The sequence below is a fragment of the Helicoverpa armigera genome, chromosome 19, assembly GCF_030705265.1.
Source record: "Helicoverpa armigera isolate CAAS_96S chromosome 19, ASM3070526v1, whole genome shotgun sequence".
NCBI lineage: Eukaryota > Metazoa > Arthropoda > Insecta > Lepidoptera > Noctuidae > Helicoverpa > Helicoverpa armigera.
This window is the reverse complement of record NC_087138.1, coordinates 807,517-915,750: the sequence shown is the minus strand read 5'-3', so window position 1 is coordinate 915,750 and position 108,234 is coordinate 807,517. Positions and strand designations below refer to the sequence as shown.

The 108,234-nt window shown below is 39.3% G+C and overlaps 2 protein-coding genes and 2 long non-coding RNA genes across 5 annotated transcripts; 1 reads left to right on the top strand and 3 right to left on the bottom strand.

Annotated features, from left to right (window-relative positions):
- Positions 1-11,890: 11,890 nt before the first annotated feature.
- On the bottom strand, positions 11,891-97,655 carry LOC110373514 (dynein axonemal heavy chain 1). Its single transcript, XM_064039328.1, has 86 exons — positions 97,383-97,655; positions 94,293-94,403; positions 93,865-93,987; positions 92,138-92,283; positions 91,697-91,838; positions 90,737-90,822; positions 87,804-87,908; positions 86,428-86,572; positions 85,360-85,486; positions 84,577-84,698; positions 83,706-83,795; positions 83,071-83,150; positions 82,626-82,713; positions 81,994-82,212; positions 80,119-80,236; positions 79,335-79,476; positions 78,473-78,614; positions 74,395-74,622; positions 73,423-73,521; positions 72,591-72,734; positions 71,546-71,726; positions 70,348-70,508; positions 69,569-69,668; positions 68,680-68,871; positions 67,520-67,697; positions 66,961-67,093; positions 66,479-66,706; positions 64,878-65,016; positions 64,037-64,215; positions 63,307-63,470; positions 59,916-60,092; positions 59,171-59,294; positions 58,782-58,879; positions 56,457-56,529; positions 56,060-56,177; positions 55,503-55,681; positions 54,342-54,504; positions 53,721-53,831; positions 53,197-53,288; positions 52,490-52,644; positions 51,462-51,579; positions 50,719-50,922; positions 49,924-50,137; positions 49,150-49,312; positions 48,513-48,631; positions 47,977-48,182; positions 47,279-47,441; positions 46,555-46,715; positions 45,781-46,002; positions 45,153-45,247; positions 44,361-44,499; positions 43,731-43,893; positions 42,809-42,978; positions 42,197-42,418; positions 41,471-41,635; positions 40,798-40,975; positions 39,994-40,124; positions 34,926-35,031; positions 34,356-34,510; positions 33,116-33,304; positions 32,700-32,829; positions 30,375-30,522; positions 29,816-29,919; positions 29,270-29,346; positions 28,722-28,789; positions 27,787-27,916; positions 27,260-27,403; positions 26,623-26,789; positions 25,709-25,934; positions 24,767-24,962; positions 24,270-24,463; positions 22,630-22,784; positions 22,066-22,165; positions 21,432-21,564; positions 20,745-20,878; positions 20,083-20,224; positions 19,372-19,496; positions 18,683-18,847; positions 16,965-17,117; positions 16,431-16,566; positions 15,796-15,931; positions 15,370-15,465; positions 14,884-15,014; positions 13,715-13,896; positions 13,135-13,264; positions 11,891-12,760 (listed from the first exon to the last, which is right to left on the bottom strand). The coding sequence occupies exons 1-86, from the start codon at positions 97,548-97,550 to the stop codon at positions 12,546-12,548; spliced, it is 12,570 nt and encodes a 4,189-aa protein (XP_063895398.1). The 5' UTR covers positions 97,551-97,655; the 3' UTR covers positions 11,891-12,545.
- On the top strand, positions 93,450-94,491 carry LOC126054797 (uncharacterized). 2 transcript variants are annotated; one of them, XR_007511121.2, is made up of 3 exons: positions 93,450-93,556; positions 93,916-94,079; positions 94,315-94,491. It is a non-coding gene; the product is annotated as an uncharacterized LOC126054797 (long non-coding RNA). The 2 variants fall into 2 exon arrangements; XR_010277392.1 differs by lacking the exon at positions 93,450-93,556 and adding an exon at positions 93,574-93,777.
- Positions 97,656-100,337: 2,682 nt separating the features above from the next.
- Positions 100,338-101,045, bottom strand: LOC135118154 (uncharacterized). The gene is made up of 2 exons (XR_010277391.1): positions 100,752-101,045; positions 100,338-100,647 (listed from the first exon to the last, which is right to left on the bottom strand). It is a non-coding gene; the product is annotated as an uncharacterized LOC135118154 (long non-coding RNA).
- Positions 101,046-101,157: 112 nt separating this feature from the next.
- LOC110373535 (uncharacterized) lies at positions 101,158-106,327 on the bottom strand. Its single transcript, XM_064039553.1, has 6 exons — positions 106,232-106,327; positions 105,759-106,120; positions 105,268-105,376; positions 104,698-105,110; positions 104,473-104,591; positions 101,158-101,402 (listed from the first exon to the last, which is right to left on the bottom strand). The coding sequence occupies exons 1-6, from the start codon at positions 106,302-106,304 to the stop codon at positions 101,162-101,164; spliced, it is 1,317 nt and encodes a 438-aa protein (XP_063895623.1). The 5' UTR covers positions 106,305-106,327; the 3' UTR covers positions 101,158-101,161.
- Positions 106,328-108,234: the final 1,907 nt, after the last annotated feature.

Sequence of the window (108,234 nt, the reverse complement as noted above, 5' to 3'; positions counted from 1 at the left end):
GTACTTATTTGCTCATTCCAAAACGATTTTGCATTGCTTTGCGAAATAACGAGCTACAAACTCCATTCTTAACTATAAATAGACATTGATGTCCAAACTATTCTTTAAAAGCTGAAGAGTTTGTTTGTTTGAATGCGCTAATCTCAGGAATCAATAGATTGATTTGAGTTTGGAGGTCTTAATATGACAGTTTTTTTTTTCAAATCAAATAATTTATTTATTTCATTTAGGCCTTTTCAATAATATTTATTTCATTTAGATCTTATGCATAAAAGGGTGCATGAAATAGTTCTGGATCATAACGTCAATAAAACTCTATAAAGATTACACTTTAGGTTTGCACCGCGGTTTCACCCGCCACTGGAAGGAGCTTCTTTACCAACCCGGATAAAAAATACCGTAGGTAGGTAGGTACATATATGTCATTTTTCAGGTTCTAGACTTTCTCTGTATCAAACATTTAGATCTATTTAGCTGTTTTGGCATGAAATATAGACAGAGTTTCCTTCGCATTTAGAATATTATATTACTTAGTAAGGATAATATGCATTTATTTCTTACGCTTTCACTAAATGAGAAATGGTGGTACTGATTAAAATGAAATAAAACTATATAACCTAACCCTAGAGGAAGGACACAATGGTAATTTTAATGCATAAGTGTGTATCAAAGAGCAAATAAAAAGGATACCTAAAACCTCGGTGAACCGCGAATGTATATATAAAGATTGCACACTATTTCATAAAATTACCCCCAGTAAGTACACATACTAATTGTTTCAGTGCTTAGCTGTTAATCCTTTACATAATTAACTTGATATATTCCAAGGTTAAACTATATGTGAAGCAGTTATTTAACTGAGAGGTCTGTTCGCTACTGATAAAGAGTTATTGCCCATATAAAACGAATGGTCACTTTGTATTTAACTTTTCATTTGCGCATGTGTGGGTTTAAATTAATATTGTTGTTTTTATTTTATTTTTTATGAACAGTAAACAGTAACACATGGTTTATTTATCGACATTAACTGGCTTACAGTCAGACAAAAGTGATTTTCTCTGTTGGTCATGGTGGAAGTTCTCTCTATAGAAATCAGCCAGCTGGGCAGGACTTAGGTATTATAGTGGACTCTATTCCTTCACTCTCATAGCCCGATGAGACCGCAATCCGACACCACCGGAGAGAAGTCAGGCGCAGGACCGACATTTAGGTACGTGCTCTCCGATGCACGGGTATATCAATAACCAAATTCTAGACTGCGGCCAAGTTTCAGATCACAAAGCGATTTTGGTCAGACCCGGGATTCGAACCCGAGAACTACTAGGCAAAGGAGGCAGCTATGTGTAGACATATCATACATATCTACATATAGCTAGACCGCAAACGTTATTTTTTGGGCTATTTGGAAATAATTACTCTAAATAAGGTGAATATTAAGGTAGCTTAAAATAGAAAGGGTCAGCAAATAACTCGAAAGCTCGTTTTCAGGCAGATATTAAGATATTATGTAAAACAGTATATTACGGTAATTATTATTAATTGGGGACGTTTTATTTAAATGTGGAGTAATAGATATAATGGCTACGGTCCGTCATATTTATCCTTTTAATTACAAATGCAAAACTTACGCCATAGCAGGTGAGATGACGGTGGATTTCAGGTGAAACTTAATTACCTAACATAGTTTTATAAAGTTGCATAAATAACCTAAATATAGTACTGAAAATATTTTTCAAAAACTTCCTTGAGCATTTTTTATGTCAGCAAAAAAACTTACCTACACTCAATGTGTACGTAGATTATGTATGTAGGTACTTATATGGAACAATCTGTCACTAATAAAAGGGTATCATTTATCATTGTGAATGCAAAAACATTTCTTGTCCTTCCTGAAAGTACCATGCACTTTGTCGGGTTAAGTGCAAAGAGTAGCACTGTCTTCAAATATTACGATTTTTGCGGCATTACTGTAAAAGACTCACTGCAAACTTTTAGTCGGCCGATGGTTTGTTTGGGCTCATAAATCAGTATGCAGATGGATGTTATTATGCATATTACAATTATCAGGTAGGTATTTAACTGTATCGGAATATCGGTATTGGAATGAAGCTTTTGTTCAACTATCGCCCGGGTTCGTCCGGGTAACTGGGTTGAGGAGGTCAGATAGGGCAGTCGCTCCTTGTAAAACGCCGGTACTTAGCTGCGTCCGGTTAGACTGGAAGACGACCCCAACATAGTTGGGAAAAGGCTCGGAGGGTGATGATGGTTCAACTATCAGCCGACTGTTTAGTCTGCAGTTTGCCGTACACTAAGTGTAAAAAGTGGCACTTCCTTAAAATAACACATTTTTTGTGCCATATTGCCATAAACGAGGATTATTTGTTATACAAAGCATTTACCATAAAAAAAATAATTTATTATAGTTCCGACAGTTTTCCTTGAATGAAAAAGTGCGCTTTCCGCTGAAGCTGAATTGTATTTTTCTAGTTATTTTTTCACTACAGCCGTTACTGTACAAATCCAAGCTCTGAAGTACTTCTGAGGAATTCCACATAAAAGAAAAAATAAATAAATCGGTACTACTCTTTCAAACTTTACCTACTTACACAGTGGTGTAAAAAAAACCAACCAAGTGCGAGTCGGACCCGCGCACGCAGGGTTCCGTACTATTATTTATTAAATGAGCAAAATAATTACGTTTGTTGTATGGGGGCCTCCAAAATATTGATTTAATTCTAGTTTTCAGTATTTGTTGTTATAGCGGCAACAGAAATACATCATCTGTGAAAATTTCAACTTTCTAACTGTCACGGTTCATGAGATACAGCCTGGTGACAGACGGAAGGACAGAGGAGCGAAAACAAACGCAACCCTAAAAACACCTAAATTCCGATTTGTAATATCACAAATTAAGGCACAGAAATCTTACCAACTTAGAAGTCTTTCAAATATTTAATTATCACTCAGTAAAAGAGATTTTTACCTCACTTTTTAATACGAATACTACATAATCACGATTTCATTATATTTGAGAGCACATACAAAAATATGTGTGCTTTCATTTTTGACGTTTCCACCTAGTATGATTACTTAGCCGCCCCCTGTATAAGAAGTAATCCGGGATTATCACATTACGTTTTGAATAATATATTTCTTTTGCTGTACTACATTATAACACTAGATTTTCCTCGCGGTTTCACTTGCCTGTAGCTCCTATCCTGTTGTTACCTACGTCTCTGACTGAAGCACTTAAGCAGTCCGATTAAAGAGCTTTGACTGTTTTTTACCGACTTCCCAAAACAAGGTTCTCAATTCGGAAGTTTATATTTTAGGGTGCATCTACACAGTGCAAGTAGCTTGCGCATGTTGAGGCACACACGCAGGTTTCATGCATTTTAAAAACGTATGGGTTCAGCGACTCGCGCATGTACCAAAGCAAAATACCCACCCGCGTGCTCTTGTCACTTGCGCATGTTAACTTGCTCCAGCTACATGCACCGTGTAGACGCACCGTAATAAAAAAAATATTCAAGTTCTTTTTATTTAAAGATTCAACGAACAAACCAACTGTTGAGCTTTATAAATAGTACCTACGTATAGACACAGTGACAAGACTTGCCGCGTAACTAGAAAACACTATTTTTATGTTTGCTAGAACGGATGCTTTTAACGTTTAGCTCTGAGAAAATCTAGGCAATACAGCAGCGGTAAAATCTAGGTAAAATAAATGTATTTCACTATAGGTAGTTGTCTTTATGCGGAATTCTATAAACTATCGTTTTGCGAACTGAGATTGAAAGACATACTTAATGTGTATGGAGCTATGTTATTCAATCTTTAATCGCAATATAACAGATAATCCAGATTTATTACTTTGGCTGTAACATATACAATATATAACTATTATTTAATAGATATTACCGTACCGTCAGATTACAACATAGGAGCCAAAGAAATAGAAAAATTAAGCAAATACCATCTTCTGAAAACCGAAATCAGCCGGCTGTGGAATACACAAACGGCTGTCATTCCAATAGTAGTAGGCGTAACGGGCATCGTTGCAAAAAGCATAAAAAAATACATAGACCAATTAGACGCTTCAATTAACATTCACATACTCCAAAAACAAGCAGCCATACATTCATCTATCATACTCAGCAAAGTATTAGGAGACACAGTATTCTTACGAACAGTAGAAGAACAACACTCACACACTGACACACAAACGCCAGACACACAAAACACGCATCCATCACCAAGCACGCAAGCGGGAACAGCCATCCAGGAACAGAACACACAGCAATCATCTAACACCGAACATTCGTCATCATCACAACCTAGAAGAGGAAGAAGAAGGATAAGAACAACGCAAACAAACACATCAACTACATAATACATATACACCATATAATAAATAATACATACAATATACTTAATAACAGACTAGGGGGGACATAGATATCTTTTTTTCCGCGGGCTGCGGAACGGGATACCTATTAAACCGACATAAAGTCGAGAAGGTCAAACCTACCCAATGTATAACTATTATTGTAGTTATAAAGTCAATTATCTAGTTTGTTGAATAACTAGGATAAGGATGCATATCTGTAACTGTATACATTTTGCAATCTATACTAATATTATAAAGCTGAAGAGTTTGTTTGTTTGTTTGAACGCGCCAATCTCAAGAACTACTGGACCGATTTGAAAAATTCTTTCAGTGTTAGATAGCCCATTTATCGAGAAAGGCTATAGGCTACTTTTTATCCGGGCTCGTGCCGTGGTTCCTACGGGATGCGGGTGAAACCGCTGACAGAAGCTAGTAAATAAATAAATAGTTACGTTATAGAAATCTGAGGTATACGAGGTATATCGACTGATACGATTAAGGGACCACACAACTTCTATTGCCTGAAGCCAGTTTAGGCTTTATTCATTGTCAGTAAACCACAAACTATACAGATCAGTAGGTAACTACCATTCCTTTGGGTTTCGAAATTAATCCTTGATCGAAAAAACCCGGAATCCGTCCGGGATAGACCTTTCAATAAGTTTCCGGACTCTTCGGGTCGAAGGATTTTAGATACAATTCAAAGTTAAATGAACAATAAAATGAAAACGGTGTTCCGATTTGAATTGATAAAATATACTTACTTTTAATAATCTTTGTGTTCAGTTTTAATTGAGATAATTTTAGAAATATTCGCGTGGGAGTTATTGTTGACTTTATCTTACAAGTTAGAAATAATACCTTACTTATTGAGTTATAAGTTCTAACTGTTTTAAGATTTTGAAATCTACCCAAATGTTGATCTTGAAAACACTAAAATATTTTGATATTGTAGAGAAAGCTCAAAAAACTTAAATGTCAGGTAATCGCAAATTTCCTTTTTTACTAGTATACTTAGGTACTCTGAAAGTGAATGCGATCTACACAATGTTTTGTTTTTGCTGTAAATTATTTATTACGAGGTCTTAAAACTTAACTATTGGAATAATAATTAGCACAATAGAATATCTCTCATTGACCAACTTTCAAAACAATCAAATCATCTTAATTGTTATCTAGTTTCTAAACAAGACCAAAGTCAAAGTTGTTTAAAATTAAATTTCAAAATCAAAATGCCTTTGCAGTGTTTGGCCAAGTTTCTTGTAGTATTCATTAATTTCATAGTTAGTGTAGGCTCGAAGCATAATGTCTGACTCGGGAATCAAACAAAGGACCCCCGAATCAAACGACCATTGTTGCATAAATATGACGCGAATGTCAAACTGCAAGGATAGGTTTAATTATTAAGTAGTGTTCCGTACGTTTATTTATATTAAATTGTATATAATAATATGTGTAGGTATATTACTTACTTAAATATATAAAGTGACGGCCCTGATTGCGCAATGGTCACCATGCCGGACAGCCGAACTTAAGAACCAGGGTTCAATTCGGTCCCGGTTCGGTTGTGATAAGTGTGATGAGATTGTGGTCTGGGTGTTATAGTTAATATGTATTTATGAATACCTATGCATACTTATATGTAGCTATATGTAATTCATTAGTTGTGTTAGCATCCATGACACGAGTTAATTAATAGCTTAAGATAGAGCTAACCAGTGTGAAAAATTGTCACGATTGTAGGTATAAACAAAAATATTCGAAACATGTACCTCATCATCATCATCATCATCATCATCATCAGCCTATCGCAGTCCACTGCTGGACATAGGCCTCTCCAAGTGCACGCCACTGAGATCGATTTTCGGCTTCATGTACAAACATGTACCTACCTAACAAAAAAAATACTCAAAATACATAATCAAATATTTTTGCCACATTTTTAAATACCTAGTTAGTTCCTAAAAAGGGTATTCCTCATAAAATTCAATAAAATCGTGACCACCCACACATGGGTACATACAAAAATTGAATTAGACTTCTGTCAATTTGTGTAAGGTAAATTAAATGGCCAGCGTTTATTTGGACGGGTAAAAAAGTACTCTAATTTAATCGTGGCCACCTCCACTCTCGTTAACGAGACAAAATTGTGACGCATTTTTGCGTTATCATATTTACATAACACGCTATACATTTTATTTAAATATAGGTAGATACTGAATAACATTAACGTTGAGTAGTAAAAATAGCTGCATTAAAAAAAAAATTGATTGTAAATCTGGCACTTTCATCTGGCAAATAAAATCTGCCAGGTGAAAATAAAATATAAATAAGTATTAGGTACATGTTCTTTCTTGTGGAAGGACCAAGCTTACAACACAGAATATTGGCGCAAAGAAACTTAAATTGCGACTAGAGTTTCAGAAATGTTGAGTAACAAGATTTGCGTATGTTCAAATGTCACCGACAAGCTACGAACCTGCATTTGAATATATTTACACCTCGGCCGCCTACGGAACCCTAAGTTTTGACGCAATTGACATGCGTGGCGCGTTCTATTTTCAAATTGCGAGCCATAGAGCAGTGACAAACGGCCTTACCCTACATGGCAGATATATTTGGCACAGATTAAATAGACCAAACTCTGTTGAGGACATTGGAACACTAGATTTTTATGTCTTTTTTACGTTAAACCAATATTGCTAGGCTGTGAAAACCAATGGTTATGTTATGTATGTTAGCATAGTATGAGTTTTTCGAAGAAAGGCAAAGCTAATTAAAAAAAATGTCACTATTACCTAAAAGGACCTAACAATCAACCTATTAGTGAAAAATCTCATTAAAAGATATTAAAGAATAGTGGGTATTAATCTAATTAAAACTACAACATTCTAACAATAGAACTACAGAAAATAAACTATCTAAAAATAACTCAACAAAAGTAGTTGTTGTAAGAAAATCTATGTTAAAGTTAGCTGAGCTAAGTAACAGCGGATAACATGAGGACTACAAAGAAACTCTTGCACTCAGTTATTCTATGCAAGAATAACTTTCACAATGTTTGAACTCGTGCCGGAATATGCAGAATAAAAAGTTTATAGCTACGATTGTTGTAATAGAAATAAATATTGACCGATGTAAGTTTTGATTTCCTATCTAACAGTTTTAGCTTCAGTGGCTGGTTAGGCATAGAGAGGTTAAGATAACGCTTGGGCGTATTAACTTCATTGTTCCTAGAAATACTAATTAAGACGGTAATAGCACTAAATCGGTCTTCATTTTTATCTGTCGATGTGGGGTCTGCTATTTAAAGAAAATCTTGGTTTCAGAGTTCAGAGCACAACATCTTGACCTTACTGCAACCTTATTTCAAAATAATACCACGGTCCCGTTATGAGGCAAATATTTCCTTCTTTACTTTAATTAATTAGCATTTAATAATGAAAGTTGTGGCTGTAGAAGACGTACAGAACACCCAGCAATTAGACGGCGACTTCAAATCAAATGAAAATACAAAATAAAAGTCTGATTCAATTGAATTTCAGAGCAACTTGACTTTTAATTAGTTTTTTACTTGTTTTTTTATGTCTTTTGTTAGGCTTTGGCTGCGGAGGTGTTTTTATTTACGTGTTTATCGCCGCTTCTTAATTTTGATGCCAAAAACAGCATTATAGAAATTTAGGTAGAATATGCATTAGCCCTAAGTAACTAGTGGAATTAAGAATTCCCGAAAGTTTTCATCGCCTTCCCAAAAAGAAGGTTCTCAATTTAGATGTTTTTATTTTTCACGTTTATTTTATTTTTTTATTATTTTATTTTCGACACCGTTTGCTTTTGTATGCCTTCGTTTCTTTCATTTTGTTTTTGGGGGTGGCTTAAACCAATTTGACCGATTTTCAATTGACTGTCGAAAAACTTCGGGTTTGAAGCTTTAAATCAAACTATGGCTGAAATTCCCAATCATTGCAATAATGACTCAAAATACCACAAAAGACCACATCAAGAAAAAGTACCTCGTTAATCCTTTGATACAAAGGGGCGTTTCGTACCGCTGTCGGTCCGGTCCGGCTCCGGTCCGTACATCCGCCGTGTCAAAGGACTATGTACCTACTTGATTACATTATGGAGATCGGACGGCTCTTTAACGAACAAGATTTTAACGAACGGACATTTAAGAGATTGAAAAACATGATTTGGGAGGAGTTCGGTTTTATTGTTTCGTGTTAGTGTAGGTTTGGTGTTCAATTAAACTTTATTTTTGATTGGTTTAATAAAAGAACTGTTGAGATTTTTTTAAGTAAAATTTTACTTTAAGATTTCATTTGACTGTACTGAATAAACATTTTATCCATATTTCTATAGATCCCTCTCCGGTCGTGTCAGATTACCGTCTCGTCGAGTTATGAGAGCGAAGGAATAGTGAGTGCACCTGCGTCTGCTCAAAAGCTTGTGCACTATACTTAATATATCCCGCGCAGTTGGTTAATCTTCTTACATAAGCACAGCTGCCGTGGTCGATAATTAGCTAGGACATCATCAATTTCTATAGGCCGTGTTTTTTTTTCAGACACAGTCACTTTCGCAGTTACAATTAGAGTAAGAATTTTAAACCCTGTACCGAAATAAATCATATTTTTTCTCGTATATTTTCCTCATTGAAATGTTGAAACGTTGTGTACACTTGCAATGAACAAGGCCTCGGTCCTGCATACTAAGTAGAATTCATTATGTCTCAGCAAGATTTTATTGTGTAAGAACCAATTTTATATTCCGATAATATTAAAATACACTGATAAATTCGTATTGTAGGTATTCGATATTATACCGACGCCTACGTGTTTTCTTCATCATTTGCGTAGCCATTTTTGTACTGAAGAAAACTTCCAGGGCCTATTTGGGTGCAGTTGGGAATAGTATTACTATTCTTCCCTCAACTCAGGTATTTGAGTCATAGGTCTTTAATCGGTTACATAAATATGCTACTTATGAACATGCATATTAGTGCTTTTTTTCTAAGCGACGTTGAAAATCATCAAATGACCCCTCCCGCTGTGGGTTAGCAGCGGTGAGGGAGTGTCAGACCCTAAAACCGTCGTGTTCCGTCGTAGGCCTTTTATGTGCCAGGACCGCTGTAACTCTTTCGAACAATCCCGCAGCCCCGCGCTTACATAGAGCAACAATTTGTCTGAATTCACAATGAGATATTATATTAGACTATCTGGTTTCATCCTTACTAAGTAGGTATTTTACTTCCCAGCACTGCAATTTCATCTTAAATTACGTGTACTTAAGTATATGTATATTTGCGTCACTTGTTCCTAAGTACTTTTATCTTTCCTAAATCTCAAGATAGCTTGAATTAAAAACAGCCATTTTAATGAAGAAAACATGAATTTCGACTAGCTAAATAAGACTCTTTATGAAACAAGTGGTGCTATATTAAAGTGCAGTAAAACGACTTAGTTCAGGAGCCCGAGAGTAAATTGCATTAGCCTCGGACGCTGCAGGTAAGTGCATCTAATTGTTGCATCTGTGACACTATTTTATTGTGAACAGTTTTTAGTTTTAAAGTAGTTTTGTTTTAAAAGATTTTGTTGCAATTAGAGTGCGTTTTTTAAGAAAGTGTTAATAGGTGATTAATTAGTTTTCGGACATGCTTTGTTTTGAGAATGACCCTCTCAACCAAGTCACCCGGGTAACCCGACCCGGGTTGCTTAGACTGGTTGCCAGTCTTTCTGCCTTCTGACCACCCATAACGACTGCCAAAGTCGTTCAAATGACGGCCGGTCCGAATACTGAGTTACTCATCATGACAAGATCACTACAAGACTGTAATGGTCAGCTTCAGCGGTTACTGATAAGTCTCTGAACGTCTGAAGTCCTATCACGAACTTATCTGACAGATAAACTACAACTTGGTTTCACAGAACTCGTATAGGAACATCTGGCAGAAATTATAAGCAGACTTTATCTGACAGATAGCGTTAACTATCAGATAATTAACTGACACTTTATCGGTAACCAATAAAACCAGGCCATAGAAACGCTTTCACAGTGAAACACGTCATCTGAATAACGTTACGTTCACACTGGACATCTATATCTAAGCGGAATATTCAACCCAAACGCACGTGTGAACTCATACATATAGATTATAATTTATATTGTGAGTAAACCGTATGCTGCAGAAGTCAGGTCCGGCTTCGAAATTGACGTCCAGTGAACGTACAGTGTAGAATGACCTTTAGTATTGAGATAAATTGGCCGTAGCGTTGTTGTCCGGTGCGTATAGTAAAAAAAGTTGTTAGTTATAAAGGACCCATGGTAAAACCCTAGAGTTTTAAAAGTTGAAAGGTTGAGGTATTAGTTTAAAAACTTCGGATTTCGAACTATCCTGTTACGAAAACATAGCGCAATATGTTTTTTTTTTTGCGATTTATCTGAACAAAACCACATGCATACCAGTTCATCCGATTTTGAGTTACTGTGCCAAAGAGACACATAGCAATCAAACTTTACACCTCTTTTTGCGTTGGTGTTTAAAATACTGGTGAGGCGTAAGAACAGACTCACCGCGAAAAAATTTAATTGAGACAGCGGGAATTCAAAATTTGAAAATAGAATGCGGGATAATCAAAATGGCGGTAAACTCAAATCGTTTACTCATTAAATCCCTACCTATGCGAATCGCGGCGGGAAGAGTACTACCTACGGCCGTCCTTGGCAGTGGACGGGCGCCATCTGGTTACGCGGGAAACGCAATATGGTTCGTAAAGATGCGAAAAATTTGAAAAACTGGTGATTGCAAATGCGACGGGAAAATCGGCATACTGCGGGCGACACAAAACAAGAAAGTATGCCTAAAGGAAAGGAGCACAGTACCTGTTGTCTTCTACGGCGATTTCTTGTACGAGGAGCAGTGCCACAAATAAAGTTCAACACAAATCACACCAATTTTCCACTCAATATCGATTTTTGTATCGGAGAGAGACGTGAGCTCTCGCGCGCGTTGTCAGCCATTGATTTGTTTGTTATGTTGCACACACGACTCAAGGGCGCTAGTGTCGCCTCTCGCTCCAACGAATGCGTTGAGGTATGTGCGGGAAAAGGAAGGGAATAGGATTGCAAACACCAGTGAAATTACCAATATAACGAATTATGAGTATGAAAATGACCGCGCAACCACCATCTATTGGTCACTGCGAGCGTCTTCGGGAAGCACTCGATACGAACCAATGGGCGCTGCCAAAGACTACAATATAATATAGGGTATATATGCGGTAGTAGTTATAATGGCGTGTCGAATAAAAAATAGACAGTCAATTTTGATACTTTTTATATGAAAATAACCAACGTTTTTAAGGGAAAAATAAGTTATTAATTCTATTTATTATTTAAAAAATATATTTATTGAAAAAAGGCATTGCCGCTTCAAGAAATGCTTAATACAGAAAGGGCAGATGCAGAAATTTTATGTCGAGTACTAATAAAACAAGTAAATAACAATTAATCATTTATTTATTAAAACACTAACACAAATAACAATAGAACATCATAATATAAAAACATTTTACATAACAAAAACTACTGACAACAGTAAATTCTCGTTACAAAATTGTTTTAATTATAACATTAGCTTCAAACTTTAGCGTTGCTTCTAAAATGTATAAAGCATTTCAAAAACGCCATGAAAACAGATTATTACATATTTATCAAGTATATTGTAAGAACATATTTCCAATCATGCGTTGCGCAAAGTTGCGCAAAGTGATTATCATTATTTGTAGTGGGTATTTACTTATTTGACATTTTTATTTGTTAATATCATCCAGAAACAGTTATCAATGAAGTAGGCTAAATTAACATTCCTGCGCAACCTATTTATTGTATATTTATATATTAACAATATTGGGTTAGGTAAATAGCCTTCATACTAAAACTGACCTAACGTTTTGTATGTGAATTCCCTTCAACGAATTGCACAAAACTCATCATTCCCCACTATTACCCATGGGTAATAGTAACCATAAACAGTTATCATAGTAAAGTACTAAATCAACTTATTGCGCAAAATTGCGCAACTTATTTATTGTGTAATTCTACTATTAGCAAGCATATGAAGTTAGGAAAATTGCATTTAATACTGAAATATGGCCTAATAATCGAGTGCGCAAAACAGCGCAACGCCTCGTTTGATCCAATGCGACTGCGGTTTATGCGTGTTCAGCTCTATGGTCATCACGTAGTTGGTGGAGTGTCCCGTAGTGGACAGAGTACCAGCTCGCAGTAACGTCTTGTATGTGGGACACTCGTACAGATTCTGTTGTAGACGGTGGTTCTGTTCCGGTTTCATGTAGAGAATCGCCATTTCTAGGGGAGAATAAATATTTGGTATAATTTATGTCGTGGAGATTTTAATAAATGAGAATTAAACAATTTAGGAAATCACATGCTAAACACCTTTTTTAGTTTTAGCCGCATTATACGATTTTAAAATAAAGTGAAACACTGGGTGGCTACATACATATATACCTAGAATAAAACAAAGTCGCTTTTTCTGTCCCTATATCCCTATGTCACTTTGTACGATTAAATCACGAGGTTTTTTTTAAATAGATGTGATTAGAGAGGAAGTTTTATGTATAATATTATATAATTAAATAGTGGGGAAATTCTGTAGTCTGGGGTTCTGGGGCGAGTCGCTAGTTTGATTGGTAAATAAGCAGGTATGTAGTGGTACATACGCGTGTGCAGCTCCTTGGGCTTGCTCTCCTCGAGCGACATGTCTCCGGAGTTCCACCGCGCGCCCTCCAGGAACAGTCCGCGCACGCAGCACCCGTCTTCTGGCTTCTTCTGCGGCGCCTGCTGTAGTGCCTGACAAATATACAAATATATGCTGAAGGAATAAAAACTTCATAAAAGTACACAAACACTCATATGTACACTAAAACGTCGTTACGTATAATTATAATTCAGTAAAAGTTACTGTTTATAATGCTTTTTTTTGTCTTTAATGTTAGTTATCTATGTCTGTATTGTGTACCCACTTATTCTTTTATTTTATGGTCAATTTATGTGCGCCTGATCTCTCTCCGGTGGTGTCGGATTACCGTCCCATCGCGCTATGAGAGTGAAGGAATAGTGAGTGCACCTGTGTCCAAGCAAATGTGCGTGCACTATAATATGTCATGCGCAGCTGGTTGATCTCCTTATATGAGAACAGCAGCCGTAGCCGATAATCGGCTATTAGGATATCATCATCATCATCATTTGTGTCTGTTATTATTTCTGCTGAATAAATGTCTTATTTATCTAAATACATACCTCAAAAGCATAAGCAATAGTGTCGATAGCTATGACATGTTTTCTGGCGTAGTTCTGCAAGGCGCCGGTGAGGAACGCCTGAGGGAAGTAGAAGCCAGAGATCCAGAACACCTTGGGGATGCCGCTGGCTGCCCACTCCTGCATGAACTGCACTCGGAGACACAGGTCTTTCACCCATGCAGCTGGATGAAAGGTATTTATGGTTTGATAAGACCGTTGACGTCTCATAATTTGACGACCTCTATGGCGCAATGGTCACCAAGCCGGACTGCCGAATCTAAGGTCCCGGGTTCGATTCCCGGTTCGGTCGACATTTGTGTGATGAGCATGCTTGTTGGCCGTGGTCTGGGTGTTGCAATATGTATTTATAAGTATGTATATGTGTAGCTATATGTAGTTTATCAGTTGTGTTAGCGCCCATAACACAAGTTAATTAATAACTTACCATGGGGCTAACCAACCGTGTGTGAAAAAGGTGTCCCGACATTATTTATTTATTTATTTATAATCGGTGATCGATTTTTGGTAGGAGAAAAATAGAACACGTCCCACAAGAAGTCGGTCAGAATTTAGAATATATGATATATTTTACGGGACAAAATTATTAATAAGAAGTGGCGGCTTGCACCTATCGAGATTTCGTTGTTCATGGGATTATTTTAAAAACACAAGCTTGCATTCAATGACAAGTTACTTAAAACAAGAACAACTAATTATTATCAAAATTGGCATAAACAAGAAAACATCACAAGTAACAAAAAGCCATAGATTTTATTTTCGAATAGCAATTGAGTCATAATTTTATCTTTCATCATATCCCGAGCCTTTTCCCAACTATGTTGGGGTTTGCTTCCAGTCTAGCCGGATGCGGCTGAGTACCAGTGTTTTACAAGGAGCGACTGCATATCTGACCTAATCAACCCAATTACCCGGGCAACCCAATATCCCTTGTAAGACTCGTGTCAGACTCACCGGCTTCTGACTACCCGTAACGACTGACAAGGATGTTCAATGACACCCGGGTATAGTTTAACGTGCCATCCGAAACACAGTCTTTGGGGGTTACGAGAGTTTTCAACAAAAAATGATGGAATATTTCTTAATCGGATACACAAAAATTAAAAAAAATTAGAAAATATTTTTTTTGAAAATACCACGGGATAACTTACCGAGTGGCTTGAGAGAAGGATAAGCCATAGAACTCCACATGCCAGGGACTATGTTCTTAGACAGACTGTCCGCCATGTTTTCCAAAGCTTCAGACATCACCACCAGGCCTTTGAGGGCTTTCAATAAATCTCTGTAATCATTTAAAGGTACGAAAAAAAATACAATCATGATTTTGAAGACTGCTGAGTGTTGGTCAATTACTTATTATAAATACTACTAATTTATCAGTTTCTCTGCCTCCATACCCTTTTAGCGTTTTCAGTAGGTACATTTCGTATCTACTCTCTATATTCTCACTTATCTATACTTCTCACCAATTTTTTGTCGTCACTGAACATTGCGCGAGTAGACGTGTGGAAATCATTTTCACGAGCATACACTTGTGATGAATTTAGTCCAAAACCAATGTATCAATAGGTAGTTTTAATACATAAGTAATGCTATTTACTTTTCAGCATAACTGTAGCTGTTTAATATGAACTTACTTGAGCGATGTACTGATGATGCCCAGCAGTTTGTTGTACCGGTTGGCTTCCTGTATCAACACCGTATTCAGAGACTCCTTGTAGGACACCGGGTACCTGAACGTTAGGAATTATTTAATATTTCGATTTCATGGTATTTACAATAATAGGTTCCTTTATATTAATGTATATCAGGTAATTAATGAAGTTTCGATCGATTGATGATCCCGCTAATTTGTTTTTTTTTTAATGATTACTATAGTATCTTTTCATAAGAAGCTTTAAAGAGTGCTCGTTTTTAGGAGACGTGTTTTGTAAAATCGACCTTCAAAAAGTGCTGATTTTCAGCCTGGTTTAAATAAATTACTCTTTAGTTTTTATCTTGGACCTCTTTCCCTAGATAAGATTTATATAGATATTATTTTGAATAGGTAAGTATATACTTACGCGGTAGCAATATGTTCAGCGTCGAGTGGTTTGGGTAGGACGCGGATGATGTCGTTGGCAGCGTTCTCTATGATCTGCTCTATGGACGCGCCCTCACCCGCCGCTATCTCTTTGGGCTGCAGGTCGCGGAGTGTGACTATATAATAAAAATAATAATAAACAATATATTGTAACAATAAAATATTTTGCAAAAACTTAGTGAGAAATCAACATAATTTTCTTAATTAAACACCCAGTTTTATCCGATTGCAAGAGCTTAGTTTACGTATCTCTCTCTTTCCAGCTATTTATCCTACATGGTGGTGGAGTCAGCTTTCCTAATTTTTCTTCTCCACTTCGCTCTATCTAAGACATTAGCATTATCTAAGCTTAGTTTACGTACAATGCGATCTAATAGATTTAATGCGGTCTTTAAAGAATACGGTAACCGAACCATTTTAGCTGTCAAATCGCCCATTTGACCAATGTGGGCCGATTATACGTCTGGTTTATCGTTATAGTTAAATGGTGCAAATACCCGTATATGTATTTTTTTCCAATTGAACATTAATCTTCTACTATTGTGATAAGGTTGAAAACCTATTGAAGAAGTCAGATTGTGGTAGTGTCAGTGTGTACGTCACGTGGTCACTCACAGAGGTTGTAGTTGGTCTCGGTCATGGCGTAGCTGATGTTCGCGTTGGCGTGGAGGCCGAACAGCGAGGGGTCATCGTTCAGAGGTAAAGTTCGGATGTACTTCGTGTAGTCTTCTATGTTTGCAGCCGGGGGTTGCTGTAACAAGTAAAGATGGTTATAATTTTTTGGTATTTATTTATGTATTAGAGGTTTACCAACAGCTTCTGTGTTAAAAAAATGCAAACTGGTATCAAACTAAAAATAATCTGATCATGGTTTTATGTAGACCACGATTGTACCTGATAGAAAATTATCTGATAACTCGTCATATTGCGCCAAAAATGATTTATTCAAACTTGGCTGCAAAACAGCACTTTTTTAACATTTTAAATTTACAAAAGACAGACCCCAAAGCGCTCACCCTTCACCACTCCCTATATGTTTTTTGCTGGGAAGAAGAAGTGGCGCAACAAACTCCCCAGCAACACATGTCTGTCTGTAGGTTAGAAGAACCCTTCATTTAAAAACAATATATATTATAATAATGTAGTAACCTGTCGATAAGCGCCGCTCTCGTCGAAGGTATACCGGTCAGTGAGCACGGACAGCGTGTAGTAGTCCGCCAGCAGCGTGAGCAGGCAGCGCCGGTCCCAGTCGTCCGTCACGCGGCCGCCGTAGTTGATGTGGCCCGCCGTGTACGTTAGCATCTGGGAAATATACGAGTTAATGGCGTCCACGGCCGATTTCGGCCACAGCGGCTGTATTCATGTAAGGAGATCAGCCACCTGCGCAGGACATATTATAGTGCCCGAGCATTTGCGCAGATACAGGTGCAATCCCTATTCCTTCACTCTCATAACCCGATGGGACGGCAACCCGACACCACCGGAAAGAGATCAGGCGCAGGACCGACATTTACGTGCTCTCCGATGCACGAGTGAATCAATCACCAACTTCCAGGCTACGCTACGGGCTGCTTTGTGAAAGCTTAAGAAAACCCACAAAGCGATTTCGGCCCGACCTAGGAAAAATACAAGTATACTTATTGCATTCACATTAGAGGTATGTGTGGCGTTACGCGAATGAATAGAGTGAGGAATGAGTATATAAGGGGAAGTCTGAAAGTAGCGCCGGTATCAGAAAAACTGCGTGGAAACCGGCTGTCATGGTATGGGCATGTGATGCGGAGAAATGAGAATCAAGTTGTGAGGAAGATGATGAATATGAATGCGGACGGATATAGTGAATGAGGAAGACCAAAGAAACGATGTATGGATTGTGTGAAAGTAGATATGGTAATAAAGAATGTTACTTGTGAGATGACGGCAGATAGAAGGATAAAATTGGGATAAGGGCAGGAGGATGAGGATGATGAGTTATTTCATCATCTTCCGAGCCTTTTCCCAACTCGTAGGGGATGTTGAACAGTAAGTAGATGCACACTCACCCTGAGCGGCACCTCGGAGTACTCGTTGAGGAACATGTGCAGCTGCGAGATGCAGATGCGCAGGTCGCCGTCCGTGAACTCGTAGGGGATGTTGAACAGTAAGTAGATGCACACTCACCCTGAGCGGCACCTCGGAGTACTCGTTGAGGAACATGTGCAGCTGCGAGATGCAGATGCGCAGGTCGCCGTCCGTGAACTCGTAGGGGATGTTGAACAGTAAGTAGATGCACACTCACCCTGAGCGGCACCTCGGAGTACTCGTTGAGGAACATGTGCAGCTGCGAGATGCAGATGCGCAGGTCGCCGTCCGTGAACTCGTAGGGGATGTTGAACAGTAAGTAGATGCACACTCACCCTGAGCGGCACCTCGGGTACTCGTTGAGGAACATGTGCAGCTGCGAGATGCAGATGCGCAGGTCGCCGTCCGTGAACTCGTAGGGGATGTTGAACAGTAAGTAGATGCACACTCACCCTGAGCGGCACCTCGGAGTACTCGTTGAGGAACATGTGCAGCTGCGAGATGCAGATGCGCAGGTCGCCGTCCGTGAACTCGTAGGGGATGTTGAACAGTAAGTAGATGCACACTCACCCTGAGCGGCACCTCGGAGTACTCGTTGAGGAACATGTGCAGCTGCGAGATGCAGATGCGCAGGTCGCCGTCCGTGAACTCGTAGGGGATGTTGAACAGTAAGTAGATGCACACTCACCCTGAGCGGCACCTCGGAGTACTCGTTGAGGAACATGTGCAGCTGCGAGATGCAGATGCGCAGGTCGCCGTCCGTGAACTCGTAGGGGATGTTGAACAGTAAGTAGATGCACACTCACCCTGAGCGGCACCTCGGAGTACTCGTTGAGGAACATGTGCAGCTGCGAGATGCAGATGCGCAGGTCGCCGTCCGTGAACTCGTAGGGGATGTTGAACCCCAGCGGCCCGAACTTGCGCCGCTCCAGCACCACGCCGTGGAATAGACATAGGGAGAACAGCAACCACTGGGAAGTAAGATTTTATCACAGCTTGATATCTATACTTAATATCATAAAGCTGAAGAGTTTGTTTGTACCCGCTAATCTCAGGAACTACCGGTCCAATTTGAAAAATTCTTACAGTGTGAAATAGCTCATTTATCGAGGAAGGATATAGGCATCCGGGTTCGTGCAGAGTTTCCCACGGGGTGCGGGTGAATTATAGAAATATCAGAGACCCGCCCCGGCTTCGCACAATGGATTTTATTATACATCCAATCCTTCCTCTTCAATCACACTATCTATTAAAAAAAAACCGCAATCCGTTGCGAGTTTTAAATATTTAAGCATACACAGGGATATAGAAGCTACCTCCTAACGTTCCTCCTAACGTTCACAAAAATGTCACTCACACATGCAATAGTGAGTTTTTGTGTAATTTTTATTAATGACTTCCAGATCCAAAATAGGCAGCCCTTGTAAGCTACAAATTGTCCGTAAAATACGGAAGCTCTGTTACAATAGTAGAAAAAACAAAACGGCTAGCCTACCTTAAAATTAGGAACTTTCGGGTCCTGTGAGTGGAAGTACTCCATGAAGTCAGGAACTTGGTTCATGAACGCTTTTAGCAGATTCGCCTTTATACCTCTAGGTGGCTCCACTGTCATCTTATAACCTGGGAGAACATCAAAAAGTAGGTAATATTGTAAAAATACACGCAAATATCCGAATAAATAACCGCCTCCCTTTTGAGGAAGTCGGTTAAAAATATACCCTATGCTACACTACAAAAGGTCTTCAACTTTATAATTTGTAGAATGTAAAATTCAGAATCATAGGAAACCAAATTCGAAACTGGACTGTACCATGTTAATAACATTTCAGTCGCTCTCTCGTGGTTGTCTGTTTGATAATAGCGATAATAGCAGAATTACAAATATCATAGTTAGGTATGCCTGATTAATCTTAATTGTTTTATTTTTATCAAAAAATAGCATGCTTTCACATTTGACACTCCCGGATTTGGACACTCCCGTGACAAAAAACACCCTTATGGGACTAGAAATCAGTTTATTTGCTATATCGTGTATAGATTTAATTTGTTATATAGGCATGTATTTGAAATTTGTATATATCTTAATATTAGTTATTAATACATCCTTTTCACATCAATTAATGTCACATATTTTTCAGCTTTTTTAGTTTTTTTTATAAACTTTAATTATGATATTATAATAAAGAAATAAACTTGATTAGCAGACCATTTTGCAGCAGCGCGACGGGGAAGAACGGAGAAGGTGTGGAAGTGAGCCACAGCCGGAAATCCTTGTGCACCAGCTCCGGCTGAATGTGTTCCACGTTCAGCTCCAGCACCGGCATCCAGGATGGAGATAAGTGGCAGTTCTGGACAACAAAGGTACAATTACTACGTGGTCTTTTGGTCTTCTACAAGGGTGATATTTGCATAAAATAATGATTCAGCAAACAGTAAAATTATGAGATCATTACATTATTCCGATAAAACTAATAGATATTTAATTCGCAAAATCTGAAATATTTCTTCTTTCATGTAAATAAATAAGTAAATCATTTATATAAACAGGTCAGGAATATGTTTTGCGTAGGATGAATTTTAGACTATCAATTTTGCAAGCTGTTTTGTTCATAGAACCAAAAACAAACCTAATAAACGCCTCATGTTGCAGTAAAAATACAACTGTTTTCTTCATATTGTCTCTTATTTGGAAATCGTCGGAATTTAGAAAATAAAGAAAACTGCGAAATATTTTCACAATTACAATATTCACCACAACTGTAGCCTTTGTATCGTCCCACTGCTGGGCACAGGCCTCCTTTCACACGGAGAAGGATTGAGCCACCACAACTAAAGATAAATAATATAAATAGAGCCTTATCTCGTTACCTGGAAGAACACCCAGTTGCCGAAGTCACAGCCGACCCTCATCATGGCTTCAGCGTAAGGACCCTGACCCTGGCCTAGAGAGATGCTCTCAAACCGCTTGCCCATCTTCATTTTATCCGCAAACTTCAGCAGATCTGGGGGGTACACGATCGTTGCGTTTTTATTTAAAATTAGAACTTTTGATAATGTCATCGACCTACAAGTTTAGCAGGTTGAATTCTACTAATCTTCCTTTTTATATAAGGCAAGAAGTTACTGAGAAAAAGTTGTGAATTCAGGTTCTCCCTTTGTTATTTTTCACTCTTCAGGGACTTCGACTATTACACAGGCAACTGGTTATTCTATCACGCAAAAACAGCTGGACCGATTTGGTTGTGGTATGTGGATAGATGACACCCTGGAGTAGCACATACTACTTTTTAACACGCTTATATTAGTTTCACTTGTAACTATGTATGAAAATCTCGGAAACTTAATTTGACCCAATTCCCGGTCTTCGATTAGGATGAAATTTTTCACACGCTTTAATTTCTGATGACAATACATGACTAACTAAGAAACGTCATTACAATTCAAATTAATCCAAAAAAAATCATGCGTGCTAAAAGCGTGTTTTATTTTTAGTTTTTTAAACATCATTTTTTTTATCAACACACCACGCGGGCGAGAGCTAGTACAGTACATTACCGGCGGCCGGGTCAGTGCCAGTGGACAGCACGAAGATGATGGGCGCGAGGGGGTCGGACTCGGCGTACAGCGCTGCTAAGTCCGCCGGCTGCGGCTCCACGAACCGAGCGCCCAGACCCGTCACCACGTAGTCCTGGGACCACACATATCAGACTGTTTATCACCGCACCAACAATTTACTTTTAATCAGTCATGATGCCTTTAGGCAATTGTAAAATCACTTCTTGTAAAGCACCAGTGCTTTCTCACTCATCTGAATCCGGTTAGAATGGAAGCCGACCCCAACATGATTGGGAAAAGGCTCGGAGGATGATGATGCCTTTAGACAATTGACTGTGTTTTGGATGGCACGGTAAACTGTAGGTCCCGGCTGTCATTGAATGAACATCCTTGGCAGTCGTTACAGGTAGTCAGAAGTCAGTAAGCCTGACACCAGTCCAACCAAGGGGTTTCCCGGGTAACTGGGTTGAGAAGGTCAGATAGGCAGTTGCTCCTTGTAAAATTGGTACTCAGCTGGATCCGGTTAGACTGGAAGACGACCCCAAAATAGTTGGGTAAAGGCACGGAAGATGATGATGAGCCATGATACCTAATTACAGCACTTTTTAAAAGTATTTTTAAGTGTCTAGTTTACCTGTAATCCTGGGATCAGCTTATCAGGTCGGACACATTTCAGGACAAGAAGCTTCTGGAAGGTGTCATACTGGGTGTCCAACGGCTTCGGATATGGCAACCTGAATAACAGATTATTTTCTTTTATAATAGTTCTCCAATAGTTGATAACGTTGACACAACAAACGTGATTTTTTTTTCCGTTTTATAAATAAAGGTACGGAACCTTTCGTGCGCGATCCGACTCGCACTTGGCCGGTATACTTTATAAGATGCTTTTTGAAGGTATTGAATTTCCCTTCTTTCTTATTATGTTTGCAACACGGCTATAGCTTTTTTAGCTCAATTTACACATGAACTTTATGTTATTGGTATGCAGTACAAACTAAATACGAGCAATATGTAAATATGTGTGTCAGTACACCACTCTCTTTTTTTGTTGGATGTGGGTGCAGCTGAGGGAGTGTCGGACTCTTACTGACTAAAACCCATCATTTGCCTTCTTAAGCCCTTTAAGTACCGGGGACGTGGTAACTCTTGCATGCAGCATCGAGTAGCAATTTCTCTGCGATTCCGATAAACTTACTTATGTGGCGTATAGGAGTCGTAGTAAGTCTTGAAAAACTTGACGTTGTTGGTGAAGTCCCGCAGTATGGTGGCCATGGTGGGGAGGGTGGCCAGCTGCTGTATCTCTATCCACATGCGCGGAGAGATCCACTTGGGGTCCGGGTTCTCTACTTCCTATAAGGGAAAAAATATTATTTCAGCAGGCCAGTGCTGATCTAAGATTATTGTTTTTCAATAGGTCAGGTTGGTTGGTGGCGCCTTCCCACAACCTTTGTCAGATCGCCTGACCAAAAATTATATATTTACTGGGGATTACCCTAACCGATTCATCTATTGTTCTGCCATTGGAGATAAAATTTTGAGATTAGCTTCATATAAATTATATAATTCATCGTTTTTTTTTTTTGTTTGAACGTGCCCATTATCGAGGCTACTTATCCGGGTTCGTGCAGAGGTTCCCACGAGATGCAGATGACACAGCTGGCAGAAGCTAGTGAGTTAAGGTAACTAAATGAAGTTGTTTAAGCCTACAGTGTCAAGCTTGGCGCCACTGAGCAGGAAGTTGAACTCGGTGGCGCGGATGGCGCCGCGGTCGAGCAGGATCCTGGCGCACAGCAGGAACGCGAACAGCAGCTTGTGGCGCTACAGTGGGACCTAGTACAAGCCACTCACAGTGTCAAGCTTGGCGCCGCTGAGCAGGAAGTTGAACTCGGTGGCGCGGATGGCGCCGCGGTCGAGCAGGATCCTGGCGCACAGCAGGAACGCGAACAGCAGCTTGTGGCGCTACAGTGGGACCTAGTACAAGCCACTCACAGTGTCAAGCTTGGCGCCGCTGAGCAGGAAGTTGAACTCGGTGGCGCGGATGGCGCCGCGGTCGAGCAGGATCCTGGCGCACAGCAGGAACGCGAACAGCAGCTTGTGGCGCTACAGTGGGACCTAGTACAAGCCACTCACAGTGTCAAGCTTGGCGCCGCTGAGCAGGAAGTTGAACTCGGTGGCGCGGATGGCGCCGCGGTCGAGCAGGATCCTGGCGCACAGCAGGAACGCGAACAGCAGCTTGTGGCGCTACAGTGGGACCTAGTACAAGCCACTCACAGTGTCAAGCTTGGCGCCGCTGAGCAGGAAGTTGAACTCGGTGGCGCGGATGGCGCCGCGGTCGAGCAGGATCCTGGCGCACAGCAGGAACGCGAACAGCAGCTTGTGGCGCTACAGTGGGACCTAGTACAAGCCACTCACAGTGTCAAGCTTGGCGCCGCTGAGCAGGAAGTTGAACTCGGTGGCGCGGATGGCGCCGCGGTCGAGCAGGATCCTGGCGCACAGCAGGAACGCGAACAGCAGCTTGTGGCGCTACAGTGGGACCTAGTACAAGCCACTCACAGTGTCAAGCTTGGCGCCGCTGAGCAGGAAGTTGAACTCGGTGGCGCGGATGGCGCCGCGGTCGAGCAGGATCCTGGCGCACAGCAGGAACGCGAACAGCAGCTTGTGGCGCTACAGTGGGACCTAGTACAAGCCACTCACAGTGTCAAGCTTGGCGCCGCTGAGCAGGAAGTTGAACTCGGTGGCGCGGATGGCGCCGCGGTCGAGCAGGATCCTGGCGCACAGCAGGAACGCGAACAGCAGCTTGTGGCGCTACAGTGGGACCTAGTACAAGCCACTCACAGTGTCAAGCTTGGCGCCGCTGAGCAGGAAGTTGAACTCGGTGGCGCGGATGGCGCCGCGGTCGAGCAGGATCCTGGCGCACAGCAGGAACGCGAACAGCAGCTTGTGGCGCTCGAACAGGCTTCGGCACACGTTCTGGTACAGCAGGAACGTGAAGTGGACTATTATCGTGTCCACGCGCTCCACTATGTCCTCTGGAAACGAGAAAATAATCTATCTACATATGTTAAAATTAATCCCTTAGTCATGCCTGAACAGCTTGAGCGAACGTTAGAGTGGGAGGCAGCTTAGACCCGGGAGGATATAGGATAGTTTTTGTCACCATTCGTCTACGGGCAGCAGTGATCGCGGGACGCGAGTGAAACATGATTTCGTCGACAAACTGTAATTAAATAATTTGTAGAACCATCTTAAACAACAGAAAATTAAACAGAACACTACTGTAAAATTACGTCAAAAGATCTAGTTTTAACAAAACTCGTAATACAAAATCTTACCATTAGGCTCAGTCTCAGCCATGGCCCTCACGAAGAGCTTGACGAACCACTCGAGCGAGTACTGGTACATGGGGTCCACATTTGCCATGTCGGATAAGCAGAAGAACAGAATAGACCCCCGGTCGGCGACGGGTACATACCCGCTGCGGGCCTCGTCTATCTCTAGCGTTGTGCGTTCTATATCTTCTACTTTTATCTAGGAATATAACAAGGTATTTTGGGTTATTTGTAAGAGGATAGGTTGACCACATAATATATAAGAGAAGACGATAAAGTAGAAAAAGTATCTTAATTTAAATTTCATTGAAATCTAATTAGTGTTAAAACATAACTGTTGGGCAAAACAAAAATCTTCTGTCACTTTTTTTTGAAACATATTGACTCACCACAAAACAAATAATTAGAAATAAAATCTACAAAATAACAATAGATGGTTGTGCCAAATAGATCCAATTCCGCGTTGTTTTTTGGACCACAATGTGGACCATATTTGCCATGACGGATAAACAGAAGAACAGAATAGACCCTCTGTCGACGACGGGTACATACCCACTGCGAGCCTCGTTTATCTCCAGCGTTGTGCGTTCTATGTCTTCTACTTTTATCTAGGAAATTGTGTGGCAATTAGGGTATTTTGGGATAGAAAGCCTGGAAATCTATACTTCTGTTCTAAAGAGGATTCATACCCTAAACGTTCTGAAACCGATTTTGAAAATTATTTCACTGTTGGAGGCTACACTGACTCCGGCTGAAATAGGCTATATTTCATTTAGTACCCACGGGATATAAGAGGAAACTGCAGAAACTTCTACATTTACGGTTTATCGAACAGTGATTACAGTCTTGTTTACACCCATTTTTTTTACATACTCCATGATACTTTTTCCTTAACATCAACACACTATCGCTCTTACACCGAGTTACACCTTCACATATACTCACAATAATTTCCGCGCTCTTAATCTTGATCGCTTCGAGGGTAAGTATGAGAGGCAGGTCATCGACCGGCGAGCCCTGACTGTTGGACAGGCCATACAGGATGTCAGCTTGCATTTCTGCGAGCTGAGCTGCCATCTGAGCTCGGGAGACGATGAGCTGACCTCGTAGCTCTTCGAGGTCAGGTCGTTCTTGAGCTACTACGGTTGATAGAAGTTGCTCTGCTAGGCCGCTGGAAATTAAATATTTTTTAGTGTTCCGTACCCAAAGGGTAAAACGGGAACCTATTTTTTTCGCTCCTCTGTCCGTCCATCTGTCACCAGGCTGTATCTCATGAACCGCGATAGTTAGAGAGTTGAAATTTTCACAGATGATTCTGTTGCCGCTATAACAACAAATACTGAAAACTAGAATACAATAAATATTTTGGGGAGCTCCCATAGAACAAACGTAATTCTTTTGCTCATCTTCTAAATAATGGTACGGAACCCTTCGTGCGAGTCCGACTCGCACTTGGCCGGGTTTTGTTTGTTTTTGCACATCAAGTCACGCATTGTTACAGGTAAGTCTGGCGAGAACCGTATTAGATTTATGGAATTAGGTTTTAACCAACTTCCCAAAATGGTTTACAATCCGGATGTTTGCGTTTTTAAACCGTGTAAAGGATATACATACCTTAATCGAATTTTAACATAAATTCCAAAAAATTACATAAAACATTAATGTATTAATCATATTTTATTGAATTAAATAAACCGTTACACAACGAAATGTGCATAGCTCTGAAAAAACCCTAAACTTTATTTTTCCAAAGATTTGACAACAGAAATAGTTATTTCCATGTTGAAAAATAAAATAATAACTTGTTAGCAAATTCTATACTAAAATAACCAGGAAAAATAAAATTAAAATCTTCTTACCTAGGCACAAGAGCGAAGTTAACGACCATAACCTTGACAGAGGTCTCAGGCTTATACTTGGGATTAGGCAGCTTGGTGGTGATATACAGCTTGAAGCCAGCCATGTAGGGGATCAGGGAGTCACCCAGCTTTAGTACTAGCTGACCCGCTTGACGGAAGTATTGACGCTACGGGGATAAACATGGTTTGGGAAAAGGAGTTGTGAAAAGATAACTAGCGACCCGCTCCGGCTTCGCACGGGGTAACATTATTTACCCACTATTTGATGTATGTTATTATACATATAAACCTTACTCTTTAATCACTCTATCTATTGAACAAACCGCATCAAAATCCGTTGCGTAGTTTTGAAGATTTAAGCGTACAAAGGGACATAGGGGCAGAAAAAGCGACTTTGTTCTTTACTATGTAGTGATTGAAGTGCTGTGAAACTAATTTAGCACTAGTCTCAAAAGATCAAAAGGATTAAAACGTTAATGTATTTAGACCATGAGCAAGTAGACGCCAAGAGTACTGAACCGATATAATTATTTTTTTTACACAGTTTATGTTGATCCTGAGAAAGGACACAGGAAAGAAGTGCGCTTGGGACGCGGTTAGAACTACGGGGAACAGCTAAACTTTAACAACAAGTTACCTTTAAAACAGGATCTAAGGCCGGGTCCAGTTCTTGTCCGACGTTCTCCAATAGGATTGGCTTACCAAACCGCAAAGCCGATTCAAAGTTCCTCAACAGATCTCTGTCATTAGGCTTGCATACTACTAAGCCTTCTAGTTTCCCCTGCAAGATTAATGTAAGCATCAGTTCCCAAAAAGAAAGTGGATCTCAATTTGGATATTTGTATGCTTTTTTATATTAGTCAAATTAATTATCCCTGAAAACGCATTTTTATACGAGTTTTTTCAAAATAGGATAACTCTGACGGCACTTAATTCTGAAAACTGCTGACCCGATATTGGAAAAGCGTAACTCAGTTGTAAACCTATACAAAAAGTATGGTAGACTGCACGTCAGTGGTAACTGTCATGCACCGTAACTCAAAAGTAATAAGTACGATTTTCCTATAAAACTGTTACCACTGACCTGAAGTTGACTGTACATGGCTTTTTGTCCAAATTAATCCAAAAATTCGCCAAAAATCTAGAATGCACAAAAGACTGTACCATAGCTCTAATCCACTTGTTAGCCTGAGTCTGAGGGTCTATTATGAGTGGCCATCGTCGAGAGTTGGACATCAACACCGCAGACTCTACGGACATCGGGTCTCGAGGCAGGCCATACATCTGCCATGTTCTAGGGGGAAAATGGACTTTAAGGGTCAATTCACACTGAAAGAGCAGCGGCCGGCAGCGGCCGTAAGAGCACGGAAAATGTAAGAGCGCGGCGCGATGCGGCGCCGCGCGGCGCCGCGCGGCCCGCCGCGGTCGCGCTCAATCCCTTGCAATTACGGCCGCTGCCGGCCGCTGCCGGCCGCTGCTCTTTCAGTGTGAATTGACCCTAATGCTTATGTTTTAGAGTCGATTTTTGTTGGTTATGTTTATCTGCCTTGAAATGGGAGGAAAATGGACTTTAATGCTTATGTATTAAGGTCGATTTTTGTTGGTTATGTTTAGAATATTGTAAGGATACTAGCTGCCTTTACAAATATCTGTCTTATTAGGTAGCTTGTGTCTGAGGGAATATAATGAGCGGCTATCGGATCTCGCGGTAAGAGATGTTTTAGAAGGAAAATAGATTTTAGTGCCTGTGTTTAAGGTCGATTTTTGTAACGTGTATAAGGTTGTAAGAACTATTTTTATTGGGTGGCTTCTGAATGATGGCAATTGGACTAAGATTATTATTTCCAATATCTAAAGACTAAATCCAGATACTTACTAATATTATTAAGAGTTGGTTTATTCGTTTGAACAGTAAATACAGGACTATTTTGAAATAATACAGGACTATTTTGATAACTGAAAGCAGTCACCATAGCCGAAATCGGCAGGGAAGTATATATTTTGAAATTATTTCAGTGCTAGATAGCGTTATTTTTCGAGTTATTTGCTATTATCTGGGTGGGCAAAGTAGTGAAATCTATGTATGTAAAATACCTTACCTTATCTGCACAGCATCACCTAATGTTGATATCGGCGTAGCACCGGACGTGTGTGGCACTTCCACTTTCTAAGGTGAAAACAACAATAAATATTATTGAAGTGTTCGAAAAATTAGCTCACGAGTACAAATGTTATACATTTGTAATGCTAAGAATTTGCAGTAAACATAGATACTGGTTGTTTAATTACGTATTAACAACTAATAAATGATAATTATAGTACCTACATTGGCGCAGACAACTCTATACCAACTCTAGAAGATCTCAAAATAAATATGCACCAAATAGTCACTCATCTATTGACAGAACTCAACTATTTTTTATTTAACTAAAGTAATTACTTTTATCTAAAAGATACCAATTTAAAGACAGTGAATACTTACAACAAACAAATCCTAGTTTAATTTCATAAATGCACAAATCGTCGCGCTTTCGCACCAAAATTATTCAAATGAACGTAGATAGCCTAAGGAGGGACCTAGGCTACTTTACTTTGGATACGGTATTTACGACAATAATTATAAAGAAGAAACGAAACGCGTAACAACCTCCATATGTTCAATCCAATTCTTTAGTAGTTCTCTTCTGAACTCGTCTGTGAAAGGCGTTATGTAACCCACGGCGCCTAACAAACATTATTTATTTATTTACAAGATTCTCTGTCTTAGTTGGTACATCTTAATAAGAAAATTCTGCGTAAAATCTGCGACAAAGCTTAAAATCTGCGTAAAATTTTTCAAATATATTAGCTGTGTTTAACATACCCTGACTGTCCATTTGACCGCTTTATCATAAGTACCCAGACATAAAGCTTGTAATCATTTAGCTGGAGTTCGTTTGCTTGAAAATCAGATTTGAAAAAATATGATATATGGTTTAAATAGCTTTTTCTATACTACTGTTATGAAGAGAAAAAAAAATTGTTTGTAATGGATACACTCAAAAACGACTAGACCGATTTAAAAATTCTTTCACCATTGGCAAGGTACAGGTACAGGTATTTGCGAGTAACTTAGGCTATACTTACTTAATCCCAGTACAGGTAGTAGTTTAAGATTTGATCAAGTAAAGTGTTCGTTAAAAGCAATACTCACAAGCACTGATCAGGATATCTCCAATAAGGTTGACTATAGCGACGTCCAAGTCCGCTATGGTTTTGATCCATCTGACGCGCTCGCTTGACAGGCCGTTCAACAATCTGTCATACAAAAAGTCAGTACTTATTTAAAATTATTACGTGTGTTGAAAAATAAAGTTTTAAATTAAGCACGTGTATTATGGCTATAAAACAGGCCCATAGCGGAGAAGATATAAATCAATCTTATTTTTATCATACTATTGTTCTTTAAGAATTTATCTAATTTCTAAGTTGTGGAAGCTTGGACTATGAAGTCTGAAATCACCAACCCGCATTGAGTAAGCGCGGTGATTAATGCTCAATCCTTCTCTGTGTGAAAGGATGCCTGTGGCCCAAAATGGATTAACTATAAAGCAACAGTAGCAGCAATACGCCCTAAGTAAAGGATTCTAAAAGTTCAATTCTTTAGCAGTAAGTTTGTTACTTTTTGAAACTCAACTCCCTAATTTCGGTACGGGCCCCGCGCTTGCTTAATCCGGACCTGAGTGGGACGGTAGGCAGGCTGGTGATGGTACCTGTTGGCGCGGTCCATGCGCGCGAGGCACTGGTTGATGTCCTCCTCCATGCGCTTGCGCTCGTCTTCCTTCTCCACTAAGTACGCGTTCAGCTTCGCGATACCTTCCAGCAAGGCTATCATCTTCGCCTTAGCGGTGGCCAGCATGGCTGTCGGGATAGTTATAAAGGTGGTGAAGAAAAAACTTGTGTAATGTCGGTGAAATTGGATCCTTTATATCCGGGCTATGGTTTGGACAGCACTGGTCTATACTAATATTAAAGAGGTAAAAGGAGATCATTCAAGTCTCGAACAATTTGTACCCAAAATTGAAAGTGCCGGCCAAAAGAAAAAAATAGTAGATTCTTGTAGAGAATAATGCCCTGAAGATTTTTTACTATTACAAGAATCGTCTACAATTAACCCCCCGGCTGCTATTTGACTTTGAAAATACCAAAAAATCTCACAATGTTTGGAGCATTACATAACGGCCCCAAACTGGAGAAGGCAGCCGCTGCCTTCAAAGGACTCCTGCCCAACCTAGGAATCAAATGACTTGGGCTGTGGGGAAGTCAGACACTTACAGATTAAAACCCATCATGGAGAAACCAGGGTCGCGGTAATTCTTGCGAACAATCCCGCAGCCTCAATAGGCTTTGTCCCCGCTAAAAATATCGTACGATTCTTGTCGAGGATGTCCTGAAGATATTTTACTAATATAAGAAACATCTTCGGTTAACCCCCAGACTGCTATTTGAGTTTAAAGTCTGAAAACCGTGAATAAAAAATCTATACTTGAATGTTACGGAAAATAACGTCCACAGTATTTTTTTAACTAATCGAACGTCTACGATATACCCCCCCCCTCCTGCTACACCGAGTAGACTTACTGATTTAAACCCATTATTTTTCCTTCTGATAATGTACCAGGGCCGCGGTAACTCTTTCGAACAATCCCGCAGCCCCGGCAGGTTCTGACCCTGGTGGGCCCCACTGGGGTTTGCTGACTGTCTGAGGAGGGCTTGACTTGTCAACGCTCGCCGCTGAAACGGGCCTGTTGTCTCTAAGGAAACGAAGGGACGATAAGCCTCCCTAAACTCACCGCCCACAAACCGACGTCTACGGTGCCGGGAGTCTTCTCGACACCCAACGCGCGTGGTGACTTCCACGTCTACCTCAGCGGATGGGATGAGAGGTGCGAACTCTCAGTTATTGCACTGCCTCCTTCTCTGGCATGCTGCGCAGAAGGAGACGAAGGCATCCCATTCCTCCTCGCCCCTATAGATTTTCCTTTGGCTCATAGTGCCTCTGTCTCCTTGGAAACAGCAGGTGTCGGTGGCGTGCGTTGTTCACGCCCCTCTCAGAGAATCAGTAAGCCCCAGGCGACCCCCAAAACCTGGCGGGGCTTCGGGGTTCGAAAGAGTTACCGCGGCCCTGCAGCATGGCAGAAGGAACACAACAATCAGTAACAGGCTCCTCGGTGTAGCAGGAAGGAGGGGGGACTGGCTGGGGCTGCTTTGTGAAAGTTTAAGAAAACCCACAAAGCGATTTCGGCCCGACCCAGGAATCGAACCCGAGACCTCGAACACAGCAGCCGCGCTTGCAACTACTAGACCAACGAGGCAGTCTAAAGAATCGAATGAGTCGAAAGAATTACCGCGGCTCTGGCTACCCCATGATGGGTTTTAGTCAGTAGGGGTCTGACTTCCCCACAGCGAGAGGGGAGTCATTTGATGACTTCCCAGGTTAGGTAGGAGTCCTTTGAAGGCAGCGGCTGCCTTCTCCAGTTTGGGGCCGTAATGCAATGTTCCAAACATTGTGGAATTTTTTGGTATTTTCAAAGTCAAATAGCAGCCGGGGGGTTAATTGTAGACGATTCTTGTAATAGTAAAAAATGTTCAGGGCATTATTCTCTACAAGAATATATTATTTTTTTACTCTGGCCGGCACTTTCAGTTTTGGGTACGAAATGGATCATCTCCTTTGTAAGTTCTTTTGTAGGGGGTAATCTTTGGAACCGTTGGTCGGATTGCCAAAATGCTTTTACTTATAGACAGCCAGAATGTTTCTGATTGTAATAGGCTATATTTTATCCCGGTACAGGCAGTAGGAACCTTTTTGACGGGGGTGAAACCAAGGGAAAGGTTCTTCTAACCTATAGACAGACATGTGTTGCTGTGGAGTTTGTTGAGCCACTTCTTCCCAGCAAAAACACATAGGAAGTGATGAAGGGCGGGCGTTTTGTGGGGCTGTCTTTTGTGAATTCTTGACGTTCAAAAAGTGCTGTCTTGCAGCCAAGTTTGAATAAATGATTTTGGAAAACGGCTAGTAAAATATGTATGTTTACCTTCAACGATCTGCAGTTCCCTGGTGGCGCGGGCGAGGGCCTCCTTCTTGGGCGCCACGCCCTTGTTCACGTGGTAGAACTTGTACATCGCGTGCACCCACATGCACAGAGACTGACATGCTTTCGACACCTGCATACAATCAATATTATATCATTTCTATCATACTAATATTACAAAGCTGACCTCAGGAACTACTGCTCCGTTTAAAAATCATATCTCAGTATCACGTATTCGGTTAGACTGGAAGAGATCATCATCTTCCGCGCCTTTTCCCAACTATGTTGGGATTGGCTTCTATGGGCAATGGGCAACTAGAATCAAACTTATTTATATTTTTGACAACATAAGTGCTAGTAAAGGCCTAAATGACATAAATGATTTGACGTTGACTTTGAGTGTTAGAGCCAAGAATGACCTTCAAAATCTTAGCAGGATCATAATCCGGGTTAACGACGAATCTCTTAAGCTTCTTGATCATATCCTCAGTGATGGAGTCCTTGTCGAACTTGAGGAGTGAGTCGAGGAAGGCGGAGGGGTCCGACAGCATGAGGGAGCCTGGCTTCCAGTAGTTCAGCACCTTCTCGCCGAATGATGCTCCTGGTTCCTGAAGATGCAGTTACACTATTTATGTAGTCTATATATATAAAAATGAAACCCGCTTTCCGTTGTCACGACATAACATGAAAACGGCTTGACCGATTTGGCTGAAAATTAGAGGGGAAGTAGCTTAGACCCGGGAGATATAGGATAGTTTTTGTCACCATCCGGCTACGGGACGCGGGTGAAACCGCTACAAAAAGCTAGTGAACTTATATAAGTCAAGAACGGCTTAAACAATTGTGACATCTCTATGCCCATTAGGGTACGGGAAGTAGGTACTTTCCTTTTATTTTTTTTATGGTAGTAAAAAAAATATTTAGGATACGTACGAGAACGTAAGATACATAATCTTACGTTTACATTTTTTACAGAGGAAAGAGTTGATTAATGATATCCTACGTCCCCAACCCAGAAAATAAATTAGCTTCCTTCTTCACTACCAAGTGTCTTATCTTCTATTCACCACTTATATCCTCACTATGCCAAAGTTTCCTTTTACCTATCCAAGTATTTTTCATATACCTATTCTTGTCTATCACTTTTTTTGTTAACAACTTTACGCTTCTAGAGATAAAGTCCAAATTACCTTAACAGGTTTAACATCGATACCACTGTGATTTTATGACCATTGCAACTCCCGCAGGGGGTTTCTTCATTGCTTAGACTTTTACGACTTTATTCCTTTAAACATAAAGTATAAATTACCTTAATAGGTTTAATATCGAAGACAGAAGAAGGTTTCTTTACAGCCTAGACTCCCACCACTTATTTATTTATTAACAACTTTACACTTCTAGAGATAAAGTCCAAATTACCTTAATAGGTTTAATATCGAAGACGACACAGAGCGACTCTATGACGAGCATGACACCGGCAGGGGATTTCTCCATAGCCTTGACTTCTACTTTATTCCTCTAAATATAAAGTCCAAATTACCTTAACAGGCTTTATATCCATGACGACTGAGCTGTAAGACCAGTAGAAATCCTGCGAGGGGTTTCTTCATAGCCTAGACTTTTACGACTTTATTCCTTTAAACATAAAGTCCAATTTACCTTAATAGGTTTAATATCGAAGACGACACAGAGTGACTCTATAACCAGCACGACGCCGGCGGGGGGTTTCTTCATCGCCTTGACTTCCACCACGTCGTTGCGGTTCAGCTCCTGCAGCGCTTTCTCTGCTGCACGCAGCGCTGGCATCGCTTCCTCTGTACCAGACAATTGTGAACAATTACTTGATAATGTGAATGGAAAACTCACTACAGAACTTTTTAGCTCAGAAGTAAAGCTACTTTAAGTCGAAATGACGCGCCCCACTAAAGAATTGTTATTGCCCCATGTAGCCAAGGGGAGCGTCCTTTCGATTCAAACGAGCTATACCTCTGTATTGTATGTGCGTTAAAAAACATAATTAAAAAAAAAACTTTTAAAAAGTTGTTTGCAAGTGCAGGTTAGATAACCTATAGTTAATATCAACTGCTTATTTTCTACTGTTTGACTATGGCAGAAAGAAATATATAAGTAAAGAAACCTAAAGACTTTAATCTTACTTTTGCTTAATACTTCTTGCACGCAACAATCAAACCACTTGATGAATTAAGAACTATTAGGGAGATGACTAACCGAGATCCCTCTGTGCGTCTTCAGCCATGGCGGCGTTAATGGCGGCCAACTTCTCCGCCATCACAGTTTCTTTCTCCACCTTCTCACGAGCTTCCTCTGCTATCGCCTACCAATTGTACACGTAATATTCATTAAAATAAAAAATAATATATAAAACGGGTAAAAGGATTCCAAGAACCAGCAAAGGTCATCAATAAACCTAATCGAAAAAAAACACACTGATATTATTAGAAGCGAAGGCTTATGAGTGTGTTTAGAACCAACGACTGAACGAAGTTGATGAAAATTTAAATTACCGTAATATTACCTATATTAATGTTGTGTATAACAATAGGTTACTTTTATTCGGGGTACGGTAAGTAGTTCCCTCACGATGCGGGTGATACCTATGTAAAGGGTGATTTTTTTGCTGGTATCTTTTTGGCAACAATGTTTTTGGCAGATCACGCTTGAATCGTGTCTTGTATCATTGTCAAACTTGTTCAGTATGGTCTATAATTTAACCATGAATCGACTTACGAACGAACAACGCTTGCAAATTATTGAATTTTACTATCAAAGACGACAATGGCCGAAACGTTACTGTGAATGGCGAGCGCTACCGTGTGATGATTTGCGATTTTTTTTGCCCAAAATGGAATAATTGGACATGCCTGACATGTGGTATCAACAAGAACAACAAGAACAACACTACGCGCGGCAGTCGGATAAAGTCGAACGAGCCTGCTGTGATGCAGGAGAGCAGAATAATGGAGATGATGCGGGAATATCACGAGGAGTTGAAAATGCAGCTGGATGAACAAAGGAAGGAGTATGGATTGCTTCAAAGTAAATTTATTAATACGGAAACGGAATTACGAGAATTGAAAAATGCAGTGAAAGTACTTCAAGAAAAAGTAAACAAAGTAGATGATTTGGAGACTAAGATCAATATTTTGATACAAAAAAATGACTATCTTGAAACTTGTCTAAATAAGAAAAGTAGCTACCCAGAAAGTAATTTGACTCCAAAAGTGTCATTCGCAAACGTTATAAAACAAAATCAAAATAACGGAATTACCTACAGTACCGCGAATAAGGAATGTGTGGCCACGAAAACCGTGGAGCCAACTATTAGCGAGAATAAGATGCAAACTAAACAAACGAATAACAGCGAGACAATGATCTCGGATATGGAAAATGAGATTAAGGAATCACATGCCAAGGATAATTGGATAACCGTTAACAGAAAAAGAAATAAGTATTCTAACAGGGATGTAAAGAAAGGAGGAAATTCGGATATAGTGGAGATTCAAGGCAGCGAGAGGACAAAATATCTTCATGTCTGGCGTCTCCAGAAGGAAACTACAGAAGAAAATTTAGAGAAATATGTAAGGAATATATATAAGAAAGATATAGATATTAAAGTACAAAGGATAAAACATAAGACTGAGAGAGATTATGCTTCTTTTACTATAGGTGTGCCAGAAAGTAAATATGAAGAATTATGTAAACCAGAAAATTGGCCTATTAATATAGAATACTGCGAGTGGGTTTGGTTTCGTAGACCAACAAGCGAGCCAACAAAAACCTAACAATACTATTGAGATATACTATCAGAACGTAAGAGGACTTCGGACTAAACTGAATGACTTTTACGCAGGGATCGCATCATCAGATGCTGATCTATTTGCAATCACCGAAACAGGACTTAGCGAATCCGTTCATGACGCAGAAATTATTCCACCTGAGTACACTATCATACGTTGTGATCGAGCGGATGGACGTAAACAAGGAGGTGCGTGTCTCGTGGCCACACCGCGTTTCGAGCTGCGACGAGTCCCGACACCGAGCGACCTAAACATCGATGAACACGTGTTCGAACTAGTGTGCGTGTCTGTGTATTTGAGAAATAGGTTTCTGTTTGTTGTGTGCGTTGTTTATATTCCACCTAATAGTAGCGAAAACGAGTATTTGTTATTATTTAAAATCATAGAAGATTATTGTAATACTTATAGTGATATAGCGGTCGTAGGGGATTTTAATTTATATTCCTGCTCTTCATATGTAAGTAATTATTTTGAATACTTTTTGTCATACTGTGGTTTCACTCAGTTCAACAAAATAGGTAATTGTAATGGGCGATATCTAGACTTAGTGTTGAGCACACTCGGGGAGAGCGACAGTGTGGAGGTGCGCGCGGCGGGGGAGTCGCTCGTGCCGGTGGATGCGCAACACCCGCCGCTCGCGGTCTGCGCACGCCTGCCGCGCAGCGCGCGTGCGCGGTCACCGTCGGACGCAGGTGCGCCCGATACCAACGCATACTTACCTACTAGTTGGAACTTCAACAAGGCGGATTTATTTAAATTATATACTTCGCTAGGGAATGTAGACTGGACACCGATGTACGATTTAGATTTAGAAAATAGTTTAAGTTACTTTTATGAGACAATCAATTCAATAATAGATGACTGTGTTCCCAGAAAAAGGCGAAGGCATGTAAACTCGAGGTACATTTATCCCGAGTGGTACACTGCTGATATAATTCGCGACATTAAATTGAAAGCTAGTTTACACAAACAGTACAAATCGAGTAAGTTAAGGTGTGATTACGAAGCATTTTCTGTATGTAGAGCAAACGTGAAATCTATGATATTAACAGCACATAACAATTACCAACAGCGTATTCAGAATAAGTTTCAAAAAGATCCTAAATCCTTTTGGAACTATGCAAAATCTAGAAGAGGTAGTAGAAATAAACAAACTATTTTAAAAGACGGTATAGAGTTGTCCGATGATGAATGTGCTAGAGAATTCGCAGAGTATTTCTATTCAGTATATAGTACCAAGCGGGCGGATCTTAATGTGGAAGCAGCGATAAACGCGGCGGGAAGCGAAAACGGGGCGGCTCGGGTCCACTTAGAAAGGTTGAGCTTGGAAGATGTACGAAATGCTCTACGGCGACTAAAACCGAAAACATCAGCCGGTCCGGATGGCATTCCACCTTACATATTTAGGGACTGTCAAATGGTAATTTGTGGTCCGTTGCTACATATTTTTAACTTAAGTCTGAAGCAAGCGGTATTTCCTGAAATATGGAAATTAACTCGGGTTGTTCCGGTACCAAAAGGAAGTTTGAAGTCGCAGGTGGAGGGATACAGGCCGGTGGCTGTGCTATCAACTGTAGCCAAGATATTCGAGTCTGCCATACACAAAGCAATACACGAGCAGGTAAGTGCGCAACTGTCGGAAGCACAGCACGGGTTTCGACTTAAAAGGAGTACCACCAGCAATCTCCTTAGCCACATGGCTCATGTGGTACCGATAGTAGACAGTGGGGGGCAAGTCGATGCCGCTTACTTCGATTTTCAAAAAGCGTTTGATTTGGTGGACAACGACGTGCTTTTAACAAAGTTAGCGGCCGTTGGTTTTACACCACATTTACTAACTTTTTTTGCCAGCTACATGAGAGATAGGCAGCAATATGTTGATTATGCGGGGCGTACATAACAACCTTATTTTACAAGATCTGGAGTTAGTCAGGGCAGTAATCTTGGACCTTTAGCTTTTATACTAATGATTAATGACTTACCAAAGATAGTTATAAAGGCAAAATGTCTACTGTTTGCTGACGATCTCAAACTGTCCCTAGCTATTACCGACGAACAGGACTGTGAAGTGCTTCAGGAGGATATCGACAGAGTAGTGAACTGGAGTAAGCAGAACCTTTTAAAATTCAATGTGTCGAAGTGTCAGACTATTAGTTTCTCTCGGTCGCGCAAACCTGTCCTCTGTGATTATAAGGTGGACGGAACACCGATGCCTAGAGTCACAGAGGTCAGGGACTTAGGGGTTCGCCTTAACTCGGGGTTGGTGTTTCGTGATCACATAGTGAATTGTTGTAAAAAGGCATTTAGGAATTTAGGTTTTACTCTTAGGATGGTACATAATTTTACTAATATTAAGGTTATAATAGCATTATACAACGCTCTAGTCAGAAGTCACTTAGAATGTAACGCAGTCATCTGGTCTCCACATGAAACTAAATATAGTATTATGTTGGAGAGAGTGCAAAACAAGTTTATTAGGTATCTTTATATGAGGTATTACGGGGTATACCCGTTCTATCCCTTAATGTATCCCACTTTGTTTATACTGGGAATGGTAGGATATAACGAGCTGAGAGTCAGGAGGGAACTGGCACTCATATCGTATTTAGTCAAAGTGCTAAGAGGTGTAATACACAACCCCGATATTCTGGAGAAAATTGGCGTGTGCGTCCCGGACAGATACGTGTGGCGACGGCGCCGGCCGCCGCTGCTGGCCGTGCCGCGGGGGCGCACTAACTTGCTCGGAGAGGCACTCAGCACTCCGCACCATGAACCTCATAGCAAACGAAATTGACATATTTTGTTGCTCACTGAGCGAGTTTGAAAGAACCACAGTATTTATTATTAGTTATAAAACATAGAATAAGTTTACTAAGCGGAATTGTTTTCCAGTAGTTATATTATGTATATATAGAATTAAGTTACACTATCGAATTAGATTTAATCTGTAAGGATAGTTGTAAGAGAGGAAAATAAATAAATAAATAAGACGGTGCCACATGCCACACGGCACGCGAAACAATGGCCTAATTGAGTGATAATCGGTGAAAAGTTTATCTCACGTTTTGGGCCCGTCAATTGGCCGCCTAGATCATGGTGATCTAACGCCTTTGGACTATTTCTTGTGGAGCTATGTTAAGGCTCATGTCTACAGGGATAAACCAGCAACGATTGACGCATTTATTCGTAATATACCGGCTGATATGTTCGAGAGAGTGCCGAAATTGAGCCTTGCGAATGGGCCATCTAAACCGGAGCCGCGGCCAGCATTTCCATGAAATCATCTTCAAACATTAAATTATATTGATCGTTCTATCGATTCCAATAAAGATTTCATCAAATTTTTCAATTTTTTTGTGTTTTTTTTGAAAATCAAATCCTATACCACTTAAAAAATCACCCGTTATTAAGATATAAAAACTTCTTGTGTATATTTTTAATAAATATGTTTAGCGTTGTTATTAATATTAATATCTGACCGTGTCAGTCGCGATCTGCTCGATGACCTTCCTGGTCTCCTCGGCCGCCTTCTCCATGAGAGGCTTCAGCTCAGCTAGCTCGATCTGAAGCTCTTTCACTTCGATTTCTGTCTGGTTTAGCTTGTTCAAACCTGGATAAAGATAATGCTTCAGTGCATCTTTCACTAGATATTATTAGACAAAATAAAATATGATTATTTATTACAAATATTTATTACATTTTTAAACTCAAATATAATTAAATACAGGGCAACTAATGCGCAAACGTGGGGAGACAAATGCTAAGTTATTTGATTAACTACATCATATGTTCTGCTATTCCTGTGTCGCGTAGACCTCTCGCCCACGTCAGACTTTTTCTAGAATAAGTAGATAATCGGGCAACCTTTTTGTAGGACTACATCGACTAAAAAGTGGCCTGATTTATCTGACTAGATTTTCTGACGAACTTTTTGTAGGATGTGTGCGATGGACTATTGCTATCATTGTGTTCTATATTTTTCCTTCAATATATCGGTCACCGATTGGACATAGGCGGGAAGCTTTATCGTCAGTCTACGTGAACAATACTAACCAGTCTGCCTCGTTGGTCTACTGGTCGCAAGCGGATTCACATCGGGTTATGAGAGTGAAGGAATAGTGAGTGCAGCTGTGTCTGCGCAAATGCTCGTGCACTATAATATGTCCTGCGCAGTTGGTCCCTCTACGATGACAGCCTCTTTATATGATGACAGCTCAGGGTTGGATCTCCTTATATGATGACAGCCACCGTGGCCGAAATCAGCTTTGGACGAATGTACTAACCAGTCTTCAAAGCATTAGACTCGTTAAGTATAGCCTTCTGTTTCTTGCGGAACATCTCAGCGTAAGCACCGAGCATCTCCATGTAGGACATGGGCGTGACGTAGTTGATGCGGTTCAGCTGCTCCTTGAACCGCTCGCTTGCTTCCACTACCGACTGGTGGGCGAAGCAGCATACCGACTGCAGAAAGTGTACCAGTAACTTAAGATAAGCATATGCAGTTAAATATATGGGAGTATATGAGGACAGTACATAAGGGAGTATACGGGGTAAGTACATAAGAGAGTCTAGGGGGTAAGTACATAAGGAAGCATATGGGGAGAGTCATAAGGGAGTATATGCGAGGAGTACATAAGGGAGTATAATATGAGGGCAGTACATAAAGCCATGTATTCACTGGGAAACAATGTTTCAGATACACAGTTTCTGAAACATCACGTAGATGTTTACAGCAACAATGTTTCGGAACCTCTGCCGTCCACATCATCCACAGAAACAAAATTATATAAAACACGTAGATATTGTTTCTGAAACAGTGTTTATAAACAATTGTTTCTCAGTGAATACATGGCTTAAGGGAGTATATGCGAGGAGTACATAAGGGAGTATATGAGGACAGTACATAAGGGAGTATATGTGGTAATTATTTAAGAACGCAAATTCCACGATACATACCACCATAGCATTGAGCACATCATTGCTAGCCACGGAGAGTTCCCCCATGGTCTCGAAGAAGTGGAAGGCGACTGACTCCAGCGCTGACTTCGGCCACTCGCTGAACCAGTCGATAGTGCAGCAGTTCACGAGAGACGGGAACTGGCGTAAGCGGGAACGGAATATCTGGGGAAAGAAGAAATGTAATATTTATGTAACATAGTAGTTTTCCCGTGGTTTCACTCGCGTTCCGTGGGAACTACTAGAATACAGAGAAACAAAAATTTCCTCTTTATTATGTTAGCATGGATTAATAGATTATGTTTAAATATTTGATATTTCTCCAACAAAAAGTGCAAGACCTATCTAGGTTTTGTTCTCATTGAATACGTCTCAACTCGGAAATAATGAATAAGCTGTCGTCTTTTAATTATTATTTATAATTCTCTTTTTAATTTAATTGTCTTTTAATTTTAATTTATATTGATTATAGGATTTAGAAGGCTAGCAAAGAACGTTGATAATAAGTCGGATGGCATAGGGGAATTAATTGGGCTGGCTGACAAGTAAAAGATTCTTGCAATTGCTAATATCTTACCCAATTATTGTTAACATTTCAACAAGTTGTGGATGCATATTTGAAAAAAAAATGGAATATAATATTTTGAGATTAATACAATTATCAACTTAACATCAAATGGTCAACCTCATAGATCATTAAAATATTGATTTCCTAGACGTCCTCACCTCGCCAATAGGGCTCATAACAACCACAATATGCATGTTACTCCGCACTCGTCGCTGGTAACATGCGAACAAGTTAGTCTTAGTCGCCGTGAGGTTCATCTCCATGACCGCATGACGGACCGCTTGGTAGATCTTATCTAGGTCTTCCACCTCGTATATGTTCGGTACGTCTCCGGAGCTCAGGATGTTGTTTAAGTCTTCGAGGAATGATTCCATTTTTATCTGGTGGGAAAAGGGGGTTTGTGTGAAAAGTCAGAAACGGTTATAGTGCACATACTACCTGTTTCCCGCGGTTTTCCGATGACTTCCCGCAAACGAGTGAGAAGAAGGATATTTTCTTTTTCAGGCTCTAAACTTCATTTTAATTTCATATCAAAAGTCATCAAAGAAAAATTTGAGAAAATTGATATTGGGATTTTAATAACTAAAGCCCACTTTTAGCGACAGCCATTTCTATACTAATCGGTTAAACGACTTGAACTTTATATAAAGCGGAAATCTTCTAAAAATCTACTGTAAACTAAATGCAGATGTTTTCCTTAACTGGACGTTTTTCTTGTTGGCGAAAATGGGTCCTAAAGAGGAAGAAAAGGTTAACCTGCAACTCAGTACCTGTGCATCCGAGAAGAGGAAGACGATCCCGCGGTTCTCAGCGCCGGCCTTGAGCATGGTCTGCTTGAGGTCGTCGCGCCACTCCGACAGCCCGTACGCCTTCGTGATCTCGATCTGGATGCACGCCAGCTCCGTCATGTTCGCCGACAGCCGGGACAGGGACTGGCGACCTGCGGAATTAGGATTTGTGTATTAGCATGCTAGATAGCAGCCCGGAGCATGGAAGTTGGTGATTGGTACACTCGTGCATCGGAAAGAACGTAAATGTCGGTCCTGCTTGTGATCTCCCTCCGGTGGTGTCGGATTGCCGTCCCATCGCGCTATGAGAGTGAAGGAATAGTGAGTGCACTTGTGTCTGCGCAAATGCTCGAGTACTATAATATGTCCTGCGCAGTTGGCTAATCTCCTTACATGAAAACAGCCGCCGTGGCCGATAATCGGCTAGGAGGACATCAGATAGATAGATATACTTTGTTAGGTACACCGATTTTTAATGGGTGGTCTTATTGCTAAGAGAACGATCTCTTCCAGACAATCTTAGGATAGCTTGAGACGAGAACGAAAAGATTATACGTACGACGTAGGCAGTTAGGCAAGGTGTATACTTGCTCCTGCAATTCACATACCTATTAATAATATAAGACTTGTTAGGCCAAATTTATAATGTCATCACCCTATCTGACCTCCCCAACCCAGCTACCTGGGCATCAAAATACACCTTGGTTAGACTGGTGTCAGACTTACTGGCTTCTGACTACCCGTAACGACTGCCACGAATGTTCAATGACAGCTACTCTACTATGTACTCTAGGTAAATGGGAGGACATAGATATCCAATGATTACTTACCGGAGCCACCCATGCCGAGGTCGATATATTGTACTCCTGGTAAATGAGAGGAAATATGAAGGATGTTTACATACCAGAACCCCCCATGCCGAGTAACAAGGCATTGGCCATGGGCTGTCGCATGATGCGGGCGATGCGGCACAGATGCGCGACTGCATCGTCGAACAGCACCAAGTCTAGAGGCGCCGTCGTCGATATGTTGTACTCTTCTAAGTAGTGGCTTAGTACATCTGCTAACTGAAATGTACGGCAGGAAAATCTATACATATTAATCTGTAGAGGAGGCATTTTTGTACATTGAATAAATTGAAAAAAAAATGCCAGATTGTTAAGGATAACCAACCGAACCGACTTCTAGCATTTTTGGTAGTCTAGCTCTAGCAGTTTAATGGAGTTTCGTTTGTTACGCTTTCACACGAAAACGGCTATCCGATTGCGATGAAAATCAAAATAGGTGGCTGGGAAGAAAAGGTAAAGGCATAAAAGTAACGCATATCCATCTCCTGGTTATAAATTACCTCCCCAGCAATTTTCTGCCTAATCAGTTTAGACTTTCTTTCTTACCGAATTTATGTAATTATTTTATATTTATGAAGATATGGATGTAAATCATGTGCATACCTACGAAGCCATATGGACGCCAAGTTTATGTTTTTTCAGCCCAAAATAATATAGTAATTTATCAAAAAAAACACATATCTTACCTCATCTCTATCGACGATCTCAGCATATTTCTTCTCATCTGCGCCGAGGTCCATGAAATCCCCGAAAAGCATCAGTCGATCTTGTAACAATTCATGAGGATCCTTCTGGAACTCCGAACGAACCTTCTTGTTCATTAAACTGCAAGGAATATTAAATATTTAACATACACGGATATAAAGTTCATATGCATGAGGATACTAATTCTACGTCCTGCATACCCGACTACCCGTAACGACTGCCAAGGATGTTAAATGACAGCCGGGACCTACAGTTTATCGTGCCATCTGCAACACAGTCATTGGTGTCCAAGATATACTAGGACAGTACATACAAAGGTTCCCACGGGTGAAAAGCTGGCAGAAGTAAATAATAGGAATACTTATGTATGTATGTGGGAGTCGTGGTGGCCTAGTGGGAGTCGTGGTGGCCTAGTGGGAGTCGTGGTGGCCTAGTGGGAGTCGTGGTGGCCTAGTGGGAGTCGTGGTGGCCTAGTGGGTAAAGGACCAACCTTTCGAATATGAGGGTGTGGGTTCGATTCCAGGGTCAGGCAAGTACCAATGCAACTTTTCTAAGTTTGTATGTACTTTCTAAGTATACTTAGACACCAATGGCTGATAAAAAGGTGAAGGAAAACATCTTGAGGAAACCTGGACTATAAAGTCTGAAATCACCAACCCGCATTGAGCAAGTGTGGTGATTAATGCTCAAACCTTCTCCGCGTGAGAGGAGGCCTGTGCCCAGCAGTGGGACGATAACAGAGAGACACACCCGATATAGACAGACAAACTTACTTTGTAAACCACTTTCGGTCGGCGTCGTTGACAAGCCGGTCCTGATACACTCTCAAGTGTTCGTGGTACCAGAGCCTGATCACGTCGTCTTCGTGCTGGGGAAAAATGGCTCTTATTAGTGTTACAATAAGGTTGCATATTGTGTGTGTTGTGTTCTACTGAGCTTATAAACTACCCATGTTTACTACCTTATGTACTAGGCCTATTTACTTCTTTAGTATCTCCGCTACATACTACACTTTTATGTACCTAGGTATGTGTGTTCCCTTATCTACTAAACCCATGAACTCCCTTATGTACTCTCTTTTGTACTATCCCTAAGTACTCCGCAATGTACTACTCTGTGTAATCCCTTGTGTACTTCCTTATGAACTCTTTATATTTTTTTTTATTAGCCCATGTTGTCCCACTGCTGGGCAAAGGCTTCCCCCATAGCCATCCATCTTTTCCTATCGGTCGCTATTTGTGGCCAGTCCTTGTGGAAGCTGTCTAAATCTTCACCACCATTTTCTTGGTCTTCTTCTTGGTCGCTCTTTATATACTACCCCTATATAACTCAGCTAAGTAATCTCTATGTACCGACTCCCTTATACATAAACTACGCATACGTATTGAAAGTGAGTCTTACAGTGACAGTCTTAGCATCCATCATGAGTACTCCTTGGAAGACCTTGCTCAAGTCCCTCAAGTTGAAGGTGTAGTGAGACTTGGTGGGGGTTGGGAGCAGTTCCTCGACTAAAGCGCTGAAGATCTCTATGGAAGCCTTGAGGAAGGGAGCCTCACGGACTGGCGGGACCTTCGGGTCGATGTTACGGGTCCAGGAGCTCAGGATCGTCGAGAAGATGCCGTACTGAAATATAGGTAAGTTTAGTTTAGATACCACTAGCTATAAGTATAAAAACCATCAACTTTGCAACGTCGCCAATTTTTCCGAATGTTCAATGACTATTGTCAAATCAAATAGGTGCTGGAGTGTTTCAATCCATAAGCAGGTCAGTGGTTAATAACAAAGTTAATTGCATTTTGCCCTCAACAACAATATTAAAAAGGGTCTAACCAAGGGGTATTGGGTTGCCCGGATAATTGGGTTGAGGAGGTCAGGCAGGGCAGTCGCTTCGTGTAAAGCACTGGTACTCAGCTACACCCGGTTAGACTGGAAGCCGACCCCAACATAGTTGGGAAAAAGGCTCGGAGGAAGATGAACAGTATTAAAAAGGGTAGAGGAAGGAAACCTCGTAAAAATTCATAGTAACTAGACGTCTTAAAAAAATTACTTTTATGCTGTCGGTGATGTTGAGTCATAGGTGCTAGAAGAATATATCAGACTGTTACTCTAATTGTAATTCATCAATGTTCTTCCCCTTGCAGTTTCCCTGTCAGAAGGTAAGTTTCCTGAGCATACCTTGCTGGAGTACTCCATCTCAGTGAAAGACACGTAGTGGAAGTGTCTCATGAGGCGCATGGTGACAGGGTTGCGGCCGCCGCCCGGCGGGCCCATGGCGGCCACTATACCCACGTCCACTAGCATCTTGAACTCGCCGATGTTGGAGCGGTCGTACCAGCCTGCATATTATAACGCCACCAAAAATAAAAAATCGTTTAGTGAAACTTGGCTGCAAAAAAAAACACTTTTTGAACATCAGGAATTTACAAAAGACAGCTCCCAAAACATCCACCCTTCAACTTCTTTAGGGTCCCGTACAAGAGGGTAGAGCAGTAAGTACCCTATTATCAAGTCTTCGCTGTCAGTCTTGTCAGTTTGTCTATTATCATATTGTATTTCAAGAACCGTAATAGCTAGACGGTTGAAATTTTCACAGATGATGTATTTGTTGCCGCTGTTACATACATAAATACCAGAAACAAGAATAAAATTAACATTTTAGGGGGCAACCACAAAAGTATTTTTTCTATAGAGATGAAAGTTTTGAAGTATTGAATTGAATTGATACGGAACTCTTCGTGGGCGAATCCGATTCGCATTCGGTCGATTTTTTAATTCTAACAAAACGACAAAACTACAAACGAGCACATATCCTGATGGTCAATTATTACTTTTTAGCCATAACTTAACTAAATAAATAATACAATACTTTAGAAACCAGTGTCTATCGTGACAAGCCTACCTCCGAAATCCATGAACTGCCTGAGAAGCTCGATAGGTGGCTGAGCTCCGAAGACCTCAAGCGCGGGCATGTTGAGGTCGTCTATGAAGAACACCTGGCGCTTGGTGGGCGGCGGCCCGAACACGCCGCGACGACGACGCTCCAGCTTACTGTCTATTACGTCCTGAAATGTGATATTATATAATCACTATCACTAAATAATGTAAAACAAAGTCGCATTTTCTATCCCTATGTCCCTGTCCCTTTGTGTGCCGTCCCATCGCGCTATGAGAGTGAGGGAATAGTGAGTGCACCTGTGTCTGCACAAATGCTCGAGCACTATAATATGTCCTGCGCAGCTGGCTGAGCTCCTTACATGAGAACAGCCGCCATAGCCGAACCGGCCGTGGACACCATTTTTCATTTTGTACTCTTAAATATTCAAAACTACGCAACGGATTTTCATCATTTTCATTTTTGATAGTGATTAAAGAGAGAGGTTTATTATGTATAACATAATATAATATAACATTCATTAAATAGTGGAAAAATACTGTTAGGTGCGAAGCCGGTGCGGGTCGCTAGTGTCTAAAACTAAGCACGTTGACTGAGCAAAAACACATAGGAAGTGGTGAAAGGGCATTTAGAGGGCTGTCTTCTATTTTTGTTTTGACGTTCGAAAAGTGCTGATTTATCAGCCTAATTTGAGTTTGACTGACCTGGGTCTGGTTAGCCGAGGTCCTAGCAGAGAAGACGAGGAACTCGCAGATGAACTTCCTGTGCAGGCCGCGGGACAGCTTGGCGGTGATGGTGACCGTCTTGCCGGTGCCGGTGGGGCCCACGCAGATCACGTGGTTGTAGTTCACTATCTTGTAGCCCAGGATCGCGGCGCTGCGCACGTTGTCCATTGTGGGGACTTCGATGTCTGGGTAAGTTAATACGTGCAATTTTGTTATAGTAAAACTATAATACTAAAATGTAAAGATGGCAACACGAATATCCAATATAGGTACGATGATTCTTGACTACCCGCAAATTCGCATAAAATATAACCTTTCTCCCAGGGGTAATGTAGCTTCCCGATTCAAATTTCCCTCTTCATAATGTAAGTAAATATGATGATAGACTTCACCTAAGACTCCATATGTTATATGTTATGTTTTTTAATATTTATATTATTTTTTATAACCTACTTTGTTTTATGTTGACTTTTAAGGCGAGTAAATCAGACAAATAAATAAGTAAGTATACTGACCAGCATACTGCCAGTCGGGGTCGACGACGTACTTGCCGAGCTTGGCCATCCAGCTGTACCAGTACGGCGCCGCCGGCTCGCCGTCCTCCGTCGGGTCAGTGAACCCGCCGTCATGCAGTCTAACGTATACGAATAAATTATTAATATTTTTTTTTTGACGTGACAACGTCTAATAACTCGATATTAAGGGCTGCATGCACGAAAAAGTTGACGTCATTGTCTCGTTACGCTCGATGTCCCGTTCTGCAAGCGAGAGAAAGGCATGATTGGCTCGAGTGGTCGGCTCATATACTACTGTCATGTTTGAAGTTGCCACGTCACGTTTACCATACCGTAAAAATGACTTTACAGACCACCAATTTTTTTTCATACATATTAGCTTAATTTACACTGTATACATTCTAACGGAAAGATCGAAAACTATTGTAATTAATTTTATTTTTTTAAAAGTGTCCATGGAGTTTCTTGCTGGTTCTTCTCCACGAGACCAACTCTTTGGAACCCCGTGACATTGAAACAATGTTTCAAATCGTCCGATTATTTTCTGATACAGAAAAAATCTTCAGCTTTGTAATAATAATACAGACTTAAAGACACTACTTTAGTGATTATAAAAACATGAGGCTTCGTAACTCACGTGTAATCATACACCCTCCCCTCAGCAGGGAACAGCGGCTTGAGGCCGGCCTCCGTAGTCGCCTCGCGGATGAAGTCGGAGAATATAGCGCGACCGTTGTGGTCGCACGTCGCGCCCACTGACCAAATGACCGCCCAAACCACCCACAGAGGGGCTAGCCGAGCTGGGGAGGAAGGAAAAAAAACTTATTAAAACAACAATATTTTTATAAGATACTAACTTCTGCCAGCGGTTTCACCCGCATTCCGTGGGAACTACTTCCCGTACCGGGATAAAAAGTAGCATATAGCCTTCCTCGATAAATGGGCTATCTAACACTGAAAGAAATTTTCAAATCGGACCAGTAGTTCCTGAGATTAGCGAGTTCAAACATACAAACAAACTCTTCAGCTTTATAATATTAGTATAGATAACATTTTTTAGATGTTTGACAAGTTTAAGATTTTAACACATAACTCGTCTTGACTTTATACTCTCTCCGGAAGAAAGGCAGCTGATGGATTTAAAATTTCTTTCATCTGTCTGGCTTCTACCGGGGTCGGTTTCCCGTCTAACCGGATACAGCTGACTACCTGAGTAACTATACCTCAAGTTACCCGGGCAACCCGATACCTATCTTATCAGTGAAAAAAAATTTGGAGGTGCTGTCATTTTTGTACTTTCTTGCTAACTACGATTTGACTTTGACTAGAATTACTCGTCTCTGGTGACCCATTACGACTTCCAAACCTTAAAAAGCATACGCAATCGGATAAAATAACACTATATACTAACGCATCAAAGCCAAAAAGTTGGCCGCTGGGGGAGGCCTGTCATCCTTCCCCGTCAGAGGCCGGAGCCGGTAGTCCAGCAGCTCCAAGAACTTGATGACGAGGGAAGAGTCGATGGAGCCAACTATCTCCGTCAGCTTGGAGCGGAGGAGTTCCAGTGCAGGGTACAGGTATGTGGAGATCAGGGGTACGAGGGATTTGCGGATCGGGTCAGCTATCTAGAGATATGAATATGAAAAATAGGATTACAAGATTTTCTTACATACATAGTTAGTTACAAGTGAAGCTAATATAAGCGTGTTAAAAATCAAAAATGTTAATTTCTGTTGTCTCAAAACAGTCAGAATAGTTTTATAAATGAGATGACCCCATTAAGTAATTAATATGTAATCTTTGTGTTGGGAAAAATCACAGGGATAAAGGCGTTCAAACTGCTAAAAAATACACCTAAAAAGCTTGAAAAACTTTTTACCAGTGGTAAATTGCTGTTCATCGAAGCATTAAAGAGTGTTGGTAGCTCCTCCTACTTGGGGTTTAGAAACCTTTTTTTTTCATAGAAAATCATCTAATGACCCCGCTGTGGGTTAGCAGGGTGAAGGAGTGTCAGACTTTTACTGACTAAAAATCTGTCGTGTTTCTTCGTAGGCCTTTTATGTACCAGGGCCGCGGTAACTCTTTCGAACAATTTCGCAGCCCCGGCAACTCTTGGCATTGCTGGGCCCCAATACGGGGGTACCACGTCATAGCAAGAGACAGATTCTTCAACAACCGAATAAGCAAGAAATAAATAAAAACTTACTGCTGGCAAGTTGCTCTTGATCCAGGCATTAATAAGCGGCGGCAGGCCAACCACCTGGGCATCCAGGTACACCATCCCGCATCGTGACACGGTGGCTGGAGAGGCCACCGTCAGGTCTGCCACTTCGAAGATCATGCGCTGACGGTCTGTCAGCTTCATGATCTCGCCGCTGGATAGGCATAGCTTCTTGTTGTCATCTAACACCTAGGAGGTGTCATGGTGATATAGAGAAACAGCTAGGCAGATGATTATGTGGTGTAATCTTTAGTAATTTGTTTTTTGACGGCCATTAGAAGTTGTGAAAATTGTGCGTGTCTGCGTGACCAGTGATCGATTGTTGCAATACCCTTACTAATACTATAATGTGTTCTTTTTGTTTCTTTGTTACGCTTTTACAATAGAGAATTAATTTGGCATGGAAAACTTCAATAGATGGTCTCTGAAGTACGTTTATTTTCTATTTAGATGAAGTGTGGTCATTAGCTTGTCAGATATAAATAAATCGTGCTTTCATGGCAAATGTTTTACGCATACATTTACCACTTACATCTGAATTAAGGCAAATTAATTGAGACATATACGGTAATACTGGAACAGGTGGCGTGACGATCTGGACGCCAACGACCTTGACTGGTGGGAGCACTCTAAGGATCGAGAGGTGTGGAGACAAAATGGGGAGGCCTTTGCCCAGCAGTGGGACAATAAGGGCTGACAAAAAAAAATTAAGACATATAGTATCTTACAGTATTCATATTCTCGATCCACACAGCGTCTACTGGTCCGTCGAACACGTACCAGCGCCGGTCCATGTCTTCCACCGCGATGCCGGCGCGGACCAGGCTCGAGAGTATGCCGTCCGTCCTGGAAGGATTTGTATCTTATGGCCTTGGTCTTAGAGTACAATTTTAAATGCAGTTTAGTGTTAGTTTGAGTCTGTCTTCCACTGCGATTCCGGCGCGAACCAAGCTTGAGAGTATTCTATCCGTTCTCGAGGTGGAAATTGTACCTTATGGCTTTGGTATCAGAGTTTATTTTTAAATGCAGTTTAGGCATGGTATTGAATCTTTTAGAATTATTCGACGTAGAATAGAAGTAACCAAAAAAAATTGATATCGGTAAAAAAGTCGAGTGAAAGAAATGTGCGAGTGATAGGTATATTTGTTAATTTTTAAGGATTGAAAAACTTTAGGTTATCATAATTACCTCATTCTTCAAAAATGTCCTTTAGCTGGTTTTAGGTACCTATGAATATTTCGATATTCTTAGAAAGATTTAGTGGGACTCATAAACTTCATATACATAAGTCTTGTCCATGAAAATGGGCAAAAAAAATCAATGTATTCTCACCATTCATGTGTAAGCAGATCAAACTCCCCGTAAAGTTGTCCCATGGTGATAGACTTGGGGTTGACCACAAACGTATGTACCGGCGTGAATGGGAACCCGTCGGGGGCCAGCTTGCCTTTAATGGCGGTTCCTTCTATATAACCCCCATTTTATGGGGTCAGAAGTCCGTAAGTCTGACGCCAGTCTAACCACGGGGTATCGGGTTGCCCGGGTAACTGGATTGAGGAAGTCAGATAGGCAGTCGCTCCTTTCAAAAACACTGGTACTCAGCCGCATCCGGTTAGATTGGAAACCGACCCCTACATAGTTGCGAAATGGCTCGGAAGAAGATGACGATGATTTTATGAGGTCACCTTAAGGCTTACCTGCGACTATGGACATCTTCATGTCTTCAACCACATAAAAAAATAATGTAATTTCTCACCATTCATGTGTAAGCAGATCAAACTCCCCGTAAAGTTGTCCCATGGTGATAGACTTGGGGTTGACCACGAACGTATGGACAGGGGTGAATGGGAACCCGTCGGGAGCCAGCTTGCCTTTGATGGCGGTGAGAGCGTCGCGAAGGGTCTCGTAACACTGAAAAATATTTAATTATAGATAAAATAAAAACAAAAATCATTGAATCAAACTTGGCTGCTAAACAGCACTTTTTGAACGTGACAGGAATTCACAAAAGACAGCCAACAAAACGCCCGCCCTTCACCACTTCCAATGTGTTTTGCTGGGGAGAAGAAGTGGCGGAACAAACTCCCTAGCAACACATGTCTGTCTGTAGGTTAGGAGAACCTTTTAACAATGTGTGATATTGCTAAGAAATGTTATGAATGTGGTAATTAAGATTTGTTTGTTGTTGTGGTATCGGTTGGTTGGTTTTCGTTTGTTTGAAACTTATGAGACTTTTAGCAAAGTAATTTATGAGTTATGACATTTTTCGGCTAATAACTTAGATTTTTGTCAAAATACTGCCATGATGGATGCCAGGATGAAATTACTTTTACACAAATAGCAAACCAAATCCCATGTTCTGCAAAAATTTGCCAATGAAACCCTAGTCCAATCATAGCAAATCGAATGGAATTTGCTTAATAATGTGAAACTACAATAATATAAATAAATAGTTAAGATTACCTTAGTTTTCCCGGCGCCGGCCGGCCCCACCAACATGAGACCATGTCGCACCACCGTCGTCTCATACAGTTGTATCACTTTGAAGATAAACGCTGCCAACATAGAGAAATATTTTCCATTATTTAGATTGTTTTCATTAAAATTCGTTAAGAAATCCAAAGGATGAAACATCGCATTGGTATGACCCTAACTTAAATAATCAACAGAATAAAAAATCGTTTTTTTTACCTACAGCAATTTTGGTCGCGTCGCGGAAGACGTACTTTCAGCGACCAGGGATAAAAGTAGCCTACAGTCTACGGCTGTCAAACTGATTATAGTAAAATAATAAAGGGGAAACATTTTTTTGTTTGTTCCTTTCTTTACTTGTACCTAAGGTTCCAAAGGAAAAAAATATTTCACTGTTGGAAAACTACACTATACTTTATCTGGGTACGGGCAGTAATACCCAATATAATGCGATTAGCGGGTGAAAAAAAGCTCTCCAGCTTTATTTTTACGAATAAAAAATATGCGTAACTCACAGTAAAGATCATCGTATCCTTTCTTAGTGAGCATGTTGCGTATCGACTGCTCCATGATACCGTAGTCCACCACCGGCACCTCCACGCGCGGGAACAGGTCCGATATTATACCTGGAAACAATTATTGCCGCTTTACACACTCAGCATAAACAAATTTTCTGAAAAATATGTAAAAATTATAAATCGAATGGTACGGGTTCTTGTTAAATAACTTTGCCGCTAACACATGCGTGAAGTATTGGCTTACAATAATTATGCTACTATTAGAACCAATTTTTATTATTACCTACCTATCTTTTTTGAGAGAGCCCATTTTTGTCTATAGCGCTTTCACACCATAAATATCTAACCTAAACTACCATTTTTATTACCCAACCACCAATTAAATTTGGTGTACGATAGTTTAAGAGTCTAAAACCTTTTTATTGATGTGTTTTTAACCACGGGGGAACATCTAATAAGCTTATATGTCTGTGACAGAGTGCCCGAAAATTACGTATTTTTGCGCAAGTACCACCTTGCTTATGCAATAAGTGATTTTCCTTTCTTTCTTTCCTCTTTCTTTCTTTCTTTCCTCTTTCTTTCTTTCTTTCCTGTTTCTTTCTTTCTTATTTAACTTACCGTTAAACAGCACGAGATCGTTAGCCAGAAACTTGGGCACGTTGACGTCTTTGAGCGCCCGCAGCACGATCTGGCGCTCGTCGCCGTCGGGCATCTGTCGGATGAGGTTGCCGGCCACCGTGATCACCGTCTTCACGGCTCGCATGCCGAAGTCGTAGTGGTCCTGTAATATATACATTACTAGCTTCTGCCAACGGTTTCACCCGCATCCCGTGGGAACCTCTGCACGAACCCGGATAAAAAGTAGCCTATAGCCTTCCTCGATAAATGGGCTATCTAACACCGAAAGAATTGTTCAAATCGGACCAGTAGTTCCTGAGATTAGCGCGTTCAAACAAACAAACAAACACACAAACTCTTCAGCTTTATAATATTAGTATAGATTACTAGCAAACCCGGCGAACTCCGTTTCACCACCAGATGGTTCCGTTTTATGTAAAATTTTGTCTGTTGAAAATTTTCCTGATTTTTTTCTGAATTTTTGCTATAAACCTCACGGAGCCCGAGACCTTTCCAACGAATGCAAAACCGTGGAAATCGGTTCGTGCGTTCTGGAGTTATAGCGGCAAGAAGGAAAAGCCGACTTATTTTTAAATAGTCGATAAAAGCAAAAGTTTCTGATTGTATATGTTTGCAAATAGCTCTTAGTTAAGTCAAAGGGTACACGGTGCAAGTAGCTGCAGCAAATTAACATGCGCCGCGTGACAAGAGCGCGGGTGGGTATGTTGCTTTGGTACATGTGCGAGTTGCTGGACCCGCACGTTTTTAAAATACAGGTAACCTGCGCATGTGCCTCAACATGCGCGAGCTACTTACACCGTGTAGATGCACCCTAAGCAACGCTTGTCGTGGTCGGCCCGTGTATGGGTGACATCTTGTCATGACGAGTCTATCCGTGTTTGCACGAATGAACGATAAATTGGTGGCACAAGCTGACATTTGAACATCTATAGCAGTCGTTACGGGTAGTCATAAGGCAAAAAAGTCTGACAACAAGTCCTATCAAGGTACAACACTAGTACTCAGCTGCATATGGTTAATAGCTAGAAGCCGACCCCAACGTATTTGGGAAAATGCTCAGAAGATGATGAATTCGTTGCACAATCAAGTAAAAATCTATCCAAGAGAAAGAAAAAATCAGTTATTTACTAAGCTACAGACCTGAGTAGACAACTGTTCTGAACTAAGCCGGAAGGTGGTGGTGATCTTGCCGGCTAGGATCTTGGCCTCCGAGAAGCCGAACGAGAAGAGCGAGATCTCAGCGATGAGTGCGTAGTCCGGCACCATCATCGCGATAGGACGGAACAGTGCCTTCAAGTTATCTGGCAACTCGGTACGACCTGAGGAATAAAATATAAATACAGTGTAAATATAATATACAGTGATATTTCAAAGATGTTTTTTTTTTAACTTTTGGGAACCTACACAATCCCAGAGTGACACAGATATTTTCTCGGAGTACGGAAATAAGTCGGTTCGGAACCACACTTGTGAAATCGCGGGAACAGCTAATAACTTTTATCATACATTTTACATCCATACGCATAACTTTTCCATGTATTTAGTAAGTTAAACTGATTATACATCTAAAATATTAATTTATAAACGATAAATTATTCTTATTCTAAATTATTCTTATTCTTATCTATTTTATTTTGTTCCAAAAACGGCATAAATGATTGATCACATACATTTTTTAAAGCAGTAGGTATATGTACCTGCATATCCAGGGTTCATGGTGATGAACACTGAGCAAGAAGCCTTCAGCGGCAAGTCCACGCCTTCGAACATGAACCGGTCCAAGCGCGCTATCTGAGCCTTTTGTATCGTCACCACCTGTTCATTAGTTAATACATTTTAATACCTCATTACCAACCTTAGACCCCGCTTCACTATTACCGATAAAGTGTCAGCTATCTATTAGTTAATCCTATTTGCTCGATAAAGCCTGCTTATATGTAATTTCCGAAAGATATACACTCTAACGTAGAACACGATATGGCTAGATCGAATCACTTGTGAAATGATCCCAAATAAAATTTGGTTGAGGGCAGGAGTATGATTTATTTTAGACTTTATTATAAGGTCCATAAGAATCAAATTAGTATGTGTTACCTGTTGAGCGACGACGGACAGCACTTCTATATCGATGCGATTGAACTCGTCGAAACATGCCCACGCGCCCGATCTACAAACCAAAATGGACAATTATAGCACTGATTTTTGTCTCAGATTTTTTGTTTAAAAGTAATATAGGACTTTGTTTGTAGCGGTAGTGATTTATTTAATTTATTCAAATAGGCTAAAGTAAAGAAAACCCCAAAGTTATGCGGAGAAGTTTGTAAAAACCATTCGAATTTTGCCGCTAAGGAATACTAATTAAGGCTTAATATTGAATAACGAAATTCTGATGGATATATAATAGATAGATATATATGTACTTTATTAAGTACACCAATTTTAAATTTTTGATCTTAAATCTAGTTAAAGTAGGTGACATAATGGGTGCTCTAACGCCCAACATCATAGGACTTTTCTGTCTGCAGAGAAAGAAAAAAAATACTACGCCGCACAGTGTGAGAATCTCGCAATCTAGGGGGATTTAATTCCAGATCGAATTAATTAAAATATACAAGTTAAAAAATAATATTTCTTGGTTTACAAATAAATAAAAATACTTAAATAGTGAGAGAAAATAAAGTTTTGTTTGAAAAAATGCGATATGAATAAATTTTGTTATTTTAGTCACTATTTCCACTTTCGGCCTCATTTACGGTGGGTACAGAAAGCAATTTTAGGACATCAGGATCAGGTTTTCTCTTCATTATAAGTCTCAAGCTGGATATGAAGGGGTCTGATGATATGAGAAGTCTGTTAAGTAGGTCGGTATTGGTGTCTATTCGTGTCGTGTTTCTAGTGAAGAATTCCCTGTATCTTCGGGTATCTTTGTTTCTAGCCTCTTGTGCCTCCTCTGATAACTAGCCAATCGGCAAAATACACGAAGCTATGACATCCCGGACATTAAATAAGACTTTGTGCACACTAACTGGCATGTTATACCATGAGTGTTCCCTAAGATACAAGTTTCTGGTTTCTTCTGTGTAACTATTGAAGGAATCCAAATCGTCTGTAAAACCCGACCCGAGAGTATGATATGAAACCTAAAATGATATGAAACCTCGTTATTAATTCTAAATTTACCCCAGTAATATCAGCACTACCATCATGCTTAATGCTTCATCGGCCGACACAGTCACTTGAACGCTATCGCTAAGAATTTTTTTTGTACGCTTTTCATGATAGAACCTCTCTTAGGTGAACTCATAGAAAGTTCTTTTACGATAGCTGCAGAGTACCTTTTACCAGCTTTTCGAAGGTTAAATTCATGTGCAATCGCTATTTCTTCAGGGCTAGTAGACGATATTAGATTCTGAACTTTGCGTTTTTTGGTTTTATCGCAACATTCTACAAAAATTGTATGTGGTCTTCCTTGTGAGTGGCCAGATGTAGATGGTATTTCATTTAAAACATTATCTGGTAATTTAATGCATTCATTCAACCAAGTAACATTCTTGTTTAAAAAGCGTTCGCGATGTCTAACGCTTGCTGTCCATTTTTCGTTAAGTTTGTTACAGAACTTTCTTTAAAAAACTCTATTTCATTAACAGCACCTTCCGAAAACTGTACTTGAGGGTAATTACCTATTATAAATGCAAAAATAGCATTAATTCGGTCCTCTTTCGCATTTGAGGTCCAAATATCAAAAATTTGTTTTTTTGTAATTTCGGCGGTCATTCTGAAAACCGAAAAAAAATGTTTGACGGTCGCACAAAATCGCAAGTTTTGTAAATTGTTCTCAAAAGTTAAGATTCTAAGCTATAAACTGAAACAATAGAAACACCGGGATATTGAGAGCATTTTTTTCTATACGCCTTTTATTTTGCATATCATCTCAAAAAAATGCTTAATTTAACTGTGCTTTTAAATGATGTCATTAGATCAATGTTTAACTATTACTTAGATAAAATACACGATAACTTACCTTGAAAGATGTACAGAATACAATAATAAAAAAATAAATAAGACTATACGTTAATTTGATCAGTAATCTCAAGTGAAGATGACACCTTAATTTTGTTGTTCGTGTTGTAAAGTTGCAACGATTATTGTCTTACCACTTTAACATTTTTTTATAATTTTTTTAACCTACCTACAAGAATTTCTAGTATGTAGCTATGACAAATGGGGTCTTAGGTATAAATAGGATATAACTTTATTATATATTATTAGAATTTATATTTTGATTTAAATCCCCCTAGATTGCGAGATTCCTTCACTGTGCGCCGACCACAAATAAAAATGAGAATAAGGGCAGGAGGATGATGATAAGTATAAAAACTCATTTGCAAAGGTTTATTGGCGTCTTGGTTTTATACTCACGCAGCCAAGCCTTTGAAGAATTTGCCCATAGCCATGAAATCGAGTTGGTCGGAACAGTTGAACACGACGCACTGGACGGCCAAGGCTTTTGCTAAATCCTGGAAGAACATGGTAAAATTGACAATTCTGTTTATTTTTTTTAATTAATTGCTGTCACATTTTATTTAAGCGAAATTTACGTAGGTATACATATATTTTTTAAGTTTTATAGAATTTTACAGATAGGTTTCATTGCTTGGCCGTCAAAGTTCAGTGTATCTCAGCATTGATGCTGATTTCAGACTATATAGTCTGAAATCAGCGTCCAGGTTTCCTCGAGATGTTTTCCTCTATGTATAAAATAATAAGATAATAGTGAATATATAACTATATAGAGAATACAATTGTACCTTGGTGGTCTCAGTCTTGCCGGTGCCGGCGGGCCCGGCGGGGGCTCCGCCGAACTTGAGGTGCATGGCGCACATCAGCGTCAGGTAGCAGCGGTCCGTCAGCGGCGTGATCACCAGCCGCCCGCTGCGTACCAACACATACTCATTACAATAACAATAAGAATAAAAATATCATTTGTTTACATAAAACATGGTATACAAGATTGTAACTTAAAATATACTTGACGAACATACATGTTTTGCTTAATACATCATCATCATCATCATCATCTCAGCCATTGGACGTCCACTGCTGAACATAGGCCTCCCCCTTAGATATCCACAGATACCTGTTAATACGTAAGTGTGCAAATTTCCCATGCATAACAATACAAAAATAATTTATCTAAACTTATGCTCTCTCATTGACACTAGCCGTTGTAGGTTTCACCCGCGTCCCGTGGAAGCTACTGCCCGTACCGGGATAGAATATAGCCTATGGCACTCAGAAATGTTGTAGCTATCTATCAGTGAAAGAATTTTGGAAATCCGACGATCGGTACATACAAAGGTCAGTGACAATGAAAATGCCGGTGAACAAAAAAGTTCAATTTAATTTAAACCTAAATGTTGTCATCCACTTATGACAAAATTTAGGTTCAATTCATAAGTGGATGACAAAATTTAGGTTTAAATTATTAACTACGAAATTTCACGCCTATTTATACCTACAATAAAAATAATTACGTAACAAACACAGACATACCTATTACCCAGATACTCGTTCTGATAGGTAAAGATGGAGTTAAGCGCTCTCACATCACAGGTGTTCTGACTGAACTGCCGGTAGTACCGGCTGGTGTCTAGGTGTACTTCATCTTGGAAGATGTCCGGCGTCTCGTCAGCTTCTAGAGGCCACATCGGCTTCACGTTTTGATAGTATCTGTAATAAGAAAGGAAATATGAGCGAGGATGCCATGATGTAGGTGAGGGACCATATTCTAGCTCAAGTTAAGTAGGTTAGGCGTGACCAAAATAAAAGGGCAAATACGATGTAATGACAATTCTTAAAATGCTTAAACCTATACCAGGCCTCCGTCACTCCATGTACTTGCGCGCTATAAGTGCCTACCGCCCAGCCGAGCGGTCTCGGTCCGCCGGCGGATCAAGTTCAGTTGCGGTTTTCGCAAGCGAAGCGCGCGCACGCCGCCGTTCAATTTTTAACCGACTTCTAATAGTGCTGTTCGTTCGTACGCGTATTACGATGCCGTGTGGTGCCTTATGTGCTGTAGATAGGTGTAAATCGAGCAAAAGAAGGGATAAACACCTAACATTTTTCCATTTACCTGTCAACGAAGAGAGGTAAGTGATAAATTATTACTAGTTTTTGTCGTTTATTTTTTTTTCCATTCACATACCGTCATTAGAGACCTAATTAAAAGACAGTAGGTGTGCGGACACCGGTATCCACTTAGAATTTGACAGTTTAATAGGTATATACTAAGCGTTAGCTTGCCTTTCAGACACAGATTTACATAGAAACGTTATACCACAGAATAATTAATAGTACCTACAAGGTACAGAAGATGCACTCTTCGAAAGAAAACATTCGAATATAAGCTGCTAAACTAACAACTGCAATAATGTTCATAAAACACTGCAAAGCACGGACGTAACCTTCAAAAAATGTGCCTACAAGTCCTTGACGCGCTCGTAACGAATCAAAATGCGCTTTAAGTCAGTGTAGCGAGAGTTCTTTTTCTTACGCCTGATGAAACACAGTTCTCAATAACATAGATAAAAAGTTATGTTTATTTAATTTTACCGAAGAGGCAGCCCTGCGATTACTGTGGAATCGCGCGGTGCGAAGCAATCACTGCTATACGCTTGAGCATTTAGGCGCATTTTAGCATACAGTGGTTGTTGACGCGAAGGAGTAGGCAATTATCGTAATAGGTATTGGAAATTTTCTAGTGAGTGAAGTATCTGTAGTAATCTGTGCCTATACTATTTAGGTATACAAGGTGTTGATTTGCATCTGTTAATATGCACTGCTTTTGTTGTCATTGTAATGTCGTAGTATTTCAGAAGTAATCCAATTTTATGAATGAAAGGAGATTGGGCAAGAATGTATGAAGTTTGGTCCAAATGTCCACCACGAACGAGACCTATATAATTAAATAGTCCACTTAATTTAGAGTAACTTTTACTAAGTAAAAAAAAAAATGCCAAAAAAAGTTATAGCCAAAAATGTATTCTTAATTTTCGGTAGTTTTTGTATGTTATCATTATTATTTTTGGGTATGATTTAAGCTGTCGTTGTGGCGTTTGCCCTCAAAATAGTAGATTTGTCACCAAAATGTAGTCACCAAACAATATAAAATCAATTCCACAATAATTACCGAAAATCATGGAGATATGGGGTCAAGTACCAAATAAATGGTTTTGTATGTATTATAATAGGTTTGTCCTAACAGTATTTAAGCAAACTAATTTAAAGAGATCACCAATAAATCATATATTATATCACTAGAAAATTTCATAAAGGTCTAAAAATGTAGGGTGGTCGTCATCATCCTTTCAACCAAAAGAGTCTACTACTTAACTGGCCATGTGCCTCCCCCAAGGGTCTTAATTTCCACAGGTAGTATAAATATATTTAAATTAAATTTCTAACTGAATAGTAAATAAAAAACTTAATTAAAGTCAAAATAATCACAACAATGAACGTAATCGTCGCGAATGAAGTAAACTTGCATCTCGTTGCCCGCGCCGCGCATCGTATGATCGTACCTACAACCCATTCGTTGAGGCCCGAAAGCGCGCCAATTTGTCTCCCTTCCCTTCCTCTTCCCTTTGAACATATGTTCATTAAAATTATAAACTGATGTATTAAATTGGTATCGAATACATTATTTTACTAACTGAACGAAATAAAATGTAACTACTGTATTGGTGACAAAATAACAAATAAAAAGGAATCGCAGTCAGGGATCGATTAATCGATTTATTTGGTGACAGATCTACCATTTTGAGCACCAAGCTATTATTTAAGTAATAAAACTATTATTATGAGAACGAAGTTTATATTCATGTAATGCACTACAATTTTATTGGTAATCCATCTCATATTTTACACATTATATAACAATAATTTGGTAATTCATACCTGGGAACACTCTTTGTTTATCTGAGAACGAAAATATTTCGTGGCGATAGATCTATTTATTAGGTGATAAAACTTGATGACAAATATAAATTTTGGTGACAAAAAATATAGTTCCCATTATTTTTTATTTTATTCCACTTCCATTTCCGCACTTTATCTAAAACTAAGATGAGTAAGACACATTTGCATATAAACAGCCCATATTTTTTTGCCCGATGGATGTACGAATCACTAACCAACTGAGGCACCAGAAGTGCTTGAATATACTCAGCGGTGCCTGGATCTAAAAAAGTTCGATGTAACTGGTGGTGGCTTCTCTCTAATAATGAACAATTCTATTTTTTCAGAAGTTACAGAAAGTACGAAAATCGAACATAACGAAAAGTAATTAAAAAATGAAACTGAAAAAATCTATAAAATGTTTTATTTGATTTTGCTATAACTTTTTTCTGGCATTATATTTTTTTTTACTTTCATAACAAAAACTGTTCTATATTTAACGGGCTATCTAGCCATATAGGTCTCGTTCGTGGTGGACATTTGGACCGGAATCGCCCATTGTCCTTTATGAATAATCGTCGCGTATGCCTTGTGTTTGCGTTTGTGTGACGGCGCAGTATGGTTTTAAGGCCAGTAACATACACGCCAAGTTTAAATACGGCTAGATGACATTGACGGAATTCTGAAAAAAATTTAAAAAAATTACATATCAATTTTTTTGTTGATTTGGGTTGAGAATCATTAGCATAATTACGTCCTTGAATATGGCACGGATGCAAATCAACAGCTTGTATAGGTAAAGCTGAAGAGTATTTTTTTGTTTGCTGAATGCCTTAATTTTTATTTGTCACACACAGAATACAGACAAGAAGAAAAATATAACAAATAGGACAAAGGCACAGCTTATTTCCTGTTATATAGGCCTGTTATAGGAGAGTAAGAATAAAAAGAATTAATCTCAGTAAAAAAACTTGTAAAAGCAGTTGACCTGAGCTGACAGATCCACTGGAAGTCGGCGAGGTTGCGCACGTTCTCGTCGACGAGCGTGCGCGTGACGTCGCGCGCGTGCACCTCCACCACGATGAGCGCGCACAGCACCTCGCGCTGGAAGTACGTCAGCTCGCCCTTCACCAGCGCGCGCAGCGAGTCCAGCTACAGGGGGGAGGTAAATACTGTACATGTAATAGATGGTGACAAGCTGTTCACACGATTTTTTTGGTATAGAAACTGCTCGACTGACGATATCACATGCCACATCACGCGCATTATGTCAGCGTTGCTATTTGTACATCTATAGACCTGCATAGAGATAGCTACATCGAACGACGCTCGACTCGCCTCGACTCGATTTGACGTTAAATCGTTTACTGTTTTCAGCCTGAACTTTTATATGGGATCGTCGTAAACAACAGCCACCGTGTTCTACGGTCGCTAGCCTGTCTGCCCTAAATATAATTCAACACAAAATACCAAAAACGTTCTTCTTCTTAATTCCTTATTCCCAAGTTATTTAGGGTCAGCGCAATAAGTTATGTTTTCATCAAGTCAAGTAGTAAGTCATCTTTGCCTCGATCTACATTTGCCTCTCCATCCTTCCACATTCTTACGTCACGCAGTTTTTATAGAGGTATGCATTTCACACCTTTTTATGACACACCATACTATGACTAACAAAATACAGATTCTACAGGGTATCAAAATGCAGTGCGAACTCTCACCATCTTCAAGTTCTCGTCGAAGAAGAACTCCATGCGGTACTCGTCGATGGCGTTCTCGACGCCGGCGGTCCAGGCGGTCTGCGAGCCGGCGATGACGACCTGTCCCGGCCAGCGCAGCACCCACTGCGAGCGCGGCATCTCCCACAGCTCCGCCAGGCCCGCGATCAGCGTCAGACGAACTGAATACGAACATTGACATTTATTTACTAGCTTTCGCCCGCGGTTTCACCCGCGTCCCGTATAGCCGGATGGTGACAAAAACTAAAACCTTCTCCCAGGTCTAAATTTTCAGCGAAATCGGTCAAGCCATTTTCATGTTATGTCGTGACAACGGAAAGCGGGATTCATTTTTATAAATATAGATTCATGTAAATATACACACTATCGTTACAGTTTTACCATATACATGCACATACAACATGAATACATAAATTAAACTTACATCTAACACGAAAACAAAAGAAAAAAAAACTGAACTGCAATATTATAAATGTGAAAGTAACTCTGTCTGTCTGTCTGTTACGCTTTCGACTTGCGGTAGCGTCAGTTCGTTCTTCGAGTTGGAATCAAACTTAATGGCGGTCATAATAATATTTTTTGGTAAGCGAACACTTTTGCACATCGCACATCACAAGATAAAACAAAAGGATTTGGAGGAGGAAAAGCTGTTTTCCTAAGTAGGAACGACATGGTAATAAAACTGTCTCTTTCCGATAATAATTTATAACCAAGTTACCGCGCCTGACCGATCTTCCGTAGGATATCTCACCTCATCTTCCTCTGTAGACCTGTTAGATTGGAAACCGACCCTAGTTAGGAAAAGGCTAGGCAGATGACTCACTGGAGTGCCTCATGGTATCCTCAAGCAGCAGCAGCCACTGCTCCACGTTGGAGGAAGGCAGGAACTTGTACTTGAGCTCCACGATCTCGCCCTCGCTCGAGTGCATGTGTGTGATCAGCAGGTCTGATTGGAACGTCACCTGAAAACAATACATTTTATTACCATAATTATAGGCAATTTCACCTTATTGATAAAGTCTCTGATAGCCTATCAAGAACATATCTCACAGATAAACTATATATTTTGGTGTCACAGGTCTACACAGCAAATTAACTGTTAATTGTTTTTTATTATTTCGTTAAGTTATTGCGTTAATTACGCTTTGCAAATAGGGAGGAGGCACAGGCATTGTTTTGTCTAAAAGGGGATTCTGTACACACTAATGTAAACAAATAATTGCTGGGGAGTTTGTTGCGCCACTTCTTCTTCCCAGCAAAAACACATAGAAAGTGGTGAAGGGCGGGCGTTTTAGGGACTGTCTTTTGTAAATTTGACGTTCAAAAAGGGGAACAAATATAATGACCACCATAAAATGCTTTGATACCCTTAGTTTTGTAACCAGAAATATCTACTGAACTCCAGAAAAATAAAGTCTAAAAATGTAATAGTACCAGCTATTTAAGTCACGACTTCACTTTAAATTGTATTCGACCACCAAATTTAGTAAATGATCACCAAACTCTTGACGACCAAATTAATGTATTATTTTTGCCTAAATAAGTCACTGTGATTGCCATAAAATGTAGGCTTATTACCAAATAAAGTATTATAATGCCATATTAAGTTATGTGTCCGGCTTGCAATGCATGCGTGAGTGTCAGTATGACGAGTGACAGGGGAAAATGGAAGAAAATGACATATTGCGCCGACCCCAAGTAAAATTGGGAACAGGGCAGGAGAAAGAAGAAGAAGAATGTGTTTCTCAATACACTCCCTCGAAAACACACTCCTATCGCACGGTTTAGAGGCATGCAATAGACAATTTTCCACCCTAGTGCAGGAAAAGGGTCCCCATAATGTTATTACATTTATTGTATCAGGCCGAACTTCTTTTTTTGGAGTCAGTTTATTTACTTAAACAGGATAGCAAGATGTAAAAACTTTGATTATCATTTTATATTAAAACGCTGGTGTGATTTTGATGATCATTTACTACTATTGGTGATCATTTACTACTTTTGGGATAACAATGATTTATTTGGACTCATTTTGCTTAAATAGGATAGCAGAATTTAAAAACTTTGGTTATAATCCTACTTTAAAATGGTGGTTTAATTTTGGTGATCATTTACTATTTTTGGCTTACGCATGATTTATTTTGGAGTATTTCACTTAAATAGGACAGCAAAGTGTTAAAACTTTGGTTATAGTTTTACATTAAAATGAGTTTCATTTTCGTGATCATTTAGTATTTTTGTCTGCTATTTGTTACTATATCTGGTGATCAGTTAAACATAAGCCTTCAGAAAGTACTGATTTTCAGCCTACTTTTAATAAATGACTTGATTTTGACACAATAAATTATTCTCATTCTTATTATCTGTCATAATGAACATTTTAAATAAATACATACATATATTAGTCACCCTTTCCATACTAACCTTGGCAATATTTTCGAAGCACTTCCTGAGATGGGGCTGCACAGCCCTAGGGTTCCTACTCTGTGACAGGATCTCCAGTAGCTCATCGTCACTGAGGAAGAAGAACCTCGGGAACCGAAGCCGCTTCAGCTCCATGTACTCGTTCAGGCCTCGGGAGACCACGGCTAGGAGATGAATGGCTTCCGACAGACTGTCCAACAGTCTACTGTCTGGGCATATTATCATTATCTGCGGGAATTCAGAAATTGTTTAATAAAAGGAGCCTGGAAACAGAGCTTAAACAGTATAATTTTTATTGTAAGCCAAAAAACGGAAAGGAGATAACCGCGGGCAAAAATTGGGCACAATTAGTTTGAAAAATTATTTTTCTTTGTGCTAATCGACATATTATATTAACGTATTTAATTTAATGTGATTAGGTACGAAACACGTTGTATAAGATAAATAAATAAAATACAAATTCTGATGATGTAATCCGTTACCTTAGGACAGGCGGCTGCGGAAGACATGATACGTCGCCAGATACGCTCCATGGTGCCGTACTTCTTCGTCTCCATCGGCAGCTGCCGCGCTATGTCCTCCGACGTGAAGATCGGCTCCAGGTACATCCATTCTCTAATTTGGAGACAATATAAAATACTTTCATATTATAATGCCAAAAAATTAATCTAGGAAACTCTGTCATAAAAAGAAAATAAATTGCCAAGATGACAAACAAACTGGCCAAGTGCGAGTCGGACTCGCGTACGAAGGGTTCCGTACCGTTATTTATACAACGAACAAAAAAATCACGTTTGTTGTATGGGAGCCCCCCAAAATTTGTATTTAATTCTAGTTTTCAGTATTTGTTGTTATAGCGACAACAAAAATACATCATCTGTGAAGATTTCAACTCTCTAACTATCACGGTTCATGAGATACAGCCTGGTGACAGACGGACGGACGGATGGACAGAGGAGAGAAAACGATAGGGTCCCGTTTTACCTTTTGGGTACGGAGCCCTAAAAATAGTAGGTATAAACAAGAATACTTTATACATACTTCTGGCACTCTATCCATTCATCGACGACTTTCTGTGTGAGGCGCAGTTTATCGTCCCACTCCTGGATTCGAAGCTCGAACGCCGCCTTGAAGGGACTGAACCCTAACTGCTGAGTCGCGAGGAGATGTTCGTCTAACAACTGTAGCGTTTCATCAGCTATCTTCATTATAAACGTGCCTGATATGGAAATTTTCTTCTTATTAGTAAAAAAGTAACAATTTTGGTAATAATAATATTTATAGTCTTTAAGGTATCTATTCTTTAAGGTATATGTGATAATGTAGCCTGAAAACAAAAGTGCTTTGTTACATTTAAAAAATGCAGACCAATATTTTGTAGTTGAAAAATAGAACACACTAATAGCAATAGTCCAAATTAATCCTACGAAAAGTCGGTCAGATAATAATAGTCCTACAAAAGTCGGTACGATTATTTGTCCTACTAAAGTCCGATGTCGGCAGCGTTATCCTATTTTTTGTGGTTGGCGCAATATGTTTTCTTCTTCCATACTTTATACTAGAGTCGTTACGTGTCCTTGGCATTTGTTACGGGTAGTCAGAAGCCAGTAAGTCTGACACCAGTCTAACCAAGGGGTATTGAATTGCCCGGGTAACTGGGTTGAGGAGGTCAGATAGGGCAGTCGCTCCTTGTGGCACACTGGTACCCAGCTGCATCCGATTAGACTGGAAGCCGACCCCGACATAGTCGGTAAAAGGCTCGGGAGATGATGATGTGTTACGCATGTTACAAAGTGTGTGTTAAGTATGAATGTGGAAGGATGGAGAGGCAGAGGTAGACCGAGAAAAGATGGATTTCGATGAAGGAATGGAAGAAAAAGGTATGTTGCGCCAACCAGAAATGACTTGGGAACAGCAGTGTGATTCTATAAGCTTCACTCTAAACTTCGCATCTGAATCCGCCGTGAGTTACTACACTAGCGCTACTCTTGCGAGCGTGTTTGCGAGTTGAACTAAATTAAACTCGAGATTTTGACAGGTAAAGTATGAGATGACATTTAGAACGTTTTGAACCGAATGTGAAGTGAGAGTGAATAGCGAAGTGAAAAGTGAAGTGAGATGCGAGTTGTTGTTAGAATTTTATAGAATCGACGTACAGGGCAAGAAGAAGTAGAAGATTTTATACTGATATAGAGTCGTACCGGTGTTCTTATAAGCGTTCATTTCAAGAGCCTTATTAGCCCATTCGGCCTGCATCTTGTCGAGCGACTGCTCGATGACGTACTCCTTGCTGGCCAGCTCGCCGATGTCGGCGATGAGCTGGCCGTGAGCGGCTACACCTTGTTTCAGGCACATCTGGAACGTCTGCTTCTCGTTCATCGTTACTGTTATACCTGCATACATATACAAAGAAAGCATGAAAGATTGATATGGGTAAGTATTGGGTTGCCCAGTTAACTGAGTTGAGGGGGTCAGATGGGCAGTCGCTCCTTGTAAAGCACTGGTACTCACCTACATCCGGTTACACTGGAAGCCGACCCCAACATAGTTGGGAAAAAAGGCTCGGAGGATGATGAATATCTCATTTCTTTTTAAGACACTTATATTAGCTTCTCTTGTAAATAAGAAAATCTTTGTATCTTAATTTGATCCACTTCCCGGTCTTCGATTAGGATGACATTTTGCAAACGCTCTGAGTTCTGATGACAATACCTGACTAGCGAGCTTTTTTTAGTTTTTTTAAATGTTTTTTTATGTAATCTGTATCTAATAAAATAAAGTTGATAAAAAAAGATTTGTAATTTTAAAAATATGTGAATTTATGAATATTTCAAAAAACTGCCTAGTCTTTTCCTAGCTATGTTATTATCTACGTATATTTTATCCGCGTACGGCAGAAGTTCTCCCGGGACGCAGGTGAAACCGCAGAAAAGCAGCTAGTTAAAAATAAAATCGCCCATTGTGTGTATTTTTTTCTTTCCTCCTAACTTAAAAAGAATACCGCATCTTTCATCATCATGTTAAAGTGACTTCTCTAAAAAACACGAAAACCTACCTATTCTTAAGACTAAGTTTATACGGAAACATTACCTGCTTTCTCCATGAATTCGTTCCAATGTCGCTCCTTCATGCCCGGGTTCCTGACCGCTTGTATGATCGGTATCAATGGACGGAATTCGTCGATATTGTCCTAAAAAAATAGTTCTTTGTTATTATACGTAACATACAGGAGCCACGTTTTGAAAAGCAAAAAATATATAGCACATATTTTTGGTGACCGCAACAAAACAATTTAAATTGAAGCTACACTACACTAATATCATAAAGGTCTTCATTGTTATAAAGTTGTGAGAAAAAATATAAAATACTTTAAGATTGAACATTCTTATGTACATACTTTAATTTTATTACCATCCCTATTGCAGGAACATTATTAATGAATAAACATGCTACATCCCAGCAAAAACAAATAGGAAGTGGCGAAGGGCGGGCGTTATTAGGGGCTGTGTCTTACATGTTCGACGAATCAAATCAAATTTGTTAACATAGGTAAGTAAAGGTCTTATTTTTAAATTACATATCGCCATGTTATGCCCGAAGGCGTACAAATGTGCAATTATAGTATTGTTACACGTATATTTTTGTTTCCAATGACAACGTTCGGGAAGTGCTATTTTTGTTAGAAGTCGGTGGCGAAATAAACTTAGGTACATCCATTAGAAACCGATTTCTAGGCCGATGCACCTAAGGAATAGTATATATTTTTTTGTTTTTCAGTGTTTTTGGGTTTTGTAACAAGTTTTTTTTTTTTATAAATGCTTATTTCAGAAACACGCTTTATACATATAAAAGTACGTGAATGTATTTACCCGTATAGTGACAGCGACGGCCTGCACTTTGGGCATGTCCTGGAAGGTGCGGACGCACTTGATGATGGTCTTGTAGTACTCGTTGACGAGCGGCTCGATGGTGTCCGCGTCCACGTACATCAGGGGATTGTCCAGCCACACCTCGCGGGCTTTCAGGAAATCTGAACAACAAATATACTAACATTAGAACATGTTATTAGTTAAGGCTCGGAAATCATAGAAGTTAAAACACATAGGAAGTGGTGAAGGACCGGCGTTTTTAGGGGCTATATTTTGTTAAATTTACCTTCAAACAGCCAGGCTACTTTGGCTTTTGCTTGTCATTTGAAAAATTCTTTCACTATTGGAAAGCTAGATTATCCCTGAGTAACTGAGGTTATCCGTGTGAGAGGTGGCCTGTGCCCAGCAGTGGAACAATAAAGAAAAGACAAACGAACAAAAAAAACTGAGGTTGTATTTTGTCCAGGCGCGGAAAGTTGTTCCCAGGGACGCAAATGAAACTACGAGAATAAACTTGTCTGGAATATAGGCTGAACCAATTTTACTGAAAATTTGTAGAAAGGGTAATTAAGAAACAGGAGACGGATATATAACTTATTATCTAATATCCCGGTATTTCTTCAAGGTAAGTCTGAGGACTTGAAATAACTGAAAAAATCTAGTGTCTTATGAATACCCTTGCTGAGCTCCGATCAAGCGGACTCTCTTACTTTATTTTAACACTAGCAGTTTTCCCGCGGTTTCATCCGAATCCCGTGCGAACTACTACTGCCCATACCGGGTTAAAATATAGCCAATGTTACTCAGGAAAGGTGAAGCTTTCCAACAGTGAAAGAATTTTTAAAAGCGATCCAGTAGTTTTTGAGTTTATCTGTTACAAACAAAAATATATATTTTTATTATCTCTTTGTAATATTAGTATAGAAAGCCGGAAATATCCAATAATATTACTTAGAAATTTAGTTATACCTACTCATTTTTTTTTCTCTTTGTGTTTAAAATGCTATTGTGTAAAGCTTATATTATTATCTCTAAAAACGTTGCACTGATGTGTGATCACGTTATTTCTAGGCTGATATTATAAGCGAGGACTTTTAATTGGCTCTCTGTCGACTATGTCTCCTTCTATTGTTTAGTTTTTGTTTAGCTGTAAGTTCTCCAGAGTGTACTAAATAAATAAATAAACATTGTCACATACCTGAGGCAGTGACCCACAGATTCCTATAAGGTTCGAACTCCTTAACCAGCTTATTAAGATCCGCGAAGGCGACGACTGGCTGGCCGAACAACTTCTGTCTCTGGTTGAGGATGCGGCCCCAGTCCTGAGCGTCCTTCATCGCCTTCCAAGCTTTTTTGATGTCATTGGCAATTTCATGCACCTGGATAAAGGAAGGCAAGGAGTGATGAATAGTTTTTCAACGCCTTGGCATAATTATCGGCACGAATCTTGAGCTCTGACCTACATCTGCGCAGAAGTGATTTATTAGCAAAGAACCAATCCTGAGAGACGGCTATGACGCGATGCACTGAGGGCCAATCACCGCTTTAGCCCGCCCCGCGTCTCACTTCATACCACAAAAGGGACCAATAAATTACTTCTAGGCAGGTGAAGGTCAGAGCTCAAGATTCGTGCCGATAACTATAACTAACATTTAACACTTTCGTTGCCGCTGCGATTTTCACGATGTATACTGGGAGGCCGCGTACATTTTGCATTGGACTCGCGAGGCGAGTTGCCAGCGCTGTAACACTAATTGAAACGACTCGCCTCGCGAGTTCAGTGGCATTGCGTTAGGGTAAAAACTATGTTTAGGTCACACCAACTATGTTGGGGTCGGCTTCCAGTCTAAAGGGATTCAGCTGAGTACCAGTGCTTTACAAGAAGTGACTGCCTATCTGACCTCCTCAACCCAGTTACCTGGGCAACCCAATACCACTTGGTTAGACTGGTGTCAGACTTACTGGTTTCTGATTACCCGACGACTTCCAAGGATGTTCAATGACAGCCGGGACCTACAGTTTAACGTGCCATCCGAAACACAGTCCCATTGGTGTCTAAGGTATACTTAGTAGAAAGTACATACAAACTTAGAAAAGTTACATTGGTACTTGCCTGACCTGGGATCGAACCCGCGCCCTCATACTTGAGAGGTTGGTAAAGATACCCACTAGGCCACCGTGACGTGTTTAACGCAATTAAAAATTATTTAATTAGCGCGTTAATAGAAACAGGTTGCACATACCTTAGAGAAGTCATTCTGCAGAGTGAGTGTCATACACTGCGCGGTGAACATGTCGATCTTGTCGTATAACGTCTGTTCGTCTTGCATGTGCAGCTTCCAGAACTTCTCCTGCTCTTCCTCTAGGAACAGAACTGTGTCGTCCACCTGGAAACGTGTGTAAATACTAGGTACTAGTCGCTTATTGGGTTAATCTATAGGTACTTAATATTGAGTTTGTTTGTTTGAATGCGCTTATCTAATACTAGCTTCCGCCCGCGGCTTCACCCGCGTCATGTTCGGTTATATCGCGTTTCCAAGAGAACTCTTCAAAAGTCCGGGATGAAAACTATCATATGTTCTTTCTCAAGGTCAACTCTATCTCTATATCAAATTTTATTAAAATCAGTTCAGTGGTTTAGACGTGAAAGCGTAACAGACAGATAGACAGAAAGACAGAGTTACTTTCGCATTTATAATATAAGTTGGGAAAAAAATTCAGTGTTAGATAGCCTGTTTATCGAGGAAGGCTATAGACTACTTTTATCCGGGTTCGTGCAGAAGTTGATGCGGGATGCGGGTGATACCGCTAGCAGAAGCTAGTATTGTATAAATCGTTACTTTTATTCGGAATGTTAAAGTGTATTTCACATAATGTGCATTCACGGAAAAACTATATTTTTTTTGTTATATTTGCCAGCTCTAAAACTGTTTAAAAAAATATTTATCTTTTCTGTTGGTAACCTACCCAATGCCCAGGTGGAATAGGGAATATTTTATTTAAGTATTACAAGTAGTTTTCGGACACGGGAGAAACCACGGGAAATAGCTAGGAACGAAAAGAGTTTCTTTATACCTGCTTAGTTATTTGCAGAGGCCACCCGATAGCTTCCCACAGAGCTCTAAAGTCCTCATTCTCTAGAGGCATGAAGAAAGCTTCCAATACTTCGTAGTCCTGGAAAAGAAATTTTTTTGTAGGACAATCATCAAAAATCTGTATTTCAAGGACATATTTATGAACAGGACTTATACTCAGCTACATCCGGTCAGACTGGAAGCCGACCCCAACACAGTTGGGAAAAAGGCTTGGAGGATGATTTATGAAGAGGACAAGAATATTAAATTAAAGGCAGATCTTAATATCACTTGGGCTGCGGGATTGTTCGCGCGAGTTACCGCGGCGCTGGTACATAAAGTGCTTAAGAAGAAACATGATGGGTTTAGTCAGTAAAAGTCTGACACTCCCCCACGCTGCAATAATAGCGGGAGGAGTCATTTGATTATTTCCCATAAAAAAAACGAAAGGTCTTAATGTCACTTTTATGGCACAATCATGAAGTACTTTATATCATATTTATTATGCACTAGCTTTTGCCCGCGGCTTCGCTCCCGTCAACTGACTTCTCTATATTACCCTATTTTTTTTTTCATAATAACCTTCTCCTGACAATAACAAACACAACAAAAAAAGAATTAGCCAAATTGGTCCAGGCGTTGTTGAGTTATGCGCTTACCAACACATTTTGCGATTCATTTTTATATTATAGATGTAAACTGTAAGAAACGGAAGAAACTTTCTAGTATAATTTTATTTTAGGCTCATGTTTTATCCCCTGAATCACCTTTTGTGATTTTTTGTTTTTTGCTCAAAAATTGAGTTCAGAGAATCCACCGTAACATACATACCTACATACAAAGCAAGTGAAATAAAAGCTTCTTTTTGCCATTTAAATAACATATTTACATTGTGACAAACACATACACATTGGAGAAATCTCAAAAATACTGCAGCCAAAAGGCTACCATTTAAATTAGTGTTGTGACTTACCGAGTGCACCTTCCTCATTATATCATCTTGTGTCTTAAGCGCAAAGGGTATCGACTCCATCCACTCTCTGATCTCGAACACGTGCTCTATAGTGTTGGGCTTCTCGCCTAACTTGCGCATGATGCCCTTGTAAGCTGTGATCACGTCATCGACAACTAAACGAACCTCCTCTGCCCACATCACTAGCAGCGCTTTGATTATGTCCGACCGCTTGTTCACTAGAAGTTGCTGGAAAATTATGAAGACATTATGCATCTACCTGTACTAATGATGGCGTGTAAATGCGATTTCAGCCACGGCGGCTGTTCTCATGTAAGGAGATCAGCCAGCTGCGCAGGACATATTATATAGTGCACGAGCATTTGCGCAGACACAGGTGCACTCACTATTCTCTCAATCTCATACCGACACTACCGGAGAGAGATCTATACCAGTGGCGAGGCGTCCTTATAAGCCGATTCCCATCGGCTTCCCTTTCGAATTTCAAGAAAGAAGCATAGGTATAAGTTATAATATAAGTATAGGTATAATTAATATAATCATTTAAACCACACAATTTAAATATGTAGGTATAACAAAACGCCTACCACCGTAAAAAAAAAGTCTATAAATTACTTGAAACATTTTGGTCCTACTAAACAAGCCGCGGCTTCCTCCTCCATACAAAACTACGCTTGCGTGACGTCATCCACGCCGCGCCGCGCGATGTTCGCAAAATAAGGGCGAGCGGTAAGCCGGCTCACGGAGCGGGTTCCACCAATCAAAACTCGCGAGTGAACGAGAAAGAACGCGTCAAGAGTAGAGTAGCTATATCTGTCTACGCGCGAGTGACAGCGCTTAGAGCTTTCAAATATGTAAACAAACAAATCAGACAAATTCACTCTCATTGTTCTTATTTTGTTTTAGATAATACCATTAACAATTTGTTCTTTGTATTACTTAATTGAATTTATTAGTGTGTGTATCATTTGGAAATAACATAGTTCGTGTGTGTACAATATTTTATGTTAGTTTAAGTGTGTTAGTTACATTATGTCAACATACACTGGACAGCAAATAAACCGAGCCACCCGCTACTTTGGAACTCTAATCCGATTTTCTCAAAAAGTATAAAACTTACAAATATCAAAAATATACCTATAGAAAGAGCATTTCTTAAGGATTAAAATGACTATAAACATTAATTAAAAGGACCCTCAATTCATAATGTTATCAAGCAGCAAACACAATGCTATCAATTTTCTCTGTTTTGATTAGAGTTTGCGCTTAGCGTTATTTTATTCTGTATTGAGGGAAATTCCATATTTCTTCAAATTTCGTTAGTTTTTATCCGTCGTTTGCTTAGACGCGTGTATTTTTGTGTTCGTTTATTGGTAAATAATGGATACGACCACTGAGGAAGCAGCTCAAGCTGTAACACTACTTCGAGCAGACCTTGGGCAACGTGAAGTCGCTTGACGACTTCCAATCAGCAGATCTTCGGTGCAACGAGTTTACAGACGATACTGGGAGACTATAGCATTCAATTTCAGCCCAGATATGGGCAGGCCAAGGGCTGCATTAGCAGAAGATGATCGTTATATCCAGCTTTCTGTTGTATGAAATCGTCGCCTCTACGCAGTTTAAGTCCAATAAAGTCTGGGTGATGAACGCCAAGTCGTCATAAGCTCAGATATCGTCAGAAGGAGACTTGCTGAACAGAACCTGATTCCAAGGAGAGCTGCAACAGGCCCCGTATTAACAGTAGCTCGCTGTAGAGCACGACTTGAATATGCTCCAGAACATAGAGATTGGACATTAGAGCAGTAGGCTAACGTACTCTTCACTGATGAGACCAGGGTGAGTCTACATGGAAGTGATCGACGTCAGAGAGTATATCGTTGCCCTGGAGAACGTTAGTCCCAGTGTTGCATCGAGGAAACGTGCTTACGGAGGGGGATTTGTAATGGTCTCGGGCGGCATATCATTACCCACACAAGCAGCGTTAGTTTTCAGCAAACCGACGGGCCGTATACGTGGATTGACTTCTCATCGCTACATCCCTGAAGTTCTCGCAGACCATGTGGTACCTTACTCAGCTTATATCGGTCCGGATATGCAGTTAATGCGTGATAATGTACGGTCTCATGTTGCTCATGTGGTAACCCAGTATCTACACGACGTCGGCATTCGTACAATGGTGTGGCCAGCTTGTAGCACGGACTTGAATCCGATAGAGCACTTATGGGATGAACTGAAATGTCGGGTTTGAGCCCGGGTACCTGCTCCAATAAGGCTTCCAGAGCTGAAAAGCGCTATTGAAGAGGAGTGGGACGCAATCCCACAAGATTTCATCGTCAGACTTGTTAGGTCTATCAATACGAGGATGCTAGCAGCTATTCGAGCAAGGGGAGGAAACACTCCATACTGAACAAAAACAATTTTTCAATTTTTCCTTTGTTTTCGGTTAAAATTTTTGTTTTCACTGGGTGATTGCCAATGGTTTTCACGGCCGTAAAATGACTCTTCTTGATAAATTGATTAATATACGCTTAATAAATTGATTAATCCCAATGTTTTTCCATTTGTTTTAATCCTCATAAAACGTACTTTCTGTAGGTATAATTTTTATATTTGTAAGTATTATAGTTTTTGAGAAAATCGGATTAGAATTCCAAAGTAGCGGGTGGCTCGGTTTATTTGCTGTCCAGTGTAGATGGCGTTGTGCATTTTTATGCAAATCCTGAATCGCGGTGTTAAGATTCTCCGCGATTTAATGACCCTAGTTGGGAATTTATAATTTTTCGAATTCACCGAGTATATGAATTTGATTAAGTAGTTGTAAGTATCATTACTCCCTCCCTACTAATCCCCGCGATCGCACTGTGACCTGGAACTCAGTACAAGTACGTACAGTGTGTGTAGTGAAATTAGAGAGACCTACGTTGAAATGAGTTATTTTGATACGTAGACAGTTTGCATCAGGGTTCTTTTTTTTTAATGTACACACTTATAAAACTTAACTAGGATAGCATTAATCGCATTAGACTGTTTTCCACAGATTATTTACTTTAGGAAGGAACTTGTTTTTCAAGGTTAAGTTTTGAGAATAAAAACGTGTTATAAAACTCGGGCACGCCGCTCGGGTGAATTACCTACCAATATTACGTCAATATTAAAATTACTAACGTCCTGACGGATTTATGAAACATATACCTACGATAAATATCAATGGCTAACAGGCCGTTGTAAATTAAATACTTAAAATGTACCTATTGTTTCTAGTGCCAACTTTTCTCAGATTCTAGTAATTAATATACCTAACTAAAGATAATAAAGTTTTAAAGATATTAATAATCTGCTGAATTCCTCGAGAAAACATGTTCAAACTATCAGTCTCTCAGTCAGCGCTAAAAGGTGGACTGAGAAATTACCTCCATTACCTCTCCCCATCCCTGAGTACTCCCAATTTTTTTGCTGCGGCTTCCCTATTTCATTAAACCACCCTTCGCCACTGATCTATACTAATATAATAAACCTGAAGACTTTGCTTGATTGAACGCGGTAATTTCAGAAACTATTGCGTTGATTTGAAAAATTATTTCAATGTTAGATTGCTCATGTACGTACGTAGGTTATGAGCTACTCTTTACACATAATGAATTAAGCGAAAAAAATATGGAAGACAGCCTTTGCCATCTACTCTACAATCTCGTGCAAAGGGTAAACTAAGCTAAGTGACACCAATATTGAAAAGGCAAAAGTTTGTGAGTGTATTTTTGTTACTGTTACATAGCTGAACGGATTTTTTTAACATAGTTTTAACATCAAAATAACACTTTTTAATTTCAGTAGTGGAAGAAAGTGTTCTGGAAGCGGGCGTTACCACTGAAAGCTAGGTAGGTGTGAATCTACACGGTGCATGTAGCTGGAGCAAGTTAACATACGCAAGTGACAAGAGCACGCGGGTGGGTATATTGCTTTGGTACATGCGCGAGTCGCTGGACCCGCACGTTTTTAAAATGCACGTAACCTGCGCATGTGCCTCATCATGCGCAAGCTCCTTGCACCGTGTAGATGCATCTTAAGTAGGGCTTACTTTCAAAGAGTCGACGTTGATAGCAAAGGGTCCGATGTTGATGAACTGCGGCAGTCGCCAGATGAGATCCTGTTTAGCGTCGTAGTGGATCTGGACTTCCTCCTTCGTCTCAGACGCTGAATGCTTCTCGTTGCGGTAATTCCTATATAATTACAGATAATTAGGTATTAGACTAGGTCCAAAATAAAATACTTTTTCATCCCACCATCTCGGAAAGAGTAGTTTTGCACTTCGATATCTGAGTGCAAAAGCCGTTTTTATCCTCTTGAGCGGCAAAGTCATTTGAATTTAGAACATCGTGTGCAATACTCCATTAATGACAATCTTGTAACCCTTTTTAAATAAATACGTATTAAACAAATAACCAACTGTTTAAACGGTCGCTACTACCAAGGATGCGGGTTTTTTCGTGCGAGTTACCGCGGCCCTGCACACAAAGGTCTCTAGAAGAAGTAAAGGTGGATTTCAGTCAGCAAAAATCTTCCCACTGCAGCCACCCCTTCCCAGTGAGTCATGAGGTGGAAGATTTCTCACCTCAAAAAAGGGGGATCGCTAGTTTCTAACTGTTTCAGCTGAAAACTTATGCAGCTGGACAAAGGTTCCCTACTTTGTTTTAATCAACTCGTTGTTACTTGTTACTTGATTAGTAAGGACTAGCCGTTTTCCTGCGCTTTCACCCGCGTCCCGTGGGAGCTACTGCACGCACCGAGATAAAATATAGCCTACGTTACTCACATAATATAGCTTTCTAATGGTGAAAGAATATTTATAATCGGTCCAGTAGTTTTTGAGTTTATCCATTACAACCAAACAAAGTTTTCCTCTTTATAATATTAGTATAGATAGTATAGATTACACTCACTCGACATACTCTTCAATGTTCAGCATATAGATTTCCCTGTAGCAGGCATACTGTCTCATGTATGCCTTCAGAGGTATGATGGCTTTCCTGTAGGCCTTCAACAACCGTTCTCTGTAGTCCACGACGTTGGGCTCCATCAGACCTAACCAAGTGATGACAAAATAGACCATGTTTCTTTAAAATGTTGGAGATTTAGTCTCTTCGTGAAATAGGCGTATTTCATGGCAACTCGGCTCAGAACGGGTCAGTTTAGGTTTATAAACTACCCATAAAAAGATGCCCTTGTCATGAAATTTTTAACTAGTTGTATCAAGTGTGGAAATTTTCGAAATATCCTACTAATATTATAGATGTAAAAGTTAATGTATATGTATCGATGGATGAACGATGGATGTTTGTTCCCCTTTCACGAAAAAACTACTTCTAATTTATTTATTCCTTTATTTAACTACTACAACTAAGGCACTACTGCAACTAGGGCGCATAAAAATACAAATACACATAATATATTTCGTACATAACAATACTTATAAACTAATACATAAAGATTCAAAATATCCATATTTACAATACTAAATCTATAAAAATTTAAACATACTATAAATATATAACAAATATTCTTAAAACTAATGCACTTTATGTATTCTGATGAAACTTGGCAGTAATATAGCTAGCTAATTATATCAGAATAAAGAATAGGCTTCTTTTTAACCGGGTACGAGGGGCAGTTCCATCGGGAAGCGGTTGAAACGACTGGCAAAAGTTGGTATTATATAATAGTTACCTATAGAGGTGAGGAACAACTCTTTGTCGAAGACCAGGCCTGTCATGATCATGGGGTGCACTTGGGGGATGAAGTGGCACCGGTACAGCATCTCACGAAACAGACGCTGGATCACCACCTGGCAATGGGAATCACCACATAGACTCATTTCATTTCTTTTTAATTCGAAATATTTACTTACTAAACGCTACTAAAAGACTTTCATTATTCCTATGTTTCATCTCCCTTCTGTCCCGTCTGTATTGCCGTCCCATCGGGCTATGAGAGTAAAGGAACAGTGAGTGCACCTGTGTCTGCGCAAATGCTTGTGCACTATAATATGTCCTGCACAGTTGGCTAATCTCCTTGCACGAGAACAGCCGCCGTAGCCGATAATCGGCTAGGAGGACATCATCATTCCTATGTTTCATCTCCCTTTAACCCGATGATTGATTGGAAGAAAACGTCTTGTCGCATTAACTCCGCCAATGTATTATGTTTTCTACATATTTTTTATACCAGTTTAAATAAATAATTTTTAAGCAACAAATAGGGCTAATTTTGATAAAAAAGACTTTTTAAATAACTTGGATTAAATACAATAATTATGACTTCCATACTATTATTCCTTTGCTTGAAGTAGTCCGTCCAGCCCGCAGGCAAACAATTTAAAATACGGGTCCACACAAGCAGAATCACGGCATTTGTCTCGCGATTCATCTATCCATCAAGAGAGCGTGACTGTTTCATCCAGACGATGATGCGTAAGATAACTTGAGAAGAATAAAAATCTTTTTCAAAAGAGAAAACACCTTTGTGTTCGAAATAAAACTAATAGCAAATGTACCGCGGCGAGCGCCGGTATTTCATATACTTAATGCTCGCGCAGAATTCACATTACATTACATTATAAAGTGGATTACATAACACATTACACCCGTTTAGACCCACCTTGAAGATTTTACGAGGCTGCTCAGTTATGTGGACCTAATGAGAACACACATACCTCGAACTGCGCCGGGTCGGTGGTATAGTAAGGTCCTCTCTCGTTCATCATGAGATGGAAGTAGAAGAGCGTGACGGTGGGCGAGCGGAAGGGCTCGTACCTCGAACTGCGCCGGGTCGGTGGTATAGTAAGGTCCTCTCTCGTTCATCATGAGATGGAAGTAGAAGAGCGTGACGGTGGGCGAGCGGAAGGGCTCGTACCTCGAACTGCGCCGGGTCGGTGGTATAGTAAGGTCCTCTCTCGTTCATCATGAGATGGAAGTAGAAGAGCGTGACGGTGGGCGAGCGGAAGGGCTCGTACCTCGAACTGCGCCGGGTCGGTGGTATAGTAAGGTCCTCTCTCGTTCATCATGAGATGGAAGTAGAAGAGCGTGACGGTGGGCGAGCGGAAGGGCTCGTACCTCGAACTGCGCCGGGTCGGTGGTATAGTAAGGTCCTCTCGTTCATCATGAGATGGAAGTAGAAGAGCGTGACGGTGGGCGAGCGGAAGGGCTCGTACCTCGAACTGCGCCGGGTCGGTGGTATAGTAAGGTCCTCTCGTTCATCATGAGATGGAAGTAGAAGAGCGTGACGGTGGGCGAGCGGAAGGGCTCGTACCTCGAACTGCGCCGGGTCGGTGGTATAGTAAGGTCCTCTCGTTCATCATGAGATGGAAGTAGAAGAGCGTGACGGTGGGCGAGCGGAAGGGCTCGTACCTCGAACTGCGCCGGGTCGGTGGTATAGTAAGGTCCTCTCGTTCATCATGAGATGGAAGTAGAAGAGCGTGACGGTGGGCGAGCGGAAGGGCTCGTACCTCGAACTGCGCCGGGTCGGTGGTATAGTAAGGTCCTCTCGTTCATCATGAGATGGAAGTAGAAGAGCGTGACGGTGGGCGAGCGGAAGGGCTCGTACCTCGAACTGCGCCGGGTCGGTGGTATAGTAAGGTCCTCTCTCGTTCATCATGAGATGGAAGTAGAAGAGCGTGACGGTGGGCGAGCGGAAGGGCGAGTTGATGAGGTCGTTGGAGTCCCACTCGTAGTCGTCGTCGCACACGTACGTGCACAGGCACGGCGTCTCGCACAGCGCCACCAGCATCGCCATCGACTGCTCGATGCAGTAGCGCAGCGCGTACTGACACAAACAGAAACAATACCCAGGTACTTATTCATTCTAACCATAGCGAACAAAATGACCAGCGGAGATGTTATAACGCCAAACATCCTAAGAACGTAGCGCGCCAAGATGCGGGTGTTCGGGGGACGGGGAACGCTACTAGCTCCACCCTCATACTCCTTCTTTGGAACCTGTCAATTTTTTGAAACCAAATAACCAGGTCAGAATGAAGCAAAGGGTATGCAAAGGATTATTTTCGACATAAATAGAAATTCTTACAAAAAGCCAGTTTTTTATTTCTGTGTAAAATGACTTTGAAATTAGCAAAAATATTGAATCCATATATTAAGTTTGTAGTGTAAATACAAGCTGTTGATTTGAATTCGTGCTAGGAAATATTCAAGGACGTAATTATACGAATAAATTCTGACCTGCATGCGAAACCTGACGAGCTGCATAAACCGGCAGAGCTTACTCACTCCGTAGAACTCCCACTTCTTCTCGTAAATATTGAACCATCTTGAACAGAACAAAAAATACTATCAAACTCTCACCAGCAAACTACACTAGAAACTAATATTTTTTTGACCCGTACGGGAATCGAACCCACAACATGCAGCTCAGCAGCCGATGTTACCGATCACTACGTCCTACGTGCCAATTGAAAAATATTCCTCGAATTTCCTCGAAAAAAAAATACACAATACATGTATGAACACTAGCGTTTTCCGTCCCATGCGGACTACTGTCCGTACCGAGATAAAATATAGCCTATATTACTCGGAAAGTATGTAGCTTTCCTACAGTGAAAGACTTTAAAATCTGTAAAGTAGTTTTTGTCCATTTCAAACAAACTATTTCAAATAGACAACATACCCTTTACCGACGTCGCGGAACGACATCCTGATGGCATGAGCAGTTTGATTCAGCCACGATATGTTCAGATATTTCAACATCTGCAAACAAATTCGATCGAAATGTAAAAAATATTTAAAAAACTAAAACATACGCTAGTCATGTATCGTCATCAGAACTCAGAGCGTGTGCAAAATTTCATCCTGATCGAAGACCGGGAAGTGGGTCACATTAAGGGCCTTATCATCCTAGCGGATAGCGAGCGTCTTCAAATTGGAGCGGGCGCGTAGCGAATGCGACGCGAACACGCTGCGGCTGCTCAGCGAAGACGTCGCCGACGTACGGCAAATTCGCAACGTTTTCGTCGCGTGTTTGTAGCAAATTAACGACGTACAATACACTCAGTAACAAAATGGATTCTAACAATAATCGAATGGAGGAGAGCGACTACTTTGTGTTGTTTTACAAACGAATAAAACACTGCTTTTCGCGACGAATATGTTGCGCGTCCGCAATGAATTCGCTGCGCATGCGCGGCGTATCCGCTTTGAAGACGCTCGCAATCCGCTAGTATGATAAGGCCTTAAGATTGCAAGATTTTCTTACATACATAGTTACAAGTGAAGCTAATATGAGCGTGTTAAAATGCGAGTTACCATAGAGGTGCAGTGTTGTTGCGCCGCGTCGAACTCCGCCAGACTGGCGTTCCTGCCGTAGTTAGCCGTGAAGAACAACATGGATTCCACCTGCAATTCACAATGAAGTCCATTTCATAAAGAAGTGCCGCAGACGCAGTAGTGTCTATGCGATAGCTCAATAAATACGTACAGAAATATATAGTTCCACAATATTCCGCGGGACTTCTTTCGTGAAATGGACTTTATACTAACTTCTGAATTAAACTCTTTGAACTCGAGCGCAACTATGACAAAAAGAAAATGGCGCGCGCATATGAGTATCATATTAAAAAGAAGTACCTATTTAACGTTTATTTATTTATAAATTCGGTTTAAAAATAAAATGAGGTTAAAATCGATCTAAAAACAATTATACAAATTACTTATTTAGTTGAATCATAATTTTAAGCAGTAGTTTATTTGTTTAGTATGTATTTGTTTAAAAAGTATTATCAAGATTGTCACAAATGGAGTGTTGCACACGATATTCTAAATTCAAATCACTTTGCCGCTCTACAGTATAAAAACGGCTTTTGCGCTCAGATATCAAAGGGTAAAACTACTCTCTCCGAGATGGTGGGATGGATGGATGGTGGGAGCCTTTTTTATTGCTATAGTCTATCCTTATGTTTGTTCCTACACGAAAAAACAACAAATGTAGATGATTAGTTATATTATAAGGTCAATTGTTGGATTTTTGTATACATCTATTCCTATAGATAGATTTTAGTTGTAAGTTTAATTTTATTTTGCTGTGTCCTACGGGGTCCACAATTGTACTTAGCTGTAAGCCATATTGTGACACCTACTCTATACATTTTACTCAATAAATAATATGAATCTGTATTACCTTGAGACACTCGTCGACCACGAGATGTATGCAGGCCACGGACTCGGTGAGCACGTACAAGGAGTACCACTGGTTGTACTTCAGCCGCCCGTGGAAGTCCTCCATCACGCATGGGTGTCTGCCTGCACATTCAGTTTAATTATATTTAAGCTGTATATATAGATGATTATATTAAGATATGTGTATATTTCTTAATTAAAATTAAAAAGTCATGGTGGCCTAGTGGGCAAAGAACCAACCTCTCGAGTATGATGGCGCGGGTTCGATTCCAGGTCAGGCAAGTACCAATGCAACTTTTCTAAGTTTATATGTACTTTCTAAGTATATCTTAGACACCAATGACTGTTTCGGATGGCACGTTAAACAGTAGGTCCCGGCTGTCATTGAACATCCTTGGCAGTCGTTACGGGTAGTCAGAAGCCAGTAAGTCTGACACTAGTCTAACCAAGGGTTATTGGGTTGCCCGGGTAACGGGGTTGAGGGGGTCAGATAGGGCAGTCGCTCCTTGTAAAGCACTGGTACTCAGCTACATCCATTTAGACTGGAAGCCGACCCCAACGTAGTTTGGGAAAAAGGCTCGGAGGATGATGATGATATAAAAAACGAAGCATATACATAGTTGCCGGGCGTTTGTTCCTCTTCTTCCCAGCAAAAAACACATAAGAAGTGGTGAAGAGCGGGCGATTTGGGGGCTGTGTTTGAAAATTTGACCTTCAAAAAGTGGTGATTTTCAGCCTATTTTGAATAAATTACTTTTTATCTTTTATCTTGAAATATACTGACCATACTGGGGCACTGGAGGTACATAGTCGGGCGTGGGTACATTTATGAAGTTGTACAGATCTTTATACTTCTGTATAGTGAAGATTATCTTCATTTTGCCTTCCATCTTCGTGTATAGCAGTTCCACCTGGAATACAACACAAATGCATTAATACATCATCGTCGGCCTATTAATTTCACAGCCCTCTTCTCATATAGAGAAGCAATGCTAACTAAATGAATTATTTTCTTAAGATACAAAAACAAAACAAAAGTAGGTAACTGTGTCTTTTCTTCACGCCTATACTGATGAACCGATTTGTGTGAAATTTGGTACAGACATAGTTTGGAACTTGATAAAGGACATCGAATAGTTTTTATTCCAAAAAAATATAAAATCAAAAAATAAAATTTATTCCGGACATAAACGCCATCTATTGGTCAAACCAAAAATCTGCCGGAAGTCACTATCCCACACGAACGAAGTCGAGGGCAAAAGGTAGTTTACTATATTTTTTGAAAGTGTTGCAGAGACAAGTTGGTGAAAAATCTATTTAAGCTCGGTATCACTGGTTAGCGATGAAGCGACAGTTAGTTATAGTTAATGCTATCTACCAGATAAAGGCACCTCTGAAACCAAAAATAATATAGTTTATCAGTCAGTTAGACTATCAGAGACTTTATCTGTAATCGGTGAAACCGGCCATTAAAATGTAATTTTTTGGTAGGATTAAAGTATATAGTGGGTTGATGAGGTCAGATAGGCAGTCGCTCCTTGTAGAACACTGGTACTCAGCTACGCGCAGTTAGACTGGAAGACAATTGGGAAAAGGCTCGGGAGATGATGTTAGGATTAAAGATATAGTTATCAGCACGAATCTTGACCTTCACCTGCGCAGAAGTTATTTATTAGCAAAGAACCAATCCCGAGTGACGGCTATGACGCGATGCACTGCGGGCCAATCACCGCTTTAGCCCGCCCCGCGCCTCACTTCATACCAAAAAAAGGGACCCAATAAATCACTTCTGCGCAGGTGAAGGTCAGCGCTCAAGATTCGTGCCGATGATTATACGATTTAAGAGCATCACCTCCTGTTTCAGCGAGTTCATATGCTCTTCATCCACGTCCTTGGACTGGCGGTGGATGAGCACCATCTTCAGTATCTTGGGCATGTAATGTAGGGGCATCTCTGGTAGACCTTCCAGCAGCAAGCAATCCAAGTACAGATAAAACCTGCCACGGTCAATATCGTGAGTAAAGTACACCAGAAAATAAGACAATAAAGAAAATACAGAATTCTGCATATTCTGTGTTCAGAGATATTGTTATTTTTTTCAGTAAATTAATAAACGTAAAGTAAGGGTCGGTTTAGGTAGACCGGCTCGGAGAGAATCGGCGCGCATTTTTCTTTTCACACAGCCCGAAGTCGGCTCCGATCGGCTGCGTGAGATGCAATGAGGGTTTTATCTAATTTTTCTGCCACAGGGTGGCGCCACGTATGCGTCTGGTCCAAACAGCTGTCAAATAGTATGGAATTGTAGGGTCCGAACTAATTGTTTATTGAAATTCTGTTATATTGGAAGTTTTATTGATTTTATTATGGACTACGGTTGGAATAAGTTTTCCGAACTAAAAATTGAGCTTAGAAAGAGGGGTGCAAAAGTCACTGGTACTAAGGAAAAGCTCGTTGAACGGCAGATAACATAACGTACTAGAATTTGTTTACACAATATGATTTACTTAGTTTTTTTATCTACTCAACTGTAATTGTAAAACACTAATGCAGTGCTTTAATTATACAATAAAAATCACTAAAATCGTTCACGGTTCATAGTAAAGATAAGCACTTTGACGGGTACTTGGACCTGAGGCCTCGGTGCTGCCACCTCGTGGACGCCATTTTAGAAAACCCTCATTGGAGCCAAATGTCTGCAAGACCGAGAAAAAGTACACGATCGGAGCCGATCGGCTCCTATTATCATTTCACACCGAGCGCCTTCGAGCATACTTAATGACAAAAGCAGTGCACATGCAAAAATAAACCTTACTTCAAATACTAAGAACTCAATTTTCAACGTGTTAAGAATTTGCTCTCCTCTCCGAGCCGGTCTGTCTGAACGGACCCTTATGGATAGACGTTGTCTACAGTCTACACTACCTAATACTAAAGGGAAAGTTTGTGACTGTTATTTCGGCTAAACGGATTTCGATGAAACTAAGCAGTAATACAGCTTTACTACTATTTATCCTGGCGCTAAAAGTAATTGTCACAAGTCTTCTACATGAAAATTAAACTGTACCCGTCTTACCACAAAAACTTTTAAACGTCAGTTTAACACTTGTCTAAAACAATATCACATTATGACGTTGAAATAAGGTCCATTTTGCAGCCACACTTTCTTTAGACAGGTGTTTGACACACGATTAAGTTTTTGTAGTAAGACCATAGGTATTTATAAATTACCTGAGATTGTTTTCGACCTCCTTTCTTAGATCCACAGCGAATTTGACTCGTTGCGCGAATGTCTCTGGATCATCCGCTTTGAACATCAGCCGGACGCGAGGGATGCTGACCAATAGTAACATAAATCATTTTGTTTATTTAATTTATTTATTTCATTTAATCTTACGAGCTTACAGACACATCCAAAACGCTTATAAGATTTACAATCGGCAGGTATTACACAACCTCGTCATTATGTACCTAGGTATTTAATAGCAGAATTATTTAGGTACACACATTACATTATCAGGAATAGTCATGGTTATCCCAATTAACATCAACAATAATAATAATTTAAAAAAAACTTTTTACAAGTACCTAGTTCCTTTAGTTTAGCTAGTTTTTAATTCTTCATTCTATGCTTAACAATTTTTATTTTATTATCTAATATTATAATATTGCATTCCAATCTTTAAAATATGGCGGATCATTCACCCTTATGCAACAACATCATTGTACCCATTCGCAAAAATAATAATTATTTGTTATACAAGAGTGCAAAGTTGCTTTTCAACCGCGGGCTCAATTTTGATGACCGAGCAAGCGAAGGATTCTAAAGGCTCCAGCAGACCGGATGCGTATGCGTAACCACGCGCGTAGTCACGCGCGTAGTTACGCGTAACCATGAGTTGTAATGTTTGGAAATGTATGAGACAGGCCACACCGCTTGCGTAACGTAGACACGCGCGTCGTTACGCAAGCGGTGTGTCTCATACATTTCCATACATTACAACTCATGGTTACCTGACTACTACGCTATTACGCATCGCTCCGGTCTAAAATTGAAACACGAGCGTTACATTTAGCCATTGATTTCGATGATGCCTAATATGCAGTATTTCATTACTTATTATTTCCTATAATTTGAGTTACTTTTCGTTTGCGCCGGGCTTCGGTTTTTTTTTAGCATTGTCCTTTCTAAGAAAAAAAGAAGATAACTTAAAACTGTCAGTAAACTTAGTACCTACTTATTAAGGTTAAGAAAAGCGGCTGTTGTTTAAAATCTGTGGTTTAACAGATTCATTTTCCCGCCCGCCATCCCTCCCCCTCTATTCCGGGGTATAGGGTGACAATATTGACACCCAGTAATAATTTGGCGCCTACAAAAATCAGTTACCTACCTAAAAGTTCAAATTACGTTTCGATGTATGAATGTTTCCTTCGCCAGGCTTAACCGCTAGCAACAGTTATAAATACACTTCTGGACACATCTACTGGCCCACCTTAGAGTTTAGGTTTCGATGGCCCCTACCGAAATATTATTGCTAGATTGAACAAAAACTGTTGATGCAGTTTTAAACCTGATACATTTTACCTTCTTTTTCGATCGTATTGTTTTAAATTTGAATTCAGAATACCTTACGACATGGAGCTACGCCTAACAAGTCGGATATGTGCCTCGTTAAAGGCGTGATTTTTGAATAAAAAACATGTTTTATCAAATAAAGGCTTAATCTAATAACGCGTGTTGCCTCCATGGGCATCTACCACAGCTCTCATACGATTAGGCATAGAGTTTATCAACCGGTCTATGAAATTTTGAGGGATCATCTCCCATTCCTCTTCATGGCAGTTTTCAACTCCTGCATCGTCTGGGCAACTGGCTGACGAGCCCTAACACGTCTTTTTAGCTCGTCCCACATGTGCTCAATGGGGTTCATGTCTGGGCTTCTGGCTGGCCAGTCCATAACTGTGATATTCACATCCCGAAGATATTCCCTGACGATGCCGGCCGCATGGGCTCTTGCATTATGATGCATAAAAAGGAAATTTGGGCCCACATAGTCCGCGTATGGTATCACGTGGGGTTCTAAGCACTCACTAATGTACCTTTCAGCATTCAATGTTGGCAGCCGTGGTCCTGTAACAACCTCAAGTTGAGTTTTGCCGCTCGCGGATATACCGCCCCAGACAGTCCTTGAGCCACCGCCATAAGCAACCCTCTCTTCAAAGCAGCATTGTGCGAAACGCTCTCCCTTACGTCGGTAGACCTTCTTCCTTCCATCATTGCCATGTAACACAATTTTAGACTCATCAGAAAAGCGTACACGGCTCCAATCTTGCTGTGTCCAATTTAAATGACTGCGTGCGAAATGAAGGCGCGCTGTTCTGTGGGCTCGCGTTAGTTTTGGCCCATTAGCTGGCTTGTGTGGTACCATATCGCGTTCTTTTAACCTTCTCCGAACAGTTCGAGCGCTTGCACATGCTCCATGGAAGTCGCGAAGTTGATTTTGTATCTCAAGGGAGGTAAGGTGACGATTTCTCAAGCTGGTCGTCACGATGAAACGATCCTTTCCTTCAGTTGTGACCCGAGATCGTGGCCTTCCTTGGCGACGAACAAAGCCGCCAGTCTCTAGGTACCTCCGGTAAACATTTCGGACCGCAGATCGACTTAAATTAAGTTGAGCACACACGTTTCTTTGGCTGTGTCCGGCCTGAATAAGTGCCACAGCTTGGGCGGCGACTTCAGGTGAAGTATCCATAGATTATTGAGAGAACCTCACCTTAATGTTAAGAATAAGTAATGTTTGTTGCAAAACCAAAGATATCAATCACTTTTTCAAGAATTAAATCCAAGTAAACTAATAAAACCAAGTTTTCTTAGTAATCGATTGTTTGATATCAACAAGCGGGCTCCAAATTGTCTCTTGTTTCCTTCAATTCTGTATTCGAAATTCAAAAAAAGACTATTGAATGAAATTGTGAATGTGCAAGGTTCAAAACTGCATAAAAACTTTTTGCTCGACCTAATATAAAAATTTAGCTAGGACCAAACGAAACTGAAAATACAAGGTGGGCCTATAGATGTGTCCAGAAGTGTATATAAACAAAATACATAATAGGTAATTATACAGTTTGTTCATTTATTTAAGGTAATTATCAAACATGCTTACAGATAATGTCTCTTAGTCCCATCGAGAGCCATGACTTCCCATTTGTCATTCTTTACGTCATAGTTGATGGCCGCAACGTTCGTCCACTGCAAGGCAAATAATAACAAGGAAATAAAAATAAAGGAAATATGAATGTTACAATGCACCAAGCAACCGAACGCAATAAATGGCGACATCTAGTGGACAAGATCAGAAGGAGTCACGATCCTCAGCAGTGAGGGAAACGACTAAGAAGAGAAAAATAAAGCCAATTCTTATAATTCATTATCCATGTTTCATACAGCATGTTCATTGTCATTTTTACACGTTTACCAGTCAGTGCGCGTAAGCAGGCCCAACTTCATCTTTTTTTAGTTGTTTTGAGAAAACAACTGTTTATGACGATTTCGTACGTTCAAGTTTCAAAATAAACTGTCGTTTTACAAAACGGAAGTTTATATTTACGGTGAGCATGGGCCTCAGAGACCTTGAGAAAATCTAACAACTATAATACGGAGGTCAGATTATCTCCATTATCTCCATGTAAAGCTGGAACTTAGCTGCACTAGGTTAAACTAAAAACCGATCCAAATGTAATCTGGAGCCGTTTAAGCAGATGTTGATGTTACTAAAAGTCATTGATGAATGAACTCCTCTTTTCAACCGACTTCTCAAAAAAGAGGACGTTCACAATTCATTGAGACCTTTTTTATTCATATTGACGACAACTTTCCACTAGTGCGGACAGAACCTATGCTTGTCACTTGTTTAAGAACAAGATCTTTTTTATAAAAAAATAAAACTGACTTCTAAAAACACGAAAGTCGGTGGCGAAATAGACATAGCTGTATCCACTAGACACCGACTTCTAGGCCGATGAAATTAGAATTAGTATTTTTTTTGCTTTTCAGCGTCTTTTTTTATTTTTTTGTAAAGTTTTTTTTATTTCGAAGTAGCTAACGAAAACAAAACTCCTTTTACCTCGTACAAATTGTTCAAATTTTGAATGACATCTCCGTTGGACTTGGAAGGCTTAGAATCATCCTTAGGGATGAAAGCCAGCCCGGGACAAGGGTACTGTTCGCCGTCAATCATCCCCAAAGACATCCATTCATCAGGAATACTGAAAAGAACAATTTTTTATTTTAAATAGTTTATTTTTAATGAAATCAAATACTAAATGGGGGAGTAAATTACTCAAACATAGTTGACACAAATAATAAATTAACTCAAATTCTATACTTAAGGTTTTATAAGTATGGACAAAATTTTCTTTGGATTGTACACAGCTCCAAATTACAGGACTGATTTAAAAAAACTTTTGCACCAGGAAGCTGGTATTTCTGGGTGAAAGCTTATAACTTTAGGTAAGGGAAGTGTGAGATGAAACCGCGAGAAACAGCTAGTACAGAAATAACTCACCGGCAATCAAAGTCGGTGTTATCAAAAATCTCCAAATCCAGTTTCGGAAAGGGGCTGTAGAGGCCATAATGTTCCATGTCAGTCAGCTTGAACTCGTCGACCGGCAGCAGCCAGTAAGGTTGTATGCCCAGCTCACGGAGCATCTTCTACAATACCCACATTTTAAATAGTTATTTGTTATACAAGAGCGCAAAGTTGCTTTTTAACCGCGGGCTCAATTTTGATGACCGAGCAAGCGAAGGATTCTAAAATTGAAACACGAGCGTAGCGAGTGTTTCAATATTTAGAATCCTGAGCGATAGCGAGGGAATCAAAAGAGCACAAGGTGAAAAATCTTTGCACTCGAGTGCAACACGTAACTTTTCATCCCATCTCATCGAGGAAATTACTAAATGCAAAAAAACAAAATGGCGCGCACATATGAGTATCAAATTAAAAAGAAGTAGGTTCCTATAAAAGTTCATTTATTTGAAAACTCAGTTTAAAAATGAAACGAGGTTAAAAATATACGTAAAAACAATAATAAAAATTACTTAATTAATTGAATTAATAATTACCTATTTTAAGCAGTATTTTATTTGTTTGAAAAGATTGTCACAAATGGAGTATTGCACACGATGTTCTAAATTCAAATCACTTTGCCGCTCTAGAGGATAAAACCGGCCAAGTGCGAGTCGGACTCGTGCACGAAGGGTTCCGTAAATTACAGTTAAATCAACCTATCTCAAAAACTATAAGAGATACTTTGATCAAACCAAAAATCGTTGAAAAAGTTAATTAGCATGCATCACCTCTATTTTTTTTAGAATTTTATACCCCGTAGTTATAAAAATAGAGGGGGGGGGACATACTTTTTACGACTTTGAGAGCTGATATCTCAAAAACCGTTCACTTTAAGAAAAATGTTTTTTAGAAAACTTTATATCATTTTAAAAGACCTTTCCATTGATACCCCACACGGGTATGTACATCGAAAAAAAAAATTTCATCCCTCAGTTACATGTATGGGGGGCCCCACCCCCAATTCTTTTTTTTACTATTTAGTGTCATATTTTTGTAGCGGTTCATACAACACATATTCCCATCAAATTTCATCACTGTAGTACTTATAGTTTCCGAGTAAATCGGCTGTGACAGACGGACAGACGGACAGACGGACAGACGGACAGACGGACATGACGAAACTATAAGGGTTCCGTTTTTGCCATTTTGGCTACGGAACCCTAAAAACGGCTTATGCGCTCAGATATCAAAGGCTAAAACTACTCTTTCCGAGATGGTGGGATGAAAATACTATTAATTTATTTAATACCTTAAGGGCTGTCACTGTTAGCAAATCTATTGAAAACCTCAATTATAATCCTTGTTGTAACATACTTTAAGCCTTATTGTGTCTACTTAAAAGATAGATAGATTTATGTAAGTACCTACTTTACTAGGTACACCATTTTTTTATTTTTTGGTCTTAGAATTAATAGAAGTGACACTATGGGCGGTCTTATCGCTGAGAGCGATCTATTCCGTCAATTTATTGTTGTACGGCCAAACCAGCATCCATTTACAGTAATATGGTATTAAAAAGCGACGAGCAAAAATATAACTTTCAGTGATGAAAATAAACTTGAAATTTCAATGTTAAGGTTAGAACTATAAGCACTATACTATTCAAATTTTTACCAGAGACTGCTTTAAAGTACCTACCATTAAAGTTACAATGTAAGGCTAACCTTCATATTGGCAGCTAAGAATTTCCTTCTTAATCTTTCAATCTTGACCAGCCTGGGCAGCTCCTTCGGCAGCACAATACTGAGAAACTGCAGTTTTGGCACAAACGTCTCAAAAGGGAATTGCTGGAATCAAAAGTGTGAAAAGAGCATCAAGTAGAACAATGAATATCATTAAGGCATAATTGGTGCCCGGTGCTGTGTGTATTTGAAATAAGGTAAGTGTTGTATTTATTTTTAGCAAGTAGTAGTATTAGCTAACTAGACAAATAGAGACATACGCACATACCTATTTGAAATAATATTCTGCAGTAAACATGAAATTATTTATTATGTACACTAATTTTCCAAAAAAAATATTGATCTGGTTGGTAGGTTGCACTTAAACCTGTTGTGAAGAGGTGAGGGTTCAGCCATTTGTAAATACTTACAATGCTCTCATCTTCTCTGTAGGTGGTCCAGCGGCCGGGCGGGAGGAGCAGCTTAGCCCTCTGCGGCTTCGGCAATGAAACCAGCATGGGAGCCAACCTGTCTGTCTTGGCCTGAAAATAAATACCTTTAATTAACTTATGTCCACCAAATGTCACTGATTAATTTCCATCACATTATTATAAAGAGGAAAACTTTGTATTTTTGTTTGTTTTATATGGATAAACTCAAAATTACTTTCACTGTTAGAAGGCTACACTCTTTCCAAATAAAATAGGCTATGTTTTATCCCAGTATGATCAGTAGTTCCCATGGGATGCAGATGAAACTGTGGGAAAAGAGCTAGTTAGATATATGTACATTGGTAAACACTTAGACCAAATTAATATTGAAATATATTTTAAGGGCATGTCAAAGCTATTTCAGTTACAAAAACAATTTTACTTTCTTCAAAACGTCTTTCTTCTAAACATACATATTTTTATTATTGGTAAAATATATATTCATTACACTAGTGATATTATACCTTTCTCTAAATGTTCATAATGCCATCATTGCATTTGCCTGTATTCTCCATTGAGTAAAACCTTTTTGATGATTTTAGAACCATTAATAGCATTCTAGGGCAAATTAATGCAAAATTTGCGCAGTTGCAGCCATATAAACAAGTATTTTACAACTTTGCTATAATTAATTGTGGGTAAGTTCAAAACAATGTATTCTACTTCTATTCTTTATGGCAAGATAACAAAATCAAAGTGAGCGCGAAAAAACTCGTCAACAAATTGTTTGTTTACTTTTGGTGGTTAACACTTGACAGGCTGTTCAGTCAGCTGTTATCAACTCTCGCTGGGGAACGGAACGTGATATTTGTACTAACGAATGGGAGGTTTTCTTTTTGAGAATAAAAAAACCGGCCAAGTGCGAGTCGGAAAAAGGGTTGTTAATGGTTATGTCAACAAAAACCATCATCATCATCCTCTGAGCCTTTTCCACAAACTATGTTGGGGTCGGCTTCCAGCCTAACCGGATGTAGCTGAGAACCAGTGCTTTACAAGGACATGCAACAAAAACCGTTTACATAAAAAAGACTGGGAAAATGAAACGAAAAATTTGAGATCTACGTGACTACAATAATACCTTTATTCGATTGTTTATCTCATCGTGTGATTAGCTGGAAGTGAACCCAAACACCTAAATAGCGTAAGGTCTTTCCCTACATGGTCAATCAACATAAAGGTCTAAAGGTGCTCTACTAGCCGAAGCAGCAAGAACAAAGTCGTATATAGCGAGCGAATACTGAAATGTTCGTGTAGGACAGTATTGCCTAGTTGATGAAGTTACGCCATATCGCTCAATATTGTATTGCGCAATATTGATGCTTGTTGCCGTTGCCGTAAATTGCATGATGTAGTCGTCGTCATAACTCGACGAGTATTGACTGGAATTGAGCAATTTTAGTTGCCCGTATAAGCGCACCTTTACATACCGTTTGCGCTAAACACACATTTAACTCCTTGTAACATCAGTAGGTATGAAAACACGGCTGGCTACGAATGGTTATTAACTTTAAATGGTAAATGTTTGTTTCAGTGTTTAAAGTATGCCATCTGGGTTTAATTAATTACATATTTTTAACCATCTAAACTATGGCTTTATCTGTATTTTTAGTAAAAATATTATGCACCTGCTATTCAAAATCTAGACACACGGCAGTGTGTCCGCCAAGTTCGAGCAAAAAAAGCGACACACCGGCCGTGGGTTATATTACACGAACCATTTCGGGCCAAATTCGACCCCCCTATAACTCAAAATCTATTTTATTTACGCACATCAAATTTCTAGTATCTGTTGAGACCCCCTCACTTATCTAACATACAAAATTTCATTAATATACCTATTGTAGGTCTTGAGATATTGACATCAGAAAATCGCTATTTTTACTATACACTCACTGACTGACTGACTGACTGACTCACTCATCAAAAACCTAGACCACTTCCAATGGTCGTATTGACTTGAAATTTGGCATGGGGGTAGGTCTTTATGTCAAGGTAAAGGGAAAAATCTGAAAATGGCCAAGTGTGAGTCGGTTTCAAAATAATGAAGGTGTAAAATACTCAGTGTAAATTTATACGCTTAAGGAACTAAAACGAACTTAATTTATGTATATTTATATAATATATCTTCGAATGGTCGTACCGATCTGAAATTCGTTACAAAGGTTTGTATTTAGTCAAAGTAAAAATCTGAAAACGGCCAAGTGTGAGTCACTTTCGACAATAACGAATGTGTAACTTTGATCCACGAACATCCTACTAATATTATAAACGCGAAAGTTTGTATGTATGGATGTATGGATGTTTGTTACTCTTTCACGCAAAAAGTACTGAATGGATTTTAATGAAACTTTACAATAATATAGCTTATACATCAGAATAACACATAGGCTACAATTTGTAAACATATTGTTCGAAATACTAAACCTGCGCAGACGAAGTCGCGGGCACCAGCTAGTAATTTATAATAACATGTCATGACAGTCAGTTGGTAAATCTAGTCCATTTAGTTAATCTAGTTAATTTCTTTGTAAGAAGCATAGTGCATATTCAAAAATCTGAAAGATAGTATAAATGAGACATTTCCTTAACTAACTTAATCATAAGAAAAAAATAAAATAAACAACCTTACAAAAATAAATGAAATCCCACCCAAAACAAAAATGTGAAAGGCTGCCAAGTTCGATAATATGGAAATCCTTCGCCTATAAAAGAAGTGAGATCTGAATAAGTACCAAGTTCCATACACATATCTCAGTTAAAAATAGTTACTTTTTAATAATGTTACTTGGCAAGTTTTAATAGAAAATTAAATACTTGATTCATTGCGTTTAGTAGGTTTATAACAAGGTGTGTGAAAACTTGCCAAGAAACATCATTAAAAAGTAACTATTTTTAACTGAGATATGTGTATGGAACTTGGTACTTATTCAGATCTCACTTCTTTTATAGGCGAAGGATTTCCATATTATCGAACTTGGCAGCCTTTCACATTTTTGTTTTGGGTGGTATAGCTTAAAGCAATGGTTTTACCTGTAATATTAGTTTCATTCTTTTCTTGGTACAAATATCCCTTGTGGGATCGTCTTTAGTCATATCTGATACCAGCTCGGAGTAGTATCCCCTTTTGGGGATGGCGTCTCTTGTTTTGTTATCGTACACCAAATCATGTTGTTCTATCTTTTTCCTTTTACAATACATTATTATTAAATGCAATCAAAATAATTACACCCAATCCTTTAAATTGACAATGTTTACGTCTGTCGTTGGTTTCATTACCAAACGAATCTAGTTGTTAACAAAAGAAAAATAAAAACAACCAGTCACATGAGACGATGCATGAGACAGTCTTATGGTGGCTCCACATTAATTCTCACGTGAACTGTATGTATCGATCGTCTAGAAAGGGTCTAATGTACAGCTGGTTTGTTCTGATCTGTGGTAAACTTTGGTCTTGCTTTGCTTGTCTGTTGTTTCGGTTGTTTCTTTCCGGTACTCTGTCTGTGTCTGTTGTGCAGCTTCATCTCATCGTTCGTTTTCTCTTCTTACATTTCGTTGCAATAATATTATTTGCTGTATTTATCCGCATTGGTCGATGTATAAAATAAAAATAATTGGTTCTGATCATGGAAAGTGTGTTCCGCATTGATTAATATATGCAGTTATTGTGGGTTAGGAGAAGTAAAAGAATAACGGTCAATGTGTCATCTTAGGTGGTTTCAGGATAACAGGCGAACTTGTGGAAGAATTTGGATTGCTCCTCGATAGAAAAAAGGGTCCGATTCGCATTACAAAGAGATCGAAAACAAAATGGTGCTTGATTGTGACTGTGAAAATAAATTGTTTGAAGGTCTGGATTGCTGGTAGAAGTCGTGACTGGAAATAAATTTTTGAGGGTCTAGCTTGATTATAGATACACATTTGGTGGATGTTCATTGATTCTCAGAGTCTTTAGCACATGGGGTCTTGTTAGTTTAAACATGTGGTATTTTGCTATTGTTTGTAAGTTAACATAAAAGTGGATTTATTTTGTTATTATTAATCAAATGTACACATAATTATACAGCTCTTAAAGGTAACGGTCAGTGGGTCGTCTTAGGGGCGGACTAAAACAAACTAATCTATAGACAAAACGAATAAACTGAATCAAAAAAATGTCTCCTCGTCGCTGTCACTGGGTAATGTACCCAAAAGACTTTTTGTGAGTAATTTGTCATTTTGGTCAGTGGGTCGTCTTAGGGTTTGTTCTCGCTTGGCAACTCATCATTAGCTAAATATCAGTTTCAGTTCAGCACTAAGGAGGGCAGGTCATCAATTTGGTTTGCTCTAAAAAATATGATTGTTGTCAGTGCATCACTTAATTCTGAGAAAAGTTGTCATTCAGATGGCTATTCAAAGTTATTGGTTGCTAAAAAATAAGCTAAAAAAGTGGTGAAATGTTGTAAAGGTGTACTGTAGCTGGATTGGCTATGATGTAGTTGTGGTTACAGTCTGTTATCTTGTGGATACATGTCAGCGGGATGTGGGTAAAATAATTGCTGTGATCATTCTGTTTACTTAGAAAATAACATTTTTGTTCATAGAGCTGGAAATGTTGTATCTACATATGGCTTGTTTTGAGCTACAGGAGTTCTTTTTTGTTGAAATTTGTTTTTAGTCTAAGGTTGTGTCCTCATAGTGATAGGACTGCCCATTATGTCAACTACTATAATTGGTTCTAAGATCAAAAATAAAGAAAGTTGGTATAGGATACAGTCCACAAGTCCATAAAAAACAATTCCAGATTACGTTTTTTTGCAGTCATTGAATGTAGCCTCAAAAAGTGGTGACGCATTAATATCCAGTAAGGACTGGATCGTGCAATCATTAACAAGCTTCTTCCATGAATTCTTCAGTGGGCCATAAACAGACATGTCAGCGATTGAATGATGTGTATGTTTGGAAAAAAGTGTATATAAAATATAGACTAAATATAAAATAATGCCATTATCTACATATATATAATTGAGAGCTGTGTTGATTTATATGAGACTTAATGGCCATCTATCAACAATAAAACAGGAATTTTGTATTGTTTTCTTTTAATTTTGGGACCAGAGTATTTGTTACATAGCTGTCACAAACTTTTGATGTAGGTAAATGATGGTATTCGTGCATATGGGTTTATAATCAATGCTAGTGAACTTTTAATATTTCTTTGCTTTTCGTCAACTAGATTCGTGGACACAGAATGATTTGAATCAAAGTTTACATTTGCATTATCAGCGCATATGCTGATGATATATTGCTACGTGTTATAATTTTAAGTTATGTTTATCCAGTGTTACACATAGTACCTTTGTAATTCAGTCTGCACTTTAATTATTCCTTTAAACAAAATCTAATTATTTATTTTGTATTCCTTTGTCGAAACTGAAATATCCCACACACATTATTAACATTTTCCCTTTTCCTTTACTGCTGGCATCTTTTGAAATTGAAAAATGTTTCACTTAAGTCAATTTTTTAATCTTAGTAAGAAGAGATGGCTAAATTATCATAGTAAAAAACCCAGGATCGACAGCAATGAAATGGATACCAATGGTGTCATTATAATATACTTACCTTTGATGGTGCCAAAAAGTCCAGCCTGAAATTAATTTTAATTTTATTTTATTTATTAGGTACAGATACAGATAACAGGTCATACAAGAAATAGAAAATAATAGGAAAAAACACAATAAATGAACCTGAGACTCAATTACTACTGTACACAGCTTACACAATAAACAATGCTACGTTCTACTTAAAGTTATTAAGAATAAAGATAATAAATTTTAATATAAACATGAAAATTTTAGTTAATATTACTATGACTAAGATTACAGTTGTTGTTGAAATGGAGTAGAAAATGTTTAAATGTGGTATATTTACAATGAAATTTGTCGGTCTTTGAGCATATGGTATTATAATTTCTACACATTCTATTCAAAATCAAAATCAAAAAAATTTTTTTTTCTTCACATCGAATATTTTATTAAACTCGAAATACAACACCAAATACAAAGTACGTAAGTAGTACAAAATTATTTATTTATTGAGAAATCTATCTATCTATCAGCAGACTTTTTAGTCCGGCCGACAGATTGTTCGGGCGCTTAAAAAATACGGAGATGAATGAGTGCGCACATTACAACGATCAGGTATTTCAGGCACTTCCGTATCGCATTCTCTTCTTCAGCTTCTTTAGCCTCTTCATAATACTGCGCTCCTTCCAGTAATCTTGCCAACACTTCATTAGGATTTAATGAACTGATACCTAATAAAGAAACATTCATATAATAATAATTTATTTCAGGATAGGTACTTTAATTTACTAAAGAAAACATAGTAAAATGAATCTGTATTCACTATAGTGCTTACCGGTCTTACGAAATCCTGCCCTAATATTATTTTCCGAATTTATATTAATTTGATCCATGAGCAACTTTAACATCCTTAGGAAGCAACCTTTTGGTACACATGATAGTGAACGGCCGTGTGAAAAATGTGTCATTGGAAAGAAATGAATGAAGTAGTTCTTTTCGCTCAACGAAGTATAGTGCTACATGGATCTTTTGTTGGCACTTGGATGACATTGACAGGAGGGCGTTAGTGTACAATTAGGGTTACCAGCAAATAAAATCTCCCCAATAATAGGGAATTGTTTGATTTCCATTCCGTGACTTTTTTACTTATGAGATGTTCGTGTGATATAGGCCAAGGCTATTATTACATGAAAATAAAATTAAAGGTACCTATGTCAATGAAATAAATAAAAAAAATATCATATATTAAATTCGTTTACTATAATTATGTTCTGCAAGAACTACGTCCAGAGGTTGCATGCGATTAAATTCTTCATCATCTTCATCCTGAGAATCATCGTCGTCAGTGCTTTCCTCGCTATCAGAGCATAACCGTATGATAAATGGTTCGTCCAAATATCCATCTTTTTTTCGGTACTCTTCTTCCAGTTTCTTAACGTGGCCACAATGATTGCGCCATTCCTCGACAGAAATGGTATCGAATGCATTTTGTTAGGCATTTGGTTTGGTGGCCTCCCAATATTTGAAATGAAATGAAATGAAATGAAATTTGAAATGAAATGAAATGAAATTTATTTATTTGCCAGAATATAGGTACAATATGATGGTCGATACAGTAAAAAATATGGTCTCACTATATTCGACTTATAATTTAGTCATGCAAATATTTATCTTAAGTTCTATTATCTAATAGCTAAGAAAGTACCTACAATCATTTTGCATTATAACTATTTCTCTTCTAGGTACTCTTTGACTGTATAAAAACATTTATCAATAAGCCAATTTCTGAGGGACCTCTTAAATTTACTCATTGGTAGGTCTTTAATGCGGGATGGTAGCTTATTATATATTCGAATGCACATTGGGTAACAATTTCTACGGTACAATTCGGTTCTCATAAATGGTAAATTTAATTTCTTTGGGAATCGACAGTTAAATGTGCAATCATCACCAAGTTTCTTAAACATAACATCTTCATATAATTTTGTAAATTTGCAAACTTCCTCTATATAAATGCATGCAAGTGTTAGAATTTTTAGCTGTTTGAAAAGTGGTTTGCATGATGTCAAATTATCCACATTACAAATAGCTCTAATACACCGTTTTTGTGAGATAAAGACTCTGCCAACATGCACCGAGTTTCCCCATATTAAAATACCATATCTTAATACTGATGCGACATATGCATGGTAGGCTTGCATAGTCGCCTGTTTTGTGGAAACATTACCTAATCGCCACAAAGCATATGCAAATCTGTCGATTTTTCCGCACACTTTTTCCACATGACCGCTCCACGAACATCGTTCATCGAGAACTATTCCTAGAAAGGTGGTTTTGTCCGTTTTATTTAATGGTTTGTTATTTAATTTTAAGTTTAATCTCGTTTTAGTTTCATCTTTATTGTAAAATTGTATGTAATTTGTTTTGTCTACATTAGGTTTTAAATTATTATTTTCCATCCACTTGGCTATTTCATTTATTGTACAGTTGATTTCCTCCTCATAATTTTTCTCTAATTTAGGTATAGTTACCGATACATCGTCAGCAAAAAGTGTGCAGGTATAGTTGGTTACGTCTGGGAGATCATTTATATAAATAAGAAAAAGCAATGGTCCTAAAATGCTACCCTGCGGAACCCCGAATTTATTTTCGATTTGCGTGCTTTGGCACGTCGACCAATTTATATCGTGGCCCTTACTTTCTATTTCAACAAATTGTGATCTGTTTGTGAGATAGCTTTTAATCCAATTGTTAGCGTTACCACGTAAGCCATATTTATCACACTTTTTTAATAGTAGGTCATGTGATACGAAGTCAAAAGCTTTTGACATATCAAAGAATACTACGGTGGTTGGTATTTTGTCATCTATATATTTGATAACTTTGCTGATCAATGAAAATGCGGCGAGGGTAGTAGATTTACCTTTCTGAAAACCATTCTGTTCTTTTTTTAGTATTTGAAATTTATTTATGAAGTGTAGTATTCTTGAATGCATAACTTTCTCATAAACTTTGGAGATAATAGGTATCAAAGCGACCGGTCTATAGTTAGAGGCATTCCTTTTATCACCTTTCTTATATATTGGCTTGATTACGGATATTTTTAGTCTATCAGGAAATACACCATCTGATATAGATTGATTTATTAAATGAGTTAGTATCGGGGTTATTATTGGCGCAGCTAACTTAATGATCTGTGTGTTTATCTGATCATATCCGGTTGCGTTACTATCATTGAGTGATTTTATTATTCGAAGTATTTCATAACTAGTGGCGGGCCGTAAAAATATACTTGAGTCAGTTTGATTAATTTTGTAATTGTTGATTTTACTATCAAACTCCTTATTAGTTAATTTAATGAAATAGTTATTGAAATGGTTCGCTATTTCTATAGGTTTATTAATAGTTGTTCCATCTACTTCCAATTCCTGAATATGTGTGTTATATGTTTTTTCATTATTTGTATTATACCTGATTAAGTTCCACGTTGCTTTGCATTTATTTTTAGCTTTATCTATATATTTAGTATTACTTAATCTTTGCGCTTTTTGTATGCATTTTCTCATTAAATAATTATATTTAGTATATTTGTATCTATTTTCTTTATTAGGCATACGATAGTATTGAAAGCGAAGGAGTCTTTTAGTTTTAGCCGATTTCTTTATCCCCTTGCTTATCCATTTCATGTTATTTTTAGTTACATCTATTTTTATTGTTATTTTAGGAAAGCAAAGGTGGTAAAATAACATAAGATTTTCATGAAAGTTATTAAACGCTATATTCACATCTTTTTCATTATATACTTCAGACCAATTCAAATTAGATAGATAATAATAAAATTTTTGTTTATTTTCGGGGCTAAAGTCTAGTTTCGTAATTTTTCGGAATCGATCTGGTTCGATTTTTGTCTCAATCGGCACTGATATTAACTGGGCCGTTTCATGATCTGATAGTCCTAATGGAATGACTTCACAAGACGAGTCTTTTATATTGCTAATAATTTGATCCAGACATGCGTGTCTTCTAGTTGGTTGTTGTATGTGCAACTGGAGACCAAAATTTAATGCTATTCTATTCAGTTCAGATACACTGTCGTGTTTCCCATCCTTCCTATTACCTAGTATATTTATATTTAGGTCACCTAGTAATACTATTTTTTTCTTAAATTTATAACGAAGGTTGCACAACATAGTTTCTAATGTTTTTAGAAAAGTAAACGGGTTTGAGTTTGGCGTCCGGTACAGGACAATCACTAAAATGTCGTATTGCGGCAGTTCAATGCCACAACACTCAAAAACTTGTTCCTTAGCGAATTGTTTTAGTTTTTCTATGACTTTATATTCAACAAAGTTCTGGCAAAATACACAAACACCTCCTCTCTTTTTATTTTTCCTAGAGAACCAATCAGCTAATTTGTATCCCCTTAAGTTAACGTTGCTCTCATCGCCAGCTTTAATAAAAGTCTCTGTTAGACCTAAAATATTAATGTTTTTATTTTTGTCACTAAACGTGTCAATTGTTATTTCCAAGTGTTCTTTCTTACTTCTAAACCCCGCTATATTCTTACTACTATATTGTTACTACTTCTATTTATCTCGGCTACTTTTCGTTTCATGGATGCCCAGATCATTTCGATGGGATTTAGATCACAATGATATGGTGGCAAACGACATATCTGAAAAAAAAAATAGAATCTTATTCATCTTCACATTGGGTTGGTAATGTTGGTATTAAGATTTTGAGAAAAAAGGATAGGTATAGCTGAATTAAGTAATAGTTACCTTGTGACCCAGTCCTTTTAAAATAGCATCCACAGCATACACTGGTTCGGGTTTGTTTCTATTTACAAGTTCTAAGAGTTGTGGTCTTGTATATTCTTCTGAATATTCAATGTTGTTTATTCTTAACCACTCGATGATTTCATCTTTCCTACTGCTTGTGTTTGGGGGTTTGTTGACGCTTGTGTTGTGATATGGTGCGTTATCCATCACAATTAGACTGGGCTCCTTCAAATTGGGGGACAACTTTTCTAAAACCCATTTTTTAAAATTTGTATGGTTCATGTCGTCGTGGTAGTCACCACTCTTTGTTTGTGACTTAAACACCAAGCAAGCATTCTCCATAAAGCCTTGATTACCTCCGGCATGAACGATAATAAATCTTTGACCTTTAGAGATGGGCTCTAATACTCCATCTGAAATTTTAAAAAATAACTATGAAACAAAGCAGAACACTCAGAACAAAAATCACTCTTATAGAAAGATGTATTATTCAATAAGTAATAGTTCTGAAAAAAAGTTGTAAAAAATATATTACTCAATAATATTAGGAGATCATTAAGTAGCCAATACCTTCATCATCATTCTGCCAACATTTCCCAGCTGTATGACCGGAGTGAATATAGGTCTCATCTAAGTAGACTACAGGTAGTTTTTCTGTATCGTCATTATGTTTTAAAGTCTGAAATAAAATAATTTTATGGTTAGTTTGCAAATTGCTAAACAGTTTTATTAATGATTGCATTAATTTTGAATAGTATCTGATGGTTTAGATAAGCAATATTGTGTGGGCACTTAGTAATACAACCAAGTGTATCTTGGTGTTAATGCTGTTTCATGAACCACCTTTCAGCTACTGTCATGGTTCCTTTAAATGTCGATTACAATCATCAGCAGTACCTAATAGTAACCGGGACCACCAGCTCAACATGCCTTCCAAACCAAGGAATCGCTTAATTTTCAGACAATCTGGTGATTCAGCCTGCAATGTCATAACCAACGGAGGAAAATTCACACAAAGACAATTTGCACGATGTACTACAAACTTATAAGTATATGTATACCTGCAGATAACGAGCACGCCAAGCAGTTATATCATTACGTTCCATGAGGACCTTTCTGTTGCTTATAGTTTTTCTGAATCGAAAACCAATCATTTTTATATGTTGTCTGAGAATTTCTCGGCTGCCTGTGAATCCAATCTCTTCTCTAAGTACTTGCAGCAACTTATTCACTGTTGGTATTTCTTTTTTGAAAGTATAAAATTCATGGATCTTTCGTCTAAGAACACCAATATCAAAATTGTCCATTAAAATTTTATCCTTTCTTGTTTTTCTATTTTTTCCGGGAGTAACTATTTTACTCGATGATGCTTCAGCCAATCTTCCTTCATTTCCAATTCTTGCAACAGTCCGTAAAGATATACCTGAAATCGTATTTTATTTAAATGATGTGAAGGAAAAATCTATCTAAAAAACTTACAATTTTAGGTTATGTATTCGTGGTAATATCGGGCACTGTGTATGGTATCACTAACCTGTTGCAGCTGCGACACGCTCATTTACCCTTTCAAATGGAATAATCGGGGCACAAGATTGCTTTTCTTGCATAAAATAGGCACGAACAAACACCAACTTCAGCTATCTGTCAAAAGCGACGCTTTGCAAGATGGCGGCGTTAGTTCCAAAATCGGCCACGTGCCAAAAGATCCTTGTAACACTGTACTTCAGTACTTCATTTAGTTCACCAAATCTGAACGAGTCAATGAGTCGCCCACATAGACATAATATAGTAAACAGGACTGCGCACGTTTACCCTAAAAACGAGCCGAGTGAAACAGTTAGTACGGAGGCCGTCTGTCCCTTTCTAATAGGGTGACTATGAGATTAAGGCTGCGTTCAGACATGCGGGAATCGTGCGTTTACGAATCGCGCGGTTTGAAACCGCAAAATTGTGATGCTATTCAGACACGCGCGCTTAGTATGCGATTTCGTGCGTGTTAGCGTCAGTTTCAAAATGGAGGTCGACGAAGAAGTGTGTTTACTGTGGTTGCTCCTTAAAAAAAAGAAAAGAAAAAGGCGGTATTGGGTGCATCCAATATTACGTGACCAACTAGTACATGGTCAGTTCGTAGCGTTATATACCAAATTAAGAATGTATGATAACAAATTTTTTGCCTATTTGAGAATGTCAATAAAATCTTTTGATGAACTAATTGAACTGATCAGGCAAGATGCTCTGAAACGCATTTAAGCGTGTCACCGGAAGAGAAACTCGTAATAACGACAAATAAAAGTTTGTCGTTATCTTGCTTGGTAATACTATTTTCTTGAAGTTCATTTTGAAAATGTTTTCGTGACTCGATACTTTTTTCTATTAAAACAGTATTTTTTCTTCTGGCACTTGTGTTTTCTTACGTTGAGGGGGAGGTATTTCAGTGGCTTCGGTTGCATTGGCGTTTAGTTGACTTGTCTCCTCACTTTGCCTTTCGTTCTGTTCTTCAATATTAGTTGTAGTGTCTTTATTACTTACACTATTCTGCAGGAAAGATAATCTTGAAGTGAGTAGGATTAAGCATGGCTACATTTTTTTTAAATTCGACGTCTTCGACCATACCGAGGGGATAGTGCCTCTTGGCAAGCATTTTCACAAGCTGCTCGTCGATTTGTTGGGGACGACGTGGTGGTAACGGCTTCGTGTTTTGTGTAAAGGCCTGTATCGATGGCTGCCTAATGATAGTTTCCCGAGGTAAATCTTGTTGTTGTGTTTCAACACTGTCGCCTACAAGTATGTGGGGTTCTGGATCTGCAGATCCAGTAGGCTGTTGCCTTTCTTCAACCAATTTGACAGTAGGGTGCTTCGTTTTTAAACGTCTGTTCAGGTTTCCTACATTACCACCAGATACGGATAATTCACTTGAACAATAAGAACATTTTGCCTTTTTTGGTCCGTTTTCCACAAAATGGTTCCACACAGCACTTCTCTTTCTATTTACATTTTCCATTTTTGTCTTTTATAGTTAATTTACACTATTAAGTAAACTCAAGTCCGCCATTGTGCAAAATGTGTCATAAATAAATAATTTTGGGACCAGAGTATTTGGTACTTAGCTGTAACAAACTTTTGATGTAGATAAATGATGGTATTTGTGCATATGGGTATATAATCAATGCTAGTAAGCTTTTAATATTTCTTTGCGTGGGCAGTGGGCTACTTGGTCGAGACGAACATCTTTTACTGGTGCAACCTGGCAAACACCCTTCTTCCTTTTCGCCTGTATTTCATGCTCCAATGACGAACTTGGTCTACCCCTTTTTACATCTTTTTTTTCCCAAAAGGCAATGGGTTTCTGCTACTTCTAGGCGAAAAGTTACGTAGCTTTCCACTAAATCCAGGTTTTTGTAACATAATTTTCTTATGGAATAATCGCATATACCACTTTCTGTTTTTATGGATATATCGTATCTTCCAATATAACTGTCCAGGAGATCCACGCCACTCATGTGGGAGTTGTAGTCTTTGACAATTTGCGGGCAATCA

Excerpts from the sequence above, each read along its gene's own strand:
- LOC110373535 (XM_064039553.1), bottom strand. The coding sequence starts at position 106,304 with ATGCAAGAAAAGCAATCTTGTGCCCCGATTATTCCATTTGAAAGGGTA. Across the intron at positions 106,121-106,231 it reads GCGTGTCGCAGCTGCAACAG|GTATATCTTTACGGACTGTT; the intron begins GTTAGTGATACC and ends ATACGATTTCAG. Across the intron at positions 105,111-105,267 it reads TTGGCAGAATGATGATGAAG|ATGGAGTATTAGAGCCCATC; the intron begins GTATTGGCTACT and ends TTAAAATTTCAG.
- LOC110373514 (XM_064039328.1), bottom strand. The coding sequence starts at position 97,550 with ATGTATTGTAAAAGGAAAAAGATAGAACAACATGATTTGGTGTACGAT. Across the intron at positions 86,573-87,803 it reads GAGGTCGAAAACAATCTCAG|GTTTTATCTGTACTTGGATT; the intron begins GTAATTTATAAA and ends TGACCGTGGCAG. Across the intron at positions 80,237-81,993 it reads CCGACCCGGCGCAGTTCGAG|GTGGTGATCCAGCGTCTGTT; the intron begins GTACGAGCCCTT and ends TCCCATTGCCAG.